The sequence below is a fragment of the Vulpes lagopus genome, chromosome 8 (assembly GCF_018345385.1).
Source record: "Vulpes lagopus strain Blue_001 chromosome 8, ASM1834538v1, whole genome shotgun sequence".
NCBI classification, from domain to species: Eukaryota; Metazoa; Chordata; class Mammalia; order Carnivora; family Canidae; genus Vulpes; species Vulpes lagopus.
In genome coordinates, this window is record NC_054831.1 from 131,144,646 (window position 1) to 131,258,377 (window position 113,732).

At 49.6% G+C, this 113,732-nt stretch overlaps 4 protein-coding genes and 1 non-coding gene across 11 annotated transcripts; 2 read left to right on the top strand and 3 right to left on the bottom strand.

Annotated features, from left to right (window-relative positions):
* Nucleotides 1-7,779: 7,779 nt before the first annotated feature.
* On the top strand, nt 7,780-17,194 carry AGMAT (agmatinase). Its single transcript, XM_041766725.1, has 7 exons — nt 7,780-8,448; nt 9,463-9,665; nt 11,875-11,923; nt 12,977-13,172; nt 13,978-14,157; nt 15,866-15,950; nt 16,616-17,194. The coding sequence occupies exons 1-7, from the start codon at nt 8,177-8,179 to the stop codon at nt 16,687-16,689; spliced, it is 1,059 nt and encodes a 352-aa protein (XP_041622659.1). The 5' UTR covers nt 7,780-8,176; the 3' UTR covers nt 16,690-17,194.
* A 2,209-nt stretch (nt 17,195-19,403) lies between these two features.
* DNAJC16 (DnaJ heat shock protein family (Hsp40) member C16) lies at nt 19,404-59,177 on the bottom strand. Of its 3 annotated transcripts, none has more exons than XM_041766723.1 (15): nt 59,068-59,177; nt 56,968-57,152; nt 52,874-52,940; nt 51,477-51,816; nt 40,338-40,522; nt 38,290-38,394; nt 37,445-37,603; nt 27,161-27,291; nt 25,168-25,351; nt 24,302-24,484; nt 24,095-24,171; nt 22,548-22,628; nt 22,344-22,442; nt 21,437-21,604; nt 19,404-20,904 (listed from the first exon to the last, which is right to left on the bottom strand). In XM_041766723.1, exons 2-15 carry the CDS (start codon nt 57,132-57,134, stop codon nt 20,505-20,507), a joined length of 2,346 nt encoding a protein of 781 aa, XP_041622657.1. In that variant the 5' UTR covers nt 57,135-57,152; nt 59,068-59,177; the 3' UTR covers nt 19,404-20,504. The 3 variants fall into 3 exon arrangements, with proteins under 3 accessions (XP_041622657.1, XP_041622656.1, XP_041622658.1); XM_041766722.1 differs by having other exon boundaries at nt 21,437-21,607; XM_041766724.1 differs by lacking the exon at nt 56,968-57,152 and having other exon boundaries at nt 21,437-21,607; nt 59,068-59,150.
* Nucleotides 36,581-36,653, bottom strand: TRNAE-CUC. Its single transcript has one exon. It is a non-coding gene; the product is annotated as a tRNA-Glu (tRNA).
* Nucleotides 59,178-59,992: 815 nt separating the features above from the next.
* Nucleotides 59,993-82,343, top strand: CASP9 (caspase 9). Of its 5 annotated transcripts, none has more exons than XM_041767976.1 (9): nt 59,993-60,360; nt 64,045-64,420; nt 67,167-67,201; nt 68,511-68,687; nt 69,083-69,172; nt 70,457-70,604; nt 78,732-78,911; nt 79,795-79,904; nt 81,486-82,343. In XM_041767976.1, exons 2-9 carry the CDS (start codon nt 64,183-64,185, stop codon nt 81,573-81,575), a joined length of 1,068 nt encoding a protein of 355 aa, XP_041623910.1. In that variant the 5' UTR covers nt 59,993-60,360; nt 64,045-64,182; the 3' UTR covers nt 81,576-82,343. The 5 variants fall into 5 exon arrangements, with proteins under 5 accessions (XP_041623910.1, XP_041623908.1, XP_041623907.1 ...); XM_041767973.1 differs by lacking the exon at nt 59,993-60,360 and adding an exon at nt 61,469-61,741; XM_041767975.1 differs by lacking the exon at nt 59,993-60,360 and adding an exon at nt 61,599-62,141.
* A 21,258-nt stretch (nt 82,344-103,601) lies between these two features.
* LOC121497973 (chymotrypsin-C-like) lies at nt 103,602-109,569 on the bottom strand. Its single transcript, XM_041767868.1, has 8 exons — nt 109,414-109,569; nt 108,298-108,389; nt 108,107-108,204; nt 106,924-107,049; nt 106,018-106,154; nt 105,135-105,280; nt 104,221-104,373; nt 103,602-103,661 (listed from the first exon to the last, which is right to left on the bottom strand). Exons 1-8 carry the CDS (start codon nt 109,451-109,453, stop codon nt 103,647-103,649), a joined length of 807 nt encoding a protein of 268 aa, XP_041623802.1. The 5' UTR covers nt 109,454-109,569; the 3' UTR covers nt 103,602-103,646.
* Between the last annotated feature and the right edge of the window lie 4,163 nt (nt 109,570-113,732).

Below are 113,732 nucleotides of genomic sequence, written 5' to 3' on the forward strand. Positions count from 1 at the left end.
AGATTGAAAAATGATGCCATTGCCACATGCAGAAAAATGAAACTGGACCATTTCTTACACTATACACAAAAATAGACTCAGTATGAATAAAACACCTAAATGTGAGACAGGGATCCATCAAAATCCCAGAGGAGAACACAGGCAGCCACTTCTGTGACCTCGGCCGCAGCAACTTCTTGCTAGACACATTTCCAAAAGTAAGGGAAACAAAGGCAAAATGAACTATTGGGACTTCATCAAGATAAAAAGCTTTTGCACAGCAAAGGAAACAGTCAACAAAACTAAACAACCCACAGAATGGGAGGAGATATTTGCAAACATCTTATCAGATAAAGGGCTAGTATCCAAAATCTATAAATAACATCAAATTGAACACCCAAAGAACAAATAATCCAATCAAGAAATGGGCAGAAGATATGAACAGACATTTCTCCAAAGGAGACATGAAAAATGGCCAACAGACACATGAAAAAAATGCTCCATATCACTCAGCATCAGAGAAATACAAATCAAAATCACAGTGAGATACCACCTCACACTGGTCAGAATAGCTAAAATGAACAAGTCGGGAAACAACAAGTGTTGGCAAGGATGCAGAGAAAGGGGAACCACCAACACTGTTGGTGCACGAGGATGCAGCCACTCTGGACAACAGTATGGAGGTTCCTCAAAAAGTTGAAGATAGAGCTACCCTATGACCCAGCAATTGCACTACTAGGTATTTACCCCCAAAATACAAATGTAGTGATCTGAAGGGTCACCTGCACCCCAATGTTTATAGCAGCAATGTCAACAGTAGCCAACAATGGAAAGAGACTACATGTCCATCGACAGTTGAATGGATAAAGAAGATGTGATAGATATTATAGTATATATATATATATATATATCTATATATATATATGATTACTATTCAGCCACTAAAAAATTAAATCTTGCCATTTGCAACAACATGGATGGAACCAGTGTAATATGCTAAGCGAAATAAGTCAGTCAGTGAAAGACAATTATCATATGATACTACTCATATGTGGAATTTAAGAAACAAAACAGAGGATCATAGGGGAAGAAGATAAATAAGATGACATCAGAAAGGGAGACAAGCCATAAGAAACTCTTTTTTTTTTAAAGATTCTATTTTTTTATATATTTATTCATGAGAGACAGAGAGAGAGAGGCAGAGACACAGGCAGAGGGAGAAGCAGGCTCCATGCAGGGAGCCTGATGTGGGACTTGAACCCGGGACTCCATGATCACGCCCTGGGCTGAAGGCAGCGCTAAACTGCTGAGCCCCTCAGGCATCCCAGAAACTCTTAATCATAGGAAACAAACTGAGGGTTGCTGGAGGGACCAGGATAGGGGATGGGGTAACTGGGTGACGGACATGAAGGAGGGTTACGTGATATAATGAGCACTGGGTATTATGAGACGGATGAGTCACTGGCCTCTACCCCTGAAACCAATAATACATTATTTGTTAGTTAATAGAATTTAAATTTAAAAAAAGAAAAGGAGGACGCCTGGGTGGCTTGATGGTTGAGGGTCTGCCTTTGGTTCAGGGCGTCATCCCAGGATCAAGTCCCGCATTGGGCTCCCTGTGGGCTCCCTGTGGGGGGCCTGCTTCTCCCTCTGTCTGTGTCTCTGCCTCTCTCTCTGTGTCTCTCATGAATAAATAAATAAATAATCTTAAAAAATAAAATAATAAAAGAAAAAAGAAAATTGCACTAGAAAAAATAAATGTGATATTTTTAAACAAAAATGATGCTACTGTTGGAGGTAACTCCATGTGAGTGTGTTAAGTATCCCTGATGCATTGTTGAGCGTGTAACTTTGTAGGTAAAATAAAGAGTGGGCAGTTGGACGAGATTGAAAGAAAGTATTCTGAATATGCTCAAAAATATCTATTTTTCTTCAGGGCCAGGGGACAAGGAAGTGTTACTGGGTAACAGTGAGTAAAGAAAGCCCCCGGCCAGGTGTGTCAGGCAGGCTGGAGCTGATGCCTGATTATTCCTGAGCCTCTGCAAGTACAGACAAGTTTGTTGACTCCTTCTGTGGAACCCTTTTATCATTTGTGAGGCCAAAGGGAATCCATGCAGACAGCTGAAACGTAAGCAGCGTTTTCCTCATGTTCTTTGGCCGTCGTAGCTTTTTGGCTGAAATAGTAATCAGCCTAGAGCTGCCCTCCACAGCTTCCAGAAGATCCGTTCAGTCATTCGCTCACTCACCCACCATTTATTCTTTTTTTTTTTCCCCCACCATTTATTCTGTTACTGGTTTTTTGAGGCACTGCAATTAGAGGCTGGCCAGAAGGACAAAACACATATTGGGAACTTATAGGTTACTAGAATGGTGCTTTGGAATCTTTCTCCTGTCATGGCACACGTAGAAAAATCATACAATTTGTACGTCCCATTGAGGTAAGCGTGGATGGTGAGGAGTGGATTTAGGAATCTGTATGGGATTTGGTAAAAAAAAAAAAAATCTTTTCTATATATTACGTAATTTTGATTTGAAAAATAAAAGTATTAGAGGCAGCATTAAATGTTGGACTTCTATAAAATTTCCAAATAAAGTATTTTCAAAATTTTCGCTTTCCTCTGTGAATATGACTTTTTATTATCAGGTTTTGTGTTTGAATTGGCTACATACAATAACCACCAAGACTTTTCAAGAAGGATCCCTTCAAGGGGCGCCTGGGTGGCTCAATCGGTTGAGCATCCAGCTTGATTTCAGCTGGCACGTTGTGAGCTAGAGCCTCGTATTTTTTTTTTTTAAAGAAAGCTTTTTTTTTTTTTTTAATTTAATTTTTATTTATTTTTGATAGTCACAGAGAGAGAGAGAGGCAGAGACATAGGCAGAGGGAGAAGCAGGCTCCATGCACCGGGAGCCCGACGTGGGATTCGATCCCGGGTCTCCAGGATCGCGCCCTGGGCCAAAGGCAGGCGCCAAACCGCTGCGCCACCCAGGGATCCCTAGAGCCTCGTATTGAGCTCCACGTGGAGCCCTGCCTGGCGGGGGAGTCTGCTTGAGATTCTCTCCCTCTCTTTAACCCCCTCCCAATTTGTGTGCTCTCTCTCTCTAAAAATAAATAAATAAATCTTTTTTTTTAAAGGATCTCTTCAAGTTCTGGATAGCCACGAACAATTGGAAACTCAAGTGATAAAAAAGTGAAATTTTAATATTAAAACTTTACAAAAGTTAGATTTATAGCAGCGTCTTCTTTTTCTTTCGTTCGTAGTTATGCAACTGAAATTTCTTGTGATACCAATGGGTTTTGAATCCCATCACACTCTTTCGTGTCAAGCATTTCAAAATAATGACAGCTCTGATTTAAAGCACGCACCTTCAGAACAAATACTTAAAATATCCACTTGGTACGCGCTGGCATGCACTGTTTATGGCCTGCTGGCATCTGCTCTGATTGGCCAATGTCTGTGTCATCTCAGATGTTAAATATTTCTAATACCACCCTGCCATGAGCATTGTTCAAGCAGTCACTCCGACGTTAGCTGGACCCTGTTTGGACATCAGTCAAAAATAGAGATAATCTGATACTAAGGGAAGATGGATGTAGGTCAGCTGTCTGGGGCTGCTCTGGCCCAAATCTCCCAGCCAGTCTCCTTGCTCCTCCTCCCCTGACTGGCTGCACCTCGGGTTCCTGCCCATCCTCCTTGGGTCGCTAGAACCCAACTCCTCTAGCAGGGCCCCGAGCCCTCCTCCCCAACGGGCAGCAGTGCACCTGCTGCTGGCCTCTGAGTCTGGGTGGTAATGCATGGCAAGCAGCAAATGCTGCCAATCCTGCTGCCTCCTTGTGGGGACCACAGAGCAGGATGTCAGACTCCGAGGAGCGTGACCTGCACGTACCCAGACGTGACTGGCCTTGGGTGGCCCCAAGGACCGTGGGGTCTTTATGTTATGTCTCCCCCTCCTCCCGTAACCCAGCTGCAGACCCCACTGTGCTATGATCACTGCTTAAGAAACTCTGCAGTAGAGAAAATAAAACATAAGATGATGACATTACCTAGTATTTACCAGTTTTTGGTACTGGGTGCGGGTCACGGTGGACCTTGTTCAATCCTCATAAGAACAACCAGAAAGGATTATCATTCCATTTGACAGAATAGGAAATAGGTTCAAAAGGGTGAATTGCTCAGGTTGATGTACTAAGTCCACGCTTCCCCCGACTGGGTGCCTCAGGGGTGTACACATGGGCGTGCTAGTTTAAACAATGTCAGGTATTGGAGTGACAGCTTTTCTTAAAAATCGGGGGGAAGCATTTAACTGGTAAATAAGATCAAATGTTCTTTAGTAATATAAACATGTGTTATGAAACTGAATGTGGGACCCCTGGGTGGCGCAGTGGTTTAGCGCCTGCCTTTGGCCCAGGACGATCCTGGAGACCCGGGATTGAATCCCACGTCGGGCTCCCGGTGCATGGAGCCTGCTTCTCCGTCTGCCTGTGTCTCTGCCTCTCTCTCTCTCTCTCTATCATAAATTAAAAAAAAAAAAAAGAAAAGAAACTGAATGAAATGGCACACGTTTGCAAGATGAGGCATGAAACCTCAAAGAGACCTTGTGCTGGACGGGGAGCTACTTTGAGCTATTGCCCCAAACCCACAGGGAACGCGAGTGGGTTTTCTCCACTGCCATACGTCGTAATTGAGCTACACGGATGGTGGAGCTAGGATTTAATATTTTTTTCTGATCCCAGCTCCTGTATTTGTCTCCAATCGAAAACTGTGAGAATTTTGAGAGTTTTAAGAGTTCCAGAGAGAGGGAGGGAGAGTTTTTGAGGGTGGGCTTCCATGGAACATGGGACACGTGGAGATGGGGGTCGTGGGAGAGAACCTTCCAGGCGAGGAGATGGCATGAGCAAAGGACAGGAGGCAAGAAAGTGAGGGCTGTGTAAGGTGAACGATGGCTCGAGGGACAAGTGCACAAAGGTGTGTTTTGGGAAAGGGAATTAGTGGATTGGCTTCGAGGAAGCATTGTCTGCTGGGAGAGTGGAGACACCAAGGGAAAGCTGGAGTGGGAGGACGGGAACCGCAGGAACAGCAGAGGGAGCGAGTGGGGGGCTTGCAGGCAGAAGACCACTAGGACTTACCAAAGGATGGGGCAGACAGCAGGATCAAGGAGAAGGCTGAGCCACGGGCCACTGAGGGGCTGGCAGGACATCCGGGTGGGGAGTCAGAAAGTGAGCAACTGGAACCTCGTGGCTGGGATCTGGTCTGTGAACTACCTGCCTCCAGGTGAACATCGTCACCTTGATATTGAAAGATTGCCATCAGAGAAGGAGCTGTCAGGAGAGCAGGAGGGCACGCCTGATGGAAGGTTTATGAATTTTTAAAAAATATTTTTATGTATTTATTCGACAGAGAGAGAAAACAAGCAGGAGGAGCAGCAGAGGGAGAGGGAGAAGCAGGCTCCCCACTGAGCAGGGAGCTGGATGTGGGGCTCAATCCCAGGACTCTGGGCTCATGCCTCGAGCCAAAGGCAGCTGCTTCACCAACTGAGGCACCCAGGTGCCCCCCACCCCCCATGGAAGGTTTAAAGGAAGGGAGTGTTCAGCAGTAGGGAAAAATGGGAAGAAGTTGGAGTTATTGTCATGTAGTGCCTGGCATGCAGTAGGCACTCAAATATTTGTGAGAAGAATGAAAGAATAAACCAAGAGGTAAGAAAACGATAGGTCCAATGGTGTAGGAAAAGACGTTAGGGTTCAAAGCTGATGGCCAAGAAAGAATTCTTGAGGCATCTTTGGGGCAAAAAGGTGGTTTTATTAAAGCACAGGGACAGGACCCGTGGGCAGAAAAAGCTACATTGGGGTGACGAGGAGGGGCCCATTATAGACTGTCAAGTTGTGAGGGGTTAGGGAGCGTGTGAGTCTCTAAGGAATTTCGGAAATAAGGTTTCGAGGACCTTGAGGGGGTTGGCTATTGTTGGGGAAAGGTCACTTATTACCGGCTAATATAACTTGAGTCATGAGACCCTTCAGATGTGTATCGGTGGGTCATGTGCTTGGGGGATGATCGCCAACAAGTATCTTGGGGAGTAGAGATAAAGGAAGTTTCCAAAGGAATCTTTATATGTTAGAGTCACAGGGTCCTGGGGGTTGGGTTAAGATTGCCTCTTGCCCTTAGCAAAGTATGAACCTCAAGGCAGCTGAGTCCCTAGAGGAATGTCCCTCTGCCTGTTTCAAGGACTTGTCCCTGGGCTGTAGGTAGGAAGGCAATTTAATAATTTCTCTTCTGCCTTTGTTTCCCCCATCATCTGGGACAAGCCTTGTGAAAGATATAGTGGTACAATCTGCACGTAGGGATGTTGAGGGATTGTTGTTTAATTTCTGGAAAATGCTCTGCAGTCTCTTTCAGCACTGAAAGCGCATTATTGACCTTTAGGAAACTTTGCCCCCATCCTGCACAGCGGGGGCTGGGTGGTGTGGGGTTTAAGGTACAACTTTCATGTCAAAGTTACAATTTAAAGCAAACTCAGACCCTTTCCATTCAATCTCAACTTCCAGAGATTAAAAGTGTGTAATACCACTTCATGGCTCACATAACCTCATCACAAATTACTTTTTTCCTTTCCCTGGGGGTTAGACATAAAGAGGAGTACAGATTAGGGACTCCCTGGAGTGGGACCTTCACTAGGAGTGGTCTTGGAGCCCTGTTGGAAAAGGTTATTTAGAAAGACCCTACTTTAGGGACGCCTGGGGGGCTCAGAGGTTTAGCACCTGCCTTCCGCCCAGGGAGTGACCCCGGGGTCCTGGGATTGAGTCCCACACTGGGCTCCCGGCATGGAGCCTGCTTCTCCCTCTCCTGTGTCTCTCTGCCTCTCTCTTTCTCTCTCTGTGTCTCTCATGACTAAATAAATAAAAAATCTTAAAAAAAACCCACTCTATATTATTTTTTAAAAATGCATTTATAGGGATCCCTGGGTGGCGCAGCGGTTTGGCACCTGTCTTTGGCCCAGGGCGCGATCCTGGAGACCCGGGATCGAATCCCACATCGGGCTCCCGGTGCATGGAGCCTGCTTCTCCCTCTGCCTGTGTCTCTGCCTCTCTCTCTCTCTCTCTGTGACTATCATAAAAAAAAAAAAAAAATGCATTTATAGGGGTGCCTGTGTGGCTCAGTGGGTTGCATCCTACTTTTGATTTCCGCTCAAGTCATGATCTCAGGGTGTGAGATGGAGCCCCTCCATGAGCTCTGGGCTCAGTGCAGAGTCTGCTTCTCTCTCTCCTCCTCCCTCTGCCCCTCCCATCCGCCCTCCTTCCGAGCTCTTTCTTTTTTTTTTTTTTTTTTTCCGAGCTCTTTCTAAAATAAGTAAATCTGTTTTAAAAAAGGAATTACCAATTTCTCTTCCTTAGAGAAAGTTTTTTTCCCTTTAAGTCTTTTGGCTTTTAAAGATATTACTCTGAAAGGGAGAAGCAGGGGCCCAGGGCTTGATTTGGGGCACGCAGGCACCGGGCAGGTGCGGTGCGGGGTAGTGGGGAGATAGTGGGGAGACCGCGCCTGGCGAGAGCGCCGGAGGCCAGAGTCCAGGAGGCGGGGAGAGAGCGGCCCCTTGGAGGCGGCTCCCGGGGCCACCTGCTTTTTGAGCGCGGGCTGCTGGGTGCAGACAGGGGGCGACCCAGGGCTGCTGGGTGCAGACAGGGGGCGACCCAGGGCTGCTGGGTGCAGACAGGGGGCGACCCAGGGCTGCTGGGTGTGGGCAGGTGACCACCCGGGGCTGCTGGGTGCGAGCAGGTGACGACCCGGGGCTGCTGGGTGCGGGCAGGGGGCGACCCGGGGCTGCTGGGTGCGGTCAGGGGGTGACCCGGGGCTGCTGGGTGCGGTCAGGGGTTGACCCGGGGCTGCTGGGTGAGGGCAGGTGACGACCCGGGGCTGCTGGGTGCTGGCAGGTGACCACCTGGGGCTGCTGGGTGTGGGCAGGGGGCGACCCGGGACTGCTGGGTGCTGGCAGGTGACCACCCAGGGCTGCTGGGTGCTGGCAGGTGACCACCTGGGGCTGCTGGGTGCTGGCAGGTGACCACCCGGGGCTGCTGGGTGCGGGCAGGGGGTGACCCGGGGCTGCTGGGTGCTGGCAGGTGACCACCCGGGGCTGCTGGGTGCTGGCAGGTGACCACCCGGGGCTGCTGGGTGCAGGCAGGTGACCACTGGGGGTTCCGGGGGCCGGCGGCATGCTGCGGCGGGTGGCGGCCGGGTGCGCCCGGGCTCTGGGCGCTGGCGGGGGTGCGCATCCTGCCTCGGGGCTCAGCCCCCGGGGCCGCAGCGCCAGCAGCGGGTCCCCCGATGCGCCCCGGAACCAGCCCCCCAGCTCCGAGTTCTTGGCTCGGCCGGTGGGCGTCTGCTCCATGATGCGGCTGCCGGTGCGAGCCTCCCCCGAGGGGCTGGACGCCGCCTTCGTCGGGGTGCCCCTGGACATTGGGACCTCCAACCGGCCTGGGGCCAGGTAAGGTCCCAAGGATTAGGGGCACGTGGCTGCACCGCCCGTGGCCACTGGGGACGGAAGACAAAAGGACAGGTGCCTGCACTCACCCAGGGGGGTTGGCAGCTGGTGCGGGCTTCAGAGCTCCTGTGGGGGGGGGGGGGCTCCACACCTGTGTCATCCGTGGGTGACCGGAGCCTTCTCCACGCACTGCTTCCTGAGCCTCCTGGGACGGGGGCTTGGGCTTGCAGGGGCAGGGGACATCATTTCTGAGAACAGAGGAAACTGGATGCTCCTTCCCCAAACCATCTAGATGCCACTTGATAAAGAATTGCTCATATACAAGGCTTTTTTTTAAAAAATAAATTTTATTATTTTTAAGTAGTCTCTACATCCAGTATGAGGCTCGAATTTACAACCCCAAGATCAAGAGTCCCACGCTCTACCTCTGCCAACTGAGCCAGCCAGGCACCCCAAAGTGTTTTTTCTAGGATCAAAGTAAAATCTGTTTTCTTATTCAAGGAGCATCAGCTGTTTCTGATTCAGCTCAGCCACTCTTTACATCTAAGAGTCTGAAGTATAGATGCCATCACTTATTAAATGTCTCCTAAATGCAAGGCGCTTTGCGTAGATGACCTCACTCAATTCCTCCTAATCTGTAATCTGTAAAATTAGGAGACTGAGGCTCATGGAGATTAAGAAATTATCCAATGCCATTTAGTAAATTGGTGATGGGCGGGCTCCTAAATCTGTGCCTTTAATCTCTTCAAGTATATAGACTGGATCAGTGATTCGAGACCAGGGGTGATTTTGCCTCCAGGGGACATTGATGGTATCTGGAGGCCTTTTTGGTTATCCCAGCTTGCTACTGGCATCACGGGAAACATCCTACAAGGCACCGGATAGCGCCCCCCTCCCACCAACATCAAGGATGCATCCAGCTGGGAGTGGGAGCAATGCAGAGGCGGAGAAATCCTGGCCTAGGCAGGACCTCCGACCTTTTAGGGATGGTTCACAGGATGATTCTTCCTTTTCCAGATTTGGACCCCGGCGGATCCGGGAAGAGTCAGTGCTGCTTCGGACAGCCAACCCTAGCACGGGGGCCCTCCCCTTCCAGTCCCTCATGGTTGCAGACCTAGGCGACGTGAATGTCAATCTCTACAACCTTCAGGACAGCTGCCGTCTAATTCGAGAGGCCTATGAGAAAATTGTAGCGGCCGGCTGTATTCCCCTGACCTTGGGTAATGGCATCTGCGTAGACAGGTGCAGCTCTGCACTGAGGGTTCGTTTATCGTGGGCCGGGGTGTAGCTGCTCCTTCAGGGCAAGCCACTATGAGTATGGAGACAGTGGGAAAGAGGACGTTTCTAATTTATTTGTTTTAACCCGTGGGGAGAGGATGTTTTCATTTTTGGACTAGTATGAGTGACAGCGATGGACTAGGGTGGGGCAAGTGAGGGGTTCACCATGGGGGGTTTGCCAAAAGGTCAACAATAAATATGATGGACGTTTCTCTTTGGCCTCAGGCTCCAGTATAGTTCAGAATAGCACTGTTACTGGTCCTGTCTTTAAAATTTGTCACAGTCAAATTTGTCACTGAGTGGCTCAGTCCGTTGGGCATCCGACTCTTGGTTTCCACTCAGGTCATGATCTCAGGGTCCTGGGATTGAGCCCTGTGTCTGACTCTAGGCTCAGCATGGAGTCCACTTGCCCATCTTCCTCTGTTCCTCCTCCAACTTGTGCTGTCTCTCTCACACAAATCCATAAATCTAAAAAAAAAAAAAAATTATCATGGAATTTTTTTGCATTGACCTTGATTTTTAAAAGTATTACATCAAAATAGTATTTGTATTAATGACTGCATTTTTTTTCATGTCTCTTAAATTTGGCAAGTGCCTCTACCTACTTCACCTTTGTCCCATCCCTTGATTCCAGGCTGGGGGAAGGGTTACAATAGGAGCTCAGTTGTGAATTTTTAACTATTTCAAGGACATGTTTTTCTCTTTCTTTTCTTCTTTCTTTCTTCTTTCTTTCTTTCTTTCTTTCTTTCTTTCTTTCTTCTTTCTTCTTTCTTTCTTTCTTTCTTTCTTTCTTTCTTTCTTTCTTTCTTTCTTTCTTTCTTTTCTTTTTTCTTGAGAGAAAGACAGAAAGCTTGATGGAGCATGCACACCAGGAGATCAGGGTGGGGGTTGGAGGGGCAGAGGGAGAGAGAGCCTTGCCCACTCAGGGCTCCATCTCACAACCCTGAGATCATGACCTGAGCCGAGATCAAGAGTTGGACGCTCAACTGACTGAGCCACCCAGGGGCCTCTCAAGGACATCTCATTAAAAATGAGTTTATTTGAGAGAGAGCTGCAAAGGGGTGTTTTCTCCTCATCAAGGTCTCTATCAATCTTAGCTCTCTATCTAATCTTTCCCCTTGTCCTCCCCAGCCCCTCCTCCCCACTCTTACATTTCTTTCTCTCTAGTTCACAAATAGTTAAAATGACACAGGCCTTTTTCTAAATATCCAAGGGTGCTTTTGCCAAAAGAGAGGGCCGAGCCTGCAGAACATCGTGGTGCTGAGTGTGATTTCTGGATGGCATGGTTTGAAAATCTCAGCTTCACCTCTCACTAGCTATTTATGCTTCATTTCCTCTCTTGTAAAATGGGAATAGCACTAGCAGCATCTCCCTCATTGTTTTGTGTGAGGGGCGTACAGTGCCAGTGCATATGAAGTGTCCGGCATCGTGACTTGCATATTTTAAGCTTCAATAATTGTAAGCTATTATTGCTATTAATAGTGATCATAGTAATACTTTTCTAGGCCCGAGCTGTCCTGTACAGTAGCCACTAGCCACGTATAGTTAAAAAAATTAGAATTAATTAAAATTAGATAAAATAAAAAATTCAGTTCCTGCATGGCTTGAGCTATATTCCAGTAGGCACAAGTGGTTAGTGGCCACCATGCTGGCCAGTGCAGATAGAGAACATGCCCCTTATTGCAGAGAGTTCTATTGGACAGAGTTGTTCCAGGCATTTTACCTGTAAGCTTTGTTTCCTTTTTTTTTTTTTTTTTTAAGATTTTATTTATTATTTGAGAGAGAGAGAGAGAGTGAGAGAGCACACAGGGGGAGGAGCAGAGGTAGAGACACAGGCGGAGGGAGAAGCAGGCTCCCTGTGGGGAGCCCAATGGGGATCCCAGGACCCCGGGATCACACCTGGAGCCGAAGGCAGATGCTCAACCTCTGAGACCCCCAGGCACCTCATTTTCCTCTTTTAAATGACAATGTAATCCCAAACATCCAGTGGTCATTTTCATATCACTGAACAAGATCTCGTGGAGGTGAGGTTATAGCTCTTCGGTCTAATGGAAAGGGTGGCACCATTGGGTCAGTGGAAGATGGCTCTATCGAATACACGGTCCTCTCATCTTATCCACATTCCAGATATTTTCTTCTTCCTCTTTGCAGGCGGAGATCACACAATCACATATCCTATATTGCAAGCGATGGCAAAAAAGTAAGTCTCAAGTGTCTGGGCGTACACAAGGGTTTCAAAATTCAGGAGCTGAGTTGTTTGCTGCTAGATGGTATCAAGTGACGTCTGCTGGCTCAGGTTATCTGGGGTGATAGGAAATTCCCGACTGAGTCGCTTCTGTGGATCAAAATTAAGGTCGAGCTCCAGGTGTCTCTGTCAGTCAGTAGCTGGGAGCCAAGTCACTTATTATTAACACTCGTGGCTCCCCTTGCTTGTCCTAGCTCTGCTCTGGTGTGCATGCTCAGTGTTTGTCTCTGTTTTTGGAAGATGGGGCCCTCGTGAGATACTCCACCCCAGTTCACTTCAGTTTCTGTTTTGCCTCAAAGGCCAAATACCCAAGGCTGTGGCTTGCTGAGGAGAGGGCCCTGTTTCTTCCGGAAAGGGCCCCTCTCCCAGAGAATGAGAGGATGGATTTTCCAGTCGCAGAAGGTCTACCAGGGATTAACTGACTTTGGTTAATTAGTTTGAAAAAGAGGCAGAAGGGCCAAGGCGCTGGCAGATCCAGAATATGGGAAGGATATGTGGGTAGCATTGTGGCTGTTGGTGGGTGGGTACTGGGTGCAAGTCTTTTCTGGAAGCTGTGCTTGCTTAGCATTGATTTAGATTGTATGTTTCTTTTGGGTGGTTGGCGGGGTCGTCGGAGATTATGGAGAGAGAGCTGGGTTGAAGCTGCTGCTTGGTGCCACGGTGGGAAGAAGCGGGGCTCTGATTAGTTCTGCAAGCTCCCCTGAGCCTCAGTCCTTCATTCTTATCCGCCCGGGGGCCTCTCCATCTCTAAGTGCAGAAAATTCTGGGTGGTAGGTCGTGGCTGGCAGCTAAAGCAAAGCGCGTGCCCATCTTCTGCTGGACTTCTCTGGCTTTATTATTCTGAGATGTTAAGTGATTTGAGGACAGAAACCACTAGCAAGGTTGGCACCTTGATGCCAGGTGTCCCGTGGCTATGAGTTGTCAGGTTTGGAAGTTCGGGTGGCCCGGAGGGCGGCTGTGCTCAGGTCCCTGAGGAGGCCTGGCCACTGAGCTGCCTGTTGTCACCAGGCATGGCCCCGTGGGGCTGCTGCATGTGGACGCCCACACGGACACGGCCGACAAGGCCCTGGGAGAGAAGGTCTATCACGGGACGCCCTTCCGCCGGTGCGTGGACGAGGGCCTCCTGGACTGCGAGCGCGTGGTGCAGGTCGGCATCCGGGGCTCCGCCACGACCTTGGATCCCTACAGATACAGCCGGAGCCAGGTGACAAAGTGCATTTCTCTGCCCGCCCGTGCCCCCGGCCTGCAAAGTGCATTTCTCTCTGGTGCCTGTTCCGTGGCGGGTGTGGATTCAACAGGAACTTTGATGACCATGTTCAGAAAATTGGGGGGCGGGGGCGAGTTTGCCTCCAGAGGACCGCGTGGAGGAGAGAGGGTGTTGTTAGTTGGTGAGGCCGAGGGGGCCTCTCATCGCTGGGCTGGGGGGACAGGCGGGAACACAGCGGCCTCTCGGTGGTGGCTGCCTGGGAAAAGGCCTGCAAGGGTCCGAACCCAAAGCCTGTGGCCACCTTTCTTGTTCTTGTCCTCACCCCCGATCGGCAGGGTAGCTTCCAGGTAACCACGAAGGACAAGATCCCACCAGGAAAGACCCAAGACCCCTGCTTTTGTTTTTGAAGATCATTCATTCATTCATTCATTCAAACACAGAGGCAGAGACCCAGGCAGAGGGAGAAGCAGGCTCCCCGCGGGGAGCCCGATGGGGACTCGATCCCGGGACCCCGGGGTGACGGCCTGAGCCCAAGGCAGCCGCTCCACGGCTGAGCCCCCGACGCCCCGACCCCCGCTTTCCGGGTGGGGAGGCGGTGCCCTGCATGCTGTGCGGAGCCGCCCGCAGGAGCTTGCCTCGGCTGAGCCTCCCTGTGGCCCGGCCCCGGCGTCAGCTTTGATTCACTCGTTGCTTCTTCCCCACCGGCCGTTCGTCCCTAACTCAGCGGTGAAGTGGGGGTGATGGTTCCCTGCTGGTGGGATCGGGTCCCGTGTGCCCAGCGCTCCGCTCCCCTCCCCGCCAGGGCTTCCGGGTGGTCCTGGCCGAGGACTGCTGGATGAAGTCGCTGGTCCCGCTGATGGCAGATGTGAGGCGGCAGATGGGGGGCAAGCCCCTTTATATCAGCTTTGACATCGACGGCCTGGATCCTGCCTACGCCCCAGGGACAGGAACACCTGAAATTGCGGGGCTCACCCCGAGTCAGGTGAGGAGGTTCCACCCGGGACGACTCCTGAGGGTGACGATTCAAGGACTAGGGGTGGGTCTTCAGGGTCGGGACACGGTTTTGCAAGGGGTGCGGGTAGGCCTTTCTGCACGCTGACCACTCTTGTAGGGTGAGGAGTGGCCAAGGACTCTGGCAAGGACTCCCGTCTCCTCTCGGGGTTATGATAGTCTGTTACTGGAGCTTTCTGCCCCTGATCCACCTGCGGTTGGTTCCTGGGGACACATTACAGCATCCCCTCTTAGAAGCACGAGACTTAGCTTCCTGGGGTTGCTCATGATGGGATTAACCACCTACCATGGAACTTCAAGCGTTTTAGAAACATCCAGATAAAGCTCCCTTGAGGTGTGCTGAGTGTAAACACAGGCGGGAACTGGAGGGTGGTTGTAACCGGAAGGCCAGCTCCCGCAGGGCAGGGCTTTTCTTTCATTTACTCCCCTATCCTCGGAGTCTAGGATAGTGCCTGACGCACAGAGCAGGAACTCCTGGACGTTTGTGTGAATGAGTGACGACCACTTCCACTCGCTCAGTTATCTCACCTCCTCTAAGAAAGGGGCCTTCTCGCAGCTGCCTCTTCAAGGCCATTCTCTGCCAGTTCCCCTCGGGGAGATTTCTAACACACAGTCCTCATTCCTCAGCTTATCATTCTGGGCTTTTCACCGGCAGAGTGGAAACTCTTTTAGACAAAATGACCTCTTCCTACCGTCCCCCTCACTTATCCTGTCTTCTGGCCACATCTAACTACTGGTATTTCTTTCCATCTTGGTGACTTTGCATGTGTCTGTCTGTCTGGGCTGCCCTTCCCCTACTTAGTTGCTTGGTCTATTCCTTGGGCTCTTTCCTTTTTTTTTTTTTTTTAATTTATGATAGTCACAGAGAGAGAGAGAGAGAGAGAGGCAGAGACACAGGCAGAGGGAGAAGCAGGCTCCATGCATCGGGAGCCCGATGTGGGATTCGATCCCGGGTCTCCAGGATCGTGCCCTGGGCCAAAGGCAGGCGCCAAACCGCTGTGCCACCCAGGGATCCCCCTTGGGCTCTTTCCATCTTGGAGAGGGAGGCCTTCCCCCAGCTCTTTGGGCTGTTTCATGGTATACTTTTCTACACTTGCTTTAAAAAACTTTTTTCCTGGGATCCCTGGGTGGCGCAGCGGTTTGGCGCCTGCCTTTGGCCCAGGGCGCGATCCTGGAGACCCGGGATCGAATCCCACATCGGGTTCCCGGTGCATGGAGCCTGCTTCTCCCTCCGCCTGTGTCTCTGCCTCTCTCTCTGTGACTATCATAAATAAAAAAAAAAAAAAAACAAAAAAACTTTTTTCCTAAGATTTTATTTTTTAAAGTAATCTCTACGCCCAACACGGGGCTTGAACTCACAACCCCGAGATCAAGAGTTGTATGCTCTACTGGCTGAGCCAGCCAGGCTCCCCTACACTTGCTTTTCTAGAAGCCTTCAATGCACGATGTTGAAACGATTGGTTTGCTTGGTTTCACCAACACACAATGGAGCCCTTGGGAATGGGGGCTGTGCTTTGGCCATTTGTGTGCCCGGCTGTCGATAAATGTTTACTGAGGAAAAGCAACAGTTCCAAGTCAAAGGGTGGGCATGCGTTGGGAGAGATCCACTGGGACCTCTGTGGTTGCTTTTCCTCGTGGATGGTTACTGCTGTGGACAACTCAGGCTTCGTCTTGGACAGGGGCTGGAAATCATCCGGGGTTGTCAAGGCCTGAACGTGGTGGGTTGTGACCTTGTGGAAGTTTCACCGCCCTACGATCCTTTTGGTGAGTAAACGAGAATACTAGGATCTGTGGGCAGCTCCTAGTTTAAATTATATTCATCTACTTGGTTAAGTAGAAGATGGATGGGTCCTTTTGTATAACTCGGGAGCCTGCCGAGTATGTTCTGCAGTGGAGAAAATAAACCTATTACCGCACACCTTCCAAACATGAGCTAATTAACAACACCCCGGGGAGGTGGCTGTTATTGGTTTGCCTGCCCAGCAGCAGAAGAGAGCACCGGCCTGCAGTTTATTAGTAGGGTGGCATAGTTCCATCCCCCTTTGATATTTCATTGAAAAGTGAATTGTCGAGGTGTAAGTGGTTTAGGAGAGGTATTCGAAGCAGATGCCATCACAATAATTTCAACGTAGAGAAGCTTACAGACTTGGGCCTATTAACGTCAGAGGGGAGGCGATTAAATACAATAGACACCATTTAGTATAGGTTTTCCTTTGGGGGGTGCGAATATGTTTTCAGAGTAGAACAAAGAACCGTCTGAATTTCAGAAAACTATTTCTGAATGATGCTTGATGGAGAATATCAGGGAAAGCACATCCACAGGGTGGCTGGGTGGCCCAGAGAAGAGCATGGAAGTGGGCTGGGGAGTCTGGAAAGGGAAGAGGGCGGAGTACTGAGAGGCTCCAGCCTTAGGTTTTGTTTCTTTGTAGGAAACACAGCCCTCCTGGCTGCTAACCTGCTGTTTGAGATGCTGTGTGCGCTCCCCAAAGTGACAGTCGTCTGAACCTCGGGCTCTTCAACACAACAGGCTGTGTTGATGACAGTTCTCAAGCATTTATGCGCAAGCGGAGTCCTGGGCAACTCTGAGTACTCAGGAGTTTATGCCAGTACAACTTTCTGCTGAGAAATGTCCCTAGAGGCTGTAAAATCAGGGCATTCAGTAGAACTCCAATCCAACGGCTAATATTTCTGTGGGGTTTGAGTCAACTATAAACAGAGAAGCGCTTGTGCTGTTTTGATGAGATGGTGGAGGATTGGGCGGGGCGGGGGGGCACGGAGCCAAGGAGCATTTGGTTCACGAAGATGATCTAAAAATTGGAGAAATGGAATAAAAAAGCCCTGTGACATAATACTGTATAAACATCCTGTATTTCTCTAGTTTCTTCCTTTACACTGTGGCTCCTCCTGAGGAACTCAGGGCTGCACCTGGGTTTTAGGACCACTGTGAACATAGAAAGTTTGAATGAAAGTAACTTGCAGATCCTAATAAAGAAACTTGCCACTTAGAAGCCCAGGAGGGTGCATGAAATGTCTTTTCAGCCAGACATCAGGTGGCCTCCAAAGAGCCCTTGGTGACACTTCCCTAACCCACTCCCCGTCTCAGTTTCACATTCTCTCCTCTTGGAGCTGATACATCCTCCCTGACGGCAACTCCTGAAATCTGCAGCGAAGACTGAGGCGTGTGTCATGTGCAAATTCTTTCATTGCTAAGGTGTCCACAAATCATCACCTCCCAATGCAAGAGCGACGTGTAATCATCACACATTAAAATAGTTTATTTGTTTCCAGTCTGTAATATTCTTAAAACAAAAATAACATCAGCTTCAGTGCCTGTTCACAATACAAAACAAAAACAACATAAAAAAGACACCATTTGCCAAATAAGTTATTTGTTCCTAAGAGTATCAAAAGTGCAAAATATTCACCTTCTTTTCAGATCGGTCTCTAAAGCTCCATCCTCCTCGACAAGCTCAACGGACAGATTCAGCAGCTGCCACACTGCATTTGTGTTCAAGGGACAAGGTGAGGCATTTGGATGTGAGCAATATTTCATCTGCAAAGATAGTCTGCGTCGGCATTTAAAGAATTTTACTTGGGAAAAAAGTTTGAGTGTTTGCTTCTCATCTCTTTTCCCAAACAAAGCATGTCAATTAAAAAACACATTCAGATTTCATTTCTTTTTAAAACAGGAAAACATGCATGTGCTGGATGAGGAGGAAATAAACCCATTACTTTGAAAAGTACGACCAAATTTTCAGGGTCGGTAACTGATGGCAGAGAGAGACCATGGTGCCTCAACAGAGGTCAGGGCAGTCTTGCTCACTGAAATGCTGCTGACTCAGACCTGACAATCTCTTAGACAAATTATGCCACCAGCACCTGGATGATAAAAAAACCCCCAAAAACAAAAAAACAACTTTGTAAGTAGTTGTGTATTCTACAAAGACTTGTTTTAGGCCAGTTTTCATCCCCATCTGCTAAATATGATGCGTGGCTCTACCAACCAGAAGAGCCTACTTCTAAAGACAGAACAATGCTGTCAGTCTCAAGATATTCAAAGACCAGGAGGTTCACTTAAAACCAAAATTAGGTCTGTGTGATTCCACACAAAAGGAGAGACGGTGGCATTGGCTGAGCATGACGATGGCTCATACATTTGACACAACAGTAAACAAATTCATGGAAACATTCAGGAGGAAAGGCTTGGGTGGTCAAGGGCCATGTTCAATGTAAAGTAGAACCTTCCTAGTGTCCTCTTGGGGGACATCTCTCCCAGCCCTGAACAGACCTGTGGAAGAAATTTTGGACTGAAAAATTCGCCAGGAATGTTTTTAATCCTATCTATTCTCACTTTCCTTTCTTAGTACAAATGGAGGGTGCAGCTGTCTGTCTGAAGGTGCTTTTTATTTTAATGAGACACATTTTTAAAATGAACAAATCTGGTAGGGGGGGGCTGGTTTTCATTAATTAAGGTCAGGGATCCCATTAGTACCAGAAATTAAAAACCCACCACTGAACCAAAATACTACTCACATCAGCAACTTGGCCATCAAAGACCAAGAAAATAATTTTGAGGCTGGTGCATCAAGGAGCCAAATGAATCCCTTAATCACGCATGCCTGGGACAGGTGCCAGGAGACACGGCATTCAGAGTAAGTGTCTAATTTTTAGAGGATCATGTGGCGGGGGTGTGGGGGTGTGGGGGGGAAGCCTGGCAGTGATTTTTCTTTCTTTGTTTCTTTCTTTCTTTTCTTTCTTTTTTTTTTTTAAATAAAGCTATAGACTCCATGGAAACCATAGGAATTCCTGGGCTTAAATAATTTATTACTTGCCACTGTAGCTCAATATTTGGATTATTCCGGATCCAAATGGCTTAGTTTAAAGCAATGATGATTAAAGAAATACTAACTTAGTAGATGTCCCATCACTGACTCTGACACTTTGCTTTACAAAAGGGCAATTTTCTTTGACATCTGAACCGACCACTCTTTGAAGCTGCTCAAACTCCACTGGTGGTTTTGCCCTTAAAAAAAGAGAGAGCAAAAAAGGCAAACTCTCTAACTGGCAGGTGTGCTCCACTGCGCACTGGAGTTCTGGAAGCTGGGGTGCTGATGGTAGATCGGACCGTGTTAGTGGTAGGGCGGCTGGGAGTTGAGAGTGAAAGCAATTGAGATACCACGATATAGGCCAGAAGCTCAAAGGAAGCCTTTTGCCAAACAGGGTTCTAGAACAAGTCTTGGCTCGCTTGTCACAAAAGAGGGCTCAAAGTTACAGCACTTTTGGGGTAACAGTGTTCAAAATACAATTGCTGAGAAATTTTTAAGTTCCTTGATACAAAGACATGTCTGGTATTTTACTAAAGAGACACCACTGGAGTGAAGAGGTTCCTCGAGCCTGACTCCTGGCAGGCGGGGAAAAGGTGTCTTCGGTTTAACATCTACTGGGTTATAGCAGCTTATCTCTACGTCCAGAGAACAAGATTACAAATTATGGCTCCTAAGATTCATACCCTAAAATTGACAGAGGCAGAAAGGCGTGTGAAAACATACACGTAAATGGCTCAAAGTCATTACAGTACTTCTTGCGGAGCAGACCGTTCCGGGCTACATTTAGCGCTGGGGCAGGCGGCTGCTGGGCCGCTACGGGGTCACCTCCATCACCACCCAGCCCTCTGTTCTCTTGTTTCGGGAAGAAAACCACACTCCCTCGCAGGACCCCCACTTATCCCTAGTTTTTTTAAATGTGGCTGGCAAATTGCTGGCAGGGGGATACCCCCCAAATATACTTTTAGCCACTGACTACCAGAAAAACTACCAAATGGGAGATTGCTTGGAAGCAGGCCCCATGAGGATGCAGGGCCTGGAAGCTGCTGCGGGCCGTCCCACTGACACAGCATGCGCCAGGCGGAAGCACAGCGGGGGCGGGGACCCCACCAGCACTCCAGGCTCGCGGGGTTCCTGCTGCAGGCCGGCGCCCTGTGCTTCTCCCACAGCACAGGGACAGGACCGGGCAGGGTGACGTGAGCACGTGACAGGGATGACAAAGGAAGGGGGAATGAGCAGTCTACTTTAAATAGTGCGGCATTCAAACGAGGGGGAAAAAAACCCAAAGGAAAATATTTCGATCTAGGGAATTCAGCTTGAGGTGTTTTTCACTCCTAGGTTAGAATGGGACAAAGGAAAGATTCTTCTAGCCGTTGTTCTGGAAGAATAATCTAGAATCTATTCTCTGTCCGTGGTGATAGGTTGAGTCCTGAAAAGACCTGTTCCCGGGGGCCTATTAAAAAGCCGGAAGAGTTAAAGTCTCTCTTGAGCTCCTTCAGTCTAACTCAGGCCACGACGGGATATAGAACCTCTGCAAGGAGCCTTCGAGCAGGCGCTCCATCCATAAGGACAACTTGCTCAACTTCCCTTTGATGGGCCTGGGTCCAAGGCCGCAGGAGGATTTCCCTCGCGAGTCACCCAGATGGAGGGAAGAGTCCAGATCACTGCACGACCCCAGGGCTTCCTCCTCTTCCACTGCCTTCTGGGGCTTGAAGAGACAGAAGTACTTCTTGTGGCCATTCAGAGCCAGCACGTAACCTGTGTAGTCACGTTCCATGAAATGCTTGTCGTACTGGTTGGGGATTGGGGCTGCATCCTGAGCAAATTCTAGTAAGTATTCCAGCCATTCTCTGTGTTTATCTAGACTCAGGAAGGAGAAGTGCAGGCAGCTACTCCTGTCGGAAGAACACAGTGAAGATGTAGGGAAGAGCCCGCACACTCAACTGCAGGGGACGTAACCTGTCAGTCAGACCTCCAGCACCAGGGGGAGGCTCTGTGCTGGATGGGGCCCGAATATGGAAAGAATGGAGGATTCTGGTGGGACGCGAGGGCTTCTGCAACAGTTGTAACACTCCGCTCACCCATCTCCCTCCCTGTCCCTGCCGGGTGCCAGTTATGTCACTCTTGGTGTCTGGCTTCAGGAAAACCCATGAGAGCTAGCGTGAGAGTTCCCTGAGAGGCTCACGGAAGAGGACTGAGGTCAAGGTCTTCTGTTCAGAAGCACAGGGACACGAAGTCAGGGGGAGAAAGACCCCCTAATGGTGGCTAAGATTTCTAGGCTTGAAAAGCCACGGCCAACATCTCACCGCATGTGCGAAGAAAGCCCCTCATGGTCAAGGAGGAAAGAACATAATTCTCCTCTGGTCCCCTCCTCCCCCAAATGCGCGTGCACGTTCTCTCCTTTCCCTCTCTCGTCCCCGAGCTTACCCAGTGAATGTGTAGACCTCCAAAGCGAATTTCTGTAGTAGGCTGGTCTTGGTGGAATTTGACAGGATGAGGACTACGTTCATGTGGCCTGGCCTCAGGCGGACCAGGTTACTGGTGTATGTGACATCTGTGAGCTCAGTTACCTCCACAAAGCCTTTTTTAGGAATCCTGCTGTGGAGAAGAGGTGAGGAATTACGATGTTATCAGGACAGGAGAATGCCATTGCTTTGAAAAGAAACAAGGGGAAGAAAATGCTATGTTCCAACCAGACTAGCTATGTTATTTAATATTCTAGACCCCCCCCTTGGCGTCTTGGGCCCATAAAGACCCTTTCAGATGCTGCTGTTCAGTAGGTGTAGAAGCAGCTTTAGGGGAGGATGAAGGTAGTCCACACGGTTATGGGGCTCCTGGCTCGTCTAGCATCTCTGACAGGCTCTGCTTCCTGCCCCCATCAGGAACTTTGAGACTGAGAGGCGGATGGTACTGAGGGGAACAGAAGGAGGTCCTGTGTCTAGATGCCTACAGGGTCTCAGAAACACTAACCAGCAGCTGACTTTTCCCTCACATGTCACACACGAGGAGGTGACCCACGTGCTCACATCTATGAGGTTCGTGGAGGCCAAGCTATCTGACTGTGCGCCTGTGGCTCTCCTGCCCCGTGGGGTTGCGGGTGGGTATGTGGTTAGAGAAACCTGCTGTTTTCTTTCTTTTTTTTTTTTAAGATTTTTTTTGTTTATTTATTCATTCATGATAGACAGAGAGAGAGAGAGAGGAGGCAGAGACACAGGCAGAGGGAGAAGCAGGCTCCATCCCGGGAGCCCAACGTGGGGCTTGATCCTGGGACTCCAGGATCACACCCTGGGCCAAAGGCAGGCGCTGAACCGCTGAGCCACCCAGGGATCCCAACCTGCTGTTTTCTTTGGCGAAGCTTGGCTCGGTCTTCCCGGCCTTCTCATGGGCTTCCTCTTTATCTGGAGGGTTTGACTCTCGCTCATCGTTTGAGTCACTAAAGTAAGAAACGAGGTGTTTTATAAAAGAAATAGTACCAACAACCCCGAGGCCTGGGGCCCGCCCCTGAGAAGTCGCTCTGAGAAGCCAGGGAGGAATTTACCTGAAAGCCTGAACGATGACGGTGCCGAAGAGGATGAAGAGGGCGGAGAAGACCAGGGAGAGAAGGGGCATCATCTCCCGCCTGAAACGAAGTTAAGCTCTGGTCAGCTCTAGAAACGCTGCTGCGGTCTGTCCATTGATGACATTAGGTTTCTTCTCCTTGGCTCAAACAAAACCAAGAACCCACACCGAAAGGCTTTCATATCAATAAACACTTTCTAGTTTCATGTAATAAAGGTTTTTCTTTGAGGGTGGTGGTGGGGGAAGCAGAGGCTTTTCCCTCACTGTTTTTTTTTTTTTTTTTTAAAGATTTTTTAATTAATTTACTCACGAGAGACACACACACACACACAGAGAGTCAGAGACAGGCAGAGGGAGAAGCAGGCTCCATGCAGGGAGCCCGATGTGGGACTCGATCCCGGGTTTCCAGGATCACATCCTGGGCTGAAGGCGGCACTAAACCGCTGAGCCACCCGGGCTGCCCTCCCTCACTGTTTTCATTCAGATTGCTTATTCTAGAAGTTTGTCTCAATGTAATAGGCTGTGCTTAAGTTCCGTGGAAGGAAATACAGGATTTACATTGTGAATGTGAAAGAACATTCTGACGTCAAGGATGGTTTCAGTGATTAAAAAGTCTGTGGAATTATTTCCTTTGATTTTTTTTTTTCCTGGCTGGAATAAATCAGACATGGCCCTGGGGGCGGAGGAGGAAGAACAAGCTGACCTTCCACGGTGCCATCTAGGACTGGGGCTCTAAAATTTTATTCACCCATAAACAGGCATCAAAGGCCTGCTATTTTTTAGGAGCTGTGCTGGGTGCCAGGAATCACAAACATGAACGAGATGCTGTTCTACCCTTTGGGAGCTCACAATATCACTGGGGGTGGGAGTGGGATAGCTCTCCCTCGTCTGGCTAGCTCACCGACTGGCTTGGACACCTCTGCACTGGCCTCCATGGGGGTCAGGCCCTGGGCTGGGTGCCAGGGGTGCTCTGATGAAGAGGTCAGGCCCAGGGGGAGAGGGTCCATTAGCAACTATGTAAAAAATGAAGTTACTGAAAGAAAAAAAAGGCTGCGGGGAGGAAGGGTGCCTGGCTGGCTCAGTCGGTTAAGCGACTGCCTTCAGCTCAGGACACGATCCCGGGGTCCTGGGATCGAGCCCCACATAGCATCAGGCTCCATGCTCAGCAGGCAGCCTGCTTCTCCCTTTCCCTCTGCCCCACTCCCCCTGTTGCCTCACCTCCCCCACGGCTCATGCTCTCTCTCTCATAAATAAATAAAATCTTAAAAAAAAAAAAAAAAAAAAAAGAAAAAAGGACCAGTTGTAGAAAATGTGTAAACATTCTTCCACTTGCCTGTGTTGCATAGACACTAAAATCAAAGAAACCTAGACTCTTTTCAAGAGAAAAACTGTGGTTCTACTATCAATGGAGAAGAAGAAATTCAAATAGGGACTTCCCCTCACCAAAAAAAAAAAAAAAAAAAAAGAAAGAAAGAAGAAGAAGAAGAGGAGGGAGGAGGAAGAAATTCAGTCTAGCAATATTCCTACCAGTTGTTGTGAAATATGCTGTCCCAGCAGTCTGAGATGTAGTCCGAAGCGGAGTAGAACCACCGGAGGAGAAAGATCTGTTGAGGGAGAAAATGCCGGTCAGGATGGAGCCCCCGAGCCCAGGTGGGAGAAGTCCTCGCCCGACACGGCGGCTCGCCCGCCTCAGCAGCCCTGCCTGGCGCCCCGTCTCCGGGGCCACATGCTTACAGGGGCAAGCTCATCGGTCAGGTCGGGGAGCACAGCTTCCGAGGACAGCAGAGCGGGGTCTCTGCGCAGCTGGTCCAGATAGCCCAAAAGCGTGAGTTTATCGCTCTCACTCCCTGTCCAGGGAGCCTCCAGGGTTTTATACACCACCCTTCCTCCTGTGGTGCGCCTTTCCAAGATCGACACCTAGGGGGAAAAGAGGGGAAACCATTAGAGAAGTCTTTAAGTTTGTCTGTTTTTTCTTCGGGGAGGATGGGAAAAAGGATCCAATGCAGTTAGCAATAAGCTTGAGCACAAATACAGATGGGTATAAAATACGCGCAAGAGATTGTAGTTATTTTCTGACTAAGGAAACTATGTTTATGATGACTTTCCAAAGCTTCTGCTAAAAGTTAAAGCTCTTTCTTATGAGTAGACTTTTCCCTATAAGCTCTGACTTAATATCTATAAGAAGGAACTTTTGTTTTTTTAGAGAGATTTTCCATGATTACCAAAATGATGACAAAGACACAGAATTTAATGCTTCTGTAGAGTGATGACAAAAGAGGGGAAGGGAAGGAGACAGCGATCAAAATGAAGTGAAATGAAAGAAGCAGAAGTAAAGGAGAGAGATTTTACTGGTAGCCGAAGGAAGATTTTACACACTAGGTACTCATAGGAAAGATGTTTCCTGTGAAGGTCGAAGGCTGAAAATCTAGGAGGTGAAATCACCAGGGTTTCAAAACTGTTTCAAGATTAGGCTTTCAAAACAGGCTCAGAGATTTCTGGATTTCCTGAAATCTGTACTCAAAACACCCAAAGAAAGAGGAAACAGCATTCAGGTGCCACAAGCTTGTCAAGAACTTGGAAGAAGAGAATCCATGACTCACCGCTGATTTTCCTTGAAACGTATCACTGTCTGGTACTAAGGTGTTGGCAAACTCCTGCTGCCGGTTGCTGTACACGTGCACGAATCTCACTGTGTCTTTTGTGTTTGCCAGGGCAAAGGACAGGAAAGCATCAAAGGGTTTGCTCAACTTGGCAGCCTCGGCAGTCAGTAAAACCACACAGTACCTGCACAACGACAGAAGACTTTCTAATCAGTCTCCGAGGCCGAGGCTGGACCCCGTGATGGTAAGAGAAGGTGAAGAGGAGGCGCATCGTTCTAGAGAAGTGAATACATCTTACTGATGGAAGCTGCACAGTGGCAGTCTCTCACGAGAGCAGCTTTCCAAATCATCAATGACCTGCTTCTTCTCCCGACTGGTGATACCTTCCCCAAACCAAACTTTATCACACTTAGGAATTTCTTTTAGGCAATGGCCTCTGAATCCTTGATGCAGAAGGGACTTCAGAAGCCACCTGTTATTCTGTTTCCATTACAGACCGGGCTGGTCAATCCTATCTCAGGCCAGAGGTCTCTGAACCTCACTCTGAAGGGCTTCCTTTGCAAAGGCAAGTTTAGCTAATCACTCAGTCATTCAGTTTCCCAAATATTTAGGGAACGCTTACTATGTGCCAGGTAAGACAGACAACATTCTTGCCCTGGTGGAGCTTATATTCTGGTAGGGAAGACAGACAACAAATAAATACATAGTGACAAGTGTTATGAAAAAGAAGAGGAGAAAGAGTCCAGGGTGGGGTGGGAGTCCTGCTCCATCAGACAGATTGCTCAGGGACATGTCACCTCTCAGATAGCAAAGACCTGAATGGGGTGCCATACAGGGAAAGCGGTCAGGGCGTTCCAGGCAGAGAGGAACTGTGAGCGTGAAGACCCATCAATGGAGAGAGACTGGACCCAATGCATGTTCTAGCAAGCTCACTGGCTGCTGTGTGAACTGCCTGGAAGGCATAAGAGGGGAACGGAACGGAAGCAGTCTGGTAAGAAGGCTAGCACAGTCGCTCTCCAAAGGCGACAGTGGTTAAAAAAAAAAAAAAAAAAAAAAAAGGTGAGAACTGCAATGGATCTGGGCTATTTTCTGAAGGCTGTGCTCATCACAATTCTTAGAGTCCCTGATATTCTTCTTTATATCAAATTAAAGTCTTTCTTCTCTCTTGGTCTTATAAAGGCATCAGAAAAATCTGGAAACATGGGGAATGTCTCACTTTAAACAATATCTTAGTTATATTTTTCAAATAAGATGACCAGAATGCTTTCCTTCCTTCCAAATCTAGACACATTTCACAATGATATTGCCCTATATTCAGGGCACCTGGGTGGCTCAGTGGTTGAGCGTCTACCTTTGGCTCAGGTTGTGCTCTTGGGGTCCTGGGATCAAGTCCCACACTGGGCTCCCCATAGGGAGCCCGCTTCTCCCTCTGCCTATGTCTCTGCCTCTCTGTGTCTCTCATGAATAAAATCTTAAAAAAAAAATAGCCCTACATTTAAAGCCATTGATTCATTAATCTGAAGGATCTCTAACAAATATTTTCCCTGCATTGCTAGACGTTTTAGTTACTATGTATGAATATGCCTCAGCCTTCCCATTTCTAGCTAATTATTTGAACCTTTCCTCGGTGTCCTACACTTCCCTAGGGTTAGCACATTCCCAGCTCTCATCCCTGGCCTCTGAAGGCTTGGCCTGCCTGGGACACTCTAGTAGGAGCAATGACTCGCTCAGATCCATGCTTCTTTAAAGTGAGCCAGCCTCTCCCCAACAGCTAGCTAAAGGCTACTTACCCTTCTGGCCTCAGCTAAAAGGTTTATGAATTAGGGAAATCTTCTCTGCCCCTGGGCCAGGCTGGAACCCTGGATTTATACCCCCCACTACTAGTAAAGAGTGAATTCTGATGTCACAGGTAGACTTTTCATTGCCCTTTTAGAGAAATGCGACGTGGCCTCTCACTGCAGTGACAAGCAGAGGCAAAGCCTGGAGTCCTTACTTCCTCTGCCGGTGAGACCGTTTCACGGGGCAGAGTTCATGGAACAATCTCTGGCTGGTGAGCCTGGCTGCCAGCAGATACTTGTTTTGTGTGATGAAGTCGTCAATGACCTGTTTCTTCATACCTCGGGCCTGCAGGAAAAAAAACAAGAAACAGTTGATTTTTATTCACTTTTCTCATTGGAAATGGGCTTTACTTCAGAAGCTTAAAAAAACAATGTAGCTGTACCATGATATTGTAACAGCCTGGTATGCGGACAGATGGGAGCCACACTTGTGGTGAGCACAGGATATAGAGAAGCTGAATCACTATCCTGTATACCAGAAACTAATGTCACATTGTATGTAAACTAGACTCAAAGAAAAAAATTATGAAAAAAAAAAAGAACAGGAAAAAAATGTGGCTGACCCCGGCTAAAGTCAACAATACAACAAATAAGACACATCTGTTTGGACACATAAAACTGGTGATCTCTTTCCACAGTGTAGGGTTGGAAGCAATGATGGAGCTATTTCAGGTCAAAGGAAAATCAAGTGCCCTTCCCACTGCAGAATTTTTGTATATGGCTTTATGTTGGCAGCTTTAAAAAGTCATTTTTTAAAAAAGATTTTAAGTATTAGGCTCCACACCCAACGTGGGGCTCAAACTCATGACCCCAAGATCCAGAGTCACATGTCCTACCAACTCAGCCCAGCCGGGCATCCCTAAAAAGTCATTTTCAATTTCAGGCAAACTGATTTCCACTTATGATTGGCAGCAAACTGCCAATAATTAAAAAACTCCAAAGTAACAAAATTACTAGGTATAAAAGGGAGACTACAAAACTATGATGGCCACTCTGTTATTCCTAATTTTTGTACATTTTGAAGGACTGAAGTTATATATACAGTAGGTTGTCTGTATCAACTGTTAACTAGAAAATCCCTATATGTTAAGGAACACACTCTGAATAACCTACTTATCTAAGAAGAGCCTATCAGACATTAATACTCTGATTTTTAAAAAAAATATTTATTTGAGAGACAGAGACAAAGAGAGACACAGAACAAGTGAGAAGGACAGAGGGAGAGAGAGAGGGAATCTCAAGGGGACTCTGCTGAGCATGGAGCCCGACACGGGGCTTGATCCCAGGACCCTGAGATCATGACCTGAGCCAAAACCAAGAGTCAGATGCTTAACCAACTGTACCACTCAGGCATTCCATGAATTTGAAGGACCCATGAAAGTACTATTTATAAACCCTGGAGTGAAAATAAAGCCATACTTGGAGGATAATGTTACAGTGAATAAAACAGAAATTAATGACCTAGATGCCCATATCAAGAAGTTAAAAAGAAATAGCAAAAAATATGAAAGGGGGAAGAAGGGAATAATAAAGATAAAAACGGAGATCCACAAAGCAAAAACAAACATAGAAAAAGAAGAAGAAACAAAGAATTAACAAAGCCAAAACTGGCTCTCTGGGAGAGCTAATAAAATTGACAAACCTCTGGTAAAACCCATCATACAAACAAGAGAGAAAGCACAAATAACCATTATCAAAGATGACAAGCAGGAATCACCATCGGTGTTGTAAAAGTTAAAAGAGAAAGTCATTTAGATTTGAAAATTTAGATGATATAGAAAAACTTCTAGAATAATAGAGCAGTATCTGAAAAAACAGAAATCTTAAATAGTTGTGTAACCGTTAAAGAAGGTGAACCAGTGGCAGAGATCTTTCCTTAAACACAGACTCAAGGCCCAGATGGTGTTACAGATGGTTTTGATGAAACTTTCAAGAGGACAATCCAATCTTACATAAAGTCTTCCTGAGAATAGAAAAAGGGAGAACGCATCCACCTCCCTTCATGATGCAAAGCCTCACATGGGCATCAGGAGAAAGAAAAGTCAGAAGTCAACCTCACTTCTGAACACAAATGCAAAAAATCCTCAACAAAATGTTATTAGCAAACTGAATTCAGCAATCTGTTGAAAGCATAATACAAGTTATGATCCTGTTGGACTTATCTGACGAACTCAAATTAGGTTTAATATTAGAAAATGAATTATTGTATTTAGCACATTTTTTTTAATTTAGCACATTTTAGAAGATGAAAGATAAAGAAGAAAATCAGGATAATCTCAACAACTGTGGAAAAAACCGTTTGATAAAAAACAGTATCATTTAGGTCAACAATGAATAGAAGGGAACTTCCTTAACCTGATGAGGGTGGCTGCAAAAGGTCTTCTGCAAACATCATACTTACTGGGGACATGGAAATCAAGAACAAGGATGCCCTCAACACTACCTTTCTTTCTTTTTAAAAAGATTTCATTTATTTATTTTGGCGGGGGGGGGGGGCAGAGGGAGAGGGGGAGGGGGGAGAGAGAGAGAGAGAATATGCATGTGTGCTTGCACATATGAGCTGGGGTGGGGGGGTGGGCAGAGGAAGAGGGAGAGAGAGAATCTCCAGCAGACTCCCTGCCGAGTATGGGACCTGACATGGAGCTCAATCCCACGACCCTGAGATCATGACCTGAGCCAAAATCAAGAGTCAGACGCTCAACTGACTGAGCCCCCGAGGCACTCCTCTCCCATTACTACAGTTCTATTCCATGTCACACCAGAGGTCAGCAGTAAAGTAAGAAAAAGGAATAAAATAAGGGCTGAATAAAAGAGAAGCAAAACTGCCATTAATCTCAGATGATATGATTGTGTATTTAGGAAACCCAAACGATGGTACAGATAAATTATTTAAATCAGTAACAGGAGTTTAGCAAGATTGCTGGACACAAGGTCAGTGTTAAAAAATCCAATTGTAGGGACACCTGGGGGGCTCAGTGGTTGAGCATCTACCTTTGGCTCAGGTCGTGATCCCAGAGTCCTGGGATCGAGTCCTGCATCAGGCTCTCTGCATAGAGTCTGCTTCTCCCTCTGCTTATGTCTCTGCCTCTCTCTGTGTCTCTTGTGAATAAATAAATGAAATCTTAAAAAAAAAAAAAATCCAACTGTATTGGGGCGCCTGGGTGGCTCAGTCAATTGAGTGTCTAGCTCTTCATTTTGGCTCAGGTCATGATATCAGGGTTTTGGGACTGAGACCCGTGTCAGGTTCTGTACTCAGGGGGGAGTCTGCTGGTGATTCTCTCTCCCTCTGTGCCTCCCTCCACTGACAAGGACACACTCTCTCTTTAAAAATAAATAAATAAATCTTAAAAAAAAAATCAATTGTGATAATACCAACAAACAGAAAATGTAGTAAAAAAGATACCTTTCAACAGCATAAACAAACAAACAAACAAACAAGGTACCTAAAAATAAACTGGAAAAAAAGTACAATCTTTATGGAGAAAATGATAAAAGCTTATAGAAACATATTACAGAGCACCTAAACAAAGGAAAACAGATACACGACGCTCATAGGTTGGAAGGCTCAATTTTGTCAAGATGCGTATTCTCCTCAAACTGATTTAAAGAGTCAATACACATCCAATAAAATCCCAACATGTTTGTTTGTTTTGATGGAACTTGACTGACAGAATGTAGTATGTATACAAAACGCACAAAAGACCAATAGCAGCCAAGATGCTTTTGAAAAAACTCCCATCCTCCTAAAATCCAAAAAACAAAGCAGGAGGATTTACTCTGTGATTATCAAGACCATTTCCAAATAGTTAATACCTAAGTATAAAAGGCAAATTATAAAGAAGCCCTGTGAAGGGATTATCTTTATTGTCTTGACCTAGCGGAAGATGTCTTAAATAGTAAACAAACAGAACCAATCAATCAGAAAAGAAAAATGTTGATACGAATGAATACATTAAAAGTAAGAACATATGTTCATCAAAAAGACACCAAATACAAGAATATCTTCACAGCATCACTGGTCAAATCACTAAAAACTGGGAAGAGCCAAATGACTGCCTGCGGGAGCTAGAAGAGACAAACTATAGTACATTCATGCCAAACTCCACAGACAACGTGTACGAACCCCCATACATCAGCCGACAAAAGCCAGACACAGAGGTATACACTGCAGGACTTCAGTTGTATAAATAACTGGCTACAAATCATTAGCAAAAAGGCAGACAGTTTATTTATTTATTTTTTTTCACAGAAATTTTTATTTTATTTTATTTTATTTTAATTTTTATTTATTTATGATAGTCACAGAGAGATAGAGAGAGAGGCAGAGACACAGGCAGAGGGAGAAGCAGGCTCCATGCACCCGGAGCCCGACGTGGGATTCAATCCCGGGTCTCCAGGATCGCGCCCTGGGCCAAAGGCAGGCGCCAAACCGCTGCGCCACCCAGGGATCCCCAGGCAGACAGTTTAATAGAAAAAAAACCGGGTAAACACTTGACAGTCATGTCACAAAAGGGGAAATCCAAAGGCCCATAATCAGTTTGTGATTAAGGGAAATGCAAAGCACAACCACAATGAGATACCATTAGTCAGAGAACTCAGAAAAACGAAATTGAGGGATGCCTGAGTGGCTCAGCGGTTGAGCATCTGCCTTTGGCTCAGGGCGTGATCCCGGGGTCCTGGGATCGAGTCCTACATCGGGCTCCCTGCGTGGAGCCTGCTTCTCCCTCTGCCTATGTCTCTGCTCTCTCCGTGTCTCTCATGAATAAATAAATAAAACCTTAAAAAAAAAACCAAAACGAAATTGAACTGGTGTTGGCAAGAATGTGGAGCAATGAAACTTTCGCACACGACTGGTGGAAATGTAAACTGGTAACATCACTCTGGAAAACAGGTTACCCAGAAAAGCTGGTGGTGTGCAGACCCCACGACCCAGCAGTTCTGCAACCAGACATACTCTAGAAGCAATGGTTCTCAAAACTTTTTGGTCTTAAAACATCTTTTTTTTTTTTTTTTTTTTAAAGTAGACTCCATGCCCAATGTGGGACTTAAAACTCATGACCCTGAGATCAAGAGTCACAGGGTCTACCAACTGAGCCAGTCAGGCGCCCCTGGATTCAATGAACTTTTAATACTTTGTTAAATTCAAATTCACTGATCACTTTGCACTTAAAATGAATTTTTTACTCAGGTGTGATTTCTTAAAATCATGCACTGGTCATTTGGAAAGTACTGGTTCACCGATTTTCCAAATGCTGACAAACTTTATTATACATGTAAAAAAAAGTGCACCACGCTGATGAACAAATCTCATCACAAAGTTTTGAGAAGCTCATGGCTGATACAAATTTTCTAAAATTCTAATTTTCTTGGAAGCTTAAGTTTTATCATTGGCAACAAATACGGTCAGTTGTTTCCCTTAAAGTGCTAGGCTCACTGTTTTTGGGGAATGTCTGCCCCAAACCTGAGTCTGAATAACCACAGTTGTCTGTCAGTTATTCTTTCAAGTAAAAATAATGTTCTGTTAAAAAGGGGGCTAGTTCAAAACTCATGAATTAGATCGTGATTTAATTAAAATGCTTACCCTCAAGACAACCTTTATACTTTGCCATGTAGCAGCGCTTTTTGTACACTTTGCATTTTGTCATACAGATTAAAAACATCTAAAAGACATGTACTCAAGGGTTAATTCATTAATAAAATTAATACTTGCTATTGCTTCATCAAGGGTATTAAGTGATATTAAGTGATACATGAGGGTTGTTTCTGTTTGTTTTTATGGTGAGTGCTTAGGAGTGAAAAACAGATGCTTCCTGGTGGTCTGGGGCCTGGGCCTTGGATTATGTACTGGACTGTGCACTGGGCTGTGCACTGGTAGTTTTACCCACTGCGGCCTTCACACTATCAGCGCAGGTGTCAACATAGAGGAAAACGACAAATTATGTCTCTGCGTTATTATGAAGACAGTTTTGATCTCACACACTTCTCACGCCTACCCCAGGGTCTGTGAATGTCATTCTGAAAACTGCTGTTCTAGAGAAACCCACATAGACTGAGATACACACGATGTTCATGGCGACATTGCCCCTAAAGCCCTGAAATTGCCCACTGCCAGAAGAATGAGCCAAGAAGTTACCTTGTGGCCATAAATACTACACAGCAAATGAAAGCAAATATAGCAGGACTCCACGAAACAAGTGGTGCTGTGAGTGTGTCACCTACCAAGTGACCTGCTGTTGGGAGGTACCGTTCTTATATCCATAGGAACAAACTGGTGAAGCATCCATCATGCCAGTACTTTTTTTTTTTCAGAGAGAGAGACAGAGAGAGCAGGCGTGCACATGTGCATGCTCACGGGTAAGTAGGGGCAAAGGAGAGAGAGAATCTTAAACAGGCTCTATCCCCACCACAGAGCCAGTTGCAGGGCTTGATCTCATGACCCTAAGATCATGACCTGAGCCGAAATCAAGAGCTGGTCACCTCATCGCCTGAGCCACCCAGGCTCTCCTATGCCAGTAATTCTGTAAATGTATTTGAGCTATAATTTTTCCCAAGGGATAAATAAATCATTCTCCAGAGTAGAAGCTATTACTGAAAAACAATTTAGGAAGTTTTCATAGATTAATCTTGAACTGAGAAGTTCTGTTCCTTCTTCACCACTGGCATGTTTTCTTCGTGATTCTCTCAGCCACTCAGCTGCCATTGGGCAGGGCACCCCTTTTTTAACTGCTGGCGCCTGTCCAGAATTTTGTCCTTGGCTCCCTTCTCTCCTTACTTCACCTGCTATGGATGCCTGGGAGATCACTCCGCAGTGAGGACTGGCACCTCCAACCCTCACTGATGAGCTACCAATCTCTCTCCCCAGCTCACTAAGACCTAGGTCCCTACGCTCCACTGTCCAACGGACACCTCCTCTCAGACTTCCCGCAAGCAGCTCTCAGCTCTCGTTCTGCACATCCACAACTGAATCCATTACCTGCTTCCTAACCTGCTCTTCTCTCCTCACTGCCACTTCCCCCATCTGGTTCTGCCTCTCACTTAGCCCCAGGCTCAAGGGTCTTTCCTCTCCGTTCACATCTGAATGAGTCACCTATGCCGGTGGGTGGAAACTGCCCTCAGGCCTCTCTCCTCGGACAGAATTGTGAGGACAAAGGCTTAACTCTAGATGTCAGAGCTCCTCAGAGCTCCTCTGTATTTACTACACAGCACGCAGGCAATGAAACACTTACTGAATGAATTGAAATAAAGGATTTTATAGAACTTCTAGCTTCCTTTAAGAGAGGTGAGTCAAAGGGTTCTTGTTGCTTTTTTGAAAAAATAGGGGAACTGGCTGGCTCAGCTGGTAGAGCGTGTTGACTCTTGATTTTGGGGTTGTAGGTTCGAGCCCCACATTGGGTGCAGAGATTAAAAAAATCTTAAAAAATATAATAAAAAATAAAAATGACATTAAAGAAATAGAATAAGACATGTTCATGAGAGGGATTTCTGAAAACCCAAACATTAGGATAATACCTAATTTTACCATCAAGAGATGTATTTATTTCCAGCTTTTTCCTATGTGTATGCATGTACCTATACACATGAACTGAGATCAGTGTTTAAATTGTGTATATAATTGATATGCATTGAGATCCTTTAGTCTCTGTGCTTCATTTATTTCAATTTTCAGTCTTTTATACACTCTGTTTACATGATTTAGTCTGAGTAATTAATTAATAGGGAACTCAGGTCTGAGATGGCCACACAGTTCAGACCTGCCACAGAGTGAGGCACCTTAGTTTTGCATCCTGCTTGCTCTTTTTAATAATTATGTTTTGAAAACTATCCCCATCATTAAGTGTCCTTGAACTGCTGTTTTAATGGCTAAATGGCTATATAGCCGTCCCTGTTCGGGATTTACTAATAATTAGCCTACTGTTGGATACTTCTATTTTTCCCCCAGTGAAACCAGCTACAAATGGTAATGTCTCTGTATATAATTTTTGGCTGAATTCCTATTCCCTGAGGACAGATTCCTAAAAGGTAATCTCATCTCCTTGAGGCCTTTATACACCAGTGTCACCTTAAGGAGGCCCTTCCTGGCCACAATACCTTAGAAAATGTGAACCTGCTCTCCTGACACTCCACATTCCCCTCTCCTGCTTTCTTTTTCTCCATAGCACTTCTCCTCCTCTACACGCCACCATGGAGTATGTTATGCCAGTTGTCTGTCATCCCCACTGGAATACAGGATGGACTCTAGGACAGGGAATGCAGGTGACTTTGTTCATCCCCAGTATGCAGGGCAGCGTTTGGCTCCCTCCAGTACTTGGGAGTATGCTTTTCTTGAATGAATCCAGGCAACTGACATGTTAGCACCCAATTGCTTTTCTGAAAACTCTGAAGCCTCCTCCAGCTAGGCAAAACGAAAGACTACCTGTTTCTCTCTACTCTCAACACTACTGAGTATCTTCACTTTGAAAATCTTCAACAATGTGATGGGAGAACAAAATGTTAACTTGGCTTTTTGTGATTAGTGAGATTTAATTTTTAAAAGTGATTATCAGTCACTTAAATCTCTTTTCACAATTTTGTTCATATTCCCAGACTAGTCCTCTTGGGAAGTTTTATTAATTTTTTTATTGATATGAAATCCATGTAACACAAAATTAGCTATTTAAAAATGTATCACTCAATGGCATTCCATACATTCATGGTGTTCTATAACAATCACCTCTCTCTGGGCCCAAACATTTCCATTACCCTGAAAGAAAACTCTTTCTACCCACTTTCGGGAGGTTTTGTGTTGATCTCTTTGATTAGAAGTAGTTCAAGAGAAATTGAAGATAAAAATCTTTTTTTAGATTGCTTGTAAATATTTCCCTTAGCTTACTGATTAACTTAAAAATTTTAAAGTATTTATATACAAATTTTAAACTTATAATTAAGATTTTCAACAAAATTTTTAGCTCTTTATCAGATATTCACTTAAAAGTTCTCTGAGTTTATGGTTTTCTTTCATTTCTTTTTATTGACATTTTATATTTAAGTTTTGAATTTATTTTTATAATTTATTTTATTTTTTAAAAGATTTTAGTTATTTATTTGAGAGAGAGTGGGTACAAGTGCACAAGCAGTGGGGAGGGGTAGAGGGAGAAGCAGACTCCCCGCTGAGCAGGGAGTCTAATGTGGGGCTTGATCCCAGGACCTTGGGATCATGACCTGAGCTAAAGGCGGACGCTTAACCAACTGAGCCAACAAGGTGCTTTGTAATTTATTTTAGAATAAGATTACTGATCTTCTGACAGGATCACTTTAGAAAAGGTGATTATTGTTTCTTATTTTATTTAAAACAATTAAAAAAAAGATTTTATTTATTTATTTATTCATGAGAGACAGAGAGAGAGAGAGAGAGAGAGAGAGAGAGAGACACACACACAGGCAGATGGAGAGGCAGGCTCCATGCAGGGAGCCGGACATGGGACTCGATCCCCGGTTTCTAGGACCACGCCCTGGACTGAAGGCGGTGCTAAACTGCTGAGCCACCCAGGCTGCCCTAAAACAATTTTTTAAAAGATTTTATTTTTAAGTAATCTCTACACCCAATGTGGGGTTTGAACCTACAGCCCTGTGAATGAGAGTCACATGCTCTACTGACTGAGCCAGCCAGGTGACCCTCTTATTTTATTTTTGTGGCAAAATATAATGTAAATGGACTTTTTTTTTTTTTTTTTAAAGATTTTATTGGGGCAGCCTGGGTGGCTCAGTGGTTCAGTGCCACCTTCAGCCAGGGCGTGATCCTGGAGACCCGGGATGGAGTCCCACATGGGACTCCCTGCATGGAGCTTGCTTCTCCCTCTGCCTGTGTATCTGCCTCTCTCTCTCTCTGTGTCTCTCATGAATAAATAAATAAAATAAAAAAAAAGACTTTTATCCATTTACTTGAGAGAGTGAGAGAGGGAAAGAGAGCACAGAGGGAGAGGGAGAAGCAGACTCCCTGAGGAGCAGAGAGCTCGATGCAGGGCTTGATCCCAGGGCCCTGAAATCATGACCCAAACCGAAGGCAGACCCTTAACTGACCATGGATCATTTTAACCATTTCCAAGCGCATAATTCTGTGATTAAGTATATTCACATTGTTGTAAAACTATCACTGTCATCCACCTCCTGAACCTTTTCATCTTCCCAAACAGAAAGTATCCCCATGAAACATTAACTCCCCATATTTTCCTCCCTCAGCCCTTGGCATCACCACCATCCTATTTTCTATCAAAAGATTATTTTTTGAGCAAAACAGTACCAAATAGGATGAAAACGAAACTTGTTTTTAAATTTTGTGCCTCTGAAGGGAGAAATTAAAAAATGAATTTCTCCTCACTTGCTCTGTTCAATTTTGCTGTTTATTCATAAAGGCCCAAGATACAACATGAGGACAATCTCAAGATAGGGCGACTGTCACGTACCTGAATAGCATCTGCAGGCTTGTTTATGTGTTCTTTAAAGATCAAGATGGTGGGGGCATAGACATTGACATTGTACTGCCTTTTCATCTCCTCCGTCTCTCTCAAACCGATGCGTACATATCCAAATGTCAAGTAATCTTTGTACGCAAAAGCAGTCAACTGTTAGGGTGTAATAGAGAGAAAGAAATTAAATTGATAGCAGGATCATAGAAACCAAGCGTGACCAGTTCACACCAGTGGTGATGAATGCCAGCGTGTATAGCCCCACTCAGGCTGCTAGACCCCTGCACAATTCAAGGAATTCTATGATGTCCCATGCCCGAAAATTGTACCAATAAAGCTAAACACAGTGAATTTTATTTTTTTCTCACACAGAGAGAAAAATATTCATTTTACTGAGATCTACGCTGGGTTGGAGGCATGGAGTATCTGAGGAATCACCTCAATTATGTAAGATGGCAGTGGCCACGCCAAAGGGTAATAAGCAGGACACTTTCCTCTCCCGTCTCATGTCACAGGGCTAACCAGATGGGTGCTGGAAGTGCTGCAGAGGATGTCACTCAGAGGATGGGTCTGGGAATCACGCAGTCACCAAGGGGGGAGGTCGTACAACCTCTCTGAGCTTCAAAAGTCTTGGTCTATAAAACAGGGATGATATTTCTATCACTGGGCTCTTCTGAAGATCAAATGCTATCATGTGTGTGGAAAGCACCAACCCAGTGTATGGTGGTTGAGGCAAATTTCTGGTCTTCAAACATTTCTTTGGATAAGCTCTTACAAAGGACAAGCAAGCCACAAGTTCTCTCCACCAAAAAAAGAGCAAACATTCTCCCAGCACATAATACCTTGTACAGCAGTGGTACAACGGGCATTTGGTCAAACAGAAGGACATGAGGTTTATTCTCTTGCTGCCAGCCAGAGAGGAATCGGATGTAATTTTTATTTGTAACCTTAAATTGAAGAGAGGATGTTAGTTTCAGTATTCAATTCTCAACAACTGGAGTATATGCAGTCAGGAGATAATTAAACAAAATCAAGTATGTGGAAAAGAGTATTTCCTAGAAAATAAAAAACGCCGATCACTAATTTTTTGTCTTTGACTAAAATGGTTTAAAAGAACAGACTTATTGATTTCGTATTTTCATGTGTTCCCACTCTTACAGATTGAAATCACAGTCTTTTCTGGAACAATTACTTAACGCACTATAAAAACAATAGTGAACTTTTGAATTATACACAGGCTTCTTAATCTATTATAGACTGTACTTCTTAGTCTATTAACCTGTGGAATATAACACAGTGATTGCTCTTTTAAAAATGTCTTAAAAAAATAAGGGGGCCCACTTGGTCTATATATTACATAGTTTCATTTATTACCATCTGAATTGCTACTCTTGTGTTTCCCTGATTATGCTTTAAATAATCCTACTGAGAGAATATAAAAAACATTAATAAGGGGTGCCTGGGTGGTTCAGTCGGTTAAGCGTCTGACTTCAGCTCAGGTCACAATCCTGGGCTTCTGGATGGAGCCTCAAGTTGGGCTTCCTGTTCAGCAGGGAGTCTGCTCCTCCCTCTCCCCCCACTCATGCTCACTCTAAGTAAATAAATAAAAACCCAAAACATTAACAAATTAAAATTCTACCTAGAAAATTTTCATAGTTAAAAAAGGTTTATCTTTCCATTCTGCTTCCAGAATGATCTATATTAAACCTCAATCTGATCATTTCACTCTCTGCTCAGCCCCCTATATAGGCCCCAGCACCTGCAAGCCAAGACCCAAGTTCCTCTATCGGGTGGCCAGGCAGCGAGATTCCTACAAACCCCTCTAGTCCTGCCCTCTCCTGCTCACTAGCGACTACTTCATGCAGAGCAGGATGCTTCACGTCCCATCCTCATTCCCTCATTCCCTACCTCTCACTTCACCTGGCAAACTCAGTGCATGGGCCGTTTCTGCCAGGAAGCCTTTCCCCACTCTCTCGGACAGCCTTTCAGCATATCAGATGGAAATAATCACCTGCTACGCTGGGAGCTCCTTGAAAAGCGTCCTCAACACTTACAGTGACTGGCATAGAACAGACATTTCATAAATGTTTGAGGACCCATCCAGAAACCTACGATCATTCTAGTAGCCTACCATACTCTAACTCCACCAAATATTCTTCTGTAGATAATGATCCCGGCGGGATAGTCTATGAGCAGTGCACGTGGAAATAGGATGGAAACGCTGGTATGTTCACTCCCCTGGTATAGTTAAAGGAATGAATTATTTAAAGCACACACGAATCCTGTTCTAGTTCTTGTGACCCTTAATCTAAGATACTGGAGAAAAACTGCCGCTTAAGTGTAAAAATCATAAACTAGTATGAACTCTTTGTGCCTGGCTTCTCTGGCATAATTTTTGTTTGCGGAATTTATTCATCTTTGCATTATTCTAAGTTCTGAAAATTCCAAAAATATTTGATTTCATGGAATCTTGTGTTTTCCACAGATGTGATCGTTAAAAATATAGCCAAATGTAACTTATTTTGAATCCTTTCATAAGACAGATACCTTCAAATGAACAAATTCATGAATCAGAAAGAAATCCTTCATTCTACATCGTGATCTAATTTTTTGTTTAGAAAATGAGAGTCACTGTCATTCCAGGCTCAGATCCCCACCACAGTGTAAATGGGCTCAGTGGTTACCAACAGGGACAGATTCTTAGTCTTTCTCCCTTGTTTTTCAGTCTCCTACAGACTTCACTTAAATGACTTCAGTTGAGTGATTAATTAATTAATTAACATAGGTCTTGCCCTGTTCAAAATGAAACTCAGGTCTGAGATGACCATAGAGTTCAGGGTGGCTGGGGGACCCAGGTACCTCACAGGCTACTTTTCCACCAGGTACTTACTTTCTCCACCAAGTTCCCTGGAAGGAGACTTTCTACAAACTGTCGTAGGTTCTCACGGACAACTGCATTATGGAAGAAGGAGATTTTTCCATTTATGATTCCCAGGATAGAGGGAGTGCTGTGCGCTCCCAGGTGATGGGCCAGGCGCCTCTCGTACCCAGCATGGACCACACCGATTCCTACACCTGAAAAGTATGGAAGACCTCCATGAAGCCTTTTCACCGCCCCATGGTAAAGAAATGCTGATAAGTGATTTTTTGGTGTGTAACTAAACTCCTGACCTAGGCTATCTCTCCTAATAGATCGATTAGCATTTTTTTCATTGCTGATACTCTAAACTGGCTCAGTTTTTCTGCAGAATAATCTGGCAATATTTAAGAGCTACAAATCTTTGTATCTTTTAGTCTCAATTATTTAGAATTTGGGGGAATCATGAGGAAATACTTGAAAAGAAAAGAAAGCAATCTGCTACAGTGCTTCTACTCACAAGGAAAAAAAAAAAAAAAAAAAAAAACAAAACCTGGGAACAATTCCAGAGTTCAACAACTTGGCAATAGTTGGAAAAGTAACTATGATTTATCGATAGAATTCAGTCTTCTCACTCTTTAGGCCAAGTCTCCCTTTTATATAAGTTACTTTGTAGAGACAGATATTAGAAAGTACACATTCTTGAAAAGGAGACAGAAATTAAGTTAGAATCACTCAGAAGTCAAAATCCCATATAATTCCTGTTGACATGTTGGTATCTTCCTGTACCTCTTCTTACAAATGTGTGTGTGGACGCACACACCTACAAATAAAACAAAACAGGAGCATCTGATACCCATTTCACTTAATACTTGAATAGTTTTCCTTGTTCCTTCCTTTGACCAGTATATCTGGAGAGCCGGTTCCTCTGCTAAACACTGGAGGAACATGAAATGTTCACAGCCAGCAAGGACTCGTCTTCTTTTGGATGCCCAACAGATTTCCCAACTTAACATTTCCCAAACCCAATTCCTGCTCTCCTCCCCCAGGTCCATCCCACTCAGGCCTCCCCTGGTCACCAACGGGGCCCCTTCCTTCCTGTTACTTGGACGGAAGACTCGAGTCATCTTCCACCTCTCGCCTCTCACACCCCACGTCCAATCTGTTGGCAAGTCCTGTTGGCTTCATTTTCAAAAGACACCAGGAATCTGTTTGTCTCCACTTTCTTTAGACTCTCCTCTGAGTCACCATCTCTCTTCCCCTGGTTGTGCAATACTCGCCTAATGTTACTGTCTCTCCTGGTCTCCCTGCGGCCGGTTCTCAACATACTAGCCTCACTGTCTCCTCTAACACAGAAACATGGATCACAGCCCTCCTCTACCCAAATCCTGCAAAGACTTCCCATGTCACTCAAAATAAAAGCCAATCTTCACAACGGCCAACCAGGCCTTTGTGATTTGGTCCCTGGTCCCCTTCTGACCTCTTTCCTGTCCTCCTCTTCATTCACCTTTCCCCAGCATCCAGCATCCTCCTCTTCCATAAACACATTAGGATGTTCCTGCTTCAGGGCCTTGGCACTGGCTGTCCCTTCTGCCCGGAGTGGATAACTCCCCGACATCTGTGAAGCTGAGTTCCTCCTTCGCTAATTCCAAGTCCTTCTCACTGAGACCAATTCAGCTACCATGTTTGAAACCATACTCCCCACACTTGGGATCCCCCTCAACCTATTCACTTTCCCATCTTTTTTTCCAGAGCACTTCCCATCTTCTAACTTATTTCCTTTTTTCTGTTGTTTGGCTTTCACTATTACATGGGGTATTTTGATGGGCATCCTTATAGATCTTTGTGTACACATCTTTGTGCACTTGTGTGATTTCCTAATTAAATTCCAAAAATGCGGGGATCCCTGGGTGGCGCAGCGGTTTGGCGCCTGCCTTTGGCCCAGGGCGCGATCCTGGAGACCCCGGATCGAATCCCACGTCGGGCTCCGGGTGCATGGAGCCTGCTTCTCCCTCTGCCTGTGTCTCTGCCTCTCTCTCTCACTGTGTGCCTATCATAAATAAATAAAAATTAAAAAAAAAAAATTCCAAAAATGCAATTGCTGGGTAAACGGCAGGATCACAGGCTTAATACTTTAAAACTGCTAAATAGACAAAACAAATCTATTTGCAGGCTATCTTACTATGACCCTTAGAGTATCTCAAGGGCAGGTAAGGAAGACATCACCCCCTCATTTTACAAACAGCAAGCTTCAGAGAGATTACGTGATCCCAGTTCGCGGAGCTGGTAACACTGTAGAACAAGATTCCAAACCGGATGCTTCAGAGCCAGGTCTAGCACATTACCTCACACTACAGGCATGACAAACAACTACGGGATAATGTCGACAAATGGAAGTGCATGTAAACATTTTGTGAGAAGAACAAGAATATAGCAGGCATATACACTGAGACATTTGGTTTCATGTAAGGTCAGAGTGACATCACCTAGCGGGGGTGGGGGTGGGGGGTCAAGTGGCTATACAGCAAAGACCCAAGGGTGGAAGGGCCATGTTTTAAACATTTTAAAAGTGAGGCAGCATGGCTAGAGCTTTATAGAATTATCACTCTTCACACTCCCCAACATCCTGAGTGGTCAGTGCCGATACCTTCATGTTACCAGTGCCTGGACAGGATGAGGACAGCTGACCTGGCATCACAGTTAGCATGAAGTAGAACCAGGATTTGAACCCAGGCCTACCTGAGTGTGAAGCCTGGCTCCTCCCTGGCTTTGAAGAATGACCTCTGACACCTTTGGTTCTGAATACTAGAGGGATCAATTTCTTAAGAGGCTGACTCACCCCAAAGGATCTTACATTGACCAGATGCCAATTTACTATCTAATCCCAGGAAGGACACCTTTTTAGTAACTCTGCCATTCAAGGTGCCCTCTGCTAGGTTTCAGGACACACGTGGATCAGAATTAGTCATCAGAAAGGTGGCTTGTGGGCCTGGAGTTGGGACGAGGGATACAGTCCTGGAGACCAATGGGAAACGGACTTTTCTTCTGGGCTTGTTGTTCACTCTACTATTCCTCCAGATACCCCTGAAGCTCCCTGTAACACCCCGTGTGGGCTGCGTCCTCAGAAAGGCCCACCCTGCCCAATTTTAGCCTGTAACTGTGCCCTGGCATTCTCTGGCACCTGCCTGGCTTTACCAGGTTAAGGTGCCCTTTGATGGACTCTGTCTTTTATATAGTGGTGTGTACTTACTAGAACATAGGCTCTATGATTGCAGGGAGTTTTGCTTATTTTGTTTACTGCTGCATCCCTAGTATCTAGAACAGTTCCTGGCATGTAGTAGGCACTTGGTTTTTAAAAAACAAACCAATGATTTAAAAATTGGTATTAAAAATCAGTCAGATCCAGATTCAAGCCCAGCTCTGCTCCCTGGTAGCTGTGTAACATCAGGCAGGTCATTTCACCTCGCTGTGTCTGTTTCCTCATTTTTAAGATGGAGACAAGTTGTTCTGTTGAGACTAAAGACATAAGGTGAAATAGAACCTAGGGCAGCCCCGGTGGCCCAGCAGTTTAGTACCGTCTTCAGCCCGGGGTATGATCCTGGAGATCCAGGATCGAGTCCCGCGTTGCGCTCCCTGCGTGGAGCCTGCTTCTCCCTCTGCCTGTGTCTCTACCTCTCTCTCTCTCTCTCTCTCTGTCTGTCATGAATAAATAAAATCTTAAAAAAAAAAAAAAGAAAGCTACAACGGAATCTAACCTTGAGCCTGGAATACAATAGGTGCCTAATTAATTACAACTGTTATTATGAAGTATTATTTTGTGGTGAAGCCTGAGCCCGAGACTGTCTCTGTGTGGGTGGGAGTTTCACCTTGAGGAGCTGGTCTTCTCCTATGGAGCAGGATATACACAGCAAACCCTCGCCCTCTCTATGTTGTCCTTTCCCCACCTTTCTTGCCCTCCCATCAATACAGCTTCCTTCTCAGAACAGAATACAGTGGTTAGGTTTCATTTCTTTTACTTAAATTACCACGAGTCCTTACCTACATCACCTTCATTAAATGTTAAGTGTTTCCAAATCTATAAAGGCCATTTTCTTGGATCACTTCTACAAAGGACTTTGTTACTATCATAATCCCACTTCTAAATTCTGGAGGACTTTTACCTCTCTTCTATAGGTTAACTAGTATACAGATTAGAATAAAGAATGATAAGTATTTGGTTTTTTAATTGGTATTATTTTTCCTCCTGAGAAGATATTTAATAAGAATTCAGATCTAGGGATGCCTGGGTGGCTCAGAAGTTGAGCATCTGCCTTCAGCTAAGGGTGTGATCCTGGAGTTCTGGGATCAAATCCCGCATTAGGCTCCCTGCATGGAGCCTGCTTTTCCCTCTGCCTGTGTCTTTGCCTCTTTCTCTCACTCTGTCTCTCTCATGAATATATAAATAAAATCTTAAAAAAAAAAAAAAAAGAATTCAGATCTAGAGGCACTTGAGTGGCTCAGATTAAGCATTTGCCTTCGGCTCAGGTCATGATCCCAGCATCCTGGGATAGCACTCTGCATTGGGTTCTGTGCTCAGCATGGAGTCTGCTTGTCCCTCTCCCTCAGCCCCTCTCCCAAGTTTGTGCTCCCTCTCTCTCAAATAAATAAAATTTTTCTTTACTAAAGATTTTATTTATTTATTCATGAGACACAGAGAGAGGCAGAGACACAGGCAGAGGGAGAAGCAGGCTGCCTGTGGGGAGCCTGATGCAGGACTTGATCCCAGGATCCCAGCATCACGACCCGAGCTGAAGGCAGATGCTCAACCACTGAGCCACCCAGGCATCCCTAAATAAAATAAAAAAAAAGAGGGGGGGGATGGAGAATTCAGATCTAACCCATCTCCCTTCCCTCCCAAACTGGAAGGAAGAGTAAGAAAAGCTGGCAGCACTGTTATCTCACAGAAACTTAGGCTGGGAAATGACCAGTGATGGGTGGTGACTTGGGGTCTCTGAGTCAGAGAACACAGGCTCCATTGTCTCCTCTTCTGCCTTCGAATTTTCTACACTTCAAAGTCCAGGGTCCATAAAACAAGCTCAGCTAGCACAACAGCGAGTAAAACTATCCATGTGTTTGTATCTTGATTCAGCACAGCGAGGCTACAGGACGGTCAATGTACCCGAGGTCCAAATAAACATTTGGATTTAAAAGAAAGGCAAAGCAGATGTGACCTCTTTCAGAAACATTATTTGATTGTGATACAGACTGATGTTTATGGCTAATTTGTAGATCCTAGATAATTAAAAACATGAACATTCCCTTCTCTTTTGAGGTTGTGAGAAGTCTTCCTTCTGTATAGTACCAATCGTGTCCGTGTTGCGCCTCTATTTTGAGGTATCATTGTATTCATTTTCATTATACAATCCTTAATGTGTATCGCATCTTTTAGGGAAATTCTTTTTCTCCTCTGTAACATATATACATTCATTTTTATTTCAAGTTTTGTGTATGTTTTAAGGAATGGTACAGAGCCAACTGGAGGAAGGGGCCACTTTCAAATCTGACTAAATACGAACCTGTCAATAAAGAAATTACTAAGATGCAAAATAATGTGAAATGGAACAATATCAAGGACATAGTGCAAAAGCAGATTAAAAAAAAACAGTATCGGGCAGCCCAGGTGGCTCAGCGGTTTAGCACCGCCCTCAGCCCAGGGCCTGATTCTGGAGCCCCGGGATCGAGTCGCACATCGGGCTCCCTGCATGGAGCCTGCTTCTCCCTCTGCCTGTGTCTCTGCCTCTCTCTCTCTCTCTCTCTCTCTGTCTCTAAAGAATAAATAAATAAAATCTTCAAAACAAAACAGTATCTAGGTAGACCCTTTTCCTAGACACTATTACATATTTAACAATTCCTTGAGAGGAATTACTTCTTTTACTTTTCATTTTTATTTTTTTAAAGATCTTATATATTTATTTGAGAGAGAGTGAGTAAGTGAGCAAGAGAACACAAGCAGAGGGGAGAGGCAGGGGGAGAGGGAGCCCGACACGGGCCTCAATCTCAGGACCGGGAGATCATGACCTGAGCTGACAGGCAGACGCTTAACCAACTGATCACAGAGGCTTCCTTACTCCTTCTTTTAAAATAAGAAGGCATGGGGTGCCTAGGTGGCTCAGTTGGTTAAGCATCTGACTCTTGGTTTCGGCTTAGGTCACGATTTCATGGTCTTGAGATCAAGCCTTGCATCAGGCTCCACACTCAGCAGGAAGTCTGCTTGACATCCTCTCCTCCTGCTTGCACTCTTGTGTGCACACACTGTCTCTCTAAAATAAATCTTAAAAAAAAAAAAAAAAAAAGGCATGATGAGTAATTTGCAGGATTGTTCAAATTGGGCTGCCCTAAAATATCTGATTTTAAGACACTCAACCTCCTTGACACCCTGGTAGCTGTCTGTACCCTTCCCCTTGAGCACTCAGAGCACTGTGATGATTCACTTGTGTCTCCCACTTGAGTTAGCTGGTGCAAGAACCATGTTTTACTTATTCCTAAAGCTGTGCAGCATGGTGGTTAAGAGTGACCTGGAGCTGCGCTCTTAGGTCTATAGCCCAGCACTGCTACTTGTGGATAGTGTGACCATGATTAGTTCCTTAACCTTCCTAGGGCTCAGTTTCCTCATCTGTAAAATAGGGATAACAATAGTCTCTCCCGGGATGCCTGGGTGGCTCAGTGGTTGAGCGTCTGCCTTTGGCTCAGGGCATGATCCCGCAGTCCCGGGATCGAGTCCCGCATGGGGCTTCCTGCATGGAGCCTGCTTCTCCCTCTGTCTATGTCTCTGCCTCTCTCTCTCTCTCTATGTCTCTCATGAATAAATAAATAAAATCTTAAAACAAAACAAAACAATAGTATCTCTCCCTCACTGAGTTGCTTTTATGATACAGATAAGCCTCACAAAGCCCCTAGCATAATGCAAAACAACCAAAAGACTCAACAAAAACAATGATAATTTATACATTAATGTCTAACACAGGACTTGGTTCATGAAGAAGAAAGTTTTAAATGAGAACAAGAGTTCTTTCTCATCCTCTGCTTACTCCTGCAGTGCTACATCATTTGGTAATTGCAAATGTGATTCTGCACTTGCAAATGTCAAGTGTGAATTCTCTGGGTACGTATTTTCTCTTCGGCTAAATAGTCAGTTCCTTGAGGTCGAAGGCAGTGCTGACTACTTCTGGTTCTCCTCCCCAGTGCGTTGTCCATACGTGTGGGCGGCCTCTGCACACTAGCTGTCAGCACACTGCATGGCTGCAGATTCCACCTAAGCAGCTACCACATTTCTCCCTGGGTAGAACTGTCCTATTTCATCCATCCAGGGCAAGTCAGGCATTTAACAATAGTCCAAGACACAGGGTCCAAGCTTCCCTACACCACTCAGCTGATCTTTAAAACAGTCTGCTCTTTCCTTTATATATATATATATAAAATATATATTATGTATATATATACACACACACATAAATATTATTTATATATATATAAATACATATAAATATTAAGTAATCTCTACACAAAATGTGGAGCTTGAATTCATATCCCTGAGATGAACAGTCGCCCACTCCACTGACTGAGTCCACCAGGTGCCCTAGTCTGCTCTTCCTATTAATACAGAATAGGAACATTTTGGCAGGCGGTACCTTGGTGGCTGAGTTGGTTAAGCATCCACCTCTTAGTTTCTGCGGGGTCATCAAACTTAGGGTTGTGAGACTGAGCCCTGTGCCGGGTTCTGTGCTCAGTGTGGAGTCTGCTTGAGGTTCTCTCTCCACCCCCCTCACTCTGTCCAGCCCCTCCTCATGATCTTTCAAAAAAATGTTAGAAAAAAAAAGAAAAGACACAATTTTAGCATGGCAGTATTGATCTTGAAGGGTACTGCTGCCTCACCTGGTCAGGGAAATAGCCATGGATGCTTTGTAAGGATCCCACTGCACTGCTACCCAATTGTAACAAAGTGGAGCCTGACTGTCGGAATCTTCAACTAACCTGCATGGTCCAAAGAGGAAAATGGTTTATAAACCAAATTAATCTAATACATTTGGACAAAATCTGCCTTCCAGGGAACTTTGGAGGTGCAGTGGGGGAATGGACTGAACCCTCAGTAAACGTCACTTCTATGGATCTAAATTCTGCTTCTTCCACTCCTGTCACTTGAGTCCTGAATTACTACGATTAAATAGCATGACCACTCAAAAGAATAGCAAGACCTTTAATCATCAAAGATTTGAGGATATTAAAAGGCAGTACAGCATGGTGTGCAATGCATGGACTTAGGGCCAGACTACCGGGGTTCAAATCCCAGCTTTGCCAAACATCAACTGTGGGACCCTGATGAGGTCCCAAGAATGAGCTAAGTGTCTGTAAAAGAAGGAAGACAACAGCACCTGCCTTAAATGGCTGTTGTTTAATATGAGTTGAAATTACAATTGTGCTTGGCATATACTAAATTCTTAATCAATACAAGCTACTATTATTTTCATGTCACCATGTGCAGTAAGTCCAAACATAGTTACTATTCAGAACAATTTCTCAAATCCAGCTCTTCCCTGTGGTTCCCTGCCCACTCACTGGCTCCAGTCAGAATGCAGTCAATCTTGAGCCCCGCCCCCCTTTTCCCCTCATTCTTCACATTCAGAATGTCTCCAGGAGCCAGGTCCCTCCAGACTTCCATGCTCCTACCACTCAGATATCTTATACTTGTCCACACCTCTCTATTCCTTCTGTCCTAGTCTGGGCCAGTGGCTGCTGTCTTCCCAGGGTTGGTGACCTCCCTGCTTCTCTTATCTTCTTCAATCTGCCCTCATGTGACTCTATAGCTCTCTAAAGTGTAGATGGGACTAAATCACGACTCTATGTGCCAATTTTTCTTGGCTTTATCACATACTATAAAATAAAGTCCAGCTTCTTACTACCTGGTCTCCGCGTGCTCTTACTGCTTCCTCCCTCTTGGCTATACCTGAGTCACACCCTGTGCCTGGCTCTCCTGTGGATGCTCTTTGTTTCTCTGGCTGCACTGTTCCCCTGGCCTGTAATTTACTCCTGGGTTTCTTTCAACTAACTTCTAATAACCTTGCAAGACTTAGCTAAACCTAAGTCAAAGGTCAGTGCCTGGTCGTCAGTGAATTGAAGAAAGTAGACTCATGTATTTGAGAATGATTTTAAAAAATTTATAAAATAGGTGCTTAAATTTGTTTTTACTTTGGTAAACCAGAACACCTAGTTAATCAGAAATTCCCTAAGGCTCATTTTATGTTGGTGTTTAATATATAACAGAAACTTATATAAAATCTTTGTATCAGTCCTGTTGGTTTGACATTATTACATCTGTTTTACAGATGGAGAAATTTGTGTTAAGCAGTTTGTCTAAAGACACAAAGAATAAATGACAGAGCTCAGCTCTGCACACTGGTCTATCTGCTGCTCGCTTCAGTGGCACATATACTGAACACTGGTCTGACTCTAAAGCCCAGGGATGGAACACAGGTAACCACTGTGCTTCGCTACCTCATATTGTTTGCCTGGCATGTTTAAATATAACGTTGGCTCTGATCTGACTTTGGTGTAAATGCACTGGTGTCCTAACTTATGCGGTGGTTTAAGGTTTATATTTTGCTGTCAGCTTCTAGATGAATGAGGTTTAAGTCTCCAGTATACTGCCTGGTGTGACCAAAAATGCATTATGCTTTTCGACAAAGAAGCTGTTCAACCCAAGGGCTTCCAGCTGATCTTAACCTCTTGTCCACTCATTACACACGACCAGCAAGCATCTGCGACTGCTCACCACATGTACGACAGTGTTAAACTTATTTCCTCATCTTCCTCCAAGAGCTTCTTTACTTAACCTCACAAAAGTATTTTGGCAAACCTGAGTGCTTCTGAACAACAAGCTGAAAATTTCTGTTTTAGAAAAAATGAACTGGGGCTGCCTGAGTGGCTCAGTCGGCTAGGTGTCTACCTTCAGCTCAGGTCATGATCCTGGGGTCCTGGGACTGAGCCCCACACTGGGCTCCCTGCTCAGGAGGGGAGTTTGCTTCTCCCTCTGCCTCTCTCCTTGCTCATGCTCTCTCATACTCTATCAAATAAATAAATGAAATCTTAAAAAAACAAAACAAAACAAAAAACCAGAACAAATGAACTGATGGTTTTCATTGGTACGTTCTCTCCAGAGAAATCCAGTCCCTTGGCCCTTATGATTGAGTTTGGCCTTTTTAAATTATTTAAGAATAGGTCTGCTAATGCCTACAAAATACAACATACACACACAATTCAGTAATTCCAACTTTTCAGAGTCATTAAAATAAATACTCTGTCTGGATTGCTGGCATTTTCCTGGCACTAAGTGGTAACTATGAATACAGGAAAGGCTAACCTGTGATCAGGAGTGGTAACCCATGACCATCAGTGTTATGGATGGAACTGTGCCTGCTGCCAAAGTCCATCTGTTTAAGTCCTTACTCCCAGAACCTCAGAATATAATCATATTTGGAGGTAGGGTCTTTACTAAGGTGATGAAGTTAAAATGAGGTCATTAGGATGGGCCCTGATCCAATAAGACCAATGTCCTTATAAGAAGAGATCAGGCCACAGAAAGAGAAAGAGCAAGAGACACAGCGCGCAGAAATGTGCACACACAGAGACATGACCATGTGAACGTGAAGGGAGAAGGTAGTCATGCGCAAGCCAACGAGACAGGCCTCTGAAAAAAAACCAAACCTGCCCTCACTTTGATCTTGGACTTCTAACCCTGAGAACTGTGAGAAAATACGCTTCTGTTGTTTTTGTGGCATTTTGTTATGGTAGCTCTAGCAAATTTAATCACAGAATGAAATCATAAATACTGCTGAAAATAGTCTGCAGGTCCCACCAGCATCAAAACTGATGCTTGAGGGTGGCTTTGCTCAACCAGTCATTTTTAGGCCCCCAACTAGATCTTAGGAAATTATACAGATAAGGCTTCAAATTAGTAGTGCGAAATGAAAGTGGCTGACACATTTCTCCCCTCTGAAAATGTGTCCTTGGAAAACCCCAGTCACCATGAACTTGTGAAGAGAAACCTCACTATTCCTTCTCCCTAGTAACCCATCAAATCCAAGATACAAATGTTAGCCTCTCCAACATAAACACCTTCAGCAAATAAAGTTATCTTACCTAATCTTTCCAGTTCTTGAACTACCTCTTTCCAAACAGGCTCAATGTGGATGCAGCTAAAGCACCAATCTGAGGTGATCTTGATGAGGTAGGGTTTCTTGAAGCTATCTGGCACCACTTCATTCACGTAGTGTGAAAAGTGCAATAAATACTTCTCATCAATGGAGCCCCGCCGCTCAGAGTTAAAAGGGAAGTGAAAAAAAGACTCATCAAAGTAAAAGTTCTCATGGAAATGACGGAAGCGATACTCTCGCTGTTGCTGCTGCTTCTGGTAGCCCTGGTTCTCTCCAGCATCTCCGTAGTGATCATAATTGGATCTCTTTTCTTCATTGGAAAGAATCTACAAGGAAAGAAAAAAAAAAAAAGGAAATCTATAAAATGGAAAAAGTTTCACCCAAAGGACTATCGTGTGAGCAGTGTCAAAGACACAGGAAGAAAAGAGATGTAAAGCTACAACACGGTTAGATATTCTGAATGCAGTCTTCAATATACCACGGCAACTCCTCTTTCAATAGAAATGATTAAATATTTCAAGACCAAAAGACTTTAGTCACTGAGATACTCATGTTCATCTTGGCTTTAGAGATTCTGAGTTCTCATTTTGCCTTAAGAGATTCGACACATTGGTAAAACAAATAAAACTTAACATAATGTTGATCACCAGAGCTTGACCACAAGAAAAATAGGTCATGCCACTTAGTTGGAGTAACAAACCACAACATGAAAAGCTGTGAAATTAAAAAAAAAAAAAAAAAAAAAAAAGCCACAGAATTCAGTTCAGTGTCTTGTATGTTAGCTGGCTTTGTTTTACTTAGAAATAACTCTGAAGTTTAAAATTGTTTTAGGTGTTTTAGGATGATGTGCCATTCCATGAGCCAAGCACTGTCTCCTGAAGAACATTACCCTACACAAGTCAGGAAGCCACAGACTTATCTTTTATGCACATTCCAGGCCAAGCTCCTTAAGTTGACATGTTGGAAAATTGTTGAAAATCTTGTGTTTAAATGTATTTGTAACCTTGTGCCACTTTAATAAATATAGGCAAATCAGTCTTTCTTTAATATAAGTTCTAGAATTTGTGTTGCTGAGGTAAGCATGTGATATAAGTTTCTACAAAGGATATAGAGACCTACATTTAGGAATTCTGAGAATTCTATAATTCCAATTAAAGCCTTTAAAATAGGCCAGCTTTTTTTTTTTTTTTTTTTTTTTTTTTAAGAGCTACAGTTTTCAGGCACCAAATTCGACATACTGGATGTGGCTAAATATGTTTTCTCTACCATCATCTAGAAACTGGGTCAAGGGCATTGGGAGCGTGCCCTTTCTGAGAGGTCTTTACAAAACTGGCCACCTAATGAATACGAGCTAATGGATGCATCACAAGTTTGACATGATACCTCATAAGCCTTGCTTATTTGGATGAACTTGTCTTCTGCTCCAGGATCTTTGTTTTTGTCAGGATGCCTGAAACACAATGGGCAGGCAGGGAGAGAGACTGGATTTAATGTTTTGCATACAGTCAATTAACATCTCGTACACACAGTTTACTACATCAAAGGCAAACGAAAGGCCATTTTGTTAGGATGGTTTCTTAAAAATAAAGGGTAGAAGCAATCATTTGCTTCACATAACCATAATAATTAAGCGAAACTTTGAAACAGGCCATTTCTACTAAAAGCACTTTAGCAACACACATTTTCAAAGCTCCAGAGGTACTGCAGGGTCCCACTGTGGAAAAGTGTGCTACATGCATGTCTTTACATTGTTCTTAAACACTGCTGAAGCTGGTTCCAGGCTAATGTTACTGAGCCTTAAGAACCGACTTCTCTTCCCAGGATGGGAGCAATTCATCCTAATGTTAGAATGCTATCGAGGAAGGGATTTCTTCTGACGACTCAGGTGGATGCAGGAAACAGTCTTTCGGATGCACCATGAATTTGTTTAGTGACAACCATGTTCCAAATAGCATTTGACTACTGTTGTTCAAATGAGAACATTGCAGTTTCATTATTGCTCTGCTTGTCTCTTTTTGCCTAAAATGGCGTTTTTACCTATAAATGGATAATGATTTCAAAGCCCCATGTTTTAAGAGGTGAGAAAAACCTACAGTTTATCCAAAATGATTTAAACTAACGTTTGGTATTATACACAGCTGACAATTAACTATATCCATTTGCAGACATACATTATTCTGTAATCTGTCCATGTTTATGCTAATTTCAGCTTTGGAGATTTTTGAACTCCTGGAAAGTAGGGGCTAGGTTTTACTCCCTTAGAACCCCTCAAGGCCTAAATCAGTGTTTTTTTTACCAACTGATTTTTCAATTTTTTTTTTTTTTTTGTTAAGAGACTCTATTATAGAGTATATTCTTTATGTAATCACTTCTGCTAACTTTAAGTAAATTTCCTCTAGCAAAGGTTCAAGAAAGAGGAACAATCCACTGGGAAGCAAATGACTACTAAAACCAACACAAGTACAATAGGATAAAGAAAATTTATAACTTGATCAACCTTATTCTGGCAGGAACTACATTTGAATGAATTATACCACATATTCTGATTTCTCTAAAAATAAATTGCAAATGGTTGGTTGTTGAGTTTTAACATCATTCCTCCCCTACCTATTTAGTCCTTATTATGAGTATTAGTGGGAAAAAAAACCAACTCAGCTGAGTATAATGAAAAAAGTATGATGTAAGGAAATAAGATGGTGGTTCCAAAGCATGTTTCTGGATGACAAAAAAAAAAAAAGTGTTTTAAATATTCAAACTTAGGCTAACGGCTGAAAAGAGAAAAATTATGCAATCACACAAATGAAGATTTAACGTAGAGAACACAGTAGGGGGAGAAGGATTGGAAGGGGGCTTTTGAAGGAGACCAAACCAAGGAGAGGGCTGTGAGGGAGGCTGGGTTAGAACCACAGATCCTGACGCAGACAAAACCAAGGCCAGAGAACAGGGAGGAAACCACAAGACAGTTTCAGGTTATAAGGAATATTTTCCTAATTGCAGGACGTTACCACGAGGTGGCAAACATGTAGAAAAGGATAAATCTGGCTCTAGGAAAGTACTGCCCAATACTATTTTCAGGGTGTAGGAAACATTTCATCAACTGCAATATGATACACGTCCTTTAAATCTGGAAGTGAAGAAAATACTGTACTTGGTATCTACTGGCTGTAGAAAAAGTAACACAGAAAAGTAGTAGACAAATTGTTTCATTGTTCCAGGGACTGACTATGTTATACCCATTTGCTTCGGATCAAATTTTAGGATGCCTTATTCTTGGGATGTGAGGGTGTTTATTTTTGTCAACGTAAATGATAAAAAGATAAGCAACTTACGCTAAAACTTAATTATTAGGAGAGAAACATAGTTTTCCTGAAGAAAAAGTGACTTTAAATGGTTTCACCAAGGAAGGGGGAAGCTCTTGAGAAGCTTAAGAAACATTACTTGGTAGTAAAACCTAGGAGAGGAGAGCTACAAATCCAATTCAATGATTAACTGCTTCCCCCAGCACGGCTATTTTCAGTGGGTATGAAGCCATCATGAAATGAAACCAACAATTTGAGGGATAAAACACTGCCACAGCCAAAACAGCAACGAGGAACAACACAGTGAAAATATAAAGGTGAAGTAAAATTTTAGACTTTCCCTGGATGATACTCTCTATTTCTAAGGTGATGAATGACTCCTAGAGAGAATCTAATTAAGTAAGAGAAGCATATGACTCATTTAATTAATATCATAATACCCTTTTCAGCTCTGGAAGACAGAAAAGTCAAAGCTGTACATTAAAAAAAAAAAATCCCACATACTCAAGCGATCATTTCTGCTTTTAAAATGTTGCCAAAGGCCTGTACTCTGTCCAAAGGAATGCTGATACCTCATGAATTTATTGCAGATTTATGTATTTTGTTTTAAATATAAAGAGGCAAGAGTTTGAAACGATGTGGAAAGCAATTTTGCTGTAAAGAGAGTCCCTGGAAAGAGGCCACACATAATCAGATTGTGTTTTTAATATCAAATTCTGGATTCTCTGTGACAGAAGTTTGGTTTAAAATATTTATGTATTCAAAACATATTTTAAACTATCTTTTACCTTTATTGCAACCAGTTTAAAACTAAGATACATCTTTCACTGGAAGAATAATGGTGTCAGGCAGAGCCATGCACAGCCTGCAATGTCATCTGCATGTGGCAGCTTTGCTCCTGCATAACTTCCTGCCCGCCCCAACACTAACCCACTCACTCCTACTTCTGCTCTGATGGGTAAGTGATTAAAAAGTAAAAAACAATAAACTACCTATTGGCACTGAAGGTCAAGCTATGGAGCCCAGAGGTATTAAAGACTTAGTAACAGTGAGCCCAGATTTCCCCACAGGTAAAAAAGGGACAGCAATAACTCTTTCATAGGGTAATTATAAGGTTTAAATAAGATAAAAAGCATAGAACCTGGAGTCTAGCATGCAGTGGTGCATAATGATCGTTCCCATCCCAAACCTTTCATTATCTGTGCCTGGCTCCCCCAGCTTCTAGTCACCCTTGCCCCTTCCATCCTTTCCCCTCCTGCTGCTCCCCTCCAGCTATATGATCCAGATACTTTTGGTATGTCCAAAGCATTGGTGGAAAAAACTGATGACGTCTGTCCATAAGTTTTAAATTTATTGCTATCCTAATTCACAAACGGTTGTATACCCTTTAGCAAATACAAAACCTATCTAAGTAAAATTACGATTTTTATTTTTTTTAAAAGATTTTATTTATTTATTCATGAGAGACACAGAGAGAGAGACACAGAGAGGCAGAGACACAGGCAGAGGGAGAAGCAGGCTCCATGCTGGGAGCCCGATGTGGGACTCGATCCCGGGACTCCAGGATCACATCCTGGGCCGAAGGCAGGTGCTAAACCGCTGAGCCACCCAGGGATCCCCAAATTACGATTTTTCTATCGGATGATTTTTAAAAGTAAGGTACTCAGTTTCCGAATATTATAAAATTGAGGGCAGAAAGCTTTCACTCTAAATTTTCTTGAAAGCTTAAAATTAGTAATTTAGAAAACAGCACTGGATGGCGTTCCCTTTAGCAATGACACTTGTAAAGAGCTACTTTATGAATAACATATCATGAGGATGGGTTAGCGGATCCATAGTTGATTACGTATATATTTTTAAACTAAGGCTGCCTTCCACATATATATTTTAAAACTAAAGCTCCCTTCTACTTAAATATGCTAGCAGTATCTAGGGTAATCCTTTAGGCCAAAGAATTCTGAAAAGGGGGTTTCACAGCAACACAGGCTTTGGATCTTATCATTAAATATTACAGAATAACATGAACATTAGTTCTCCTAGAGAAAATATTTTAGACAGGTATATATTTATTGAACATAGAAACAGAGACAAATAAAAAAGCTAAGCATAATTTAGGCTTCATTTCCCTACTAAAACTGCTTAGCTTATATTAAACTGCTATTTCTTTGTTTCACCTACCATTCCCGGGCGAGCTTCTTATAAGCCTTTTTAATATCAGCCTGACTGGCTGTTCGGCTGACCCCTAGGACTCTGTATGGGTCAAAATCCAACGCAGACAGAATTTGCAGGATCAGAACCAGAACTATCAAGAACTGCCAGGAAATGCTCAACTTTTTCACTTCCATTTCTCTTCCTCTCCAGAGCTGAAATGATTGAAGAGGCAATGAGTTTCAGCAGTAGAAACCTGGACAGTCTTCCTTATTAGGTAAAGGGATAAGATATATAGATGAAAAACAAAACAAACAAAAGCTATTTGGCAGGAAAAGGGTCATTCTGTTTGATCAGGTCTTTTCAAATCAACAGTCTTGCTACTATTTTTTGAATATATCACAAATAAGAACTACATAGATGAAAAGATGAGCGGTAAGAATTAACAGCAACTTTCCAGACTCCTTGGATTCGAAAAGCTTTAGAAATGATTGAAAATGAATGAGATGAAGAAAATAATAAGCAAATGTGGGAAAACATACATAGGAAAATCAAGGCAACTACATCTCAAATACTCTATATTTCACTTAATTCTGACAATCATACTTTAGATTAAAAAATACAGGGCTTAAGAATACTTCCCTGAGTACATGGCTAAATAAACCCACGAGATCGTAAGATTTGCCAAGGGCAAAACTATGAAATTAAATAGTGGTGACATTCTTGAGATTAAATAAGCGTAAGCACGAAAGTGAGATACTCAAAACAAAAACAAAAACAAAAACAAACCGGTTATGACACTGTGTACCCCAATTCTGTTCTTTCTCACCACACCCACTGGACCAAGGAAACTGAGACAATGCTCTTTAATTTGACCATGAGCAATACGGCTATTATAAATGGAGACCAAAGGTGAGGAAAAGCTGGCGAGAAAAAAAATTTGGTTTTCCACCCGAAGGGAGATTAATGGCAAAGGATGCAGACCAGGCAGGGTCTCCACGTGTTAAAGATCCACGTCTGGCGAGCATGGTAACTGAATTCACTGCGGGTTTGGAAATAATCCTGGTTGGCTGATGAACAAGGTAGGGCTGTATTAGATTTATTAGATTGCATGGACCTTCACGGCCCAGATTTATGATCTTTGTGGTCTATCACACAGTGAGTTTTCAAGGGTCACATTTATCTTGACTTCCCATGAATTACTCAAGTTTTAAGGTTCAAGGGTCCAGTGGGGGCACCTCACTTAAGGCAGGCAAAGCTGTGACAGCGGCGGATTTTGACAAGTGGAAGTCGAACTGGTGCCTTGGAGCGCTCACCAAATGGACTCATCTGACAGCCAATTTTTAGGGCTGCATGCACGCTGAACAAAACCCTAAAACAAACCCGTTTTGTTTTTTTCCCTGTTAAGACAACAACCTAAAACCTATTCTGGTCTATGCAACACGTACAGAGCGCTAAGACTCGGGGGTGGTGGGGTGGGGTGGCGGGTAGCTGCTACTGGTTAAGCACAGAGGCTCTGCAAACACTCAGACTGGGATCTGTCCTCCACCACTTTGTGACCTTGGGCAAGTTACTCAAACTTGCTAAGCCTTCGGGGTCGTTCCTAAACGGAGGTGACCCATACCCCCCCACCCCCAACCCCAGCTTGAAAGGATCAGCAGGGGAGTTAAATGTATTTGTAACGGGTTTGCTGAACATACAGGGTCAACAGTCAGGAGGTGATACTTATTATTTTTCAGTGCAATCGAGGCCTTATTCCACCTCCAGTGAGCGGCCCCAAAGGTGGGCGGCTGCCAAGTTCTTTGGCTGCCAGTCTCGAGCTCCACTGTGCGGGCCTCGGGGCTGGAAACCACCTGCCCAACAGGTAGGCTGGCGCCCTAGGGCAGCATCCCGCGGTCCAGGCAGCGGCCCCCCCCCGGAGGCACGCTCCAGGTCTGAGCTCCCGCCGGAGGTCGCAAGTCGCCCACTCGGAGCCCCGGGCCGGGCCCTGTCGGCTCCCGGTTTCCCCCGGGCCCGGGGCGGGGGGGTGGGGGGGGGAACCGGGAACGAGGGGGAACTGCCGGGAGAGCCCCGAGCCTGCCCTGCCCCGCCGCGCCCGCGGCTCCGCGCGTCACGCCGGGAGGGAGTTACCGGGAAAGGGCACCGGCCCAACCGGCTGCAGCGTCCGAGCTCCAGTGAGTCCGCCGGGCGGGGAGCCTCCGGTCCGCTCCAGCGCCGGCCGGAACCTGGGGAGGGGAGGGGGGCGGGGACGAGCGAGGCAAGTCACGTGACGCTTAAAGGCTCCGCTCACCCAAAGCGCGGACAGTACGGGTCGAGGACGTCTACGTCTCGGATCTATTTTGACCCTTGCTTCCCGCCGTCTGCGCGTGGACCAGGCGCGGTTGCCATAGGAACGAGGCGCGCACTTCGGCAGCAGCCAAAGGGATGGTCGTGACCAAAGAGGCCAAAACGTGCCTCCTAGAGAGGCTTAGTCCTGATGCATGATGGGATGCCTCAGAGACCTCCCCGGTCCAGGGAGGAGTTTCCACTCCTGCCGGGAGCTGGCCCTCGTCTAGCAACAGTTGCTAGGGTGGGGAGGCAATCGCTGGTCCCTGCTCTCTTTAACCCTATTCATAGAATCCTAGAGCCTCAGAGTTGGACGGGACCTTAGGGAGCCTTTCTAGTCCGACTTCTCCTTATAGTGATGGAGAGACTGAGGCCCGGAGGGGGGCAGGGACTTGCCCAAGGCGTGGAATCCCGGATTCCTACTCTTTTATTTACCAAAGCGAGCCCCGCCATAGGATGTGCCTGGGACCGCCCGCAGCGCGGGAGAGGGATGTGCGTGTGGCGGGGCGGGCCGGGGAACGTCGCAGGCGAATGCGGTAGATTTTCACTGACCCAATGATACCGGTTCCTTGGGGATACGAAAAAGGGGATTTAATATTCCACCCCACCTTGTTGTTGTTATTATCATCGCTTTAAAAAGTTTCCTTTGCATTTATCACTAACATCTTTTATTTCTTTATATTGCTCATCGTCTGTCTCCTCCCACTGGGAAGTAACTTCTAAGGGCAGGGCCTGCGTGCTGTCCACTGTGTGTTCTCGGGGCCTGCGTGGACCTCAGCGCAGGCAGGATCTCAACGCGTATTTGCGGACTTGTGGATGCGCGGGGGGATGCGTTCCAGGTGGACGGGAGGCAGGCTCAGGTTCGCACCTCGACTGCCTTATGCCGCTCACCACCTCTGGGGCCTCGAGCGGAGGTCCCTGCGTTGAGCCCCAGCGTCCCCACCCCCCGTCTGTGAAACGGGGGGAAAGAAGGCCGTTCGGTTTCCCTTCGCTTGGGCTGTGGTCCGGGCGAGGCGAGACCGCGCAGAGGGACCGGCGCAGCGGCGGGGGCTCCGCAAATGCTCCACAAGCAGGAGCGGTTGTTCTTGGAACGAGCACGTGAGCGCTACTCCTGGGGGTCCCGGGAGGTGTCTGCTGTTTTCCTTTGTGGGAGGTGCCGGGGGGGGGGCGGGGAGAGCGGGAGGTAACGTGGGCCGGTTTGGAGCAGTCAACCGCGCGAGACCACCCTGGCTGCAGGCACGGAGTCCCTCTTGGCAGCACTGAGACCCCCCGAGTTCCTGTGAAAGCGGAGTGGGGGTGCGGGGTCGGCGGGGCGGCGACCTGGGGCGTGTCCTGGGGTGGGGTTGAGACCCGGGGTACGCCCTGGGGGCGGGACGGCGACGCGGGGGTCGGTCCTGGGGGCGGAGCAATTATCGGGGTACGCCCTGGGGGCGGGGCGGCGACCTGGGGGTGTGTCCTGGGGGCGGGGCGGAGACTCGGGGTACGCCCTGGGGGCGGGGGGGAGACTCGGGGGTGTGCCCGGGCGGAGCGGTGACCCGGGGGTGTGTCCTGGGGGCGCGGCGGTGACCTGGGGGCGGAGCGGCGATCCGGGGTACGCCCTGGGGGCGGGGCGGAGACTCGGGGTACGCCCTGGGGGCGGGGGGGAGACTCGGGGGTGTGCCCGGGCGGAGCGGTGACCCGGGGGTGTGTCCTGGGGGCGCGGCGGTGACCTGGGGGCGGAGCGGCGATCCGGGGTACGCCCTGGGGGCGGGGCGGAGACTCGGGGGTGTGCCCGGGGCGGGGCGGTGACCCGGGGTGCGTCCTGGGGGCGGGGCGGAGACTCGGGGGTGTGCCCGGGGCGGAGCGGTGACCCGGGGGTGAGTCCTGGGGGCGGGGCGGAGACTCGGGGTACGCCCTGGGGGCGGGGCGGAGACTCGGGGTACGCCCTGGGGGCGGGGCGGAGGCTCGGGGGTGAGCCCGGGGCGGGGCGGTGACCCGGGGGTGAGTCCTGGGGGCGGGGCGGAGACTCGGGGGTGTGCCCGGGGCGGGGCGGTGACCCGGGGGTGAGTCCTGGGGGCGGGGCGGAGGCTCGGGGGTGTGCCCGGGGCGGGGCGGTGACCCGGGGGTGAGTCCTGGGGGCGGGGCGACGACCTGGGGGTGGAGCAGAGACTCGGGGGTGTGCCCGGCGCGGAGGCGGAGGCGGAGCCCCAGGGCGGAGGGGCGATGCGGGGGCGGGTCCGGGGGCGGGTCCGGGGGCGGGTCCGGGGGCGGGTCCGGGGGCGGGTCCGGGGCGGCAGGCGGGGCGCAGAGGCCGAGGCCCAGGCCCGGAAGCGCCCCGAGGCCGCGGGGTGCCCGGCGTCCGGCCGCCATGGACGAGGCGGACCGGCGGGTGCTGCGGCGGTGCCGGGTGCGGCTGGTGCGGGAGCTGCAGGTGGCCGCGCTCTGGGACGCCCTGCTGAGCCGCGAGCTCTTCACGGCCGCCATGGTCGAGGACCTGCAGGTGCGCCCCTCCCCGCCGCGCGGGCCCCAGGCTGGAGGCGCGAGGCCGCCCAGGAGCTGAGGCCACGGCGAGCCCCCGCCCCTCGCTCCCCTCCGCTGCCCTCCGCTCCCCTCCGCTCCCTCCAGCCCCGGCCCCGGCCCCCAGCCCGCCGGGGGCCCCTCTCCCTCCCGCCCACCATGGCCCAGCGGAGGTTGTGCGGTTCTCTTTAAAAGCAGTTTTACGCCTTTTTCTCACGGGGCCCTCCCGCAGGCCTGGGAGAGGAGGGTCCGGGAGGCACTTGCCACCAGCAGGTGCGGGGCTGTGTCTGTGGCTTTCTGGACGCCCCAGGCCAGGGCCCCGGGGCCTGCTTGCAGACCCAACGTCCCTTTGCTTCATCACCCAGGAGCTTGGCCTGAACCTGGTGAGCAAGGCTTCAATAGAATGTGTCACATGAAAAATTACTAATGAATAATGACGTTAAAAGAAGCCTCCTGAGCACCTGCTGTGGGGCCTGTACTGAGGAGTAGAAGTGGTTTGAGGCCATTCCCCTGCCTTCAGATAGAAATTCAAATGCCCACAGAGGCAGCAGGCAGCCCAGCCCTCCAGCTCAGCGTGGTGGTTCCAGAACGCTGGCCTTGTGTTGCCAGATTTTTAAAGAGAAGCTGAAAACCCTGATTTCGATGTTAAATTCCCTGATGTTAAATGTTAGCAACAAATTCAGGCAGGGCTGGCATTTTGCCACACGTGGATCTGGGGCCTCCTCCTGGCTTTGTTAACGTATTAGCAGTGCCTTGCTGAGACTCAGTTTCCCTCGTCTGTAAAGTGGGGATAATGGTAATTTAACCCCTTAATGTTGTTGAGGGGGACTAGATGAAACGATGCATCTAACACGTTGCCCGTCTTACTCCGAGTGCCTCGTAAGTGTTGAGATGCGGCACGGAGCTAGCCGTTTCGTTAGGATCACCTTTTCGTGAAATGATAGGTCTGTGCTGCTCAGTACAGTAGCCATTAGCCACATGTGGCTATTTAAGTGTAAATTTGAAGTAATTAATATATATTTTAAATATTTTATTTATTAGAGAGAGAGAGAGAGAGAGATCATGAGCAGGGGGGAAGGGCAGAGGGAGAAGCCAACTCCCTGCTGAGCAAGGAGCCCGACGTGGGACTGGACCCTGGGACCCTGGGACCCTGGGACCCCGGGATCATGACCTGAAGGCAGATGCTTAACCAACTGAGCCACCCAGGCGCCCTGAAGTAATTAATATTAAACAAAATAGAACCTTCGATTCCTCAGTTGAAGGGCGCGAGTGCTCAGTAGCCACGTGTGGTTAAGGCCTGCCACGTTGAACAGCGCAGGCAAAGAATATTTCCATCAGCACAGAAAGTTCCCTTGGACAGAGCTGCTGTAGGATATTTGAGGACAGGGTGGTGTCTCGTCCCTGTGGCTCCTGAGGAACTTGGCCAGAGGTGGGTCTCAGAGGACAACGAGCAGATGAGCAGTTTCTTCTTTTCTCTGTATCAGTGACCAGCCCCACCATCCTGCCACTCACTAACCCCAGTCATTCCTGCACTTTACAGTCCACCCCATCAGCCCGCAGATCTGTGCATTCTCCTTCATTTATTTTTCTGGCCCGTCCCCTCGCTTCTCGATTCCTGCCACACCGTCTTTGCCACCACCTGACCTGGCTGTGGCTCACTCCTGTCCGTTGTCCACCCTGCCCATCGGATGATTTTTCTAAAAGGTGGATCTGACTCTGTCACTTTCTTAAAACTCGTCACTGGCTCCTCACAGCTTTCTTGGCTTGACTGCACAAAGGCCTCATCCCTCATGACTGTTTCCCATTCCAGCTTAGATTTCTCGTTTCTCTGAATTCACTATTTACTTCCTAATGGTCCCTGGGGTCTCTCTAAAGACACCCCCTCCTGGAGGTCTCCCTGGCTTCCCCAGGCTGAGGTGGATTTCTGTGGACCCTCCTAGGCCCCTGTGCTTTCCCATCTGACACTTCTCTCCTTGGTGTGTCACCACTGATTTGTCTGTTTGCATCCCCCACGAGATGTTCGCTTCGTAAGGACTGATCATGTTTACTGCTGTATTTTCAGCTCTTAGCATGGTGTTGGGCTCATAAGAGATGCCTCCAAAATGCTGAATGAGTAGATAAGCAGAGACTGGCTAGTGGGACACACTCACTATGAGTGCAGGCTCAAGTTTTGTCCATGTGCCTGATTTTGTAGCCTTATGCTAGGTGGGAAATGGGGCGGGGGGACGGGGGGAGAGTCACAGGACATTGTATGGGTAATGGTGCCATGTCTTTCTTCTCAAACAGAATGCAGGCTCGGGGTCTCGGAGCGACCAGGCCAGGCAGCTGGTCATAGATCTAGAGACCCGAGGGAGTCAGGCCCTTCCTTTGTTCATTACCTGCTTGGAGGACACAGGCCAGGATGCGCTGGCTTCGTGCCTGAGAATGAGTCGGCAAGCAGTAAAGCAGAATCCAGAGGCCACCAGACCCCTGGACCTCATGCCTGTGGTGCTTGGACCAACGAGACTCACACCAGAGGATCTCAGAGGGAAGGATCCATCAAAGCTGACTCCAGGAAAACTCGCTCCGGTGGTGCTGGGGCCAGCTGAGCTCCAGCCACAGGTTGTCAGACCATTGGTGCCCAAGCCAACGGACAATGGTTCTAGACGATTCAGTGACGTCTGTGAGTACCAAGAGAGTGGTTGGTGGGTAGTTGGACCTATGAAGTTAATGACCTTGGATATCCAGGTCTTTCCCCAGAAGTTCTCAGCTATTATTTTTCTATATAAGCCCACTGCCCCTTTCTCCCTCTCTTCCTTCCTTCTGGGATTCCAGTAACGCATAGATGTTTCTTTTCAAGATAAATCATGATTCATGTAGACTTTCTTCATCTTCTTGGTTCTTTTCTCTTTGTTCTCTGCCGGTAACTTCAAATGATATGTCTTCTACTTCACAGATTCTTTCTTCTGCGTGATTAAGTCTGATGTCAATGTTATCTGTTGCATTTTTCATTTCATTCATGGCATTCTTCAGCTCTAGAATTTCCATTTGGTTCATTTTTAGGATTTCTATCTCTTTCGTTCATATGTTGTTTTCCTGATGTTGTTGAATTGTTCCTGTTGTTGAATTGTCTTTGTATATACTCTTGTAGCTTGCTGAGCTTCCTCGAGACAGCGATTTTGAATTCTTTATCAGGCACATTGCAGGTTTCTATTTCTTGGGGGTTGCTTTCTGGAAAATCATTGTGCTCCTTTGGTGGTGTCCTATTTCCTTGATTTTCATGTTTTTTGAAGTCATGTGTTGGCTTCACATTTGAAGAAGAGTCAGCTCCTCCAGTCTTTGCTGACTGACCCCTTTAGTGCATCCAATCTCAGATTTTTTTTGCACCAGCAGTGTTTTGGAACTTCTCTACTCAATGTGTGGACTTACACAAAGTCATTCTCACTTGTGGATGATTGTCAGAATTGGTGTTCATTGTCTGGGAAGGCAGTTGAAAGCTCTTATTATGTCATTAAATTTTTTTTATTTATTTGACAGAGAGACTGAGAGAGCATGTGTGCACGCACACGTGTGTGCATGTACAAGCAGGTGGAGTTGCAGGGAGAGGGAGAGGGACAACTAGGGAGAGCCTGGACATGAGGCTCGATCCCAGGATCCTTGGGATCATGACCTGAACTGAAGGCAGATGCTTAACTGCCTGAACCACGCAGGTGCCCCTCTTATTGTGCTATTTTGATGATGTCCGTCTCTCACTTTGTGGATTGATACTACTAATTTGGGGAATGAAAGAATTTTTCAGTTGTGCGTAATAGTTATAGTTTTGGGGGTGCAGTGGGATTTTGGAAATGAGCTACAGTTTCAGATTGAGGCTATGAACTATAGGATTCGTCAGATAGGTAAAACCGTTTCCAATTAAAAAATGAGATGTGAATGCTTTTCTGGCGTGGCTTTTAAACTCTTCAGAGATTAGTTCCCAGCAAGGGGTCCCGGCCCTCTGTGAGCAATGAATGGGACCATTGTAGGATCACAAGCATAGGTTCCAGTGCAACTAAACTCGCACCAGAACTCAGAGGTAGCCACCAAGTTCTTTTTGTTTAAAGAACAAAAAAAGTCCTGCTATATTGTAGGTTGGTGGTCAGGGGACTTGTTTGAAATGAAATGAATTGAAATGAAAACTCGTTTGACACTGATGGAAAAAATGACCACTTTGACTCATTTATTCTGCAAATATCTGCGGAGGACTTTCTGGGTGCTGGGCTCCACGGATTCTAGAGACAGGAAGCGTCTGTTCTCCTGGAGCTTCCCTTATTTATGCCTTTCTGTTTTAGAATTTCACTTGAATGGAATCACACCACGTATACTCTCTGGCTTCTTTCCTTGGCATAATGTTCCGTATTTTCCACGGCATTGTATGTGTAGGTACCTCGTTCCTTTTCAGGCTGTGGAGTGTTCCCTTACATGGCTTTTTTCATAAATTGTTATCTGTCAACTTGTTGATGAACATTTGGGTTGTTTCTTGCTTTGGGCATTAAGAATAAAGCTTCAGTGGGGCGCCTGGATGGCTCAGTCGGTTAATTGTCTGACTTCAGCTCAGGTCATTATCCTGGGGTCCTGAGATGGAGCCTCACGTTGGGCTCCCTGCTCAGCGGGGAGAAGCAGACTTCCATCTCTCTCTCTCTGTGCAGCCCCCCCCCCCCACCGCTTATGTGTGCATGTGCATGTGTTCTCTCTGTCTCTCAAATAAATAACTAAATAAAATCTTTAAGAAAAAAAAAAAAGAGGGACACCTAGGTGGCTCAGTGGTTGAACATCTGCCTTTGGCTCAGGGCGTGATCCCCGGGGTCCTGGGATCAAGTCCTGCATCAGGCTCCTTGCACGGAGCCTGCTTCTGCTTCTGCCTGTGTCTCTGCCTCTCTCTCTGTCTCTCATGAATAAATAAATAAAATCTTAAAAAAAAAAAAAGAATAAGGCCTCAGTGATCATCCATGGCCAGGTCTTTTTGTGTCCATTGCACTAATTTCTATCGGGTAGAAACCTGGGAATGGAACTGCTGATCAGACGATAGGTGTGCGTTTAACTTTATTGGAGACTTATTTTTGTTTGTTTGCTTTTTGTTTTTTAAATATTTATTTATTCATGAGAGACGCAGAGAGAGAGGCAGAGACACAGGCAGAGGGAGAAGCAGGCTCCCTGTGGGGAGCCTGATGCGGGACTTGATCCCAGGACTTTGGGATCATGCCCTGAGCCAAAGGCCACCCAGATATCCTCACTGGAAACTTCTGAGCAGTTCTGCAAGGTGGCTGTGCCCCTAGACTCCCACCTGCACTGCCTGATGTTTCCCAGGTTCTTGTTCTTTTGTATTCAAAGACCCTTGCCTCTCCCCCAAGGGGCCAGCCATTCATGCCTCTCCCCCCTCACTCTCTCTCTAGGTGTTCAGGAGATTTCCAAGGGAAATGGTGATTTGGTGAGTCTTCCTGTGACTTGGCTTTGGGCTCTAATGCTCTGCACTTTCCAGATCCTTCCCTCTGCAGCTGCCTCTGGAGCCCAGGGAACGGAGCCCTGAGAGAGGGTCCCAGGCCCCCTACAGCTCCCTGCCTCTAGCACAGTTTCCTGGAGCAGGCTGTCCAAGCCTCCCTGCTCTTTTCTTGTCTGAAGTCAGGGGTCAGACCTAACGTGAGGCGGGCATCCAAAATGGCCCTGGGACCGAGTCAGTCACTCCTTCTCGTTCACAGCATTTGCTGTGTGACTCCTGCGCGCCAGTACTGGGCTCCAGGCCAGGATACCTGAGAGCAGACCCCTTGTGTTTCTAATCCCTGTGGAGCCATCAGCCTAGCAGAGGCTAGTTACCCAAAGAAATACCTAAATTTTTTTTTTTTTAAGATTTTATTTATTTATTTGAGAAACAGAGAGAGAGAGGGGCAGAGACACAGGCAGAGGGAGAAGCAGACGGGGAGAAGCAGGCTCCATGCTGGAAGCAGACATGGGACTCAATCCCGGGTCTCCAGGATCACACCCTGGGCTGAAGGCGGCACTAAACCGCTGAGCCACCCGGGCTGCCCAAGAAATACCTAAATTTAAATTGTGTCAAGTGTCGTGAAAAAAAGAGCAGGCTGTTGTGAGAGAGGATTCCCTGGGGACGGGGAGCCTGGCTGGGAAGCGGCATCCGCGCTCCGCGGGTGGGCCCGGGCAGGAGTCTGCTGACGGAGCCACCCACAGGGTTCTCAGGAGCTGCCCTGGGTGGGGCAGTCCATCAGCTCCTTTGGGGGCAAGTGCCTCTGGGTGTTGGATTCCTAAGCTAGATGCTGCCGTGGGAGCTGGTCTTCCCTCCCGCATTAGCTGTCTGTACGTCATACCACTCGTGCTCATGCCCACCTGGTTTACAGTCTGCTTTGGTGCTAGAATGTGGGGCGTAGATGTTGCTGCTCTGTCTGAGGGAGGGCAGGCCCCCTTTTCTTTTCTTTCTTTTTTTAAATATTTTATTTATTTTGATAGAGAGCGGGGACAAGTTGGTAGAGCAGCAGGGCAGAGGCAGAGGGAGAAGCAGGCTCCCCACTGAGCAGGGAGCCTGATGCGGGACTCTATCCCAGGACCCCGGGGTCACGCCCTGAGCTGAAGGCAGACGCTCCGCTGCTGAGCCCCCCAGGCGCCCCCAGGCCCCCTTTGCTGTCCCATCTCTCCAGACTGCCCACCACATGCATGCAGCCAGGGGCCCCCCCTTTTGTCCTGAGGAGTGCGGCGGCGCCCCAGTTGACCCTGGTCCCTGTGCTGGGCAGGCGTACGCCCTGAACGCAGACCCCTGCGGCTACTGCCTCATCATCAACAACGTGAACTTCTGCCCCGAGTCAAGGCTCACGGCCCGCGGTGGCTCCAGTATCGACTGCGAGAAGCTACAGCGACGCTTCGGTCTGCTGCGGTTCATGGTGGAGGTGAAGTGGGACCTGACGGCCAAGGTAGGCCCCTGGCCGAGGAGGGGGCGGGGGGCGGGCGGGGGTGGGGGCCTGCGACCCCCTGACAGGGTCCTGATGACCGGAGCGCCTGCAGGGGCCGTGTCAGGCCCGGCCACACACTCAGGGTGCCGCCCGCTCCCTGCGGTGTGTCCCTGTGCCGTCGCTTCCTCGTCTAGATGGCAGGAGTGGTCCTCACGTCCTCGGCTCAGTGTGAGGAGGGCCTGAGCCAGGCCGAGCGCTGCACCTTGTCCCCGAGGCCGGTGGCGGTTGTGACTGTCAGGACGGTCATCACTGCAGCATTGCCCCTGGGAGCGGGGAAGGCGCTCTGCCCTGGTGGGGGCTCCGCGTGGGGACCCGATCCATCAACACGATGGCTCATCTGCAACCTTCTCTTGTAGCAAATGGTCCAGGCTTTGGTGGAGCTGGCGCGGCGGGACCACAGCGCTCTGGACTGCTGTGTGGTGGTCGTCCTGTCCCATGGCTGTGAGGCAGGTAGAGGTGGCGGCTCCTTGGGCAGCCACCCAGAAGTGCTGCTCTGAGATGCCGGGAAGGAGCCCCGTCCCTTCCTGTGTCCACGACACCCTGGGCTTTGTGAGAAGAGCCATGGGCCCTGTCTAGCCCCTGTTGTTTTCCTGGGAGTCCTCAGGCCCTCTGAGGACTTGGATGCTCCCCCTGGGTGGGGGGGTGTTCCTGGGAGAGGCCATCTGGGAGAGGCAGGGAGGACACAGGTGCTGCTCACAGAGCTCCTGCCCTGGATCTTGTTCAGAGCCGGGTATGGCACACAGGAGCTCCCAGCTCCTGCCTTGGTCCCACCAGGTGCTGTCCCAGCCCTTTGCCACTTGCTGGGTGTCAGGACACTGGGACTCACTCTGGGATTGGCCACTGATGTGCTGGGTCATTGTGGCCCAGCCCCTCCCACTGCCTGGGCCTCAGCTTCCTCATCTTTTCATTTGAGGGTTGGACAGATCAGAAGCTCCAAGCTAAAGGCCTACAGCCCCCCTGGGGGTGGCACAGTGTTTTCATGACTGGCAATTTACTCACAGAAATCAAGATTTCCAGCTTCTCTTGAAAAACCACAGTGGTCTGGTCTTACTAGGCCGCATCCTCACAGAGGGAAACTCTGGCCTATATGGCTCCTTTTCTTTTTCTTTTTCTTTTCTTTTCTTTTCTTTTCTTTTCTTTTCTTTTTTTTTTTTTTTGTATGGCTCCTTTTCATTCATGGTGTGACCCCTGGACCAGCAGGATGGGCCTCACCAAGAAATCTTGAGAGATTCAGACTCTCAGGCCTTGCCCCCCAGACCTCTTCCCAGAGAGCCTACACTTTGACAGGGTCCCCATATGCAGAAAGTTTGAGAAGAACTGATCTAGAGTGTTTCTCAATGCTCAGCTGCATCAGAGGCTCCTGAAAGACCACATTCCTGGTCCCCACCACCAAGGTTTCTGACGTAGGTCTGTGTAGAGCCCAGGAATCAGCACGCTGTACAGGTTCCCAGGCAATGCTGATGCCCCTGGTCCAGGGACCACACTTTGAAAACCACCGATCTAGAAGCAGCTGGCCAGCAGTCTCCAGTTAGGCTGTTGGAGGCACATGAGTCTGAGACCTCTAGACTAGACGCTGACCCGGGGCCCATCCAGAACCACCCTCTGTCTAAAGCAGCCTCGTGCCCCTGGCTGGGGTCTTTTAACTGCTTGGCCCTACAAAGCCTCTGAGCAGTGTGTTGGACCCATCCCAACTTCTTGGCTTTGTAATCAGGATTCTCTTGGTCTTCCAGGCCAGCCACCGCCAGTTCCCAGGGGCCGTTTATGGCACAGATGGATGTCCTGTGTCCATTGAGAAAATTGTGAACATCTTCAATGGAACTGGCTGCCCCAGCTTGGGAGGGAAGCCCAAGCTCTTCTTTATCCAGGCCTGTGGTGGGGGTAAGTGCATCCTCACGCTCCCCGCAGATGACTCTAGTGGGCAGAGCCACCCCTGCCCCCATCTCCAACCCCTCTGGATGTCCCAGAGGTCTGTCCAGGCAGTTGGAGGGTCCCAAACATGCCCACTTTGTCCAAAGCAGCAGCACCTGCTCAGCTTTGTCCAGCCTGTAGAGGTCAGAGTCTTCCGGCTCACGGTGTAGGAGCCCCTTGGGCTCACCCAGCTTCGACAGCTTCAACTTCAGACACTTGGCAACCACAGAGCAGAGGAGAGAGAAAAACCTCTTTTGTTTTCCTTATCATTCCCCTAACCTTCTTCAATTAGACCCTCTTTTCACTGTTGTGGCGAAAGGGAGGCCAGAGCTAAATTAGTATTAGAATTCCCAAGGGCCAGGTACTAGAAATTTTATATATATGTAAATATAATATATTTATAAATAAATATAAATATATTATATATAAAATTTTCTTATATTTTATATATATTAATTTAATTTTACTTTTTTAAAGATTTTATTTATTTATTCATGAGAGACACAGAGATAGAGAGAGGCAGAGACACAGGCAGAGGGAGAAGCAGGCTCCACCAGAGAGCCTGACATGGGACTCGATCCCAGGTCTCCAGGATCATGCCCTGGGCTGAAGGTGGCACTAAACCGCTGAGCCACCCGGGTTACCCATATATTTTTTTTTTTTTTAAAGAGAGAGAGCACGAGGTGGGGCAGAGGGAGAGAGAATCCCAAGCAGGCTCCGTATTCACGCAGAGCCTGAGGTGGGGCTCCATTCGAGGACTCTGAGATCATGACCTGTAGCATATTCTTTAAAAAAAATTTTTTTTATTATTATTTTTTTACCTGTAGCATATTCTTTATTTTTTAAAGATTTATTTGAGAGAGAGCGAGAGAGAGCGAGCGAGCATGTGCATGCATGTGAGTGGCAGGTGGGGGGTGGGGTGCTGGGCAGAGAGAGGGAGACAAGCAGACTCCCTGTTGAGTGGGGAGCCCTAGATATGGGGCTTGACCCCACGACCCTGAGATCGTGACCTGAGCCGAAACCAAGAGTCAGATGCTTAACTGACTGAGCCCCCCACACACCCCAGTAGCACATTCTTCTGACCGTGTTCCTCTGCCCTGTACTGTTCCACGTTGGCAGGGGTAAGGTGAGGGAGTGTGGGTTGTCTGGTCGCATGACATCTGGGAAGTGTTTTTGAGTATCTGCTGTATACACCAGGCTGTGTGTTAGGTGCTGGGGATTTATAATTTGACTGGAACTGTATCACCTCACTGTCACGAGCCATGCCCATAACTTGGCCATGAGTGATTAGGAACACCAGGTTCAGTCTTGGTGGCTGCTTCCTTCCTGCACGAACAGTGGCCGGTTAATCTCTAGAAGTCTTGGCAAGTGGGGATGATAACAAAGCCTACCTTCTAGCGTCACTGTGAAATATCCAGCACTTGAACCAGTGCATGTACAGCACTTAATACAGTGCCCGGTTCATTTTTGGAACTGCAAACCTGGACTCTCCCCCTCCTCTGACCCCAAAGGATCCTGTGTCACATAGGAGCCCCCCTGTCCTCGGCCCACAGTTACCTCAGAGTTACGGTACTAGGAAAGTGGAAAGGCTGCTGCTCTCGGGGTTGTAGAAATCCTCTCCAGTCCAGCTCATTGTTTTTCTTATGATCCAGAATGTGTAGTCAGAATGTGTAAGGTGTTCTTACCCTGAAGCAAATGGCTCTTCTCTCTTGTGTGAGTAGAATGGAAGGTGATGCGGGCAAGGGAACCATGGGTGAAGGGTGAGCTGGGACGTCAATGTTCTGGGAAGGTCACAGCTAGCTCAATGCCTCCTCGTTGTCCATTCTCAGCAGCGTGGAGGGTCTGCAGGGTCACATTCTGGACGCCCTCGCGGGCCCACCAGGTCCTTGCGGATCTGGCCTAGGCCACTTTGCGTCCCCCAGCCTGGCATGCCATGTCCCACGCCGGCGCTCTTCAACCCTCTGAGGGTGTCACAGGTGCTGGCTTGCTCCTCAGCCTTCCATGTCCATCCCTCTGCCTTGACCCCTGGCCTACTCTGTTTTGTTTTGTTTTTTAAGATTTTATTTTTTTTACTTGTTTATTTTTAAAAAGTATGTATGTATGTATGTATTTATTTATTTATTTAGAAAGGGAGAGAGAGAGACAGAGACAGACAGACAGCATGTGCATGGTGGGGAGAGGCAGAGGGAGAGGGAACCTCAAGCAGACTTCGTGCTGAGCATGGAGCCTGACTCAGGGCTTGATCTCATACCTCTGAGATTACCACCACCTGAGCTGAAACCAAGAGTTGGATACTTAACTGACTGAGCTTCCCAAACGCCCCTAAGGTTTTATTTTTTTAGGTAATCTCTACATCTAACGTGGGGCTTGACCCTGAGATCAAGAGTGGCGTGCTCAGTGACTGAGCCAGCCAGGCACCCCTGCTGGCCTACTGCTAACCCATCCTTCTAGTTACAGCTAATTGTCTCTGCCTCCAGGAAGTCTTCCCGTAAACCCCCCCCTTCCTTGCACAGAGTCAGGGTTAGCTGGTCTTTGTCTCCTGCAGCCTCTGTTCTCCCCTCCTGGCTCTTTCTCCTTGTACTGAGATGGCCTCACCCCCTGGTCAGCTTTCCTAAGGCAGGGCTAGTTCCGTCTGTCCTTCACCCAGGTCCCCCCAGCCTGGCACAAAGCTCACAGGATGCTTGTATCTTTTGTGGATTCTAATGATTTGATTTTGAAATAGAACCATGTGAAAATTACTGTGAGCAAGATTTTAAGTGATAGAGATTCCCTCCACTAAAAAAAAAAAAAAGAAAGAAAAGAAAAAAGAAAAAAAAAACTCGATGGGAACAGGGATTTCAGAGCTGGAATGCAGTGATTATGATGCTGCCTTTGGAACTGTGGTCTCTGCTCCGTCCCCCGGGTGGCTGTTGACTTTGTGTGTCACACTGTAGCCACCTGGGGGCAGGACAGTGGCTGAGGACAGAAATGCTGAGCTGCCCACTGTCTGCGTCCCCTTCGGGCCGAGTGTCCTCTTGTTTACCGGCATCTGAACATCTGCCCTGGATTTTGGTGGCACTTGTGTTGCTTTTGCAGAATTCACTGTTGTAACAATTTCAAACAATTTTAAAATCCTTTGACAAGTCACGCACCCCTTTCATAAGCGGCAGTGCACATCCCAGGGCAGAAACAGGCGCCTCAGCGTTGGTAGCACTGGTGCGGCAAGTCACTGGGTAAGTAGCATGATACGGCGTGACCCGGCACGATACCCTTGGCCGGAGCTGAGCGGCCTCTGTGAGGGCATTTTGGGGCAACCCCTCTTCAGACTTCTAGAAATTTGCTGAGAAGACAGAAGGGAGCACAATGTTCTGTGTGGTTGTAGATTTTCTGTGCTGAGGGGACAGCTTCTCCGGCTGTGCATTTATTCTTTCGGGGAAGTTAGCCTGCCTTCCAGGGGGTTTTGAATTCGAGAGTCTCTTTAAGAACACAGCTGTGGGGATCCCTGGGTGGCGCAGCGGTTTAACGCCTGCCTTTGGCCCGGGGCGCGATCCTGGAGACCCGGATCGAATCCCACATCGGGCTCCCGGTGCATGGAGCCTGCTTCTCCCTCTGCCTGTGTCTCTGCCTCTCTCTCTCTGTGACTATAATACATAAATAAATAAAAAATTAAAAAAAAAAAAAAAAAGAACACAGCTGTGCATCACGTCCATAACGCGTGGGCGAGGCTTTCACATCAGATTTGTCAAATGAGGAGGACATGTGAATGGAGACGGGTTCACATCCCTTGTGTGACTCATTCTCTCTCTCTCTTTCCCACTTGTAGTCCCCTCTTGGATCCCACTGTATCTTCTCTGCTTTCCCCAGGTGGTCCCTCTGCCCCCCTCTGTCTCCTTAGGGCAGTCCTACAGCATCCCCCGAATGCAGTGCCCCTGACCCCAGCCACCCACACCTCAGGTCCCAGACAGCCAGGGCTGGAATCTCAGCCAAGAAAACCAGAAGCAGGGACCTGAGTAAGTATGCAACAGTCCAGCCCTCACAGGTCTCAGAAGCCCCCTTTGCAAGCTCAGGGGCCTCCATGGAAGAGGCAGCGTAGCTGAGAGACAACATATGTAGGGCAGGATCCTGGCCCCTGAAGGTCAGCTGTGAGAACAAAGACAAATTGCCCAGTTTCTGAGTCAGATGTATGGGGTGAGAGGTCAGTAGATGTTGGGGCTATGATATGGGGTTGCTGGAACCCTCCTTGTCCCATCTCTAGCTCCCTGCAGATGGAACCCCAGCTTCCCCGGGTGATCTATGACTTCCTCCCCTCCTTGCTATTGCCCACCACAGATCCAGCCACATAAACCCTCCTGCCCTCCTGCCGGGGCCTGCCTGATGTGCTGCTTCTCCCATCAGGACTGTTCCTCTCCTATCGGAGCCTGGGTCACAGTCATCTGTCCCAGAAACCATTCCCTAAGGAACCCTCTGTGTCACTCTGCCCTCTGCTTCTACTGAAGCTCCTTTTTTTATTTTTATTTTTATTTTTTTTTTTATTTATGATAGTCACACACACACACAGAGAGAGAGAGGCAGAGAGAGAAGCAGGCTCCATGCACTGGGAGCCCGACATGGGATTCGATCCCGGGTCTCCAGGATCGCACCCGGGGCCAAAGCAGGTGCTAAACCGCTGTGCCACCCAGGGATCCCCTCTACTGAAGCTCCTTATAGCTGCTTTCTCTCTGGAGTAGCCCATTGCTCCCTGCAGTGAGCTCTGCTTCCCTGGAGTTCATCCCAGGTGACCTCTCACCATGTCACTGCCCTGTACAGTGGAGCTGTATGTGGCCCAAGTCCTGCCTTGACCCCTCTGGTTTCCAAGTCTGCCACTGCTTTGGGAGGAATTCAGATTTTGAAACTAAAAGACATAAAATGTGAGTGCAGAGATCATCCAGGATCTTGCAAGCCTGACCCAGCTGTCTCATTTCTGCTTCTTACGTGGCCCTCGGGCACATCCGCTTTTCTCATCCTGCATTAGCCCGTGAGCATTTCTTCACATCTCCATGGTCTTCATCACCATTCGTTCAAATGGCTTTATAATGTTCCATCTTAGTGACATGCACTCACTAATCCATTTCCCTCATGTTGGCCGCTGAGGTGGATATCTAATTTTTGTCTCCCGTGACCACAAATGTCTTTACGTAGAGGGCGTTGGCGTCACTTGAATTATTTCCTCAGGAAAGTACAGGGTCAGAAGCTGTAAGTGTCTCCACAGATCCCGTGACCTATGGCTTGATGCCTTCTTTGATGCCCTACAAAGATCTGAGATAGTTTAGCGAATACAAGGGATTTAGTAGAACAAAATAACGAGGGAGGAAGTGGAGACATGAGGACAGGAGAAGAGTACATTTGGAGTCTAGAAATGCATGTTGTGACATCCTGCGTGCCTGCTAGAGGTGACCCGTATCTGGCTTTGTGCTTTCGAGGGGCCGAGGCAAGGTGACAAAGGTCCACCTTATTGGTATTCAGAAGACAGAAGCCAAGAATGGCAATTTTTCTCCCTTTGGTTGTCTGAAAGGGAGGACACGCTGATAACGACGGATAGTTTCCTTGACTACGTCCCTGCCTGCCCCCAGTTCCCCTGCCAAGAATGAGAGAAAAAAGTTCTATATCACTTTTTTAAAGATTTTATTTATATAAATAAATGTCTCATGAGAGACACAGAGAGAGAGGCAGAGACACAGGCAGAGGGAGAAGCAGGCTCCATGCAGGGAGCCCAATGCGGGACTCGATCCCAGGACCCCGGGGTCATGCCTTGAGCCAAAGGCAGATGCTCGACCGCTGAACAGCCCAGGTGTCCCAGTTCTATATCATTTTTTAAAATCTAAATCTTCGTGTACATTGAGTTTTTTTTCTGTTTGGGTGTTCAGCTCCCCAGAAAGCAGGACCCCATCTTGTTCTTTTGTGTCTTCTTTGGTGCCCGTGTGGGCGTTCTGTGCCCCAGGGGTACTCCGTGTGTGTGTGCACACCTGCTGTTGGGGTCATAAACCAGGATTTTAAAGAAGGCTTTGTAATACCCCGTGGCAAGTCCTCGTGATGTTGTGATAAGGGGATACAGCGTACTTCGTTGAACCTGCAAATGACCAAGTAAGGCCAAATCTACAAAGGGCCGGAGGGAGACACGGTGCACCGTCCACCCCGGTGGGCCTTGGCTGCTGCCCACGTGGCCAGGCTTCATGTTGATTAGAATCATCATATTGAGACTTCATGTGTGTCAAAGAAGAGGCTGTGAATACGGTTAAAAAGAAAGCTACCGGCTACAAAATGGTCAACATAGAGAATATTGGTCAGTAACCTGGTCATGAGACCAGAAGTAGTTCATGATCATTAAAAAACCAGGAAGAGAAAAACCAAATCAAACTTTCTGAGGTGGATTGAGCTGAAAAGTAAATGTCCTCTGCTCACCCCACTCTTCCAAGGTGGCCTCTTAACGATCGCTGTGTCTACCCCGCAGACAGCTCTCACCTCTCCGTCCGATGAATGTATGCTGAATGCGTCTCATTTGGTGTACTGGCCTGTGTCCTTTTCTTAAAAAAAATTTTTTTTTTTAGAAGTATTGTTGTAAGACACACAGAAGATTTACCCTCTGAACCATTTTTAAGTGTTTGGCTCAGTGGCATTAAGCACTGGTGTGCAGCGTGTCCCCCATCCACCTCCAGAGCACTTCTCAGTGACTCCCCATTCTGCTCTGCCCCCCACCCTGGGTCCCCGGGATCCCCGGCAACCACTGCTGTGTTGCTGTCTATACGTCTGACTACTGTAGGCACCTCCCGTACGTAGAGGCAGGCAGTGTGTGTCTTTCTGTGACTGGCTTATTTCACTGAGCGTCATGTTCTCCAGGTTCATCCCTTGCAATGTGTGTCAGGATGTCCTTGCCTTTTAAGGCCATAATGTGACTTGTTTTCAAATGACGTAAAGTTGATTTTTTTTTTAAAGATTTTGTTTATTTATTCATGACACACACACACACAGAGAGAGAGAGAGAGAGACAGGCAGAGACACAGGCAGAGGGAAAAGCAGGCTCCACGCAGGGAGCCCGATGTGGGACTCGATCCTGGGACTCCAGGATCACGCCCTGTGCCTAAGGCAGCGCTAAATCACTGAGCCACCCAGGGATCCCCAAGTTGATCATTTTTAACCAGTTTAAAGTATACAATTCAATGGCAGCGAGTACCTGCATGCATCCTTTGTTGCCTCATGCTAGAACTTTCTCATCACCTTGAACGACACCTCATACCCATCAGTGCTCACTCCCCCCTCCCACCTCCCTTTCTTCTCTGTGGATTTGCCCGTCCTGGGTCTCTCACATGAACCTGCTCCATGGCCTCCTGCATCTGGTTCTTGGCTCAGCATGTTTCCAGCCCCCCCCCCCCCCCGCCCACCCAAGTGCATGAGGGCCAGTACTTCGCTCCTTTTCGAGCCTGAATGAAATCCCATGGTGTGTGTGCAGCACATTTTGTTTATCCGTTCATCTGTCAGTGGACACTCGGGTCATCTCTACCATTTGCCTGTTGTGGATGATGCTGCCATGAACTGCCATGCAAGGTTTTGGTTAGACACCTGTTTTCTGTCCTTTTGGGTATATACCTGAAAACTTGTTTTTGCAGCTTTTAAAAAAAATTCTGTACCCCCTCCCCCCAGTTTTGCCTAATAAACGTGTAAAACTTAGAGTAAAAAGTAAAGCTTTGGGGGCGCCTGGGTGGCTCAGTCTGTTGGTCCAGCTCTTGATTTCAGCTCAGGTCATGATCTCAGGGTCGTGAGATAGATCCCTGCATCAGGCTCTGCGCTCAGCAGGGAGTCTGCTTCAGATGCTCCCCCTCCCCCTCTGCCTCTGCCCCTGCCCCTCCCCAGCTTGCACATGCACGCTCTCTTCCTCTCTCAAATCAATCAATCTTTTTTTTTTTTTTTTAATAAAGCCTTGGTTTCTGTTTCTTGCTGATGTTTGCTCAGCCCTGGAACCTTGGCTCCAGGGGAATTGGGGGGTCTCAGGCTGAGGCAGGCCGGATGTGGCTAGGAAGCGAGGAATTGGGAGCTCTGGTCTGTGTCATCAGTGGTGAGTGATGTGTCTGTCTTTGGTTCCTGCAGAGCAGAAAGACCATGGGTTTGCAGTGGCCTCTGCTTCCCCTGAAGACAGGAGCCCTGGCAGTGACTCTGAGCCAGACGCTGTCCCGTTCCAGGAAGGCCCAGGCCCCTTTGACCAGCTGGACGCCGTGTCTAGTTTGCCCACTCCCAGTGATATCTTTGTATCCTACTCCACCTTCCCAGGTGAGCGTGTCAGGAGACCTCATCCTCCCAGCCGGCAGGCGAGTCCCCCGTCTGCCCTAGAAGCGGTGTGTTGGGAAAGAAAGACCTGGGTGTGAGTCTTGGCTCCACCTCTTGCCATCTGCGTGTCCCTGAGCAAATGACTTCGCCTCTCAGGGCCTCAGCTCAGGGCGAGCAGGCGAGGCACTTGGGATGCAGAATTTAAGAGGCATCTGCTCTTGGGTTTGTGTGCCCCACCCTTGTCTTTGTCCTGCCTCGGTCTTCTCATATTTATTTATTTATTTATTTATTTATTTATTTTTTTTAAAAATTTTTATTCATTTATGATAGGAACACAGTGAGAGAGAGAGAGGCAGAGACACAGGCAGAGGGAGAAGCAGGCTCCATGCACCGGGAGCCTGATGTGGGATTCGATCCCGGATCTCCAGGATCGCGCCCTGGGCCAAAGGCAGGCGCCAAACCGCTGCGCCACCCAAGGATCCCCGGTCTTCTCATATTTAAATTGGGCAGAGACACAGGCAGCAGTTGTTGCTGTTGCAGTTGCCCCAGGGGTTGCCCTGGGGTTAGCGGGGTGGCCAGTCCATCACCACCGAGCACAGTGCCTGGCGCACAGCAGGGGTGATGAACGTTAGTTTCCTTCCTTTCTGAGCCCTTGGGTGAGTCACTTGACTTCTGGGAGCCTTGTTCTCCTTGCTGGGAAGGCAGGAATCACGGCCGAAGTCCAGGGGTGAGGGGGAAGTGGGGTCCTGAACGGGACGGAGCTCAGGGATGTGGGTGGCGACTGCGGGACTTGTGAGTGGGCCCAAGTCCAGGGGCGGCTGCAGCCTGAGTGGGGGGGGGGGTGCCTAGCGGCTCCCTGGTGAAGTCCAGCCCGTCTATTCTGAAGGCTTTGTTTCCTGGAGAAATACCAAGAGCGGCTCCTGGTACGTGGAGACCTTGGATGGTGTTTTTGAGCAGTGGGCTCACGCTGAAGACCTGCAGACCCTCCTGCTCAGGGTGAGCATGGCCTTCCCCCGGGAAGGAGCGGGAAGGCTGCCGGGAGCCTCAGTGTGGGGTGGGGGGCCAGCGGGGGCCCAGGCCCGAGTCAGGGGTTTCTTCTGCACCTTGGCTTGCCGTGGGAGTTTTGCTTCTCTTCCTTGCGAGGTGCTGCTGTTACAGTGACATTTGCCCATTGTTCAAAGGGCTGCCTTCCCCGGCTCCTCTGAGGCCCCAGGTGACACTGGGATCCCCTCTGGCAGAGCCGGTCCCCAGTGCCGGCGCAGCATGGCTCAGGGGCCAGAGCTTGGCATTCCCGAAGGCAGGTCGTGGGGCCCGCACCCTTGGCCCCACTGTGTAGTCTTCTACTCTTGACCCTTGAGAATTATTTCTACAGTATATGCCCTTCTTGGGGGGCCCTAGAGAGAGGGGGAAGGATGGCCTGACAGGGCCCCACCCCCTCAGCGGAATCCTGCTCAGAGCAGCTGCTTCCTCCACGGGTCTCAGAGCACACACAGGTCTCTCCCACGTGCTCAGGTGTTTTGTGTTATGAGAAGGGTCTAGAAAGCTGGGACTATGCCTTCCTCCTGGGGAGGCTCTGGCTTTGTGCTTTGCTGAGCAGAGCAGAGGAGAAAAGAAAAGCAAGTGCAAGGCCACCACCTAGCATGACTCCAGTGGGCGCCACGTGCCATGGCTCTGGGCAGGTGAGCTCAGAGGCAGCCGGGGGCCTTGTAGGGGGAGTGGGGGGGAGTCTGTCAAGGCCAAGCGGGGCACTTGGCTTCTGGGCCTGATCTCATCTCTCAACTTTTCTTTAAGCAGACCTTTCAATCAGATTTGAATTTGGTGAATTTTTGAATTTCGAAATTTTGAGTTTTCTAAACTGGAGATATTTTTCTTTAAACACCTTCCCTTCCAACTCAGGGAGGCCGCAGGGTTTTAAAATAGGTTTTAAGCTTTTAGTTATGTATCTTTATAGGTGTGTGTATCTATTGAAGTATAGTTGACATATATAGTGATGCTATATCAGCTTCAGGTGTACAGCACAGTGACGTCATGGCTGTGCTCACCGCCAGAAGCTAGTGGCCATCCGGCACTGCTCCAAGTTATTACGATATTATTGACTCCATTCTCTATGCTGCGCTTGCTGTGCCCTGGCGTTTGTACCTCTTAATCCCCTTCACCTGTTTCTCCCATCGTCCCGCTCCCCTGCCCTGCAGCATTATGTACAACAGCCAAGATACGGAAGCAGGCTAAGCATCCGTCAGTAGATGCGTGGATAGAGAAGATGCGGCACGTATATATTAGAATATTACTCAGCCGTAAAAAAGAATGAGATCTCGCCATATGCAACAACATGGATAGAGCTAGAGGGTATTATGCAAAGTGAAATAAGTCAGACAAAGACAAATACAGTATAATTTCACTTCTACGTGGAATCTAAAAAACAAAACGAACAAACAGAGACAGACTCAGAGACACAGGGTACAAGCTGGAGATGTGACAGGGCTGGTCCGGCGGCCATCCCCCCCCTCCCCAGCCCCCCTCTGGAGCTCTTACTTCCATGGAGAGACCTCAGGCTTCCCTGTGCTCATGTTTTCACAGGTCGCTAATGCTGTTTCGCAGAAAGGAGTTTACAAACAGATTCCCGGTTGTTTCAATTTCCTCCGGAAAAAACTCTATTTTAAAATGTAATGAGGCCCCTCACCCTCTCACCCTGCTCTACCGTTCACCCCAAAACCTTCCTGCTCTGGGCCCGCGGCAGCTGAGGCCTGGCCCTTCCTGTAACTACGGCTGTCACTCTTCAAAGGGCTTTGTGGCTGCTGTGGGTCTGCTCTTCCCCCCCCCCCCAATGGCAGACAGGCTCTTAGCAGCTTTCAAAGTGGGGACAGATGACCTGCGACAGAGGAAGAGGAGCGGAAGGATTCCAAGGACACCACGGGACTCTTACCAGGGGTCCTTTCTCCAGCCAGTGGCTGTGGCCTGTGACCCCACCGCCCTCTGGAGTAAGGCTTCTTAGCCTCAGCACTGTTGACATTCGGGGCCAGATGATCCTTCACTGTGGGGCTGTCCTGTGTGCTGTGGGGTGGGTGTGTAGCAGCGTCCCTGGCCTCTACCCACTGGCTGCCAGTAGCACCTTGGTCTGAGCAGTGACAACCAAAGTCATCCTCAGATACTGCCACATGTCCCCTGTTGGGACCCCAACTTGAGAACTAGTGATCTGTAGGAAATTTTGGTTACAAACCAACCAGCCTCTCTCTTAGATCAGCCAGTTTGGAGCTACTAGAGTCCGGTCAGCTGGAATCTGTGGATCCTGAATGAAGTTCTAAAAATTACCAATTTTGGGGATCCCTGGGTGGCTCAGTGGTTTAGCGCCTGCCCTTGGCCCAGGGCGTGATCCTGGAGTCCCGGGATCGAGTCCCACGTCAGGCTTCCGGCATGGAGCCTGCTTCTCCCTCTGCCTGTGTCTCTGCCTCTCTCTCTCTCTCTGCCTATCATGAATAAATAAATAAAATCTTTTAAAAAAATAAAAATTACCAATTTTTCTTATATTCTAGTATTCTTAAAAAAACTTAAGTAAATATGGACACCTTTTTTTTTTTTTTTTTTTGCCTATTCCCCACTCATTTTGTTCTCTTTGTTTTTTCTTCTAAAGGAGATTTTTGCTTTTTTATTTCTTTAAAGATTTATTATTTTAGAGAGGGAGAAAGTGTGGAGAAGGGAGGGGCAGAGGGAGAGGGAGAGAAAGTCTCACGTAGACTCCGCACTGGCACAGAGCCCAACTCTGGGCTCGATCCCATGACCCTGAGATCATGACCTGAGCTGAAACTAAGAATCGGATGCTCAACCGACTGCACCACCCACATGCCTCTGATTTTTGCTTTTTAAAAAACATTTCCCCACCTCTTTATTTGAACCCCTCCCCATCCCAGGAAGGTGACTGGGCTGGGAGCTGTGTCCTCGGTGAAGTTAAGTCACGGGTCCAGGGGAGCACAGGTAAGGCCCCTGTGGGGTCTTGTAAGCTATCCTGACCCTGGCCAATTTGTAGCTTTTAAGGGCCTTGGACGTGAGGCTTGTTTGGTAAGACTCACCAAGATGTGGTTCATGTGGTTGTCCCTTCATTATTATTTCCCTCCTGTGACCTTTCTAAGTCTGAAATAGTCCCCAGGACTTCTGGGTAGTTATTTGCAGTCACCTGCAGGACACGTACAAGCAAACAATCAGGTTGGCCCAGCAGAGCAGAGCAGGGCTTTCTCCTTCCAGCCTCTGCGCTGGCTGCTCGTGGGAATCGGGGGGCCCTGGGAATCAGGGGGCCCTCGCCTGAGGTGCCATGGAGAAAGAGGTGTTATCACAGCTTTTCACTGACCTCCTGGGGGCTTCGTGTACGGAGGGCACTCAGCCTGGAGTTCTGTTCGGACTTCGGGCAGCAGATGCTACGAACTCCTAAAAGTCCTATGTGGATGGGCAGGTTTTGAGATTGCATTTGTTTCTCAAAGGGACCGAGAGCCCCGAAAGTGTTAACTGCCGGTGCTGTTTGCAAGGCACGTTTCTGTGGTGCTTTCAGAGGCTGCCTAGCAGTATCTGTTGAACATTTTACTGGGCCAGCTCTGTCATTCCCTGATGCTGCTGGAGCCCTACAGTGCAGGAACTCTGCCCTCGTGCACGAGCGTGTGTCCCCCGAGGGGCTTGGCTGCAGCAACGTGAGAGAGGGCAACAGGGAACGGATGAAAAGCATCACTTCGTTATATTCTTAAAATGGAATATTACTGAGCAGTCCAAAAGGATGACCTGGATGGAGGGACTGACATGCAAAAGGTAGTGCAATGTGCAGTAAAAAGGCTCAGTTGCAGGACAATGTGAGGAGCGACATGCTCTTTTTGAAATTACAATATATTCTATAGTGATGTACATATATAGATATTTGATACAGGCATAGAAATAAAGTCCAGAAGACCATCCCCCATGCTGTTAATGGTGATTATCTCTGGAAAGTGGAATTGGAGATGTAAAATGAGGCGGACCTTACTTTTTTACTTGATACACTCCTTTGCTCTTCTAATATTCTTACAAAGACAACGTATTACCTTCTAAGATAAAAATAAACATTAAGCTGGTAGATGCCGAAGACGCATGTGTTGCTGTCGTTCCGTGAACATTTGTTGAAAGGATGACTGCCCGTGGCCACCTGTCTCCCATCACCTCCCTGCCCGTGCTTTTTATTGGCAGCTTCCTGACCTGGGCTCGTCCCCAGTCTGGGTTTGTGCGGGCGGGTGCTCCCAAGCACGGAGGGTGGCTCCAGGCTGCACCCAGCACGCCCCTGGAGCGCCGCAAGGTTTCACCAGCCCTCTGCAGCTGCTGGGGCAGCCTGCGCCGGAAGACAGCTGCTTGCTGGGCCGGGCCGGCCCCAGAGCCCGTTACTGGGCACATGTGCCCGTCCTGGCTGCTGTCGCACGAGCAGGGGCCTCGGCCCAGCTGCCTCGGGCTTGTCTTCCCCGTTGATCCCCTCGGTCATCTGGCCATGCTTTTGGCCGTGGCCAGCTCTGTCGTGCCTGCGTCGGTGGCTGGGAACAGCTAATGCTGGACAAAAAGGGACAACTGCCCCCGGCCCCTGCTTTGGGTCCCCAGGTGCTGCCAGGACCAGCTGCACGATGACTCACACAGCAGCTGGGGCTGGAAAGGCCCTAAGCAACCTTCTGTCCAGCCGGTCTTGGGCTGGGCACCTCGAAACCTGGACTCGGATTTTCCTTTGCCAGAATGGAATCATGGCTTTCCCCCAACTGAGCAAACAAAAACCACTGTGAATTAGTGGGCCACACTCTTCTTGATTTTACATTTTTCTCCAACAAACTTTTCTGGAATCTCCGGTGCCCATGACCACTCAACAGTAAATAGGTGTCAGCAGACAGACAAAAGAACAAGGAGCTGGCGCGTATTAGTGACACTCAGAGGCAGCCACCTGCTTGTTTTGACAGTGCCCGTGTGACGGTGTAGTTTTTCTCCTGTGACCACCTGCTCATGGCTGTGGTTTCATACTTGATTTTAAAACAAGAGTGTCGGTTTGATGCCACTGAACAGTTCTCTGCAAAATAAACAAAATAATGAAATCACAGGCTAGCTTTCCCTTTTCTGGCGGGCGGGGTGGCTGGGGCTCTGTCGCAAACACCACACGCACCCCCTGCCTTGTTCTGGCTCCTAAAATTGTGGAAGAGTCCTGGTCTGGTTCAGGTCCATTTTAGAGAAGAGGAAACGTAGGTGGGGTTCGAACCCAGGCAGTTTGACTTCTATCGGTCTATGCTCTCCTGTCTCTCCAAGGCAGCCACCACTCCTTCCAGACACCCTGGGGTGGTGGATGTCAAGAGAGCCCCTGAGTGGATGGGGGTGACGTGGCCTCCTTCCCCTCCCGAGCCTTGGACTCCTGGCACCCACGTACTCGGCAGCCTTCCCCAGTCCGTGACGTGTAACAGGCATAGTTGTTGGGTAGGAAACAGCCCAGCTGGCTCTTGTGGGTCAGCGTTGGCCAGTTGGAGCTGGGCAGTGTCGTTACCGGGTCGGTAAAGAGGCAGATAGAGCCCAAGGAGAGAGCTGACTGTTCCTGCCCCAGTTTTATTTCTGATCTAGCTCCCGCTGGCATCACTGAACCCGCTCCACGGCCAGGCTGATTGCGGATCTTCCTTCTGTTGGGGCCACAAGGGATTGGCTCAAACCCCAGGGCTGTGCTTTGTGGAGCTCGGAGCCCTGGATTCCTCCAAGCCTTTTCATGGGACTGTTCAGAAGAGAAAAGGGAATACGGTTTTGTCTTGCTACGTCTGCTGTGGTGGATCGGCCACGGCTGCCTGGCTGTGCTGATGAGGATTCTGAAGCTCTGTCCAGGGTCGGGAAAAAATTCCACGATTGCTTGGTGATGTCGGCCCCGGGCATATACTTTCTGCGTCTGGCAGAGAAGACTGCAGGAGATGCTCGCATCCGAAACCCTTCGGCCTTTACTCTTTCTTCCACCCTGACATCTGCTGCCATTCATTCCTTTGTGTCACTCTCTCGTCTGGGAAGCTGTTAGTGATTGTCACGTTGTATTTTGCACGATGGCTGCGACATCTCCCATTCCATAGGTGCTGTCACAATGTGATATGGGCACTCTGTCCTCCGAGAGCTGGGGTCCAGGAGCCAGTGATACCATGTGGCTTCTGGGACCAGGTCATGAGAAGCGAGGCACCTCCGGGCTGGTCCTCCAGGGATTCCTGTTCTCCAGGCCTCTGAGCCATGGAGAAGCCTAAGCCACACAGAGAGGCCACGCCTAGGTGGTCTGGACAACAGCCCCAGCTGACCCCCCCCTCCTGGCCCCCATAGGTGAGGGAGGAAACCTTCCAGATGATGCAGTCCAGCCACCACCGTGTGTCTGCAACCTCACAAGAGACCCTTCGTGAGAACCGCCCAGTTGAGCCCATTCAGTTTTTGGTCATTACGTTTTTGGGTGATTTGTTACACAGCAATAGGTAACCAGAAGAGTGACGCCAATGGATGGGACAGACAGTGAAGGTCCTTAGTGTTGGTGGGCTCCTCGGTTCTGATGCACGTTCTCAGCCATCCCTCCCATAGTGACACCTCATATAACCTCTATTCCCACTGGGTTGCTCTGCTCACTGCCCCAGGACCACTGTCCCTGCTGTGCCCAGTCCCTTGTCTTGGCACCTGACCTGGAGAGCACCCTCTCCATTCTCTGCCCCCCGCCTCCTCCCCATCTCTCAAGGTCTTCCCTGACACACGCTATGTCATTTCATAGCTTTCCTGTGTCTTGTCTGTGTGTATCTCACCCAGTTGACAAGTCCCCTTGAAGGCAGGGACTGACTTGGGGACCCTTGTACCTTCTGTGAGTGCTGGATCCCTGAAGGCTGACTCGATGAAGGGAAGATGAGGGTTACGGCCACATGGCGTCCTGCTCTTTGTGGGTCTGGGATGCGGAGTCTTCTGGAAGGTTTGGCAGAGTGAGCTCTCTGGGCAGCCGTTCAGGAGCGGCATCTGGGGCTGCAGGAGCGGCTGTGCATGTGGGTGAACTATGCAGATCTGAAGGGACGGCTGGAGGCCCTTCTGGAACTACAGACCCGCTCGCTGGACTGGGAGAGGGGGCAGCTCTGGGTTCCAGGAAGGGGTTGGGGATGCAGGGGAAAGGGAAGATCGCTCTCTGACTCCAGCGGGGAGACGATGTTCACGATGGTAAAGGTGTTGAAGGCCCGCCTGCTGCATCACGCCTCACCTGAGGCTCCGTTCTACATCTGTAACTGGGCAAGTTCTGCAATTTCTCTTGGTCACGGTTTCCCCACGTGTGAAATGGGGATGATAATACTGCTTCTCGCTGAAGGCTGCTGTGAGGAGTAAATAAGCTGGTTTACTAGTTGGGGAAAACATTTAGCACAGTGCCAGGTACAGGGGAAGTGCTGTTAGTTTGTATGGTGGACAGAGAACGCCCTGGAAGGGCATCCTGGAGTGCAGGGTATCTGGAGGGCCGGCCACCTCGACATTCCAGACCATCCTAATGGGAGACCCAGGTGACTGGGCGCAGATGCCAGGGTCCTAGGAGCATGGGAATAGAAAGGGGTGTCCCCCGGGCTGCAACGAGCTGCTCAGGTTTAGGGGTGGCCTTAAACTCACAGGACTGGGGGCCTCGTGTGCCTCACTGCTGTCTCCTCGATGCCTAGAACAGGGCCTGGCACATAGTAGGGGCTCAACAGGTATTTACGGAATGAAGGTGTGAGCAAACCCACGGCTCTGCATTGTTTAGTGCACCCAAATCTCAGGACTAGCGATCACAGAGGAAGCCTGATGGTCCAGCAGGAATCCCCTGGCCCTACTAGGTGTCCCTCCCTGAGTTAGGGGTAGAGATTCAGGGCTGAGGCAGGCACAGCCCAGGCCTTGCACAAAGTCCTGGCTGCTTCTCCACCGCGGTGGGCTATGTGCCCCAATGGGGTCTGCGCCGTGACAGCGGGAAAGGACCGGAGGGAGTGGTTGATTCTGCCCAAATTTTCTCTTGGGCAGGGGACCTTTCCCCTCCACCCCGGCTCTCCTCTCCCCTACTTCCCGGGGTCATCCCCCACTCTCTCCATGGCTCAGCCAACCCCCAGTGCTGACACACCCGTACGGCACTATTACTGCAGCAGCACCGGCTCCCGTGCGTGTCTTCACTTACTCACCAGGCCCCTTTCCGTGTGCTTCGTGTGCACTTCTTCATTGATCCTCGCAGCGTCCCTGAAGGCAGGCGCTGCCATCATCCTCGTTTTACTGAAGAGGAAACTGGGGCCCAGGATGGCTGAGGACCTCACGTGGGGCCACACGGTCATCATTTGGATTTAAGACACCAGGCTCCAGAAGCTCCACCGCTAAGTGCCACACTTACGGCCACACTTACATCCCGAGCTCCCTGTGTGCTGGCGGGGGGGCCTGGGCCTCTGTGTGTGTCCAGCACCCAGAGTCCAGAGCCCAGCCTGGCATACGGTGCGAGGGCGTGGTCAGCGAAGGTGCCAGGTGAGCACAGGAAGGCATGCGCTTGTCTCAGAGGAGAGGTGGGCAGGGGCCCTTGCCCCTTGCCCTGCGGGGTGGGCAATGCTTGCTGGGAGGCCTTGGGGGGCTCTCAGACAGCAGCCATCCTCCTGGGTACATTATCCCGGGATGTCCCTGCAGGGTTTTGGGGAATCTTTGCAAGTGTAAAAGGTTGGGGCACCTGGGTGGCTCAGTCAGTTAGGCATCTGCCTTCAGCTCAGGTCCCAATCCCAGGGTCCCCAAGTCAGGCTCCCTGCTCAGAGGGGAGCCTGCTTCCTCCGCTCCCCTGGCTTGGGCTCTCTCTGTCAAATAAATAAATAAATAAATAAATAAATAAATAAATAAATAAATAAATAAAATCTTTTAAAAGAAGAAAGTGTAAAAGGTCTTGTTGGGAGGAGTTGCTGGGTAGGCCAGGCAGGAGGGACTGTGTCCTATCCTCCGACAGTTGTGGGGATTGCAGACTCACCCCTGGGTCCCCAGGTCTTGGCATGGGATATGTACACGGTCAGCGAGTGCCCAGGGCGAGTGGGGAACCTTCGGGCTTAGCTGGCAGGAGGCTCAGGTGGCTCTGAGGGTCTTTGCCTCTCTCTCCCCTGGTTCCCACCCCCACTCCCACCGCAGGCATTTTTGGGGGCTGGCTCTGCCTCTGAGGGGTCAGATCTCCTTCTCCCTCCCTACAGAAGAGGCACAGGAGGGCAAGGGGTTGCATGCACTGCCTCCTGCAAGAAGTGCCCCCCGGCCTCTCCTCTGTATCTGTGCTCCCGCCAACCTACCCTGCAAGTGCCCTCGCATGGGAGGTGCTCTTTGCAGAGCTAGTTGCAGTTCCAGCCCTCAGAACACTGTAAGCCTGGGGACCTTGACACCAGCGGGCGGGGCTCATAGAGAGGGAGGAGGACAGGTGAACAATGAGCATCACAAAGCCTTTTCTTTCTCTTGTAGGTCTTTTTAAAATTTTTTATTTATTCATTTATTTATTTGAGACAGAAAGAGTACAAGTGAGGGGAGGGAGCGGGACAAGCAGACTCCACACTGAGCGCAGAGCCCAACGTGGGGCTCGATCCCAGGACCCTGAGATCATGACCTGAGCCAAAATCAAGTCTCAGATGCTTAACCAACTGAGGCCCCCCAGGTGCCCCCGTTCCCTGTGGGTCTTTGTAATGGTGACCACTCACTTTTACTGAGCACTTAGCAAGTGCCAGGCCATTTAACACATCCTCTCATTTAATCCTCACTAAATTGTCTCCTTTTTAAACATTTTTTTGCCAGTGGTGGCATTGAGGCTGAGAGAAGTCATTCAAGTCACTAATGGGAACCCAGTTCTAGATCCGGAGCCACATCTAGTACCCCCAAGAGGACAGGACATGGGTCTCTCCTCCCCACAGCCCCCCGCAGTGCCCTGCCCAGGTTCCAACTTGCAGAGATGCACCTGGCGGGCTGGGGGCTGGCGTCACCTGATGCAGCAGGCGGCGCTCCGGGCCCAGAGCTGTGCTGCAGGTGCTCTGGCAGCCGAGGGCAGGCCTCCCACCTCCTCAGCGCCCGCCCCTGAGAGCAGGCCTAGGGTAGGGTGATCGAGGCACCTGCTTCCTGGGCAGGATTTAAGGGAGCGCCAAGAAACTTGGTAATCGGATAAATGACATTTTAATGCAATATTAAAAAAAAATTAACACAAAAATCCACGATGAACAAAATACCCAAAATGTAAATAGACACTATTTAAAAATAAGTGTTTCAAACATCTTTCCGCAACTTAAATGGTTGGGATTTTCCCCTTCATGGGAGCTATTACCTGAGGCCGATCCCTCCAACTTAATTATGTCTAAAACCACAATCTTGGTGCCCTGCCCAAACCTGCTCTTCCCTCAGGCTTTCCCGTCTCGGTAACGGGTGACCTCACTTTACCAGCTACTCAGGCCAAAACCCCTGGCATTGTCCTTACTGCCCATCTGTCTCTGCAGCCCTCATTCCTGTCCAGCAGCCAACGCCACCAGCTCCACCCTTAGAGTATGTGCAGAGAACGGTACCCCTCTGTCTTTTTCTTTTTAACATTTTATTTATTTATTCATGAAAGACACAGAGAGAGAGGGGCAGAGACACAGGTAGAGGGAGAAGCAGGCTCCCTGCGGGGAGCCCAATGCGGGACTCGATCCCAGGACCCCGGGTCATGTCCTGAGCCGAAGGCTGATACTCAACCGCTGAGCCCCCCAGGTGCCCCATAGCCCTCTTTCTAACCTCAACTGCTGGCCTCAACCATCTTCATGCCACACCCCTCACCCCTCATCTTAGCTTCCTAGTCTCCTGGCCCTCACCCCAACCCATCCCTCACCCCGTGTTTTCCCAGCACAGCAGCCAGCGTGATCCTGTTCGAATGTAAGTCTGATTCCATCTCTCCTCTGCTCTGAGACGTTAGTGGTTTCCCCCTTCACATGGTGTAAAACCCAAACCGTCTGCTGCCCTTCAAGGCCCTACAGGACCCCCCGCCCCCCATGAGCTCCCTGGCGCCCACTCCAGCCACACTGACCTCCAGGAGGTTCTGTGGATACATCACGCCCGCTTCCGCCTCAGGGACTTTGTACTTGCTGTTCCTTCTGCCTGGCATATTCTTTTCCCCGTATTAGCCCAGTTTTCTCCTTCACGGCCTACAAATCTCTGCTCAAGGTGACCTGCCCCGAGGACCTCCCATGACCACCGTCATCTGAAAAACAGCCTGTGCGTGCACAGGGGCACACTCATGTCCACACACACACACACACACACACACACGCACCCCTTCCTGTCCTCTCGTCCTGCTCTACTCTTCATCATGGTCCCTGTCATGACCTGGCATGTTATCACTTGATTCATTCACTTGCTTTGTGTCTCACTCCCCCTTTACCATAGGCCCTGTGATTTTTTCCACTGCTGCATTCCAGGTGCCCGGCACATGGTGGATCCTTAATAAATACTCAACCGGTTGAACGAGTGTGTGAGTGGCAAATGAATGAGTGAGTGAGTAAACAGAGGAATGAATGAAAGCAGAGTCACCAAGGCCAGGGTCTGATCTCTCCTGCACATGCCGTCGCCTCTTGCTCTAGCCCCTCCCTGCACACTGATCCACTGTAGGAACATAAAGCGGGAGTGTCCCCGACTTCGTACAGCTCCTCGAACCAAACGTTTAGATTTGGTAGTTTATTAGGTGTGAGATGGAGCTTTAAGGCAGTTGCGTTTGGCACCGTTAAAGTCTCTGGCAAAGCCGTCCCGTCTCCTTTCCCTTCAAGTCGCCACCTTGGCCAAGCAGAGAGGAGGGAGGTGTCAGCAGGTGACAGCCGAGCGTCCCCTGCTTCGACAGCGTTCCTGGGCCTACAGAGGGAAAGTGGAATGATGTCTGCTTTTCTCTGAGCATCTTTGTTTCTGATTAGCCACTTGTCATTTTTTCCTTTAAAAAAAAATTTTTTTTTTTTTTACCACTTACTATTTTCTTGTTTGCTCGACATTAAGGGGCTTTACGTGAATTGACTTTTGAAAAAGAAAATGCTTAAAATTAGGCAAAATGAAAAAAAGATACCTGAAAGGAAGCAGGCTGAAACCAGCCTACAGATGTGAAATTTTGAAATAATCCGTGAGGATATTATTTGTGGGCAGCAACGTGCGGCCAAAAGGGCAAGGACTGAACCAAATGTAAATCACCACTTTCCCTCAGGCTAACTGGGTGACCTGGGGAGCCCCAGTTACCTTATCTGGAGAACGGAGATCCTGATACCCACCGTGCAGGGCTCTCAGGATGATGAAATCAAAGCTAATGCTTTGATCATGTGAGCACTTACCACGTACCAGACACTGTCCTGAGCTCAGAATGTGGGTCAGTTCACATCATCATCACAGCCAACCCGTGAGGCACTATCATTATTCCTATTTCACAGATGAGTAAGCTCAAGGCAACCCACAAAAGTTTGTGCAGTATAGTCCGTGCCAGAACGGCTGTTAGATATTTTTAGTATGACCCACTGAGAAAGTCAAATTGAGTTGCTCCTGGTCATACAGCTGGTACGTGGTGGAGGAGGGATTTGAAACCAGACTGTCTGGTCCCAGCACCGTGGTTTGGAAGCCATGCACCTTACTTTCATTCTCAAGCACCCAGCACTTATTTTTGGGTGCCTGGTGGATTGTAACCTAGGACCACAATCTTGGGTGAGTGTGGAATAGGCCTCTCAGGAACTGCTGAGCTAAGTTCTATGAATCCTGGCTTTGTTTAAAATATTGGCATTTTGTTCATCACAGGTTATTTTTGCATCAAGTTTGATTTTTTAAAAAAGATTTTATTTATTCATTCATGAGAGACACACAGAGAGAGGGGCAGAGACACAGGCAGAGGGAGAAGCAGGCTCCATGCAGGGAGCCTGACATGGGACTTGATCCCAGGACCCCAGGATCACACCCTGGGCTGAAGGTGATGCTAAACCACTGAGCCACCAGGGCTGCCCGCATCAAGTTTGATTTTAAAGATTACATTAGGGGATCCCTGGGTGGCTCAGTGGTTTAGCCCCTGCCTTTGGCCCAGGGCGTGATCCTGGGGTTCCGGAATCAAGTCCCGCATCGGGCTCCCTGCATAGAGCCTGCTTCTCCCTCTGCCTGTGTCTCTGCCTCTCTCTCTCTGTGTCTCTCATGAATAAATAAAATCTTTTTTTGAATAAATAAGATCTTAAAAAAAAAACCTATATTAGTATTATTCATTTGGTTACTGGGTTGGGTGGTACCGCTTTAAACTTCGCCCCAGAGTGTCTCGCTTAACTCATCCTAATCCCCACCCCGCCTGACCTGCCCACCCACCACAGAAAAAAACAAAAATCTCCCAGGACAGCAGAAGCAGGGACTGGAGAGAGACTCTTCCAAGACTAATTGGTTCCCAAGGCAAGGACACATTTGTACGTGGCAGCTGCTCCAGGGGGTGGGGCAATATTCACAGGCAGCACCAGGGGCTTCTCAGCACAAAGGTGACCTCTGCTCTGGGGGTGGAGGGGCAGGTAGGTGGCTCCTCTCCCCACCTCCCAGAGAAGAATTACTGCGGGGGCCTGAGAAGAGGAGAGCTGGCGCAGGCCCTCGGGGCCAGGTGATGCGCTGGGAGGTATCAGTTCAATTAAGAGAGACTGAGGCTCTCTTAATTGAGAGGCTGGTTAATTGAGTGGAGGTTGTCCACTCAGCCCCTTTCGGCCCCTCGGTCCCCAAGTGGCTTCTGGCAGTTGTGCTCACGCTGTCATTCTGTAAATTGATTAAGCGCGGAGCCAATGAAACGGGAGTTCAAAAAGTGAGTTGTGATTTAGGCGGAAACGAAGTGAAACGCTTGGAAGAGACTGGATAACCGTGACCTTAACAGATTGCTGTCGGATTAGGTGTCTGTGAGAAAACTGAAAGCCTGGGAAGGAAGGTTGGAAAAATCTGGAAGGGCTGGCGCACATTGCTTCCTGAGTGTCCCGCAGTCATTGTGCTGCAGAAATGGAATTACAGGTGATATATGACGGCGGTGGTCTACGGAGCACAGATAATGAAGAACTCAAAGGATGGGGGAACACATGTATCTCCAAGTTTTAAATTAAAACAAAACATTGAGGGACACCTGGGTGGCTCAGCGGTTGAGCATCTGCCTTGGGCTCAGGGCGTGACCCCGGGGTCCTGGGATCGAGTCCCGCATCGGGCTCCCCGCATGGAGCCTGCTTCTCCCTCTGCCTGTGTCTCTGCCTCTCTCTGTGTGTCTCTCATGAATAAATCTTTTAAAAATGTCATAAGAATACATGTAATTTGTAATAATTTCTGTCTTGCCGACTTTTCACTTAGTCCCAATCATGTCAGATGAGCGAGATTTTACTCTATTTACGTCAGTGTCAGCCTCCATCTATCCTCGGGGAGTCCCACCACCCGCAGGTCCTAGTACCTAGTGTCCGCGGCTCCTCGCATTGTAGCCTCCGTATCACTATGATGATGTCACCTGCAAGGAAACATTTATGTTCAACTGGTAACACCGATTTGCCTGTAGTCGAGAAGTCCTTTGCATAAACAGCACTGATCCTAGGTCCCTTTAGGGTCCCTAAAGCGAGGGACGGTTGCATAGGTGGTGTGAATGGTTCACAGGACAGCAGCGCCTGTGCTTGGTCGCCAGGGTAGGCCTCTAACTTGGGAATTTGTGTAGTAGGGGGAGTGGGGCGGGGGCGGTGCCCTAGGAAGCTGGAGAAGGCGCCTCTCCATCCCCAAGATTGTCCAAAGCCACAGAAATGTATTTTCTCTGTGAGTTTTCCCATTCCGCCCTCCCGAGTCTCCACTATTCCTCATCCATGCCGGTGTCCTAGACCCCGTGGTGGGGAGCAAAGGGATGATGTGAGGTAGGTAAGTGCTGGGAGGGAAGAAGTGGAGAGTGGGTTTACTCGCCTGCCAGGGCCAGCTGCTGGGCTTCACATCTTCACCTCCCACCACCCTGGGCAGTTAGGGCCCATAAGTGGGGAGCCCACAGCTTAAGAGGTCTAAAAAGAGAAAGGGTTGGGGTTCAGGAAGTAGTGACCTATCCAAACAATATAACCTACACTTGCTGCATTCCCAAACCCCAAAGAAGAAAAAAAAAATCGTTGTTCTGAAAGGATCCCAAGAAATCGTAGAATCCTGTTCTATTTCTTTGGACTTTAATCCAGCTTTCTTTTTTTTTTTTTTTTTTTTATTTTTTTTTATTTATGATAGTCACACACACACAGAGAGAGAGAGGCAGAGATACAGGCAGAGGGAGAAGCAGGCTCCATGCACCGGGAGCCCGATGTGGGATTCGATCCCGGGTCTCCAGGATCGCGCCCTGGGCCAAAGGCAGGCGCCAAACCGCTGCGTCACCCAGGGATCCCCATAATCCAGCTTTCTTATAACCACAGGACTGAGTCCAGTGTGGGCAGAGGGGTTCCCCAATCCATTGGGGGACTGGGAAAGTGCCTCTGGGTGACAGGGCTTACCTCCAGCCACCATGGTAGGCAGCGGTTGGGCCCTGGTCACGGTGTGTCTTCAGGAGTCCTGTGTGTGTGTGTGGATCTGCCCAAGGCTCTGGCTTTGTGAGTGGGCTTATAGGCCAGAGAGGTCCTAGGAGGACAGAAGATGGGGATTTTCTCAAAGTCACATAGAAAAGAAGTGCCTATGTTCAAATTTTTTCTTTTCCCATTTCTTTTCCCACCTGTCACCCTGGAAAGGCTTTGGAAAAGATGCCAAACGTGGATATTGAAATATGGGTTCTATTTGCTTTCAAGAGATTATGTTGTGTATCAAAGAAAGAAGAGAAATATTGGTGTTGGTCCTTGGGGTTGTGTTTTCTTTTTTTTTTTTTTTTAATTTTTTTTTTTTTTAATTTATTTATGATAGTCACAGAGAGAGAGAGAGAGGCAGAGACACAGGCTGAGGAAGAAGCAGGCTCCATGCACCGGGAGCCTGATGTGGGATTCGATCCCGGGTCTCCAGGATCGCGCCCTGGGCCAAAGGCAGGCGCCAAACCGTTGCGCCACCCAGGGATTCCTGGAGTTGTGTTTTCAAAGAAAGGGTGGGGTTGGCATGCTGAACAAACAGCACTCTAGGCCGAGTGGTTCTCAGGGGGGCTGGCATTCCCGGCCAGGGGACACCTGGCAATGTCTGGAGACGTTCTTGGTTGTCACAGCGGAGCCTGGGGCATTATTGGCTCATAGTGGGTAGAGACGAGAGGGGCCCCTAAACATCCTACGATGCACCGGGCAGCCCCTCACAAGGAATCATCCTGGCCCTGATGTCAATGGTGCAGAGGTTGAGATTATGAGTTTTGCTCTAGGCTCCAGAACAAAAGGCCTAGACTTTTGTTCTAGACTCTGCTGTGGCTCGCTGTGTGACCTTGTATGAGTCATGTATGTCTCTGGCCCCGGGGCCTGCCCGTCGTGGTGGTGAGGACGTGAAGCACACAGGGAACGCGCTTATGCAAGAGGAGCACGGGATGATCTGCACAACTGGGGCTTGGCAGCTCCGGCCATGGGGTGGAAGAGAGAGCACTGGCAGGGGAGGGCTTGGATGGGATGGATCAGCGGGTGTTTTACTGTCTGCTCCCAAGACAACAGCAGTCTGCACCTTCCCCAATAACTCTGTCTTCCAAATGGGGTCAAGGCAAGACCTTCTTAGAAAGGGGGGTGACACGTGCCAAACACTGCATATACGTCAGATGTATTTGCAGGCCTTATGCTTCACAAGACCCTGCAAGAGGGTTCCACGTATTAGACAAGGAAGCGGAGGTTCAGAGAGGTAGAGTGACTTGCCCAAGGTCACACGGCCTCTAAGGCAGAACGGGAATGCCAACCTAGGCTGGTCTGTTTTCAAAGTCCCTTTACTTGATGCCACTGGCGACGTGCTCCTGCAGTCAACCCCTTGTTTTTGGTGGGGGGAAGGGTGGAGAAAATGAACGGTTTCCTCACTCGTCCTCAGACTCTCAGTCTCCTTGCTTGCGGTCAGAGCCCAGGGCCAGGCAGGCCAGGCTCTGCGGAGACAGCCTTCCTCTGTGACCACAGCCCGGAAGGCAGAGAAGAAAGTGGACGTTAACCGTTAAGACGGGCTCAAGTGAACGTCGTGTCTCGGACATGAGACACTCCCAGGCCTGAGTTTTCTTGGTCGCCCTCATGTCCGAGACACATGAGACACTCCCAGGCCTGAGTTTTCTTGGTCGCCATCCGGGCCCTGTCACCACTGAGACCCCTTGACCCCCTGAGTTCAGGATGGATCCCCTGAACTCAGAACTGGCCTCCTAAGCTCAGAAGAGTCCTCGAAACTTCTGCTTGTCGATGTCATCTTTTAGAAACCAACCAATGGGGCACCCGGGTGGCTCAGGGGTTGAGCGTCTGCCTTCGGCCCAGGGCGTGACCCCGGGGTCCCGGGATCGAGTCCCATGTCGGGCTCCCTGCATGGAGCCTGTGTCTCTCCCTCTCTCTGTGTGTCTCTCAGGAATAAATACATTAAAAAAATCTAAAAAAAAAAAAAAAAAAAAAAGAAACCAACTAATGAGTTAAGGAACAGGAAGAGAAACGTTTGAGAAGCACGCCTGCCCAGATGAATCAGAAATTCCCCGACAATTACCTCAGCGTCATCAGATTGTTAAAGCTCCCTCTGAATATTCGTCTCAAGCCCTAATAAAAGGAGTGCTGGGGAGCCCCAGCTTTGGAAACTATCCCCCAGCGACCTCCACCTGGTGTCGTCGGCCTCTAGCGCACAAGGAGCGGGCCCACTTTGGTCCAGCAACAGCCCGGCCTGCAGGATTGCCGTAAGGCCGAGAAAAGCCACGTTAGAGAGAGTTTTGTCATCCCCCGAGGGTCACTTGAAGGTGAGGGAGGCTGGGGTGCAAAATCCGGTTGGACTGGGCGTCAGAGCACTGGGGTCCTAGTTCCAACGCTACCCCTAACTCCTCCTGATAGCTTGGGCTCAGCTGCAGTCGCTACCACGACAGACTATTTCTGAAATGTTCTATTTATCTCAAAAATTAATGCGAATTTGGCATTCTGCTCCACGGAGCTGTGTTTAGCATAAAAATAAGGTTTGTCCCGTGTGAGGACACCGAACAAACACCAGTTTGGCATATGCCCTGGGACTTGCTGTGTGACCTTGGGTAAGTCCCATGGGCTCACTGGCCTGGGGTTGCCCATCTGTAAAACAGAGACAGGGACATATGGCCAGTCTGCTTCCATGTTGCTGTGAGGGGTTAAAGGTGATAGAAGACTTCATCCAACAGGCTGAAGCCGGTCACTGACTGGGCCACAAAATGCAAAAGTCCAGGAGCAGTGTTAGCAGCTTCAGGCAAAGCTGGATCCAGGACTCGGCTTCTCTCCACCCTTGGCTCTTCCTTCCAGTGTGAGGGGCCATTCTCAGGCTCTGAGGGGCCTGCAGCAGCTCCAGGTTCTCCCTCCCACAGGGACAAGAGGGCTACAGAATCCCTGGCCCAGGATTTGCAACTGTGGCTCTATTTTGGGCAACGACTCTTTGTTATGAGGGCCGCCCAATGCACCAGTAGGGTGTTTGACAGCATTCCTGGCCTCCACCCATACACCTCCCAGGTATGGCAACCAGAAATGTCTCCACACGTTGTCAAATATACCTGGAGTGTGAAATCACTCTTTCTTCCTCTTTCCCCCCATTTCACTCCTGTAGTCTCCCACCTACTCATCCTCAACCCCAGCAGAGGGGCGGGTGAGAACTTTCAGGTAGGATTCCCACGGAAGTCCTGCCGCTCTCTGATTGGACCTGCCTCGGGTCACTTGCCCATCCCTGGACCAGTTGCGGTGCTGGGAAAGGGGATGCAGTGTGTTGATTGGCCAGGCCTGGAGCAGAAGTCCCGCCCCTCCATCAGGGCAAAAGGCTGCATCCAGACCATGGGTGTAGGAGGGGTAGGGGCCGGGTGGCCAGGAGATGAGACTGCAGGCCTCCGGAGAGGGAATGGAAGCTAGCAAGCAGAGAGCAAGGGACCCCACAGCCTGCTTTCTCCCCTTTGGGGCTTAGTTCCTCATTTATATGTTGTTGGACACCAAGGCAATCTGGAAACTTCTAAACTGGATTGGGTCCTGAGGTCTCCCTGCGGGCAGGCAGATGCAGAAGGGAACTTCTTGTGGGGTTTATGACTCATTCAAAAGGATTCCTCTGAGAGGCAGTATCCTAGGGTGGTTAGAGGCTTGGGTTTACACCCCTGTGCTTCCGGGTCCTGGCTCCATGGTTTGGAGCCTTGCTCCTCAGAGAGGGTGGTCTGGACCAGCACAGCAGCGCGTAGTTTAGGAGCTGGTTAGAAATGCAGACCCTCCCATCCAGACCTGCCTCAAGTATTAGAATAGCACAGCATTCCTCAAACATTTCCATCAAAGAATCCTGGTAGATCAAGGTTGGCAAACTTTTTCTGTAAAGGACCAGATTGTAAATACTTTTCGGCTTGAGGGCCATACGGTCTCTGCGGCAAGCAGTCGGCTCTGCTGTCGCAGCGTAAAAGCAGCCATATGGCGTAGCTGCGTTCCAATAAAACTTTATTTACAAAACCCATTGGGTTTGCAGTAGAACAGTGATTTGGGGTCTAGCACTCAGGAGTCATCAGATGGCGAGATGTCTCAGAAATCTCATCTTTTCATCCAGAAAGCTGAATCTGAATTTTGCAGCTTCCTTCACAGCATAGGTGGGTTTATTATTTTATTTTAATTTCCCTCCTACCCAATCTTCAGGGAAAGTTGATGCTTTGGGAAGAGGCTCTGGGTTTATTCTCTGCCTTTAACATCCCTCACCCTGGTCTGCCACGAAGCGAACCTTTGCAGACCCGTGCCCCAGCCGGGTGACAGGGACCTGGGCCCTCAGGCCTGCTGGGAATGCGGCTCTGTCTCCTAAGGAACAAAAGGGAGAGGCAAGAGTTGCTCATAGGGCCCAGGTGTGAGGTCAGTAGTACTAATGACACCTCCCACAAGCGTCTGTTATTTCTCTGGCTCTCGACAGGGAAGGAGCACAGAGACCCATTTTACAGATGGGGAAACTGAGGCTCTGAGAGGCGAAGCGACTCGGCCCCTGACCCTGCTTGTCAGTGGTGGTGGAGTTCAGAGCTCCGGCCCCGTGAGTGCCCTCCTGTGCTCTTGATTTGTGCCAGAGGTACCGTGGGTGGGCTGGAAGGCCGACGTGGGCCTGATTCTTCACCGCTCCCTGTATTCACGCCTTTGGCCGTGTCCTCCCGGGAGGGGGGTGAGAGACACGTGGAGCCGAGCTGCCCCAGCAGAGTCCTGGGTGGGAGTGGCGTCAGCCACAATCTTCGGGGGCACCCAGCCACCCCCCCGCCCCCGCTGACCTCGGATACGCTGTCAGACCAGCAGAAATGCTTGTCGTCGGTGCACGCGGGTGCGCAGCCGGTTGTCACGCGCTGTGATCCCCGCCGGCCTAGCTAATGCGCCGTGTGTAAACCGCTCGCGAGCACCTGTTGCCCATAATTGTCCTCTCGGTCTTCTGTGTCAGGACTCCCTTCCCTGAGGTGTGTCCGCCCACCCCCGTGGCTCCTGTCCCTGGCAGGACAGGAGGGGTCCTTAAGGTTTGGGGTTAATAGCAGAATAATGTAGTTGCTCCTCACACAGGCCCGTTACCCGCTGTGTGCTCTTGGGAGGGTTTTTAAACCTCTCTGAGCCTCAATCTCCTCGTCTGTAAAAGGGGGATAATACTCAGGGTCGTCACGACGATTAAGAGACTGTGCACGTGCTGCCCTGGGGTGGCCACTGGCCAGAGATCTCTGGTGCTTAACACTCAGCGGCTGCAGGAGTCTCCCAGCGGCGCTCAGTGTCATTGGCACGTGGGCTCTCGGCCCCCGGCTGGGGGTGGGAGGTGGGAGGCTCAGGGCCTCACTGCCCACTTTCCCTCACTTCCAGCCATCGGTTTGTGACCTCTTGACAAAGGCCCCAGATCCTTGCTGTCCCCCAAGGGGGTCCCTGGCACCCCTCCCTTCCCCCTCCCTGCACTCCCGCAGCATACTCTAGATTTTGCCAGAAGGGAGGAGGGATGGCGTAGTTATTTCCTTTTGCTGCTTCAGCAATCACAAATGTTGTGGCATCAAAACACAGAGAGGAATTACCTTACAGCTCCAGAGCCGGGCCCGCAGTCCGCCTCAAGCGGCTCCAGCTGCGCGGGTCCGGTGTGGAGGCTCTAGGGCCGAGCCCCTTCCCTAGCCTTTCCCAGCCTCTGGAGGCTGCCGGCCCTCCCCGGCTTTGACGCCTTCCTCCACCTGCCAAGCCAGCAACGAAACATCCCCAACCCTCCATCGGACCCTCACCCCCCGCTGCCGCCCTTCTCTCCCCTCTGCCGCCAGACCTCCTGCCTCCCTTGCGAGGACACTGGGCTCAGCCGGGCAGCGCAGGATCATCTCCCCATCCCGAGGTCACAGATTAGTCCCATCTGCGAAATCCCTTTTGCAACACAAGGTAAACACATTCGCAGGTTCTGGAGATCAGGACGTGGGCGTCTCCGGAGGCTCCTATTCTACCAACCACAGACAGGCCCGGGACGCGACGGTGGCTCTCGTCCCCTGAGTCTGAGAATTTCACATTCTTGCTGGACAAACAGAACCGTGGCTTATGTTTTATCATTTACTAGCTAATAAAAAGTAATTTTGATAATTCAATCACACCCATGGGAATCTATTTTATTGTTTGTTTGTTTATTTATTTATTTATTTATTTATTTTTTCATGGGAGTCTATATAGATTTGAGATGGGGGTGGTGGTGGTGCAGCTACGCAATACGCCCCTTATATTCACCTCTTAAATGAGTAGTGAGTTCTTACTGAAGTGCTGAGCCCCTCTGTCATCACTGCCTAGGTCGGGCCATGTTGAGTCTGTCCTAGGTCACTGCAGTAGCGTCCCAGCTGGCCTCCGTGCCTCCGCTCTTGGCTGCTCCCAGTCGCCCCGCATGCCGCTGTCAGATGAACGCCCTGTGTACACGTGTGAAGCCAGCGGTCCCTTCTCTGTCTACAACCCTTCTGTGGCTCCCTACTGCCCTCGGGATAGAGGGGTAGAGTTCCTGCAGTGCCCTGCCACAGCCACAGGGCTGTCCGTGAAGGGTCTTTGCCCACCTTCCCACCACACCTCTTGCCACTGCCTGCTCGGGTGACCAGCCATCCCAGGCTGCCCGGGACTGTCCCAGGCTTAGCTCTGCAAGTCCCGCATCCTACAAACTCCTCAGCAGCAGGACCGTTGGTCCCTCTAGCTCGGCCCCGCGCCTTGTGTTCTAGCAACACCTGCTGCTTAGGGATGTCTTCCAAGCAGCTGCTGCGATGCTGCTCATGCCCTTCTCTCGGTCAGGAAAGCCTCCCCTTATGTTATCCCCCAGGGTACCAGTTAGGGGCGTGTTGAACTGCAGGTAGCTGACAACCTGAGTATGGTGGTTAGAACAAACGCGGATTTATTTATTTATTCTTCACTAAGAGCACATTCAGAGCCGGGTTGCTGGCGTCGGGTCTGCGGCTTGCTGATGGCAGAGCTCCTGTCTGTGGTTCTCATGGCCACGAAGTGGCTGCCTCAGCTCCGTGCATCACATCCGTATTCATATTCTTGCGGGGCAGTAGAGCGTCGTGGTCAAGAGCGTGGGTTCTGGAGCCAGATTACCAACCTCTGGACCTCAGCCCCATCCCCTCCTGGTTAGGTCACCCTGGAAAGTCACCAGCCCTCACCAGCCTCAGTTTCTCATCTGTAAAACACCTCGTGTCCAGCCCCCAGTGGCAGCTTGTATCCTTGGCTACCCTGCTATTCAAATTTTGAGACTCAGCTTGGGCATCACCACCTCCAGGAAGCCATCCTGGAGTCCTCTGCCAACTGACGCTGGTTGCAGCGTCCCCTTTCTATGCTCTGATGGGGGGACCCTGACAGCTCAGGACCAACCAGAGGCAGCTGTAGTGGGGGGCTCTCCTTGCACGGATCCAGAGCCGGTGTGGGCGCACCCCCGCCCCCGCAGAGGAGAGCCTTCTCAGGAGCGCCGCGGTCAGGGGTCCGGGGCCCCACTAGGACACCGGATTGCCCTTTCTTTTGTCCCCATTTGCCCTCTTGTCGGCCTCAGGAGGGCTCCCTTCTGTGGCTCCCGTGTTACTCACTGGCCATCCGTTCCTATGACCTTGCCCAGCTCTTTCTTCTCTCTGGGACTCAGTTTCCCTGCCTGTCTCATGTGGTGCAAGCATTTCCAGCTCTGACCCACTGTTTTCTCCAAAACTGTGCCCCCTGAGGGAGGCGCTGGGGCCCCCTCTGCCTCATGGTGCCCAGCACGGGGCTGGCGTAAGGTCAGGGCTCAGAGAGGCCAGGCTGACAGCAGCCTTGGGGCCGCTCTGGGGCGGGGGCCGACGGGGGCCTCTTTCTCAGCAGCCAGGGGTCATCCCTGAGCAACTGGCATCCCCCTGTGGCCATCCTTTCTAGGCTGGGGAGCCCCCCTGCAGCTGGGGGGCCTGAGGACCCCAGGATCAGGAAGGGGGTGATTTCATCAGACCCCTGTGGTTCACAGCTTGTGACATGTTGGGGGGCAAGTGTCTGGCGCATCCTTAACTCTTGCCCCCTCAGGCTACCATGTGGCTTGCAGAGACCCCCCCACTTCCTCCACAGCCTGACCACGCTGGCTGAGGGGCTCTCTTTGCACCCCTGGCGTGGAGCCCTACCGAGCCCGGGACCGCGCAGGGGAGGCGCACGTCAAGAATGCAGGCAGCCTGGGGGGTGGGAAGCAGGTTTATTGGGGTGGCAGGTTCCCAACGATGAATCACTGCTGCATTTTCTGGAAGAGCAGAGAACAGGGTGAGGGACTCGGCGGGAGGGGTGTGCGTCCCCTTCTGGGGCAGCGCCAGGCTCTGCCGGGAGCGAATGCTGCCCGACGAGGGGACCGGGAGGCACGGCAGGCCGCCCTGGGTCTTGACAAGCCAGTGTCGTCCCTGCCTGCAGGGCCTGAGCCCCCAGGGCACCTCGGACCACGGGGAAATGGGGCTCAGGACACACTGTGCCCCCGGCACGAAGGCTAATAGAGCAGAGTGACCCTCTGGTCCCCCAGCCTCAGGTGTGGATAAGGCCACCCACGCTGACCCCTCTCCCCTGCTGGGCCCGGCTCGGCCCCGCTGTCCTGGGGCCACGTGTCACTCTGGGGGCCTGGGGGGGTTGTGGCCACACGGGTCTACTGGAACCAGCAGAGGTGTGGATGACCCTGTCACTGTGCCCCTCGCCGCACCCAGCTCAGCACTCAGCGTCTCCCGGGTGGGCACGTGGACATGTGACCCCATGACCCCAGGGCGGGGATAGGGGAGGGCGGGGGCAGGAAGAGGGCCTCGGAGCCAGGCACCCACCTCGTTGATCCAGTCGATGTAGGCGGACACGCGGGTGAAGACCGTGGGCTTCTTGAGGGTGTTGCAGCCCAGGCCGGAGCCAAAGCTGACGATGCCCCGCACCTCCCACATGCCGTTCTCGGCCTGGCAGTTGAGCGGGCCGCCCGAGTCCCCCTGTGCCAGGGCAGGCGGTCGTCAGCCGCGGGGCTTCCCCCAGAGGCAGGCTGGGGAAGCGGGGGCGGCAGGACTGGGCTGGAGCCCCCCGTGGCGAGGGAGGCAGAGGAGATGCGGTGTGGGGGTGCCAGGCTAGCTCTTAGGTTGCTGCGTGATCTTGGGCTAACGATAACCCTGTCTGTGCCTCAGTTTCCCTTGCTGTTCAGGTCTCCGTGCATAAGGCTCTGTGAGCTGCCCAGAGAGGCCAGGGTGCCGGGAGACCCGAGAGGCCTGAGACAGTGGGGAAGGTGGGTGTGGGGAGAGGGGCTGTGTGTTTGGGAACAGGACAGTTTCTGACTGTTCTAGATGTTTCTGTGTCAGACTCCCCAGGTCCTCTGCCTCCCTAGCTGGATGGAGCATGTGCAGAGACGTCACCTAAATGTCTTCTATGCCTGTTAGATCGGTCCTCACGTCAACCCTGTGCTCGCTGTGTCTCCGTCTTACAGGTGGGAAGGTGGAGGCTCAGAGGGTGAGCGGGTTGCCCAAGACTGCGCAGCCACCGCGTGGCGGGATTGGGACTCCAGCCCGGATCCTCCCGCCCTCGCCATGGCGCTGAGGGCTGGGGGTGCCCGCTTGCCCCTAAGCCTCCTGGGCCCGACCAGGGAAAAGGTTAAGGGTTTGCTCGTGTGGGTCACCCGCTCCCACCCTCCTTTACCCTCCTCACTGCCCCCTTCCCCTAGGCCACCTGCAGTAGGGACGGGGCATGGGGCCTGCACACTCACGTTGCAAGATGAGATGATGCCGTCGCCCCCGGCACACACCATCGTGTCCTTCACCATGGTTCCCCACCAGTCTCTCTGGGTGCAGGTGGCATGATCCACTATGGGCTGCAGGCCCTGCTGCAGCTCGTCGGCAATGGGGCCGTTGGCTGGTGGGGAGGACAGAGGGGGGCCCGGACTCAGCCAGGTGGCCCAAAGCCTTCAGGGAGCAGGGGGCTGGATGGGGACCTCACGCAGGCCCTTAATCGAGAGGCACTACCTTGACCTGTGGTCCCCAAGTGTGGGTCAGGACCCCTCTGAGGGTGGGGCAGGGAGCGCCGGGGTGGGGTGGGGGGGCAAGGCTGGTCTGTAGAAAGTCCTCGCGGGATAACCACAGCTTTCTCTCTTGAATTTGGATTCTGGGGTTTCCATGGTCAGGCATTTCCTTGTGGGTCTCTGCTTAGGTGTCATATCGGTAAGGATCTTTCTCACCCCAAGATTTTCCAAGTACCGACGTGCATTTTCCTCTAGGTCTTCCCTACCTTCGCTTATTTGCATGCAGCCTTTTAACTTAGGCATACGGGGGTACCGTACGCTCTAGTCCCCTGCCCTCAATGGCTTATTTTATTTCATAGTCACTTAGATGGCACCAAGGATGCCCCAAGCACCGTTCTAAGCACTCGACAAATTCTACCCTTGTATGCACGTGTTAGAGCGTCTGGCACGTGGTGTATGCCCAAAAAATATTAACTGTTATTATTACAAAGTTAAAAAAATGGTGTTAAGCTGTTTAGACAGAAAGGCCAAGTGATGGGCAAACGTGGGTGGTATGCTTCTTGCGGGAGCTGCTTCCTCCAGGAAGGCTCTCATGATACGCCGGGCGTGGGGGGTGGGGGGCTGTACTTACTCCAGAGGCGGCCCCAGCCGGTGACGTAGCAGGGGTAGTCCTGAGGCAGCAAGGAGCCCGCCTCCGGCAGGCAGGCCACCTTGATGGTGTCACTCAGCTGCACAGGCTCCGCCAGCTTGATGAGGGCAATGTCGTTGCTGGAATCCAAAGTGGAGGTGGTGAGTGTGTAGGAGGGCCCTGGCTGGGGTCCACGCTAGGCCGCTCAGTTAGCTGGGAGCGGGCCTGGGGTGGCCAGGGGTCCTCCGCGAAGCTCTCAGGCCTCCCGTTCTTTCCGTGGGGCCCGGCGATGGCAGGGGACGAAGGATCTGCCGTCTAAGGCCCGGCCCTCCCCTGCGTGGAAGCCTCTGCCTCCTGTGCCTGCAAGGGCTCGACAGCCGGGAGGCAGGCGCTTTCCAAGGCACTGCAGGCTGCGTGTCAGCCAGAAACGAAACCAGAGCCCCTTGGGAAGATCCAAGAGGGGCACTTGCAGCTGCGATGTTTAGTATTTCATGTTAACTGACCCCAGACCGACCTGGTTTGATTGCTCTTCCTGCCACACACCGGGCTGTGTGACCTGGGGCCTATGTCTTAACCTCTCTGAGTCCCCAGTTCCTTGTCTAGGGCTGACGTGAGGATTAGAGAAGTCTCGGCCTATAAGGTGCTTATTGCAATGTGGGCATACAGTAGGCGCTCCACAAAGGGGAGTCCTGGCTCGGAGACTCTGGGAACCTTGGCCAGCGAGGGAGATGGGAGAGGAGCCCGTCTCCACTTAGCCTTGTTCCATGTGGCATAAGGGGGTCGTCTGGCGACTGTTGAGGGTGAGGACGGGGCCCAGGGACAGGCTGGCGGCAGGCTCTGCGGCTCCACGTTAGGGACCCCTCCTTCCCGTGTGCTCCCCCCGGGGGCCGCGAGGCGGTGGGGACTCACCGCACCAGGAAGGAGTTCCACTTCTCGTGGACGACGATGGACTCCACGTTTGCAAACACGGAGCCTTCCTCATCTTCCACGACCAGGTTGTTCTTTCCCAGGGCCACACGGTAGGTCAGGGTGTTGCTGAGCAGGGGTGGGGGGGGGCAGGGGCGCAGGGTCAGGCTGGCTGCCTGCCCTCGCCGGCCGGTGGGGCAGGGAGGGGACTCAGGGCTTTGGTGACCCAGGCCTGAGGCCACCGTGGGAATCGTTCAGAGGGGAGGGGGCGTCTCTCTGCACTGACCGCCCCCAGGGCACAGCGTAAGGACCCTGCTGGTGGAGTCAGGTCTGCCTTGATTCCTGGGTGGGTGGCCTTGGGCCTCAGTTCCCTCATCTGCACGGTGGAGCCCGTTGCACTAACCTCCCAGGGCGGCCGCCAGGTGAGCTAGCCCACGCCAGCACCCCTCTTGCCCCGTGATCTCACATTCCTCTCACCCACCTCCTGCTCCCCTCACGCACTCGGCTCCCGCCACACCCGCTTCCCAGTTATTTCTCAAACCTACCAAGTAGGCTCCCTCCTCCTGGTCTTTGCATTGGCTGTTCCCTCTGCCCAGGAGACCCTTCCCTTCCTCGCTTCACGTCTTTGCTCGAGTATCCCCTTTTTGGAGAGATCTTTCGCTGGCCACCTCTTTTAATATAGGACTGGGACGCCTGGGTGGCTCAGCAGTGGAGCATCTGCCTTCGGCCCAGGGCATGACCCCAGGGTCCTGGGATCGAGTCCCGCATCGGGCTCCCCGCATGGAGCCTGCTTCTCCCTCTGCCTGTGTCTCTGCCTCTCTCTCTGTGTCTCTCATGAATAAATAAATAAAATCTTTAAAAACATAAATAAATAGGACCCCTTGTATTTTTCATCCTGCCTTATTTTTCTTCGTTGCCACTTGATATGTTGTATGTTTACTTGCTTCCCGGCCTGTTGCTCTTCTGCTGGAACGTAAGCTCCTGAGAGCACAGGCTTTGTCCCGCTCCTGTGTTCCCCGGGCCCCGTCGCAGGTGCACAAGAAAGACTTGTTGAATGAATACGTGAACAGCTACGAGTAGCTTATTTCGCCCAGTGCCTGGAGTGTGTAGTAGCTGCTCAATAAAAGCAGCTGATCAGGCTCCCACCCCAGGGTGATGGGGGGGGGTCCCTGGGCCCCCCGTTCACCTGATGCAGTGGGCAGCCGTGAGGACATAGTTGTTGGCAATCAAGGTGCCGCCGCAGGTGTGCCTCCAGACGCCATTCTTGAGGTACTGGAGAGAGATCTGGGGCAAGGCGCAGGAGGGCCACGTGTCAGCCCGGGACCGTGAGCCCACCACCCTCGCCCGCCCGCCGCCCACACCTGCAGCAGCGCTTACCTGCCAGGGCCAGCTGTGGGGCCTGGCGTTGTCTCCTCCCACCACTCGGGCAGCTAGGTTGGGCTGGAAGGTGGGGACTCCGCAGCTGGAGGCTGGGGGATTCAGGACCCGAAGCGCACAGGTGAGAGGGGCTGGCGTCCCCAGCGGGGAGGGGGCAGGTGGGAAGAGCACAGACTTTGGGGCTGGGAGGGCATAGGCTCAGGTTTTACTGTGCGGCTTGCAGAGTTCAGTGAAGGGCCTGGAACAGAGTGAGTGTCTAATACACTGAAGAAAATAAAAAGGTGGGAGGTGTGTGCGCCCCGCCGCACCTGCTCCTTCCTCCTTCCCCTGGGGTCCCTTCCTAGAGCTCCCGTAGTGGGGGTGTGAGAGCACTGAGTCCAGGGATCCAGGCCGTCGTAGCTGGGGGCTGTGGGGAGCGGTCTCTGCGTGGAGACAGACCTGGACTCAAATTCAGGCTCTACCGCTAACCAGTCATGTGATCTTGGGCAAGCTCCTCAGCCTCCCTGAGCCTCAGTTTCTCTTCCGTAAAATGGAGGTGTTGATAGGCCCCGCCTGTCAAGGATCAAATCAGCCCCTGCACGTAAAGGGCTTTGCACAGCGCCTGGCGCATAGTAACCATGCAACACACAGGAGCTGCTGTTGCTATTTATGACCGTCGTCGTTGTTGTTGGCTGGAAGGACTCCTAATCAAGTGCTCCCTTTTGTCAAAAAAGCCAGTGACATTTAGAGAAGTGATGTGGCTTGTCAAGGTCCCGCTGAGAGTTAAGTGATGTTCAAGCCAAGCCCCTTGATTCCTGTCTGCGAGATGGGCCCCCAAATGGGTGCGCAAAGCATCAGTCCCTGAGGGAGAGATGCCAGCCCTGGGCAGGCTAGGCCTTCTTGGTCCCCAGAGGGAGGCCAGGATGGGCCGTTACTATGTCATCAGTCCTATTTTGCAGATACCGAAGCAGAATTGCCAAGAGCAGGCGGTGGGCCTGTCTGACAAGCAGCTGGTCACCCCAAAACCCCTCTCCTGGGGCCCCGGACAGCAGAGGGCCCCTGTTCCTCTCCTTGCCCCCCGCACCCAGCCTGAGCTCACGGCCTGCTGCTGCCGCTGGTCCCCGACCCACCGCTTACCATAGGCCAGGAGCACGGCAAGGACGGTGACACCCAACATGCTGCAAGTGGGACTGGCTCAGGATGGAGTGGCTGTTGAGCCGGGTGGGGACACACTTATAGGCAGGCGTGGGGGTGGGCCCACCCGCTCAAGGCTGAGCCGCCCCTTGGGGAGAAACCTGTTCTGACAAGGCCTTTTCCCTGACCTTGGCTGGTTACTGTTTAATTCGGGCGGGAGATGAGGCTGGCTCAGAGGCATGGATTCCCCACATCTCCTGAGACAGCACATTCTGAGGCTGGCAGGTTTGGGGGACCCCCCCGCCTCTCTGCCCGGAGCGTGTTCTCATCCCCTCTCCCTAACTCGTCCTGTTTAGTTATCATTTATCGGGCAGTGTGCCTGGTACTTCTTGTGGTCGCTCGGTAGTCCCGACAGCATGAAGGAGACACTTTCATCCACTCAGGAAAGAGGTGGGAGCCGGGACTCAGAGGGTCGGCGATCGCCCAGGGCCACACAGCGGGAGCACCAGGGCCAGGATCTGAAGTCAGGACTTCTGACCCCAGTCTGGGGTTCATCCTGCGGGGACACCCTGTTTCCTTCTCTCTCTCTCTCATTTGGCTAATATGGTCTGGTCTTGGGGTACCCCCTGCCTTCTTGCCGTGGATGGAGGCTGAGGTCCACGGAGCCTCGGGAAGGTGCCCAACTGGCCACATTCCTCCCCGGAGCCAGCCCAGTTATCTCCCTGCAAAGTCCCAGTTTCCCCACCTCTAAAGTGGGTGCACGGGACCAGATACATCCCAGGCTCCTTCCAGCGCCCAGGCTCCATGACTTGGATGTCAGGGTCAAGTGACAGATCTGGGTTCGTGGTGGGTTTCCCTGTGGCTCCAAAGCCCCACGTGTCCAGAAATTCTACCCGGAGCCCCGGCAGTTCGGGGTCAGCCCGTCCCTTGCAGTAGCCCATTTGCGCCAAGGCCCGACTCTGGCCCCATCTCCCTCCTCCTACTCCTCTTCCTACTCACCCGAGTGCCCTCGAACCGAGCCCTCTGCTCACCCTAGGGATTATCTCCTAATAAAGAAATTCAGAAAACCCCACACTTTGCTGTTAGCGGTGGGTATCTGAGGGTGGGGAGGATTCTAGCTTACGTGGCTTATACAGGTTAAATTCTTTTTTAGAAACAAGCATGCGTTACTTTGGTAATATAGAAATCAAGAAAATTTTGATAAAGAGACATAAAGACAGGGAGGGTATGGATAAGGGGGGGTGGTCTGTCCTGGTGTGATGATCTCAGGCCCGGGGCCTGGACCTTGGGCATCTCAGGCCGTGGGGAACTTTCTGGTGCATTCTAGAGGCCAGTCCCGACGGCGGGCCCAGTGGCCACTGCCGATCCACCTCCGACCCAGAGCAGATGGCTGCCAGGCTCTGCGAAGGGTCAGCCTGGCCTGCAGACTTTCGTCGGACACAGAAATGCAGACTTCGTGGTGGACCTTGGGAGCTGCAGGGCCCGGACAGCAGGAGACGAGGCTCCGTTAGCGGCTTGCTGGATGGTCCTGCATCTTGAGCAAGCTCTTGGGCCTCAGTTTCCCTTGAGCAACCTGGGGGAAATGACGCACTGGGCATCTACGTGTGGGAACTCGCCGGTTTGCACTCAGAGATACAGCAACCTCCCGGCGCCCATCTCAGTCACGGGCGCGTAGCTACGCCAGCACGCAGGGACAGACAGACACGCACGCACACACGCCCCTCCGCATCCACAGACACGCACGCACCCATCTCATATGGATAAAGCACAGGGCCACCTGCAGAGCCACATGCCCCACGTTCAAACATGTGCCCAGACACAGAAATGGCCACAGACACTCAGGCCCAGGAGCGGTGAGGTTCCAAGGGAAAAGGTCATTGTTTTTTTTTTCTTTTCTCTTTTTTGGAATGTTCACAGAGAAACCGACCCTTTTTTGGAGGGAAGTAGCCAGCTGCTCTGGAGGCGTAGACAGCATCCGCTTTAGGGGCGCTTCCTCTTTTCAAGGCCTATACCGGGGGGCCTTGGATGCGAGGCAGTACCAGCAATGGCACGTGGAGAGAACCGAGGTCACCCTAATCGGCCTCACATGCTGAAGACGGGAAGTTGTGTGGTTTGCCCACTCTTGGGCCACACTCTTGAAGGAGGGAAAACCCAGGGCCATCGCTTCCTGGCTGTGTGACCTTGTGTTAATGACTCAACTTCTCTGTGCTTCTGTGCCTTCATCGATAAAATGAGGGCAAAAAAAAAAAAAAAAAAAGTGGGGGGGTGGGGCAGCCCGGGTGGCTCAGGGGTTTAGTGCCGCCTTCAGCCCAGGGCCTGATCCTGGAGACCCAGGATCGAGTCCCACGTCGGGCTCCCTGCATGGAGCCTGCTTCTCCCTCTGCCTCTCTCTCTCTCTCTCATTCTCTCTCTCTCACTCTGCCTCTCTCTGTGTCTCTCATGAATAAATAAATAAAATCTTTTTTAAAAAATGCCGTCTGCAGCTAATTGCAGGGAGTGCCTGGCATACGCCAAGCTCTACGTAAGGGAGCTGCTATTCTTTCCTGTTGTCCGGTTCTTACGACAAAGCTGGAGTCCGGACGTCACTGGGCCCTTTGGCCTTTGTGGGCTTTTAAAATTTTAAATTTATTTTTAATTTAAATTAAAAAAAATTTAAAAGCCTGTATTAGGACTACATAGGTATAAAGGCTAATATAATCTAAGCTGGTATCACGTAATATAAGCCTGGATTGTATTCATTCTTTCCCTGCTGATTTTATAAGAAACAAAAGATTCTTGCAGGCCCTAAAGGTCTCATGGGCTCCAGCACTGTGGCTGCGGTGTGGATGGACCCATCAGCCCTGGCTGTGGCCCATCCTCTGTCAGGTTCTGTGACACTGAGTGACAGAGCGAGACTTTGGGGAATGTTCTGTGGCTCATAGGAGCCTTCTCTGGGCCCTGGAGGCGTCTCTAGCTGTGCCCAGGGGTAGCCAGGGACAAAACTGCGTTCTCACTGGGAGCAACTGGGCCGAGGCGGGCGCTCCCTCTGGGTGTGTGTGTGGCTAGTGCCAGCCCCTGCTGGCTGGGTGCTGAGGCAGCGGACGCCGTGACTCCGGTGGTCCAAACTGCCTAAGTTATGGCCGTGACACGTGGGTGGCTGACCTGATTTTCTGGTGCTGGTAACCAAAGCTAAAGACGCCGCCATGGGGTGGGAGTGGAGGTTGTCGATATCTGCAGAGGGGAGCCTTGTGGCGTGGATTTCCTGGATTAACTTCTTTTTTCTTTTTTTTTTTTAAGCATTTTATTTATTTATTCATGAGAGACACAGGCAAAGGGAGAAGCAGGCTCCCTGCAGGGAGCCCAACGCAGGACTCGATCCCGGGACCCCTTGGTCACGACTTGAGCCAAAGGCAGATGCTCAACCACTGAGCCACCCAGGGGCTCCTTGGATTAACTTGATTAAAGACTTGACTATTTTGCTTGCGCGGTCTGTGAGGTGCTGACACATCGTGGAGCTAGCAGCCGGCCCACCATCCCTCCCTCCCTTCCGCATTCGCTGAGCACCTGCCGTGCACAGACCCTGTGCTTGGGCTGCAGCTGCAGAGGTTAGACCCTGCTCAGCACCGCTGGAGCTCCCTGCTGGGGGGGCAGCAGGTGTTCCCCCGAGTGTTCCGGGCCCTGGGCTGGGAGCCCTGGACGAGAAGAGGCTCGTTCCTCCGGGCGGGGGGCTCAGTGGCGTGCAGGTTGAGAGAGGATTCCTTTCCTACGGATTCCACGTCCACAACAAATTTGAGGACTTGAGGGTGTTGAGAACGCTGGGATCCCCATTCTCATCGCCTTCAACTCTGTGCTTTCCAGGGTCTGGAGTGGGGCCTCCCAGGGCCTGGGCTGCGAGGTCCCTCGGACACTCAGGGCCAGACTTCCCGGAAAAATAATCCAGGGTGACTTGGCAGAGGGGGTGGAGGGGGGCCCTGGGGAGGAGCAGCGTCAAGGTTGGGAGTGAGACGGTGGTGATAGCCTGAGAAACGGGGCAGGTGCCACTGATTGGGACCATATTTTCCAGTGGCTGGGACAGGACTCCCAGGTGGCAGGTGCTCTGGGGTGAGGGCCACCAAGTGGCCAGCGGGGGGGGGTGTTGGTGGTGCTTCTCCTTAGGACCAGATGGAAGTACTGGTGCTGGGGGTTCAGAAGGGGCCTGGAGGCTCGCTGATGGGTGTCAGTAATGGGGGCTGAGAGGATGGGACGTGGGAGGGGATCAAGGAACCATGTCCCTTTCCCAGTCTTGGGTCCTGAGTCCCTCGGGGCCTCTTCATTCCTCAGCCTGGTCCCTCTGCCGGGGAGTG

What these genes read in the sequence shown, in the direction of transcription:
- AGMAT (XM_041766725.1), top strand. Translation starts at nt 8,177, where the DNA reads ATGCTGCGGCGGGTGGCGGCCGGGTGCGCCCGGGCTCTGGGCGCTGGC. An exon ending in TCCAACCGGCCTGGGGCCAG is followed by an intron (nt 8,449 to 9,462) that starts GTAAGGTCCCAA and finishes TTCCTTTTCCAG; the next exon opens with ATTTGGACCCCGGCGGATCC. An exon ending in TTGCAAGCGATGGCAAAAAA is followed by an intron (nt 11,924 to 12,976) that starts GTAAGTCTCAAG and finishes TGTTGTCACCAG; the next exon opens with GCATGGCCCCGTGGGGCTGC.
- DNAJC16 (XM_041766722.1), bottom strand. Translation starts at nt 57,134, where the DNA reads ATGGAAGTGAAAAAGTTGAGCATTTCCTGGCAGTTCTTGATAGTTCTG. An exon ending in AAATAAGCAAGGCTTATGAG is followed by an intron (nt 51,817 to 52,873) that starts GTATCATGTCAA and finishes CTTTCCTTGTAG; the next exon opens with ATTCTTTCCAATGAAGAAAA. An exon ending in TGACCGATGAGCTTGCCCCT is followed by an intron (nt 24,172 to 24,301) that starts GTAAGCATGTGG and finishes CTCCCTCAACAG; the next exon opens with ATCTTTCTCCTCCGGTGGTT.
- CASP9 (XM_041767973.1), top strand. Translation starts at nt 61,610, where the DNA reads ATGGACGAGGCGGACCGGCGGGTGCTGCGGCGGTGCCGGGTGCGGCTG. An exon ending in CCAAGGGAAATGGTGATTTG is followed by an intron (nt 67,202 to 68,510) that starts GTGAGTCTTCCT and finishes TGTGCTGGGCAG; the next exon opens with GCGTACGCCCTGAACGCAGA. An exon ending in TATCCAGGCCTGTGGTGGGG is followed by an intron (nt 70,605 to 78,731) that starts GTAAGTGCATCC and finishes TGGTTCCTGCAG; the next exon opens with AGCAGAAAGACCATGGGTTT.
- LOC121497973 (XM_041767868.1), bottom strand. Translation starts at nt 109,453, where the DNA reads ATGTTGGGTGTCACCGTCCTTGCCGTGCTCCTGGCCTATG. An exon ending in CGGCTGGGGCCGCCTCTGGA is followed by an intron (nt 105,281 to 106,017) that starts GTAAGTACAGCC and finishes CCTCCCCACCAG; the next exon opens with CCAACGGCCCCATTGCCGAC. An exon ending in GCATCATCTCATCTTGCAAC is followed by an intron (nt 104,374 to 105,134) that starts GTGAGTGTGCAG and finishes GCCCTGGCACAG; the next exon opens with GGGGACTCGGGCGGCCCGCT.